Genomic DNA, 144,179 nt, shown 5'->3' with positions numbered 1-144,179 from the left:
TCACAAATTTTAAGCCCAAGTCAGACTCAGGGTGACGCATAAAGATCCGCTTTACAGTGTTAATCCCGAGTAACTGTTGGGACAGTATTCTATTTACATCTAGTGGATAAAATAACACAATGCTGAAAAAAGTATGAATATTTTTATGCTTTTTTCAAATCTAAGCTAACTCTCCAACTTTCATTCAAAACAAAACACAATGGTCATGTGAAAAGGCAATTAGCTCCCAGGGATTAATACGGTGCACCAAATACCAAAAATGATGTGTAAGGACAGTTTTAAAATAATGTGAAACTGAACAGTTAGTTGAATAACACGATAGGGATGGTAATGTGACATGGCCATCAGCATACAGCACCGTGATATCCTGGTGAATTTGGTTGCCTGGAAGTTTACCATGATAAAAGTAAGTGCATGACAAAAAGACAAAATTAATTAAGTAGAAAGATAAGAAAGTCTTTCACCACTAAGCAATGTTCACAATGGAGCAACTGTTTTGGTCGTGTCAGGGAACAAGTGGAAATCATTAAGTCTTGCACTGTGGTACCCTATAATAAAATATTGATCATGCAGATCATGCACTGACATTCTGCCCTCTCATGCCCAAGCAACAGAAAAATGATTATAAAAAAAAAGTGTGCAAAGAAACACACTTCTACTGTCCCAAGTGAACCATCAGGCTGAATGTTGGTGACTGTTTCAAAACATGTTACATGAAGGATGTGTACTAAATCTGCATCAGAACATCAGAGGACACTTGACATACCTCCATCCATCCATTATCCAACCTGCTGAATCCGAACACAGGGTCACGGGGGTCTGCTGGAGCCAATCCCAGCCAACACAGGGCACAAGGCAGGAACCAATCCCGGGCAGGGTGCCAACCCACCGCAGGACACACACAAACACACCCACACACCAAGCACACAATAGGGCCAATTTAGAATCGCCAATCCACCTAACCTGCATGTCTTTGGACTGTGGGAGGAAACCGGAGCGCCCGGAGGAAACCCACGCAGACACGGGGAGAACATGCAAACTCCACGCAGGGAGGAACTGGGATGTGAACCCAGGTCCCCAGGTCTCCCAACTGCGAGGCAGCAGCGCTACCCACTGCGCCACCATGCCGCCCCTTGACATACCTTTCCTACTGTATTTATGTTGATGGCAATTACAGGTTTCTGTTACATATAATAACATTTTCCTTGTTGAAACATAACGCTAAGGAGGTGGTAAGTGAAGAGTACACTTTCAAGTGGGTTCTTTAAAAGAAGCCGAAGATTGACACAATGCAGCCGTTTTTGTATAAATCTCTAGAAATGAGCAGACCAGTGAGGTCAGTGGTCTAGAACCGAGCTAGAAAAAGAACTGAAAATCTCTAGAATCAACATGAGGATGTGAGATAAGCCATGCATCACCAGCCCTTCCCATATTTTGCATGTCAGTTCCTGACTAAGATACTTTTTCAAATGTACCTTGAGAGGGGTTATTTCCAACTGTACATTTTCCTCTTTTGTACATTCAAAAGCTGCTCCTGAAGTCAAAATAAATCCTCAATACAAGCCAATGAAGAGTCAGCAGAGTCGTATACGTAACTAAAAACTCTCCATCATAGCAGCTGCTTCTGCATCTGATGTCAGCTACATGGCGGATACATCTTTCAAAAATGTTATATTTAAGACATGATTCTATGATTCTACCCCAAAAATGGAAAGGCCAGAACCACCCAAAACACCCTTGCACAACACAAAGCTATTGATTTAACTTATTAAAACAAACAAAATGCAAAGAACTCAAAAATCTATTCAAAATTATAAGTTTCAAAATTCCAAACACCAAAAAAATGTAACACTGCAACACAAGAAACTAAATACAACAACATTCAAAATAAAATAATGTAAAATTAAAAAAGAAAAAAGGCAATCCAATAGAAGACAAAACCAAATCATCTAAACTCAGAACCAAAAGCTAGAAAAACAGCACTAATTTCAAAGCCTAGAAAATTAAAAAAAAATGGTCAAAAAGCCAACAAACATACAAAATGAAAGGAGATTCACAAAAGGGAACCAAAACACCCTTGTTAAGAAATGCTAATGGCACAGCCCTCCAGTTATGGCAGCCTTACATGGGCTTGCAGGTCATAACTAGTTTTAAAGTTCAGTCTATAGGGGACTCCCTGTGGCTGAAGGTTTTTGTTTCAACAAACCTTTGCTTTTAATCGGACTCTACCCTTAATTAAACAAGCTGTTATTTCCCAGTGTTTTGGCATCAGTCTAGAAATATTATGGAAAAGAAGGAAATTAGGAAAAGAGTCAACACATAGCAAGAACAGGAGTTTTACTGAACAGTTTGCGTAGGTTCAGAAAACGAGGTCATGTTTTACAAACATGCTGGAATTCTCTGAGGAAGCAACAAAACATTATGATCAAAGTGGCACATATATTATTTGTCTTGACATTCAGAAAGCATTTAATAAGGTGCCACACAGGAGGTTGTGCATCAAACTAAAAGAAATGGAAGTTCAGGATGTTGTTTGTAGATGGGTGCAAATTGAATCAGACACAGGGTTATGTTGCGAGGAACCCTATCAGAATTGACTGATGTTAAGAGTGGTGTTCCACAGGGGTCAGTGCTAGGACCACTGCTATTTTTAATATATATATACTAGTCATTTAGCCCGTTACAATAACAGGCGCTAGAACAGTAGTGCATAAACATTAGTAGGAACAGTCTATATTTAATGGCAAGGGACTTTGACCTCATTCTTTTTGTTGGTCGTATTTTTCTTTCTTTCAACCTTTCTTTTGTTGATGTTTACTTGCTGAGCTGACCGTTCTTCGTGGGCTGCCGCCGTGTATTGAACGTCCGTAATATACCTTTAATTTTCTCTGGCGGTAATACAGGCGTGCGCGTCGGTAATTGCCTTTAATCTCCTCTGACAGTAATAGATAATACTGGCTTGTATGTGGCTGTAATATGAGTCACTGTATTGTATACCTTTAATTTCCTCTCGCAGTAATACTGGTCTGTATTTCTGTAAAACGCCTGTAACTTTCTCTGACAGTAATATCGCGCATCGCACCATGCCCTGTGCATGCGCACTTCACCAGAAGACACACACACACGGACACCTGGATGCACACAGGGATTTTATTAAAGATGATATATAAATGATTTGGATAGAAATATAAGTAAAAACCTGGTTAAGTTTGCAGGTGATACCAAGATAGGTGGATTGGCAGATAACCTGGAATCCGTTGAATCATTACAGAGGGACTTAGACAGCTTGGGCAGCTGTATGGCAAATGAAGTTTAATTGTTTTTTGTTTTTGTTCTTTATTTCGCCTTATACAATTTCTTGTATTAGGGATTTGTAAGTTTTCGCATACTCCTTGGGGTCAGAGCGCAGCCATTGTACAGCGCTCCCGGAGCAATTACAGGTTAAGGGTCTTGCTCAAGGGCCCAACAGAGTAGGATCTCTTTTGGCAGTGACGGAGATTCGAACCGGCAACCTTCTGGATACCAGCACAGATCCTTAGCCTCAGTGCCACCACTAATGTTAATAAATGTAAAGTATTACACGTAGGAAGTAAAAATGTTAGATTTGAATACACAATGGGAGGTCTGAAAATTGAAAGTACACCTTATGAGAAGGATTTAGGAGTCATTGTAGACTCTACGTTATCAACTGCCAGACAATGTTCAGAAGCCATTAAGAAGGCTAACAGAATGTGAGGTTATATAGCACCTTGATATGTGGAGCACAAGTCCAAGGAGGTTCTGCTCAAGCTTTATAACACGTGTGAGACCTCATCTGGAGTACTGTGTGTAGTTTTGGTCTCCAGGCTACAAAAAGGACATAACAGTGCTAGAAAAGGTCCAGAGAAGAGCAATTAGGCTTAGTCCAGGGCTACAAGAGATGGGTTATGAGTAAAGATTAAAAGAGCTGTACCTTTCTTAGTTTAAGCGAAAGGAAATGAAAAGGAGACATGGCTGAAGTGTTTAAAATTATAAATTAAATTAATACAATGGATCAACACTGATTTTAAAAATGAGAACATGGGGACACATTTAGAATCTTGTTCTGCGTAAATTTCACACAAACTTTAAGTGGTTTTTCTTCACACAGAGGACCACAGACACATGGAATAAGTTACCAAGTTCTGTAGTAGTCAGTAGAACTTTAGGGACCTTCAAAGACAGACCTGATGTTATTTTGGAAGAATTAAGTGGATAGGACTGGAAAGCTTTGATGGGCTGAATAGCATGTTCTCATCTAGATTGTTTCATAATGTTCAAAATAAGGTTTGCATATATATATATATACAACATATAAATGCACTACTCTGTCATTTATTTCATGTGTATGTGGTTCTTTTTGTGAAGAAAAACAGAACATTTCTAATATTTGTGTGAAATCTGCTCTTATTAAATTTCCAGCTTCTATGGAGTGGCATATTTATGCAAACAATGTACCATCAGTTGATGTTTTGAGGAATCAAATGAACAGAGAAACAGAGAGAGAGAGAGAGAGAGAAGAAACAAAGGAGAACAAAGTGAAATTCCATTCCAAATGATGACACTGGAGGAGCCCTTGACATTAATATAATAATAATGTGAATATATTTAGGCATTACTATTTATATTTGGCTGATGTCATTACTTAAGGTGACTTGCAAGAGCAGATTCTGATGCACATGTGTGTATACTTTTTTACAGTTAAAGCACGGGTGAGTTAAGTACTTGCTCAGGGTCTCACAGTGAGTTACAGTAGATGCAGGAATTGAACTGGCGACTTTTGTTTTAAGGACGTTTCATCTTTACAATCTTACATTGGCATAACATTCTCAAATCCAATTACAGTAATTGAATTCAGTCCACAAGCCTCATTTAAAAAGCATGTGTATGCAAAAAAAAGAAGCTTGAAATGTGCAAACGCAACTTCCCACACAAACGTCAAGATTTATAAAAGAAAACTTGACAGGGGAAACATGCGTATATTTATGACAACTCTGACCCATGCATTTACAACATTTTGGAGAAACATGGAAAAGATGACACCCTTGATCAACGAGGAAAATGCAGCAAAACCAGCTAAATGAACACTCACATGAATAATAATTCATATCACTGAGCCATTATTAGAATGTGCATTTATTTGACATATTACACCTCAAAGATGATGGATATGATGTACAGACTATATTTTAATTCTTTTTTAAGGGGGCCAACTCTATGCATATTTTGGTTTTTCACCAGTTTAAATTGACTACTTGTTGACACTTCTCGGGGAACTGGCCAACAGATCAGGAATATCTCAGCCTGCTCCATCATGCATACTGTGCTGGAGGCCCTACATCCAGTTGTCATATGGTGTAGGCGTACATACATAAAACATAACATGTTTTTGACAACATAAAAAGACAATTTGAAGCAGTGTCTGGTTCCCCTAACATTAGTCAAAGCAATTCACTGCATTCATATTACAATAAGGTCATCTAGGCATTAATACACAAGTCATCCGAGATGTGACTGGCAAACATTTGTGTTTTAGTGGTGTGGGCCAGCCCATGACTCATTTATTTTGAGGCAAAGTAGCTTGTACGTGGTGAAAGGGTTGTTGGTAAGGTAACTGGCTGAATCCTCAGTTTTTCATATGGCCTGTACTATTCATTGTAACAGCAATCACATCATTAACTGTGTCAGGTAATAGTGGCTACCTGCTCAGCTTCTGGCACCTTATGCCTTTCCCGGAAGCCCAAAGCACAGAGGAGAAGTGCTATAATGTCATGCATAATCTTGCACTCTCAGTTGTGGAGCACAGCTAGATACACTTGAACGCAGGTGGCAGCATCTCGATGAATCAGGAGGGAGGCTGCTCTATTGGCCAATGAAGTTCTGCAGTATTGTGATTGCATATGTATGAGGTTGATTAGCATAGTCCATATATGGCTGTTACATGGCGGTGTTCAAGGTGCCTTCATGTATGCATATTTACAAGTGCTTCGCCTGGTGTTATAAATCTGTTTTATTCTGGTGTACGCATTTTCCTGCTTTTTTCATTTGTGCATACTTTCATGTTCAAATCCATGCAAAGTTGTATAAATGATCCTTGAGTGCAAGACTGAAACCGGACCTCAGAACTATGAGCACAGGGACCCATCAGGATTGTGTGTTGAGTCCCTTGTTGTATACTCTCTTTATTTATGACTGTGTGGCCTCCCAGACTAATACCAGCATCATAAAGTTTGCAGATGACACCACAGTTATTGGACTAATCACTGGGGAACAGGAGACTGCATATAGAAGAGAGGTGGCAGGACTGACGGCCTGGTGTCATGAAAATAATCTCTCCTTAAATACAGATAAGACCAAAGAGATGATTATTGATCCTAGGAGGAGGAGCAAGGAGCAGCATACTCCAATATACATCGGTGAGACAGAGGTGAAGATGGTGAAAATCTTTAAATCATTTTCCTTGGAACTTACATCAGTGAGGATCTCACCTGGTCCTACAACACTTGCCAGCTTCTAAAGAAATCATAGCAGAGACTGTATTTCTTAAAAATGCTGAGGAAATTTGGTATGTCAACCAAAATCCTCAGCAACTTTTACAGATGTTCAGTGGAGAGTGTTATCACAGTTTGATATGGAAACTGCTCTGCACAGGACAGGAAGGATCTCCAGCATGTTATAAAAACTGCACAGTTCATCTCTAGAACAGTCTTCCCATCACTCCGGGACATTTATGCTACCAGGGTTATCAGGAGGGCCCACAATATTATTAAGGACAGTACACACCCACAACATAGTATTTTCACACTTCTGCCATCAGGGAGATGCTACAGTCGTGTGAAATCAAGGACAAGACTCACAAATAGCTACTACCGACGGGCCATCAGACTCATGAATAACTGCTTCCTCCACTTTCCATCAGTTCCATTTATTGTTACTCTGTCTGTAGCACGATGCACAGAGTACTTCATTTCTTGTTTTTTTTTTTCTGTTTACTTTCTGATTTCGGCCTAATTATTACTTTTAGGTTAACTTCTTTTTAGCTTATTGTTTGGTGTAAGGTAAACTGGTAAAGTAAGAATTTCATTGCATGGGTTGAACCACTGTGTTTTTTTTACCGTGCATAAAACAAACTTTTTGCATCTTGAATCTTGAATCTTATAACCAGCCCTGGATAAGGTGCCACTAATACACTTGTCCAAATTAACACTTACTTGAGTCACAAACTAACTTACTTTTCACATCTCTGGGTACTGTATATACTCGCGTATAAGCTGGGTCTTGAAACCCGAAAAATCGATCATAAAAACAGACCCCAACTTATACACCTGTCAAAAATACGACACTTCATTTTTTTTTTTTTTACATCTTCTTGCTTCCTCCGATCTCACATCAGTTCCTCAGACACATTGAATTTTGTTGCAGCAGTTACCAATTTCTTTTGCAACTTCAACGACTTTTAATTTAAAACCAGATTCATATTTTCTTCTGATCGAACAGTCCATCATAGATAAGGAATGCTCTTATGATAAAGGTGTTGAGGATGTGAGATACAAAAAACACAAATCAGCACAAACGTTGCTTCGGAATAGTTCGGGTATTACCGTGTGGTCATGTAGGCACAATACATAGAAAAAAAAGGCAGTGTGCTCCGTTGTTACTCCCTCAGGTGGGCGTTAGCATATCACAATCTCTTGGACCAAGAGCGTGAGTTTTCCGCATTTGACTTATACAGCCAACATTTTAAAATACCAGAAATTATACTGTTAAATCAAGCCCCGACTTATCCGTGGGAGAACTTAAACGTGAGTATATATGGTATATGGGATGAAAACCTATACAGATACAGGGAAAACATTTAACCCCCATATGGAGATCAACAAGGCATGGGATTCGATCTCGGGACATGACTCTATAACAGTAAGCACTATGATATTGTGCCACCCTAACCTTATTTTTAAAGGTTAAAAGTATAATAGCATCATATCCTGTAGATTATCCTACATTTATTATTACAGGTAGTAAAATATCTTTCACTGTGAGCACTACCCAAAAGTGTGGCTGAGTGGTCTTAAAAAGTCACTATTGCAGGAAGGATCCTACAGCTGAACAACCTTCTTTAATGCTTTTGTTTTTTTACTTTCTTATTTCAAGAGTAGGTGTTTGAACTTTTGGAGGAGGAAGTGGCTGAATTACAATTTACTGGGCTTCCTCTTTGACCCCAAAATGACATTATAAGGACCACCTTAGTAGCCATTTAAGGGGTTGGCAAGAAACAGTAAAGAGACCAGCATGACATCAACCTCTAACTAAGGAGAAAAAATATTAATCCATAGGGCAAAGGCACTGTTGAGTCCTGCCTGTGTCTTCTCTTCTGGAAGATTTGTGTTACCCTGACAACAGATACAGTTCCAACCAATTGACAAAGATACCCATTCATACATTCAGAGCTCTGGCATGTTAAACAAATTGCTGTGCTTCGCACAGTTATTAAGAGGTGGGATTTGAATCCACATCTTTGAAGTATTTAAGTCCCAGAAGATTACCTGCTAATCTGGACACTGTCCAATCAGCCTGTTTTAAATTGCAATGTAAATAGTCATACAGTGACCTATTTAATATAAGAAAATATAAAAGTGAGAGAAAATAACTCTTGGTGAAAACATGTAGAAGAAAAAGTAGGTTAACACGATTCAATCATTTTAAGAGCATATTAAGCATGCCATTTGCGCTGTACTGCCCTGCAAATGTGAGGGTGCACAAAGTTTTGCAATCAGTTTGGCTAGTGTATTCATTATGGCTGAGCAAGTCTAATCTGGATTTTAAATGCTGGATATTTCTCTTTTGAATTACAAACTGGGATTTGTGGCCTATACAAATGTACTTTTAAAACATTGTATCTTCCTTTGGTTACCACAGAAATGTATGAAAAAGTAGCTAGGTTTCAAATAAATACAGTATATGGCCACAACTTTCTGGACACCTGGCGATCACACTTAAATTAACTTTTTGGAAATACCAGTTTAAAACCATGGCTGTTAAAATGGAGTTGGCACCCTTTGCGGTTACAACAGGCCCCACTTGTTTGGGAATGGTTTCCACAAGATCTTGGAGTGTATTTATTGTAATGTGTGCCTGTTTAGACTAGGCTGCATTTGTGAGGTCAGGTACAGTTTTTGGATGTGAAGACCTGTGCCTGTAATTCTCAAGCACCTCAGAGTGGGGAAACAGTCCTAACTGGCTAAAAAACAAAATTGATCTTAACACCTAGGAGTAGGAGTAAAAGTATTTTATCAATTTTCCTAACTTTTAACTCCAGGATTTAGGGGAGCTCATGAGTTGCCCTAACTCACTAAGGGCTGTCAGAAGATAGCATTTAGGCCGAGTTCGGCATCCACTTCCCAAGAAAGCCTGAATGTTTTGGAAATACTAGACAACAATAAACTTATAAAAAGATATCAGTCTGATAGAGATGAAGTAATATTGGACATTACGGGATTGATCCATCTACACTGAGAAGCCACGTGCAGTCAGATGAAATGAAAGTGTTGGTACTGTTACGCATTTTAGTCACAGATAAAAGCTTTGTAATATCAATGATGTGGGTATGTCACAACCAATCCTTTGTCAAATTTTGCACCGAACTTTGAATGCCTTTTCAACGCATGAGGTAATACCAAGATTTATACATTTTCTCATGACTCAGTGTGAGGTAATGTTAAAGTAATGCTGCATGCAAATTGGCACACACAGAAACATCATTGCCTCAAGTGTGGATGATGCGTATGTGAATTGCAAGTAATTTCACAGTATCAACACACAGGAGCAATAGCCTTCCTTATTATGTTTTCCTTCTTCTTCTTGCTTTTATCTGAATATTATTATTATTGTTATTATTGTTATTAAATATATTGTGATGGATGGCCGGGGCCTATGCCTGGCCGGGACGCCCCTTCACCACATCTGCCAGGGGGACAAGGGTGGGAAGCCCAGTATCTCCCCCTGGACGCTAGATGGCAGCCTCCCTGGGTTGCAGTGGTGCCTTGGACTCCCCCAGGGCTTCCTGGGGATTGGAGTTCTGTGCGGCTCTGTGGGATTCCTCAGGTGCCGCCAGGGGGTGCTGCAACAGGAGCAGCAGGGCACTTTTGGGCACTGGTTTCGCCTTACCTGGAAGTGCAGCCGGATGTTGATAATCAACCACCTGGGGCACTTCTGGGTACCCAATAAAAGGGAGCCAGCGACCACAACTCAGGGGCCAGAGTTGGGTGGAAGGAGGACAAAGCTGTGGAGGAGTGGTGGTGAAAGAGAGAGGAGTGTGGTGACTCAGTGCTTAGTGCTTGGGACTGTGTTGTGGCTGGAGGGATTACAGGGAAGACATGCCCTCCAGCTGAAGAAAAATAAAAGTCTTTGTATTTTATACGTGCCTCTTGTGTTAAGTCTGTGCTGGGTCGGGAGCAATATAGCACCTTTCTTACAATATATTATTATCATTGTGGTGAAGCCTTAGTGTTAGTATCAGAAAACTCCAAAATGTCATCATGAGTGCCAATTTGTGGCCAGGGTGCCATAAAATCATGATGTCTCATTCTCAAATGTGGCCTTCTACTCCTAGCAGGCAGTAAATGTAGGACGCTTCATAAACAGTTCTCATAACCTTCCCTGAGGAAGGACAAATTATTTTCCTAGTCAGAGTTTTAGTGCAATCTTAGGAGTAATTATGAGATGCTTGATAAGGGATAGTCTGCCATTGGTTTTCCAATTCATCCCTAAGGTGTTCAAAAGGGTTGAGGTCAGGGGTTTGTACAGTCCACTTGAATTCTTCCACACTAATCTCATCACACCACATCTGGCTTTGTGCACAGGGGCACAGTCATGCTGGAGCAGAAAAGGGCCTTTTACAAATTATTGCCACAAACATGTAACCATAAATTGTTTAAAATGTCTTTGTATGCTGCAGAATTAACAGTAGTCTTCACTGGAACCAATGGACCTAGTCTTTATTTCTCTTGTACCAGTTTTACAGTAGGTGCAGCCCAGAAGATGGTATTCTCCTGGCATCCCCTAAACAGTCCTATCCATCAGACAGCCAGTTGTTGAAGCGTGATTCATCACCCCAGAGAACACGTTTCCAGTACTTCAGAGTCCCAATGACAGTGTGCAGTTAACAGTTAACTAGGGCAGATCTAGCAGAGCAGAAATTTGACATACTGAGTTATAGCAAAGGTGGCATCCTATGACAGTTCTACGTTTAGAGTCTCTGTGCTCTTCAGTATAATCCATTCTGCTGCCAATTCTTGTGAATTGAGATTGCATGGCTATTTGCTTGATATTATGAACCTTTTGACAATGAAACAAATTAACTCAATAATTTGGAGTCATGTCCACATACTTTTGGCCACATAGTGTAGGTACAAAATGTTGAGTTATAATCCAATGCAAGTAAATAAAAATTAACTTTATGCTGTTCTGCCTTTGTCTGTGTATGCATTCAATGCATGTTATAACTAATTCATTGTCTGTCATCTTCATATTTCAGTATATCTTCATAGTGTGGCTCCATGTTCCAAATTCCATAGTAATTGATTAATCATAAATCAAGTAAAAAATTACTCATCTCCAAACTCTTCTATTTACAGCAGATTTCTACAAAAATTGTTTGTCATGTTTGAGTAGCCTTATATGTGGAGCATGTCTTGAAGTTATTGTCTGATAGTGGTTCTTCTTCAACTTTAACTTAAAAATCACACTCTGGAAAATACTGGCAATAATTATCTTATGATTATCTCTTATGAATATCTTCTGATGTTGCATTGAGCAAATTGGGGATTACTAAAATGTACTACAATCCAGACATTGGCTTTTTTAAATATTGCTAAGTGCCCATACCTGCTCTTCCAAAGGAAATGGAGATAATTGGTAATATGATTAAAAAAGGAAAGAAGGATACACTTTATATAGCTAATTCTTATAGTATGGCTGACAGCAATTCTTGACATCAGCATTTAATCTCCTTCAAACAATAAAACCACATTTACAATGTGTTCTCTGGTTTTTTCCTTTTTTTTTATTCTCTGTGCGGTCGAGTTCTTAACTAATGCCAATTGGCTAACATCGATACATTTGTCAAAACCACAAGTCAGAGTGGTATTAGTAGGTTTTTTAAGTTCCTTATTGTCTGCAAGCTATAAAGCAGGCCTTCAGAAATTGTTAAATGAAGGAAAGTTTGTTTCAGTTTGAACAAGTTTAATTTCTACAAAACGCATAGGAAAGACAGATAACACAGAATGAGCTGAATCATTACAGAGAGATATGGGCACCATACAAGCATGGGCCGATTTTTGGCTGATGAAATCCAATGTAAGTAAATCTACGGTATTTCGTGTAGGAAGTAGAATTGTTACCATTGAATACACAATGAGAGGTCTGAAACTTGAAAATTCACCTTATGAGAAGGACCTAGATGTCTTAGTGGGCTCATCACTGTCAACGTCCAGGCAGTGTTCAGAAATGATGAAGAAAACTAATAATATTACATATCATGAGGAGTTAAGGGAGGTTATGCTTAAGTTATATAGTACATTGTTCAGTTTTGGCCTTCATATTACAAAAAGATATAGCATTACTAGAGAAAGTCCAGAGGAGAGCAACTAGGCTGATTCTGTTACTGAGAATCATTAGCTATAAGGAGAGATTGTAGGAGCTGAACCTTTTCAGTTTAAGCAAACAGAGATTTATAAGTGATGTAACTGAAGTTTTTAAAGTAATGAAGTGAATTAGTACAGTGAATCCAAACTATCACTTTAAAGTAATTCTTCAACAAGAGCAAGAACTTGTTGGGGTGGATTTTGCACAAATGTTGCAATGTTTTCCTTCACACCAAAAAACATAGACACATGGAATGAATTACGAAATTTGTGTGTCAGAGAGTGGGAATTTAGGGACTTTCAAATTTCATACTGTTGTTATGAAGAATGTTGGTAAATAGGATGGACTAGCTCAGGGGTCCACAGTTCTGGTCCTGGACAGCCCCAGTGGCTACAGGTTTTCATTCTAACACTTTTCTTAATTAGTGACCTGTTTTTGCTGCTAATTAACTTCTTCTCAATTAATCTTATTTGATTTGCTCTTGAAGACTCAGACCCCTTAATTGTTTCTTTTTCCTTAATTAGCAGCCAAATGATAATGAGATACAAAATGAACCAAAACATGACCAGCAAACTGTGACCATCATACAATATCTGAAAATAAATAAAGATGAAGGTCTCAGGAATGCTGATCTGCTCAAGCCCACAAAACATTTTATCAGCACTCTTAGAAAAAAGAGAAAATCAACAAATTCAGAAATGTCTGCTGTTGCACAATGAGAGCAGCAACAAATTAAAGAACGGCAAGACTTGGAGCCTAATTAAGCAACTGGTTGGACTGAAATTGGGTGGAGTTTGAGGCCCTGACTTAGTTGGTCTTCTGTTGGCTCACTCACTTCACATTTCATTTCTGTTTGGGTGCCATTTAAGGAAAGCAATGAAGCAATTCAGAGGAATGAGGAAGAAATTCAGGGGAACAAATCTTAAAAAACAAGTTAATTAAAATGAAAGGAAAAGGAGTTAATTAGCAGGGAAAACAGGTCACTGATTAAGGGTTAGAATGAAAATCTGTAGCCGCTGGGGCCCTCCAGGACTGGACTTGGGGACCCCTGGACTAGCTTGTAGGGCTGGAGGGCTTGTTCTCATGATAGTTTTTCTAATGTTCTAATATTGATGCCCACTGCATGCCCAGCCTACCCAGAAAGGTGTCTCTCTCTCTGAATTGCCTTACCAAGGTTTCTTCTATTTTTTTCCCTACAAGGGATTTTTTTCAGAGTTTTTTCTGGTCTTCTTAAAAAGTCAAGGTTGGGTGTCTGTCAAAAAGCCCATTGTGGCACTCCTTGTGTGATTTTGGGCCTATACAACAATAAATTGCATTGTATTAAATTGTATTGTATATTGGTGAGGCATTTTCGATTACAAGACACCCAATGAGCTACATGTTTCTCCATTTCTGCCTCTACATCTGTCACTTTTAATTGAGGTACCCATTTAAAATTCCCTTAGACAAGCCTTAGTCCTTGTGGGAGCATATACAGTATACATTCCCCTGACTCTGCATTTGCAATTTATGCATGACATAAATATATGTAAAAAATGAAAAATCATATGCAACTCTTGTAGGAAACTTAAGTCTGTAAACTCTAAGTTTGGTATTTTTCAAGTCGAAGTTATTTCTTCTCAGTTATGGTATATACAGGTCAAATTCTGTTATAGCAAATACCGAAGTATCAAAATTTTCACAATAACGAATACTTTTTCTTGGCCCGGTCAAACGGTCACACAACATCATGTTTAATGGATTTAACTTTAATGAAATGTAAATTTCAGTGTAACAAAAGTGTTTTTAAACCAAAATTGGCCACTGAAGATAATAATGTGATTCAAAAAATACTTAATATTGTGCCTATACTTTCACCGAGTCTTGAAAACCCTGCAACAGACTGTTTCTTTATTGTTAGACCAAAAGAAAATGACAGTCTGTTGCAAAATTTCCAGACGGGCAGTCTTGGTAAAGCTCAGAGAGAGTGTAGGCACAACATCATACACATAGCCGAATTCTGAGTCAGTGGTTCACCAAGCGTCCACATTGTTTCAAAGTTTCAAGTTACATCTAACATCTCCTTTTCTTTCTGTATTCATACCTGTATTTTTATAAAAAGAAAGTTATGTCTAATTTCTCATTTTCAAATAAAATATTTTTTGCAGTTTAAGAAGCGCTATTTTTTATACAGGTGTTTTCAAGCTTGTGTCACTTAGTTGCACAAAAGACAGGAAGGTAAGGACAGGTTTCCAAGGAAAATACAGTTACTTTATTACTGTATAGAGAAAGCAGGTACAGTCTCAAGACTTCATTCAAAATTGGAGCTATTGCTCCAGCAAACAAGATAGGAGCTGTGACATGGGAACAATCATCCTTCTTTAGCGCTCATCTTCAGATTAGAAGTACACCATTGACTCAGAATCACCGCTGTGACAAACCAGGAGAGTGTGAGGAAGAGCACGTCAAAGCCAGGTGTTAAATGTTCTAAACATTGTGTGACAAGCATGTTACTCATTAATCCTGATTCTGCAGATCACAACCAATTGCTTCGCCTTTGGTTTACTGTTTACCAGATGCAGCAGAGCAGCTATGGAGCTCACCTTGCATACATATTTTCCCAATATTCGGTATAATGAAATTTCTATTATAATGAAAATATTTTTATGGTCCCATGAAATTCATTATAATGAGATTCCACCTGTATTAATTTTCCACATGATATTGTGTTCTAAACTGAAGCATTTTTAAAACATTTTTTAAAATGTCTTATGTTTTCATGCATTTTAAAATTGAAGCGATGGAATGAGGTCCAAACATGAAAACAAAAAAATGTAATCCTTTCTCTACAAGTCAATAGTTAGTTTTAAATATAAACATTATTAAAGTGTGAAGAGGATTAGAAGGGATGCCCAAACACCAGCTGTAGCACAAAATTAAGAGAAAAGTCTGAAGATATTACCCTATAAATCTTAAAAAGCAGCTTTAAACTGACACATTTTTGAGCGGTTTGTCAGTTTGAGTCTTTTAGTCTTTTTATTTAAGCAATGTCTGTGCACGCAGGTGGAATCATCAATATGAAATTTATACTCAATGATCGAACCATAAAAATACTGTACCTATAAATATTCAGATCAAATCAATTCTTTCATTCTTTACTGAGAACAGGCTCAGAGTGCTTGTAAAGGTTAACAATTATAGTACAGTAATATAAATTTGCATAATCATGCAGCATTTTCATACAAAAGCACACATATCCATTTAGATGATCAATAATGAAGAGATCATAAACTTAGGATAAAATGTGAAAGTCCACCTAACATTGTTTGTGTAGAAAATACATTTTGGTTAGTTTATTTGTCCTCTAGAATAACAAATTTGTAGTGGTCAAAGACACACAGATTCATAACGCAGTTAAATGATGGTTTATTACATTTTGGGGATCCTTTGAAAGCCCCCAGCCTTGACCCAGCTTGCACACTCACAGAGACTCATAAAATGACCATTCATAAAATCAATGGTGAGGAATATATTTAATAAGTAATGAAGATAAAAAAAATAATAAACAACATGCAGACAAATCCCACCCAATTTCAATTATGATAAAAATTATATAACTAGTACTGAATAAATGAAACCTGACTAAAACACTAAGCACAAAACGTAAGGAAAGCAGAGTCAGCCATTGTAGAGCTCCCCTAGATGCATTTTTGTGCAGACTTCTTTTCCCTAAAATATCATACATATTCAAACTCATGCATAATCAAACATATTTTTCTTGGGTGGAAGGAATGCAGCAGGTCACAAGTTTGCATCATTTCTGTGTTTCTGGCTTCCCTTCAATCATGATCACCACTGTCCTCTCTCCTCTCCAATATCTCCTCTAAGACCTCATTCTTGCCTCATCTATATCATTCCCTATGTTTTAGGATCAAGGAAAGTTGCTTTCCTCAAATGTTTTTGTAGTTAAACTGTCCTTAAGGACACTGCAGCTTCTTATTTTTAGGTGTACTGTTAGTTTTGTATCCTTAGGTTCTGGAGATAAAATTTCTTCTGTTATAAGATCCAAAACTTGCTTATCAGATGACAGGGTAACAATGGCTGGAACAAGTCATCAGATCCAATCTTTGTAGAGGAAGCTTATCAAATCTCTCTTTTTAAATCAACTCTGGTTAAACGTACCCACCAGGCTCCTGCACAGTCCAATGATACATGCTGTGTGATCCCATACCATGCAAGTAATAGCCAAAGCAAATCAACCATGTCCAGCCTTACTCTTGAACTGCTGCTATAATTTTTGCCCCATTGTCATTGGTCTTCTTTTTCTTCTTTTGGCAGCTCCCTGTTAGGGGTTGCCACAGCGGATCATCTTCTTCAATATCTTTCTGTCCTCTGCATCTTGTTCTGTTACATCCATCACCTGCATGTCCTTTCTCACTACATCCATAAACCTTCTCTTAGACCTTCCTCTTTTTCTCTTGCCTGGCAGCTCTATCCTTAGCATCCTTCACCCAATATACTCACCATCTCTCCTCTTCACATATCCAAACCAGCGCAATCTCACCTCTCTGACTTTGTCTCCCAACTGTCCAACTTGAGCTGACCCTCTAATGCAGGGGTCCCCAACCCTGCCGGCAACGGAGACTCACTTAGTGAATGGCTACAGCAAAATGGCTGCCACCTTCACTAAGGACACTTTTCAGAACGCTATGCCTGACTGCTGTGTCTGTTTATAGGAGAGTAGCAGATCCTGCTACAATAAATAACCGTGCTGTTCCTGTTTCAATCTGAATAAAGCTGGTTTTGCTAAAGTACTGAGACTCAGTCTTGTGTTTTGGGGTGTAAAGTCAGGGACTTATAGTGCTGTGAGCCTGCTGTTGCCTTGCCCCGACAATGGACAAACAATCTTACACAGACGCAGCAATCATGCTTCGGGATACACTTCAGTGTGACGTTCCTGTTTATCCCAAAAGAGCTCAGAAACCTCACAATATGAACAGACATACAGGCACTATTGGGCACCTCACCTTTACCCACTGTGCAGACTCAGTATCCAGCCAGGCTAGAGGAGTGCTGGAGGACCCTGAAGAAGTAAATCTGAGGCCGTGGTGGAGCAGCAGCACATGGGGCAGAGGCAGAAGATACCCGTTGTTCAAGTTGGCAGATAAAGTGGCTGCATTCAAAGCCAAACTTGGTTTATGGGGCCGACGAGTGAACATTAGGATTTTTGAAATGTTTCAAACGTTAGCAGAGGTCGTTAAAGATACCAAGCCTGGGCCATTTTCTCCCAGCTGGTGTATGATCATCTATCTCAGTTTTCAATAGAGTTTGAGCATTATTCCCAACCACAAAAGACCCCTGAAATGGAAAGGAATGGATCCGTGACCCATTTGTGAATAAGCCAGGTGAATCAACTTTGTCTGTGATTGAAGAAGAACAACTGCTTGAGGTTGCAAATTATGGTGGCCTTAAAAGTATGTTTGAGACAACTTCAAATCTCCATACGTTTTGGATTAAAGTCAAGGCGGAATATCTTGAGGTTGCCACAAAAGCACTGAAAAGTCTGTTTCCATTTCCAACATCCTATCTTTGTGAGGCAGCATTATCTGCAGTGACAGCAACCAAAACGAGATTACGGAGTAGACTGAACATAAGCAACATACTTTGTGTGTCACTGTCTTCCATCGTCCCCAGATGGGATCGTCTGATTGCAGGAAAACAAGCTCAGGGCTCCCACTGATTCTGCATTATGGTAAGTTGTATAATTTCTATTACAATATTATAACTTAATAATAATAGAAATATAATGTAAATTGTGTATAAAACTGCCCTACGAACCCGCCCCGCATCCTCCACCCCTCCCCCTCCCCTCCACTGGTCCCTGGAAAAATTTGCTTCTAGTAAAGCGGTCCTTGGTGTCAAAAAGGTTGGGGACCACTGCTCTGATGTACTCATTTCTAATCCTATCCATCCTTTTCACACCCAATACAAATCTTAACATCTTTAACTCTGCTACGTCCAGCTCTGTCTCCTGCTTTCTGGTCAGGGCCACCGTCTCCAATCCATATAACATAGCTGGTCTCACTACCGTCCTGTAGACCTTCCCTTTCACTCTTGTTGATATCCATCTGTTACAAATCACTCCTGACACTCTTCTCCACCCATTCCACCCTGCCTGCACTCTCTTTTTCACCTCTCTTTCACAATCTCCATCACTCTGTACTGTTAATCCCAAGTATTTAACTCATCCACCTTCGCCAACTCTACTCCTTGCATCCTCACCATTCCACTGACCTCCCTCTCATTTACACACATGTATTCTGTCTTGTTCCTACTGGCCTTCATTCCTCTCCTCTCTAGAGCATATCTCCACCTCTCCACGGTCTTCTCAACCAGCTCCCTACTATCGCTACAGATCACAATGTCATCAGCAAACATCATAGTCCATGGGGACTCCTGTCTAATATCGTCTGTCAACCTGTCCATCACCATTGCAAATAAGAAAGGGCTCAGAGCCGATATGCTTTCTCCAGGTCCACATAGACGCAATGCAACTCCTTCTGGCCTTCTTTATACTTCTCCATCAACACCCTCAGAGCAAACATCGCATCTATGGTGCTCTTTCTTGGCATGAAACCATACTGCTGCTCACTAATCGTCACCTCCCTTCTTAACCTAGCTTCCACTACTCTTTCCCATAACTTCATACTGTGGCTTATCAATTTTATTCCTCTGTAGTTACTACAGTCCTGCACATCCCCCTTATTCTTAAATATTGGCACCAGTACACTTCTTTTCCACTCCTCAGGCATCCTCTCACTTTCCAAGATTCCATTAAACAATCTGGTTAAAAACTCCACTGACATCTCTCCTAAACACCTCCATGCTTCCATAGGTATGTCATCTGGACCAATGGCTTTTCCTTTCTTCATCCTCTTCATAGCTGTCCTTACTTCCTCCTTGCTAATCCGTTGCACTTCCTGATTCACTATCTCCACATCATCCCACCTCTTCTCTCTCTCATTCTCTTCATTCATCAGCCTCTCAAAATACTCTTTCCATCTGCTCAACACACTCCTCTCGCTTGTGACGCAGGACAATTTCTGAGTGTCTAATCTTTGTGTGACTGAAGGAATTCTGCTGGATTGTTGCGTAAATAGGGTGTTTCAAAACATTCTGACTTTAAGAGTAGTCACTAGTGATGTAAAGTACTGCTAGACTCATGTACTCCATTACCCTGATACCAGACCAGATGTCTCGTTACTGAAAAATAATCAACTTCTTTTATGTTATAGAGAATATCTTGTCTCGATGTGTTATAAACATTTGGAATGGCTGTTTTGGAGAAATACTTTTTTCCACTTAGCTTGCATTGTTTGTCACAACATAGTGAAGCAAACTTTTGAATATATTTTTCATCCAATATCTCTAATGGTACCAAGCCAAACTCTCAGTAAGCATTTTGATATTATTCGTTTTCAGGATTATAGTTTGATATTTAAGCAAACGCTTCTCATATTTCCAGCTGTTGCGTTGAGTTTGACCTAGATGATGGTGTCACTGAAGTCAAGATTTTAAGCTGAATAAAATGAATTGCATAATTAATTCTTTGATGATTCCTCAAGTTTGTTCTATTAACTACTTTTTTTAAAGTTTATGTTGTGGACCACCCAGGCTGGCACTGCCAGCTTAACCCGGCACAGACAAGCGTGGGACACAAGTTCAAGGCACACACTGATTATTTTCTTTTTTACCTTGTGGGCAATGCTTTCCCCATTCCCACAAACTCAACACAGTCCAGCACAAGCACAGCACACAAACGGTTTGCTTCCTTCTCTTTATCTCCTTTCTTCTCCACTCCTCGGGTCAAGCTTCGTTGCTCCTCCTCCCGACTCTGGCTCCTCGAGTAGAGGCTGCTGGCTTCTTTTATAAGGCACCCAGAAGTGCTCCAGGTGCTTGATGACTCATTTCTGGCAGCACTTCCGGGTGTGGCAGAAGAGCTGTCCATAAGGGCTCAGCAGCTCCTGTTGCAGCACCCCCTGGCAGCGCCTGCGGATCCCAACAGCGCTGCACCAAACTCCAACTCTCATGAAGCCCTGCGGGAGTCTGAGGCACCACTGCAACCCGGGGGGTTGCCATCTAGCGTCCCAGGGAAGGTAACACTCTGGCTACGCTTGTTTCCCCGATCCTCCCAGCTTGGAGGTTACCCAGCCGGGCAAGGGCCCCAGCCACACGCTACAATGTGAACTGTCTTGACAAGGCAGAAATTATTTTTTATTGAAAGGACCAGGAGAAGAGATATAAACAAAGCATGATAAAGTTCATTAACCATCAAGTCAAAAAGCCAGACTAACTTGTAACCAGAAACACAAAAGACAAAGACTCACGAATAAACATTGTTTTTTACCAAATCTCGGACAATGTGGAAATGTTTTTGTTGAACTACATCAAAACATAAATACCATTATTGTATTCCTTGGGTCCATAAATGATGCATTGATTGTCACAAATGCTTCAGGAAGTACATCAAAGTTTAAAGGAATATAACAATCATTCCAATATGCAGTACATAGGTTTGTCCAAATTATTTGGCCCTCCTTTTTCATTTAGTTGAAACCCAAAATGTGCCCATATATGTATGGTTGTGTTGAGCTTAGCAAAAAGATCCATAGTTTTGCCAATTCCTCAGAAGTCAGAGAATGGTTTTGATATTCAAATATACAGGTATAAGCATTACATGAGAAGTAATCTATGTCTGTGCCTAATGACTAATGTGCCTAATGTGATAAAACACACCTCAAAAGATAAATAAAAACAAAACACAATGATTGAAGTTATTAAAATGAATTGTGGTGTGCTTCTATAATTAGTAATTATGCGATTATGTGATTATTGGCACAGTCCTAGCTGACAGTTCATTCCTTTCTGTCCTGCCTCTGCTGTGACAGACACAGAGCGAGAAGGAGCCCAGATGAGTTGAAAGGTAAAGGAGGAAGCAGGGAGCCATATTCTTAACCTTTAAGTCTAGTAGTAGTAGCTCTTTTTTCAGCTCTTCCTTCACAAATTATCTTTGATTATTCAGTCATTTCTGTTTTTTTAACATGGAGAGTTGTTTTTTTTTTATTTTTTATTTATGTGTTTTGTTTTGATCCAGGTAAATTTTTATGTGTTATTTTGTATATTATAGGACTCCATTTTGTTTCCCTTGAATGGAGTCCATCTTTGTTACAATGCTAGAACAATTGGAATTGCCAGACTCATGACATCACCATTACAACAGTATAAAGGTCAGCATTGTACACTTTCAGGTTGTCCAATATTGTGGATAATTTCAAAAGCATTTCGCAGATCTTTGGTTTTACTTCTCAGTTTAAAATAATTCATTTGACTATGCATTTTTCAGCATAATGCTTTGTTTTGTGATTCAGGTTTTGCTGCTTTTTTTTTTTTATTTGTTAAAGTAAACACTACTTGGCAAAATCTATGACCTTGATTTCTGCCTTGTAATTTTATTTCGACATTTGGTTTAGTCCCTTATGTTTGTCTTTTGCTGTGTTTCATCTCCTAGTTCTTGAACCTTATAGTTCTATTACTTTTGTGTCATTAGCCTGAATGAAAAGTCTTTAAGATGCTCAAAAGCTTGCTGGGCCTCTAAGGTCCAAGTAAATTTCTTATTATGTAGAATTCACTTTTTCTTAATTTAATAAATATATTGTTGCAAAGTCCAAGGAGCACTTCTCAAATGTTACTTTGATCCTGAAAACTGTTAGTGAAACTGAGTATTTCACTTAGGTACACCAAAACTAAGACCTTCAGAATGTCATATGAGAATGTAATGTGCTCAGTTTGGAGAAACAGCTGGAGCATAAGACAGCCCACAGGCCGTAATCCTGCATTCATAATGTCCAGAAGTGGTATTGAAAGCAATCTTTTATTCGTTTCCTTCATGTATTTGGATCAGAATTTAGGATCTGGTGACTTAATTTAATAATGAGGAAATCAGAGTTAACTTCTTAATGGCTATTTTATTGATATTCCTATAATCAATACAGGGTCTTAGCACCCCAATTTTTTCTGGTCAAAAAAGAAACCTGAGCTTCTGGACTATTCAATAGTTATATGAATCCATTTTTTTTTACATGTTCATGGATATATCCTTCTATACTTTGATTTTCTGGGTGTGAAAGTGCATAATTTTTTCCCTTAGGCAAAGGAGCACCTGGTAACAGCTCAATCACATAGTCATAATCTCTGTGAGAAAGGAGTTCTAAGTACTTCTGTTTATTGAATCTGCAAATTGTGGACTTCTGACAGTAAGTCTATTGTATGACAAGAAATAATGAAAGGATGAATTTTATTCAGACTATACTTAAAATGTGTTCCAAAGTTTACTTCTTCCTTTACCCATTTGATTCTGGAATTAATTTTTGACAACCATGGGTAGCGCAAATGTAGCCATTGAATACTGTTGTTAACTACAAAATTTGTGATCTGTTTTGTTTGTAACAAACCAGCTTACATGCCCAATAGCACAATCATTGCTTCCAATAAACTAGAACCAGAGGGTTTTCCATCAACCGATCATTCCTGGTTTAAATTTAAAGATAAATTGTTTGAACTTGTTTATTTACTAAGGCTGAACAGATAAAAGTTTTCCACCAGTCCGGAACCAATTAGCATTAAAATTTCCTCAGATTAAATAGTTGCAAGTACTTTAATTGAATTATTCTGACTACAAACATCCACTATACCAATACTCAAGTAAGGTGAGCACTTTAATTTCTTTGAGTAGTGGGACAGTTAGATACAGTACTACATGTCCTGAACCCCCACAACAGAAACAAGGATGTTTCTGGTTTTGTCTGCATCACTCATTGGAAACTAAGCCAGTCTTTCCAAGTTCAAAGCATTTTGGGGTCTCTTTGGATACAGACACAGTGGCAGAGCCCTTAGTTCAAGACGCGATCTCAAATGTTCTTTTACTCAGTCAACTTCCAACTTTAAAGACAACATTACTGTAATGACTTAATCTAAGATTTCCCCAGATCATGGTTAATGAGCTAATATTTTATTTCTGGTGAGAACCCCTTTTTTAATAGTGAGATTAGAGTGACTTCTTTCCAACCTGTGTCTTCTGCAATATTTTTGAACGTAAGAACAATGTAACTAATAGAATAGTTGCCCTGCCTGTTTATGGCTACCTCTGTTCTTAAAGTAAAATACCTTTAAAGCAGGGGTCCCCAACCACCGGTCCGTGACCCACTACCGGGCCGCAGCCGTCTGACAGCCGGGACGCGAGAGAACTGCCGGCAACGGAGACTCACTCTGACTTTTCAGAACGCTTGGCGGGCGGGGCTTTGCAGCGGTGCAGAGAGAGGAGAGAGACCGAGGTGAGAGAGTATTACAACAAAGTATTGTTATGGTCCCGACAGTTTCCCCATATGACACGAATCTATAGAAATCGCGTTACTACATAGTACATTCAGCAGATACTTTCATTACAACGAAGTGACCTTGAAATGCCTGAATGAATCATCCACAGAGCAGTTAGATCTGTGGTCGCAGCTCAGATGTGCACATTTGCACAACGATCCCCAAACAGAAACGTTGTAAAAAAAATTCTTTCTTCGAACTTTCCTCGTACTGTTTTTTTTTTGCTGTTTTTGTTTTCTGTGGTTTTCAGTGATACCTTTTGCTTATTGCTTGTCAACATTTGAAAAACATCCATTGGAATTTAACTCATTGTCACCCTCCTATAGAAACGGCAGACACGAAAAAAACGATAACAGTGTTAATGTTTGTGGTGTGCAATCTGTTGGAATGGCAAATGCAAAGCATATGTCTTTGTTATATGCAAAAAAAGAAGAAAAATCTCAGGTTGCAAACGTATGCGAACTGCTTAATAACTTAATAATAATAGAAATGTTATGTAAATTGTGTATAAAACTGCCCCCCCCCCCCACTCCCACCCCCCCCGACCGGTCCGTGGAAAAATTTGCATCTAACAAAGTGGTCCTTGCTGTCAAAAAGGTTGGGGACCACTGCTTTAAAGAACAGCAGGATGGTTAGAACCATAAAGAATGGGGACCTAGTCTAGAAGTTTACCATCTAGAAGTCAGATTACAGAATAAATTATCTGTAAATTTAGCGACATAACACTCAGATCATACAACATAGCATGAATTAGGAAAATGATGAATGTTGCATAGCTAAAATATTGTGTCTCTTGCTTTCTTTTATTTTCATCATGGGAACATCCTTTACTTTTATTCTTGCAAATGCGTGGTGATACAGCTCTTCACTACTGCAATAGTATGAATTAGGCATTGACTTATAATGCAAATAAAAATATCAAACAAATGAGTTTCTGGTTAAAGATCATCTATGTTGCCATGTGATGCATAACATTGTGATATATTGGTGGGTATATACCATACACTTAAAGTAACATCCAGAGATGAATGCATCCCCTTTAGGGTTATCAGTAAGCATTAAATACAGTATCACAAAGCAATGAAAATAAAACACTTGTTCTGCAAAAAAACACTCTTCTCTCCCATCAAAAATGTATAGATTTGAGGGAGATGAATCCAAATCTGGTAACAGAATTGCTCTATCACACACAGTTTTTAAGAGATGAAGGTTTAAAATGAAAAAACAACACTAGAGAAAACATGATATATTTTTAAAATTAACACTTTAGACTTCAAAAATTATAAATTGAACATATACTTGTTTAAAATATAATAATAATTTACAAAAAGTAGTCACTTGGTAGTTTTATTTTCCCTTATAATACGCTGAAGGTGTTTCACATTGGAATGGCCAAAAGACATCTGCTAACATAGACTCATTCCACTTTCCACTATAATGTCTCTCCATTAAAGTGATGTCATGGGTTTTCATTTTTAAAATTTTGAGTGGGTCTGAGTATGAAAATATGTTTATAACAACAACAGGATTGTGCAAACGGCCAAAAAAATCAATTTTATAAAACCTGGTGTATGCACATTTCTAACAGAATGTAACCCTATAAATCACAATCATCTGGTAAATGTGCCTATGTGAGCATGCCAATAACTCCACCTGGGTGCTAGCCTGAAATAACCATACATGGACTGTGCTAATTAACCTTGTACATATGCAATCACAATGCTGCAGGCCTTCATTGGCTGTCAGAGCAGGTGCCCTTCGGACACATTGTGTTATGCTCCACAACTCAGCGTACATGACAATGTGCAGCATTGTGATGCTTCTCCTCTGCGTTCTGGGGGGTGGAAAGGTGTGAGGTGTCAGTATTTGACCAAGTACCCCCTACCACCTGGCACATGTTATGACGCAATTTCTATTACAGTGAATAGTATAGACTATATGAAAAACCGAGGGTTCATCCAGTTACCTTACCTTCAAAGCTGAGGGAGGGGATGTGAAGACGCTGAACACAGCTACTTTGCCTCAAAACAAAGAAATCATAGGTTGACCCAGGCCACCAAGCCATGGTGTTTGTCAGTCTCATATTGGCATTACAGAAGATTTGTGTGTTAATTGAATGTAATTTCTTAAGTTAACAAAAACAGCTTTATTCTCACTAGGTGCACTCATTGAAATATGAGTACTGTAAAGTGATCCAAGTATGTTTGGAGAACTGGACAGACACTGCAGTAAATTGCCTTTTTAGTTCAGCAGAAATCTGTTATATTTTATATATGTGTGCCCACACCACACAAAAACTGAATGCAGTGCCTTGTCAGTTAATGACTTCCAGCACACCAGGCATGACAGGGAGAAGCTCAGCTGAGATATTCCTGACCTATCAGCCAGTTCCCTGAGAAGTGACAACAGGTAGCCAATACAAACTGACAAAAAAACAAAACGTTATTCTGTGCAAATACAAAGTATAGACCCCATTTAAATGGGAACTAAAACATAGTATGTACATCATATTCATCACATTTGAGGTGTAATATGTTTGTCATGTCAACATACATTCTAATAATGGGTCAGTGATACGATTTATTATGCACATGAATCATCATTTAGCTGATTTCCCTGCATTTCCCTCCTTATTAAAGGATGTCATCATTTCCCAATTTCTCCAAAATGCTGCATACAGATGAGTCAGACTTAACATAAATATCAGCATGTTTTCTGACGTTTGCATAGAAAGCTCCATACGCATATTTTGAACCTCTTTTTGTGTATATGCAAGTTTATGAATCTCACACCTGTTGGAACTTCTCCCCATGTTCATCAGATACTACTGCCGTGTTCTCATGGGAAAAAATCCAAATGAGAGTAAGACATGTTTTGCATGCAGTGAAAGGGAAAAAGAGAGAAGCTCCTCAACTGGTTTATAACACTTCTCCATCTTTGTATTTCCAAGAAAATTGTGACAATAAAGGAAGGTAGATGATAATGATATATTATTTACCCTATACAACTCCTGGTACCTCACATCCAGATAAACAGACTTGAGGTGAGAGAACTTGATGTATGACTAAACCTGCATTGGTGGGGGATGGGATAGCAGGCTACCTGCTGCCAGTGCTAATCAACACACTTGCAAAAAAAAATAAATCCTCTGTTGTACAGCAATAAAATGTGAAAAGTTCCAAGGGTGGAGAATACATAAAAAGCTGAGCAATGTTGGCAGAAACAACCTTTGTACTTAGGTTTTCTTTAAACCCTCAAACATTTAGAGAAAAACTAGACACTCCAAAGAGAAGATCATTCAAGTATCCCCACTGGTCCATGTAACCTTTAATTTTCTAATAAATAATGAAATTACCTAACGATCCCCATGGTAAAAGTTTGATAAAAGACATCACAGCTGAAATTAGGTTAGGCAATTTTTACACTAATGTGAAGCTTACACATCCAAAGCTGTTAAGAAATTGTATTTTCAGTAAACAAGCCACAAGCCCCTGTTGTTCAGATGCCACTAATACAGGGCCATTTGTAAAAAAAAAAAAAAAGACTAAAAGAGCTTTTTGATATACTGCACTGTCACATCAGCTTAAAATAATCATCATGCTATTGGACTGGACAGCATCAAATTGATTGTAGTAGTACTCTGAATATTTGGAGTTTTCTCTAATGCATTAATTTTTGTCCTTCATAATCAATACTATTTTCTTGTTTGATGTTTTTTTATAGCACATATACATTTATCAAATTTAAAGTTGCATTTTTAGCTATTGTAATATTACAATCAAGCTGCTAGTGAGAGAATGGCAATTATTATTTTACTTTCCCTGTACAGTAATGCCAAGTAACAATATAACATGCTAGTTTGTGCAGTGAACTGGTGCTGTGTTCAGAGCTGGTCCTTGCCTTCATTTTTTTATGCCGAATTCGATAAAGCAGTTTTGAAAGTTATATTATACAAGGGTAAGCCAATAGTCTATATCTGCACTTTTGTGATAATTTTGTTTTGATTGGCTATACAGCTTTCCTTGTGCACATACTGTAGACAAATAGATAGATAGATAGATAGATAGATAGATAGATAGATAGATAGATAGATAGATAGATAGATAGATAGATAGATAGATAGATAGATAGATAGATAGATACTTTATTAATCCCAAGGGGAAATTCACATACTCCAGCAGCAGCATACTGATACAAAAAAAACAATATTAAATTAAAGAGTGATAACAATGCAGGTATACAGACAGACAATAACTTTGGATAATGTTAATGTTTACCCCCCCAGGTGGAATTGAAGAGTTTGAGGGAGGAACGATCTCCTCAGTCTGTCAGTGGAGCAGGACAGTGACAGCAGTCTGTCGCTGAAGCTGCTCTTCTGTCTGGAGATGACACTGTTTAGTGGATGCAGTGGATTCTCCATAATTGATAGGAGCCTGCTGAGCACCCGTCGCTCTGCCATAGATGTCAAACTGTCTAGCTCCATGCCAACAATAGAGCCTGCCTTCCTCACCAGTTTGTCCAGGCGTTAGGCGTCCTTCTTCTTAATGATGCCTCCCCAGCACACCACCGCGTAGAAGAGGGCGCTCGCCACAACCGTCTGATAGAACATCTGCAGCATCTTATTGTAGATGTTGAAGGACGCCAGCCTTCTAAGGAAGTACAGCCAGCTCTGTCCTCTCTTGCACAGAGAATCAGTATTGTCAGTCCAGTCCAATTTATCATCCAGCAACAACTTGTTAAAAAACAACTTTCTTTCTTCTGGACAGAAGAATGCCATCTTTCTATCCTTCTAAATATAAATTACTAGCTATTTTGAAGGAATAAGAAGAGAGGAAAAAATATTAAGTGAGAGTAAACATTGTGTAGCAAATACTTGACTTTGGGTTGTTTCCAGATGTCATGCATGTGTGCATCAGGGATGCCTGGACAGCTCTGGTAGGACTACAAATACCACCATGTGGCGAGAGGGGGGCTGTTTACTCTGCGGCTCAAAGCAGTTATCATGAGATGAGGTGTAGCTCTATCCCAAAGGGAAGCGTTGATCCTGCCCTCTCAGGGCTGGAGCCCATAAAGACATGAGGAATAATGTGAGGAGGCCATCTTTTGAGCACAGAGCAGGTAGATAAACAGAATTCTCAGCAGTTAGGAATTGTTTAAGTTTGAGAAATGTGTTGTGGACCACATTGTGTGCTGACCTGTGTTTCATTTTGGACTTTTTCTTTACAAAATGACCAATTAAATGGGGTATTGCTGGCTTGGCACCCCAGCCATTACATCTGTATCCAGCAAATCTATCAAACAACTCACATAATGTTATGAATAAGGAGGACTTCCATTTTCAGCTCAAAATATATGTTAAGTAATATCCTGGGCAGGAAAAATACCATAAAGCAAATGTAACTCATTTTTAAAAAATTACATTTTTAAATAGTGTTTTTCCCTGAATTAGTTATTTCTTGGAAAAGGTTTTGTGGTAGTGAAATTCTAGTTTCAGAAATGGATTTAGCACATCTAAATCTATATAGTACACCGATTTTTTTTTGCACGAGAAGGTATTGGTACAGACAAATGTTAGTAAGAAACATTGTAATAATAGAAAACATTATTATTAGTGTTATTATTATTAATAAAAATAATTATATGTATATATATATATATATGATTATTAATAATAAATATTATAATAAACATTGTAATAAGTGTGTCGGAGGACTCCTTCACAGGATCAGTACAAGTACAATACAATACAATACAATACAGTTTATGTTTATATAGCCCAAAATCACACAGGAAGTGCCGCAATGGGCTTTAACAGGCCCTGCCTCTTGACAGCCCCCCAGCCTTGACTCTCTAAGAAGACAAGGAAAAACTCCCAAAAAACCTTGTAGGGAAAAATGGAAGAAACCTTGGGAAAGGCAGTTCAAAGAGAGACCCCTTTCCAGGTAGATTGGGCGTGCAGTGGGTGTCAAAAGAAGGGGGTCAATACAATACAATACAGTACAGTACACAGAACAGAACAATTTCTCAATATAGTAAGAAATAAAAAATATAAATTTTAGAAATACAGAGCAGAATTTAACAGTAGATGATATATCCCATAATAAGATTTGGATTTGTATAGAGTCCTGGAGACCTCATCCTTCAAGCTGCCTCCCCCATTTGGCCATTCCACGGCTGAAACAGTGCTGGGCCAGCCAATCCGATGAAAGGACCCCTCTTTCCCACGATTCCTGCGATCCTCCATCTGGGATGACTTTTCCTTAGGCAGGCAAAACAACTTGGCAGGTGGGCCATGGCACCAAGTGCCACATTTGAGTACCGAGAAGAAAAACAGAATAAGTGAGGGTTAGTATACAATTATAACTGTCATGTTACTTATGTTTAAGTGCTAATGACTAACAACAGAGATGCAGTCTGTACAGTTAATCAGCAGCTCTAGTCAGGATATGCTAAACTGAAGTAGTGAGTCTTCAGCCGGGATTTAAAAGCTGAGACCGAAGGGGCATCTCTTATAGTAGCAGGCAGACCATTCCACAGTTTAGGGGCCCTGTAACTAAAAGCTCGACCTCCCACTATTATTTTATTAATCCTTGGAATCATAAGCAGACCGGCATCTTGAGATCTTAATGTGCGCTCTGGTTTGTAAGTCATGATAAGTTCAGACAAGTAAGCCGGACCTCGACCATTTAATGCTTTATATGTTAAAAGAAGGATTTTGAAATCTGCCCTAAACTTAACCGGGAGCCAGTGTAAGGATTTAAGAACTGGAGTTATGTGTTCGTATTTTCTTGTTCTTGTAATAATTCTCGCAGCTGCATTTTGGATTAACTGGAGGCTGTATAAAGAACAGTTTGAACATCCAGTGAACACCGCATTGCAGTAGTCAATCCTACTAGAGATAAATGCATGAATTAGTTTCTCAGAATCCTGTTTTTTTAAAAAGCGCCTTAATTTCCTAACATTTTTAAGCTGGAAGAAACATGTTTTGGACAACTTTGTAATATGCGCTTTAAATGACATGCTAGAGTCAAAGATAACTCCTAGAGTGCGGGCTGATTCAGTAAAATTGACTGGGATTCCCACTGAGTTAAATGATGACAAAATATTGTTGTGATCAGCATCATTCCCTCCAACAATTAACATCTCTGTTTTATCTGTATTTAAAGACAAGTAGTTCTTATTCATCCACTCCTTTAATTCACTAACACAACTAATTAAAGACAACATTGGAGAAACTTCATTTGATTTAAATGAAAGGTATAACTGGGTGTCATCTGCATACGAGTGAAAATTAACATTATGTTTCCTAATGATAGATCCCAGTGGAAGCATGTACAGTGAAAACAGTAAAGGTCCCAGTACTGAGCCCTGCGGGACACCATATTGAACTTCTGTGAATAATGATGGAGTACTGTCAGCACATTTCTGTACATATTGGAATCGATTTGATAAGTAAGAACTAAACCAAGCGAGCACGGTGCCTGTAAGCCCAACATCATTTTCTAGCCTGTGCAGTAAAATAGAATGGTCGATGGTGTCAAATGCTGCACTTAAGTCCAACAACATAATTACAGTGGAGTTTCCTTCATCAGAGGATATCAGAATGTCATTTACAACCCGTGTTAGTGCCGTTTCTGTACTATGACCAGTGTGAAAACCAGACTGGAATTTCTCAAATAAATTGTAATGCATAAGGTGTGTCTGAATTTGTATTTTAGAGAGAAACGGTAAATTTGAAATAGTCCTATAATTATTTAGTATATGTGGGTCAAGGTCTGACTTTTTAAGTAATGGGTTAATGACTGACACTTTTAGTGCATCAGGTACTGTGCCATGCAATAATGAACTATTGATAATGTTTAGGATAGGCGCTGCAAGAACATCCATTGCACTTTTTACTAGTTTTGTTGGCACTGGATCTAGGGAACAAGTAGTGGGCTTCATTTTAGAAATTAAACTTAAGACTTCCTGCTCAGTTACAGGATTAAAATTACTAAAGTGCTGAGTGCAATGTCGGCAAGTATGCAATAACCCGCTGAGATGAGAGGGGGATCTGCCACTAACTTTATTTTCTCTTTCTTTTTCCCTCACAGAATGGGAGAAACCACCTACTGAGGGCACCTAACCCTGCCCCATCCAGTGTGACAGCCATAAAAGCTGGGCATCCCTGGAAGCGGCATCTTACCAGGCCAGAGCAAGCCACAAGACGGAGCACCAATTAGTGAAGTTTATTTCTAGTTTATGAGAAACTCCAGAGCAGAGATTAGTGCGAAAACACACATTTTCTTTCCTTTTTTAAAAGCTTTTTCTTCATCTAACAATGAAAAAATGGGCCAACCCAGTTGGTGCCCCAAAAATTCTTTTGAGTTCGAGTTTCACCACCTGACCACAAGGTTTACTGACATACTGTCTCAACGGGTTTTCCATGCCATTCTTTCTCATTGAAGTGAATAAAAAAATATTAAGGGTGCTGTATGTGTATGAAAATCCTTTGAATAATGCTTAAAATTAGTAATACTACAAAATGTTTCATGACTTTTTAGAATTCAATATTTGATTCAGATTAATTTTTTTCATTCACAAATTTTCTTAGGTGTCTCCTGAAGGTTTAACTTAGCTTGGAATAGTCTGTGTGTTTTGGGCAGAATGATTAAAAATAATCCACTAAACCAGAGTTTTTTATGGTTTAGGATGCACATTGCTGTTGGCGGATTGTGAGGCACTGTTGAATTTAATGTAAATGAGTCATGTATGGTTTGTGAAGTGGGTCGAGGTGGGTCGTCGTAAGCTGATTTAAGCAATTGACATTTCTCTGATGTTCTCCCTTGATCCTCGCACCCCATTCTCTGATTGTTAGAGTTTCTCCAAAGGGGATATGGACGATCACAGTATTTGGACATTCTGACAATCATTAAGACAATAAGAAGAGCAAAACTGGGCCGTGACCAAAAAAAGAAACCCTGCTCTAAAGGTTGTTATTCACTCTACCTCATTTATGATTTTAATCACTCACACCCTAACCCTTGAACTGGATCAGTTTCTTCTGAGAATGTATGCATGTTTGTTTGTTGTAAGTCTGTAATGTGTGCCACCCATCTCCAGGGACAAGGAGTACACTTGTATTGCTGCTGTTTATATATAAACGTCTACACGTGGAAGTGTGTGTGTCTGTCCGGCCTGGACGTGAGAAGGGATCCACCTCCGAGGAAACAGAAAACTCGCTTAGCCACTAATAACACAAGCGAGGCAAGCATGTCGGCAAAACGAAACCTCAGAAGAAAGACAAAGTTGCTTAGCTGCTAACATCGGCAAAACGGTATCCCTTTTACTTTTCCTTCCGCCACTAATGCACAAGTGATGTGAGCATGTCGGCAAAATGAATCCTCCTAGGGGAGAGATGCCCAGAGTATTTCCTTTCAATTACCTGACATCTCTACATTTAAATTTTTTTTTCTGATTTCAATAGTTTCTAGGACCCCGGGCTTACACAGCTTGTATAATATAATCATGATATGGCATGTTCAAAAAGCTGTCTTAGCTGTGTGTTGCAAGCCAGCTACAAATACCTCTGGATGTTTCTAGTGAATATTGAATTGTTTGGAGAAGTTTTCCCTTAAAACGAGTTAATACCTCTAAAAATACAGGGCCAAAATATATACGGTCACTTCTAGTTACAAATTCTAGTCTGGGAGATCACTGAAAAAGTGAGAATTGTGTCTTTTAAATGGCCCTGGTGTTGAATATAGCAAAAAGGGACATATCAAAAGCAATTCCAGCACATGACTGACCGTGTGCTTATGTCTGTGTGTTTCATCACACTAAAATGGACTGGCATGCCATTTGGGTTTTAATTGTTCTTTGAGTCTGTTGTTGCTACTAGTAAATGAGCCACAGACAGGACAATCAGAGTTTAACATGCTAAGAAAAAATGTTTTATTATTACAATTACAATATTATTATTATTATTATTATTATTAAGAGCTTATAGCCTGTCGGATGGTGAGTGGAGATTGTGGTAGCAAGTATATAAATAAGTCAACTGATTGTCTTGCTTCCAGTTGTTTCTCAGTCATGATTTCATAGCAGCAAATGCATTTTCCCAGCAGATCTAAACAACAGTTTTTGCAATGCTGATCCATGGAGAAGGCATATACTTCATCAAAATAGTTTAAAGGAATGGGATTGATTTGAAATACGATTAAGTAGCTTTTACTTATTCTGCACTTGGCATTGAATTTTATAGGGAGTGAATGTGGTGCTCTGTGGCTGAGCCTGTTACAGTCTGAAATTCATAAAATTGTGTTATACATCGCATTGTGCTGTTCGAACATCAGCATTTAAGAACTTAAGAAGTTGAACAAATGACCAAGCAGTCCATCATGTTTATTTGGTTAGCTGATAGCTAACTTTCCCCAATATCTCCTGCACATAATTTTTAAAAATTGTAAAAAGTTTTCTACTTCAGCTACAAAACTTTGGTGTTTGTTCCAGACTGGCAGCACTCTTTGTTTGAAGTCTTTGATATACATTCCCTTAATTTCTATTAGTACCCTTGACTATGTAATTCACCAATTGATTGAAAGGATTCTACTGGATCAACTTTACCTGTGCTTCTGACGGTTGCTGAAGATCTGGGTGAGACCCTCATATGACCTCTGCTAAGGCTGAAAAGGTTTAATTCCCCTAGTCTGTATGCGATGGTCTTTAATCCCAGGACCCACTTGGATACTCATCTCTGCACAGCTTCTGGATCTGCTATGTCATTTTTGTAGCCTTCTGGCCAGACCTGCACACATTACTGCAGATGAGGTCTCACTAACACTAATTACTTCTTTTTTAGTCATATTCATCTGGTTTAACAATATAACAAATTTTATTTGCCTTTTTAGTATCTTCTGCAAAAATAACGCTTTAAATCCTTTTCAGAGCAAGGACCTGCAGACACATCTGTCATTTTATTTGCTTAATATTTTGTTATTAGCAGTATGGATGCATAGTGGTGCAGTGCATTTCATTCTTGCAGCATCAGGAGATTTCGCAGCTCATCCTCTGTCTGTGCTGAGTTAGTTTGGCAGCGTTGGCCCACCGTCCAGGCTTGCCTTCTGTCTTGCATTGTATGCTGTTGGGACAGGTTTCAGCCTTTAGAGATGGATAAAGCAGGCTCAGGAAGTGTAAGAACTGTTAGTATTAATCATTTATTGAGTCCAGTTTATTGTGTTGTCTTCAGAGATTTCCTACAAACACCATAAGACACGCTATAAGACCAACTGGAGACTTCAAACTGTGCTGGCGTACAGTAAAGGTTTTGTGCATTGTGATAAATTAGCAGTCATTTCTAATTCTGATTCCAATCCTTTTGATGTTTGTTCAGGTATACTTTGCATCCCAGCAAAGCAAAACTGAATATGTGAAACAAAAATGTACTTTTCTAACCACTTCATTCAGCTCAATAAAATCTGTCGACTGACTAGAATTTTGTTCATTGTTTATAGTACAGGAGATTTACTAAAAAATAAACAGCACCATCATCATCAATATTTTTTAATCAAAATAAAATACAGATCTGTTAGACTTCTCGAAAAAGAACATACCATTAATTCTCAAAATGTATTAATTGCTATCGAGAATGGAAGCCGACAGGTGCCTTACAGTAAATTCTTTTTATTTCTGATTATACTCAATCCGTTCTCCCTCACAAGCAAACAACGATATCTCCAGCATTCTTTCCAGAATTTATGCAGTACCTGTATATTTATAATCGGACAAACATTTCCAGGGATTTAACAAAATTGAAAATAGCAGAGAGAGAGAGTTGGGGGCGTGTTGCTCGGCAGTTTACTTGGACGCGAGCCTTGAACTCACAGTTGTCGTTCGCAGACGCGAGCGATATCAACGCCCAGTCATGTCAGGCTTTTGTCTAGCAGACACTTACACTTTGATGAATCGAGCCCATTGTTATTCTGGGAAGCAGACGGCAGTGTCGAGTCGGTAGCATGCAGCACACCTCGCCGTGGACTGGATTCTGCCAGAAAGGAGCTGGGATGGCACCGCTCGAGATGAATCATTCTCACTCGTGCCAAAAGCGCGGCCAGGGGGCCGGTTCTCCTGTAGGAGGCGCGCCTTCGATAACATTGCATTGCATTTACGATTTAGCCTTGAGGATCGCAAGGATTATGCCCGTATTCTTTTTAAATCCAGTTGCCGCTCAGTTGTGGAGTATCTATTACTATTATAATCAACAACCTTATTATCAGTACTGCTAAGTTTGCTTGTCGCTTTTTATCCCACGACAACGGTATGAAGTCATTTTTTATTTCTCTGTGGCTTTCCTGGTGGTTCACTTCAGAAGCAGCGAGACTCAGAAAAAGTAAGTCTTTGGATTACATTAAAAAAATAAATGAACAAAAAACGGTAATTTGTTGTTTGCTTCAAGTATACGAAGTAGAGATGTTGTACATAGGAATGCCGAGGTGTTGCGTATTTGTTATTAGTGCAATACAAGGATTGTATGGTTTTACTAATACTAATTCACAACGTTTCTAAATGAATTACATCAAAATGTACAGTTTGTCTGTCACATATGGGTCAGTCACTGCAGGAAATCGAAATTACGAATGAACGGTATAATTTGGTGTGCTTGTTCGCTTTCAGTGCTATTTTCTTTTCAACTTTGAAAACTTTCAAACTTTGAAATTTGCTGTTTCAAATATAGGAATATAGGCTAGACCAAGAAACTGTATAAATGGTGAAATATTTGGAACTTCGTGGACTATCTATATTATTTGACCAGAAATAATTAAGCAGTTCATTATTATTATTATGATTATTATTATGATGATGATTATGATTAATTATTATTATTCCTAAAAATTTTTAAACATTTCAAAAATATCGTTTTGCTTTTCTTGTTAAACATTTTAAAAATATAGTTTTTTTTTTCTTGTGCCTGACCACTTTAATAATAATAATAATAATTCCAAAATAACTGCTGCACTTATCTAATGGGATAAATGAAAAATCTTCTTTCTGTCAAGATTGACAATACTTGATCTGCTGTCATGGTATCATGGAGTGTCATGGGTTAACATCCCAGCCCCAGTCTGTTTTTCTATCGGCCACATCGGTTTTACTTCATCATCCCAATGCTGGCAATGTTAAGTTGCTTTGTGAACTCCAAATTATCCCAGTGTTAAACTGCTCCTGACAGTGTTTCAATACCCTTAAAAGTGTTTCTTTACCACTGCTGATTTTGCCTTGTGCTCTGGTAAGCCCTTTTAGGGGCTGGCGTCCCAACAGAGTTGACTCCCAGTCTTGATGAACATGTTCAGAAAATGAAAGTGTTTTTTAGGTATCACCATGCTGGTGATATGGTTCTGTGTGCACTTTACTGTTGTGTTTGAAATCAAAACACTTTGCTCTTATGCAAATATATGCAAAACATCGATGGTCCAAAGTTTCAGTCACACACAATATCTTGAACTTTTTTTTCTCATTCCACACAGCAAATAGCAATTATATTGCCTATGACATTTGCTTAGTAACTAAAGTGCAGAAAATTGGGCTGTACAGGTTGACCATCAGGATGATTCAATGCTTAATTCTGGTGATCAATGGCTCTGGAGACCTAAGTTCAAATCCTGGTCCCCCTGGTCTTAGTTTCCCCTCCAAAAGTCCACTAGCAGTTCTGAATTGCTTATGGCAAAAAAGAAAAGATTATTCCTACAATGATAAAAAGAAAAGTCTACGCAGCCGAAACATTGTGTGCCATAACCAGTGTGGTATCCATAACCAGCGTGGGAATAACCTTTACTTTTTTCCTATTGCAGATACAAGCTGACACAGCCCTTTGCTAACCAAATTACTTATTTTGTATTTGTGGCCTGAGATGGACTGAGATTTGGGCACACCTTAACTGCATGAATGAATGAAGCTGGCCATTGTATCCACCACAGAGCCTGTCTGATGTGATATACCCCGTTCATTCAGACTCAGTTCAGTCTGTGTGATTTTCATTGTGTTAACACAAATCCAGTGAAATATAAATTATCAATAGTTGGAAAAAGCAGACATATTGTAAAATAGGACATTTCAGATTGTAAACTCTCATGTTTAGGGCTAATGGGGGCTGTTTAGTTAATCAGACATATTTACCTGTTCTTGTTACAGACTGCCATTGCATGATGAGCACTACTTCTACAGAAGTTATTTTAAAGAATTGTGTTCCCAGTCACATAGTGATCGACTACTAATCAGAATCAATACAATTTTGGTTGTCTACTCCTAAAGACATAAGGTGTAACTTAGCAGTGCAGCACTACATTCCGTGGACACTCAGTGTTTGCCAATGCCTATCCATTAAGTTCTTATTGTTTCTGACACTGATATTCAGGCTGACGATTCTCCATGGCATTCAAAGAGTGACTTGCTATCTACTGTCTTTGTTACTCTTTTTCTTTTTAGTGCACTGTCTCCCTGACAGATTTCATGTTTCTCTGTATCTAATAAAACGTGTTTAATGATGGTTTTGTAAATTGGTAAGTTATAGTGCTTGCTATGAAAGGTGCCATATTAAAAAAGTTATTGATTGTTACTATTGAACTAAACTCAAACCTCTAGTACATTAAGAAACCAGCTTTGAAATGAATTATTCCATAAACAGTGGTGCATGCATTTTTCGGTTTGGTTTTCCTAAAAAATATTTTTTTTTCTTTTACTGTTACATTAAACGTGTTTACTGTGTAATTACCAGGATATCTATTCTAGAATAAACTGACAGCATTCTAAAAAGATGATTGATCATATATGTATGCATTCAGAATATTTGTTACAAAAACATTACTGAAGCTATGAATTCAATTTACTGTGGATTTATATTTTCTATTGATGTTTATTCAGGTTTTATGCATCTATGTATCTATTTTATGATCCCGCTTTCTTTTATACAAGATCATATGGCTTATTTCAGTAGTTTCCGGTGAGATAAGGAATCTGTCCATCGTAGGGCACATTCACACATACAGTACAGCAACATTTAAAAAAAACCTAAGGTAGAGTAACCAATGAACCTGAAGGATGTGACAGGAGGCTGGAAAATAATAATAATAATAATAATAATAATAATAATAAATGTACAAGCTGATTTTATTTAAGGTCAATCAGCTTCATTTTATTTGTAATCAGGTGAGGACAAATTGCCTCATCTGGCATGTGATTCGTTAAAACGGTTACAAACCCCATTATAAAGAAGGTGCTTACTTGTGTAGTCAAGGTATTGAATGTTTCTTACCTTTCTTTAGCTTTAGTGACAAAATGGTATTAAAGATAAACAAGTTTCACATGATTTCAACCATTTCCTCCACATAAAGTGAAATTTCTATAAGGGTGTGTAAACCTTTTCAGTATGGTGTATAGTATATGTGTAGTATCACAGGAAAGAAAGAAAGGTTGAGAGCATACGCTGATTACAGCGCATTGCCGCTCCCACCACACAATAAAACACCCAGATTTGGATCTGAATGCAGCTGTGCAATGGGTGTCACCTCAGTACTACACTGAACAGTTTGAGGTTTTTTACAGTGGCTGGAGTGCCAATCCTGCAACCTACCTCCAAGTGTTCCCTGCCAGTTGGAGGACCTGCTTGCAGAGCTGGATGCCGAATAACATCATACTCAGGACAGAGCACTTGCAGGTTAAGGGCCTTGCTCAAGGCCCCGACAGAGTAGAGTCACTCCAGCCGTTTACAGGATTCAAACCAGCAATGTTCCAATTACCAGAGCATATCCTTAGCCTCTGAGCCACCACTCTGCCCGGGTATCAAAGTAAAGTGCCCACTTAGTGTCACTCCATAGCTAGAATAATGCCAAGATTTTAGCTGTGACATGTGTATTTGTTCCTATCCATACACACACTTGCCCTTCTACTTTTTATGCCAATGAACTCTCTCTTATTTCCCTCATCCCTCTTTTCCTCTCATTGATGCTGGTTTTTCTTCAACCCAAGCACTGAATTCAATGCCAGCATTAGGGGCAGGAATGCAGGCAAACCAGGTAAGAATCTCAGTTTCTCTGCACCTTCAGTAGCTGTTTTTAAAGATCTTGCGATCTCCCAAGCTGCCTGCACTATTTCCCTTCAGCCAAACCAATCTGCAATCTGCAATCCTATGAAGAGCAATCCAATACTGTCACCTGCAGGCCGTGTGTCAAACCTAGACGTCTACTTTCCGGGTAATGGTTCAGGCACCTTAGCATAAGAAGGGTTGTCATTTTATCTACAAATCCTGGGAAGCATTTTTAGCTTTCTCTACCATACCTTTTCAACTGGAACACCTAGAAATTTCACGTCACCTTATAGGACAGGAGCTAACACCCCATAGTAACTACAATATTGCCACAATGGCAGACAATGAGGTGCTCTATTGCTTGTGTGAAGGTCTTATTTGTGACTAACGACTGTCCCTTGCTATCTTGGCATGACTCTTGCCGTACCCCATTATTAAAAAGACATTTAAACATGGATCATACCAAAAGTAATGAGCTCATTGAAATTAGCAATAAGTAGTGTCATCTGTTGTCTCAGATATGAGTGAAAAGTATACAAGAAAAGTGACGCCATCTGACTCAGTTATGTGCTCATAGTTTATTCTAAGAAAATAGCTGAACTTGAACTTGTCGTTTCAAGTAGGTGTGATGTCTGCATTGTTTGAGAAAGATAAAATCTCATGGACAGGTATCAATGCATGACTTCAATGTGGATATGAAAATTCATACACAAGTACTAGCAGTGTCAGACGATGAGTAGAGCACTTTGAAGAAATGAGCTTTGATCAGAAATTGCTGATCAGCCCCATAGTAGTTCTTTGCTAACTGTATGTACTGATTGCAACAAAGAGGACAGAAAATTTGTGGGCTTTCAGAGAGCATTGAGGTGTGGTAATCAAAGAAATCAGTCTGTTCATTTTGAATGGTTTATGGGTACCTGGAATAAAGTTCTCCAAAAAGGGTACTTTCAAACTTGTAGAACTGTCAGCAAAAATGAGATTTAATTAAGATTATTTAACTTAGAGTGATTTGATATATATACTGTATATATTGTAGGAAAACAAATAGAGACAAGGTAAAGGGTTGGGGACCTTCGAGGTATTCATGTTAATTGCTAAAAAAATAATAAGTAAAAAAAAAAAAACAGAAGTTTTGAAAACCATCTTGTCTCAGACTTTAGTTCTGTTAAAGAGACTGAACGTGCTAGCACTGCCTTCTTCAGTTGTAGGTTCAAGAATGAACACCAACATCCTATTTTTTTATGTATTGGTCGAAACATAAAAGGTTTGAGTTTGTTTTCCATTCTACAGACAGAATGGGAGAAGTAGTCAACAACTATGGCACCCAACTCTGTGACCCAGCTGTTCTTGTCTCAGTAGAACCCTGAAGATGCTCCATAGGTGCATCAAATGTAATACAAACAAAAGTGGAATTTCAAATAGACAGTTCCAAATGATGGCTACTGTGGGCTAAAGTGGCTCTGGCAGTTGCTGGTGTGAAAATGAATTGTGATTTCTGGGCAGTTCAGTTCTTTTATGTGATTAGGGATCAGCAATGGCAGGACTTTTGGACAAGCTGGGTGTGTGGTTGGTCGTCTTCTGTGGGGTTCTCCTGTGCTTTGGGATAGGACAAGGAAGAGAAGTTGGTGAATGCATCACTTCCAAACCCATCCCAATTTTTACCTCTTCTGCAGAACCTCTAACACACTTCCATAATGCATATATGTACTACTACTATGATGATAATAATAATAATTATTATTATTATTTACACTTATATAGTGCTTTTCTCACTACTCAAAGCATTTTTCATAGTGAGAGGGGAGTCACTTCAGCCTCCACCAATGTGTAACACTCACCACAAATTAGGTATTAGGTGGTGAAGTGGTGAGAGAGAGATGGGGGATGATTAGGGGGCCCGAATGACTAGATCAAGGAGGGCAATTTAGCCTGGACATTGGGATACACCCTACTCTTTTCAAAGGATGCCCCGGGATCTTTTGTGACCACAGAGAGTCAGGACATCAGTGTTACGTCTCATCCAAAGGGCAGCGCCATTTTTACAGCACAGTGTCCCCATCACTGGTGCATTGGACTCCACATTCAGACCATAGGGTAAGCGCCCCCTGCTGGTCTCAAAAGCACCTCTTCCAGCAGCAACCCAAGCTTTTTCCTAGACGGTCTTCTATCCAAGTACTGGCCGGGCTCATACATGCTTACTTTCAGGTGTATAACCTGTTCTGAAGTGCATGTGGTATGGCTACTGCAGTATATAATAAAACACTAAGGTCTGTGTGTGTCCAGTCCCTCAAAGCAAACTGATTGGTCAGTTTGTCTTTAGTGTGAATGGTGAGTTTGGCTTTGGTGGCATGATCTAAAGTGATAGTGCCAGCATGAGACACACGAGGAGGAGAAAAGACATAGAAGACACACTGAGAATCACCTTCAAAGACAGAAAGTGTAAAACTGAACAAAAGGAGAGAAAGGCACCTCGAAAATAATGACAGATGCTGTGAAGTAACACGCTTGAAAGTGGGTGCGCCGATCAAGAGAGGTTCAGACACACACAGAAATGGAGGGAATGCACTGAAGCCACATGTAGGGCAAGAGACAGAAAATATTTCTAAATTATTCTATTAATTCTATTAACTGTCTTAGAAAGGTACCATGGCTAGTATATACCTTGAATAGGTATACAGTATATTATATACTGTACTAGCTGTGCTACCTGTCTAAAATGTATTGAAATGTAAGTAACCAACTTAGAGCTCATTGTATTCAGCATTAATGTTTACAGTGCACCATCTATTTGAATGTATTTTGTAATGAAAGTAATAAAATGTATTACAATTTTCATTCAAACAGATGGTGCAACACAAACAGTAGCACCGCTTTTATGAATTTCATACCAAATGGCATGTAACAGAGACATAGCAACATAGTGACTATATATACAATATGTAGGTTCCTTGGGTGTTGCAAGGTGGTGCTGCAGTGGACTGTGGAGTCCTACGTCATGGGGTTTCCATATCACCTGAAAGTGCTTTCATATCATGTATGTGGAAGATCGAAGTACTCCCACGTGAAGAGAAAAGGAGCTGCATGCCGCATAAGGATAAGCCAAAGTTGGGAGGAAGATGGACAGCACTTGCGAGGAGGAGTGGAGGAGGCAGAGAGATCCAGACAGGAAGACAAAATGATTTATTGTGCTATGCTGGTGCTTTATTGTGTGTACTTGTGGCTGTGGTGGGAAACAATTGTTGAAGGAGAGTTTCCGACAATTAAAAGTCTCTTTGACTTTTAATTTGTGCCCTGAGCCAGCTTGTGTTGGGTGTTTGGGGAATATGTATGTATATATAAATTCTGTATATATATATATATATATATATATATATATATATATATATATATATATATATATATATATATATATATATTTATATTGTGGCGGATAGCCGGGTCCCATGCCCGGCAGGGGCGCCCCTTCTGCATCTGTTCTGGGGGAGCAACCATGGGCAGCTCAATACCTCCCCCGGGACGCTTGGTGGCAGCCTCCCTGGCGGACAGTGATTCCCCAACCTCTCGCATGGCTCCATGGGAGATGGAGTCCTCCACAGCCAGTTTGGGGGCTCGGATGGCCGCTAGGGGAAGCTGCATGGAGTCAGCAGCCCAGCTGGACGTATCTTCAGCCCCACCCGGAAGGGCAATTAGGACCAAGTGATCAAGCACCTGGAACACTTCCGGGTGGGATATAAAAAGGGCTGGCCATCACCACTTGAGGATCCAGAGTTGGGAGGAAGGAGACAAAGCTTGAGGAGGGGTGGTGGTAAAAGGGAGAAACTGTTGGTGTGTGTGACAAGTGCTTTTGGACTGTGTATTGCCTGTGGGTCACGGGGAAGACGTGCGCCCACGGGTGAAGAAAATAAAAGTCTGTATTAGTTTATATGTGCTTCTGTGTCCATCTGTGTCGGGTCGGGTGCCTATATAGCACCTTTGTTACTATATATATATATATATATATATATATATATATATATATATATATATATATATATATATTCACGGCATTCAAAGTCTGTGACACAATCTGATTGTATGGGTGGTTACCTACCAGGTAACGCTTGTGGTTGGTCAGCGATCTGCTAACGTCCGCCACGGTGCCCTCAGTTTGTGAAGATCAGATCATAGAATGGTTGAAATAGTTTACTGTCAAATAAATGCAAAGAGTACACGACACGTGTTTCGCCCTCATTCTGGGCTCATCAGGTGTACACACTCCACTGCACTCCCTCTCGGGAATCGAACCTCGGACGTCAGCGGCGATGCCCCTAACGTTGCGCCACGGCGTGTGGTTCGTTTATTTGACAGCATGTAGATCGGGGTAATTACATTCACGGCATTCGAAGTCTGTGTCACAATCTGATTGTATGGGTGGTTACCTACCAGGTAACGCTTGTGGTTGGTCAGCGATCTGCTAACGTCCGCCATGGTGCCCTCAGGGCGAAACACGTGTCGTGTACTCTTTGCATTTATTTGACAGTAAACTATTTCAACCATTCTATGATCTGCTCTTCACAAACTGAGGGCACCGTGGCGGACGTTAGCAGATCGCTGACCAACCACAAGCGTTACCTGGTAGGTAACCACCCATACAATCAGATTGTGACACAGACTTCGAATGCCGTGAATGTAATTACCCCGATCTACATGCTGTCACATAAACGAACCACACGTCATGGCGCAACGTTAGGGGCATCGCCTCTGGCACTGACGTCCGAGGTTCGATTCCCGAGAGGGAGTGCAGTGGAGTGTGTACACCTGATGAGCCCAGAATGAGGGCGAAACACGTGTCGTGTACTCTTTGCATTTATTTGACAGTAAACTATTTCAACCATATATATATATATATATATAGTATGTATGTGTGTGTATATATAAATTCTGTATATTTTAAAACAGTATGTAAAATACAAATTCTTTATTTATTTTACAGTCAAATTGCATGTAAGCTAAGTGGCTGCTGGTAGAGACAGAACTGGTAAAATTGTGGCTCACAGTCCATGGTCTTAACTACCACCTGTCTCATTTAAACTTATTCAAGTTTTGTGGGATGACTGACAGCTATATATTGAATTCTTGTTATAGTTTTTAAAAGTTTATATACCTAATAATTGTCACTTGTTTGTATACAGTAATACTATAAAACTGGATATGATTGTAATTTAATTAGATAATAATTTTTTAAAATATATTATATTTGCAAAGCTTCAGAGACACTCTGTACTTTCCAAGAAAAGAAATACCACCCAGGTGACAGCTGGCATCCCTACTTGGAACCCCATGGCCTCATGTTCTGCATACGCTGCACATGCTCTCAGGTATGTTATAATCGTGGTGTGAGCCATAGCTTGTGAAAGGTATACTGAAACTAGACGTGAAAGCACTGGAATAAATGCAGTAAACCTATTTTCATGGAATATAACTGAGAAGCAAACTCCAAATGCTTTTCCAAAAAAAGAGAATGATCTTATTAGTTGAGGAAAAAGAGGATCAAATGTTTTATGATTAGTAGAACATAGTGTGCACCAATCATCATATGGCAGTAACTGTTCTAACAAGATATGGACATAAACAAACAGTAAATAAGAAACACACTGCAAGGACAGAAGCTTTCACTTTCAAAAATGTACTATGTGCTTGTAAACAATTCTTATGAAATATAAAAGCTGAAAAAGGCAGTATTCAAATTTCCACTTTTACAAAACAGAATCAGGAACCATGTTTGTAATTATCTTTTTTGGATCTGGAAGACACATTTTCCCAAAGTAACATATAAAATCAGGAAGCATTACAGTACATTCGTTTGTTTGTACACACAGTATTTTTACATTTGGGGTTGCTCATTGTTACACAGTGAATCAGAACTGGGGGTGTCCATCAGAAGTTCTGTGGCTTTAGTCTAGGACTTTAGCTATATTTTTAAACATAAAAGATCCAGAGTGGCTCCTCACAGCAATATCACAGGGGAAACATTTGTATTTCCCAAAAGATGCATCCACATGAAGGTTCCAGAAAGAATGTTTAGATCTGTGACAGGCTCCATACGGTAAACAACCATGAACATGTTAACAGATTTGTGAAATACCAATGGGTCCTGATTTTAACAGGACTCTGGCTGCATACAATAACACAGGCTAAGTTCAGGTTTTCTTAGTCTGTTAGTGTCCAGCTAGGTAGCCTACCATATATTAATGATTTCTGTTATATTTCTACATATTAGAAAGTTTTTCAAAGCACAAAGAACTAACTTCATATTCAAAGAACTGTTACCAGAATGAAATGATGCTTTTTCAAGTGGCGGTTCTATGAGGAACCAAACAACCTGGTAAAGAACCATAAAGTGCCATTAAAGAACCATCATTTTAAGAGTGTTCAACGTCACAGATATTACCTAAGACACTCACATCTGGTGTATATTTTACAACTATTGCTCATGATTTTTCTGTTTCACTAGTTTTCCTTACTCTAGTGAAAATTATGTATACAGTTTTACAATGTTTAGGATGAACTCATGACTTTCAGCACTTCTTGAGATTTGTCATAAAAGTTTCATCTAACACAATAGAGGAATGCACTAGTATCACACTGCTCTTCTGAGCTTTTAATATGGCATGTGGTTTTACATTAGCCCTTCAAACTGTATATTTACTGTGCTAATATATTTTATGCTTCATCAATCACAAAGATTGATTCTTGCAGTATCCGTAAAACTGGTGAACTAGTGGACTGTATTTTTCATCTTCAGGTAGACCTGCAGATTTTTCTCCTGTCATGTCTTTTGTCTGAGCACAGACCTTGATGGATTTTAAGTACACCAAGGCTTGATTTGAACTTATTAATACGCCATTCCAAATACTTGAGATTCAATAACTGTGTTTAATGCCACTGCATTGTTTAAAGGCCTTAACATTGTTTTACTTTGAACTTTTAGACTGGCAGCATAAACTGTGTCAGCATTAAATGTCCCACACCTCCTTGTGAGAATCCTGTTACAGAAACTCAACAGTGTTGCCCAAAATGTCTAGGTAAGAAGACCACTTTACTACTTCAGATAATACTTCAAAGTTTACAAAGAACAGAAATGTAGGCTTTATACACCATCAAATTCCATATTTATGGCAAACATTAATGTTTGTTTAGCTTATCTAACAAGAATAATTTTATTGAGGGGAAATATTACAGAGTTAAAGTTTTTTTTTACTTTACAATGCTTTCTTAGCTACTTGTTTTCAAAGTATAATTTGTCCAAAAGTTGATACATTGTTTTTTTTTGTGAACACAAGGGCCACCAGTGTATATTTCAGCATTTCCCAGTTACGGTCCTGGTGACCCACTATTTATCCATATATATATATATATATATATATATATATATATATATATATATATATATATATATATATATATATATATATATATATATGTATATATATATATATATATATACTGTATATATATATATATATATATTTATCTTCTTATATAATACGCTACCGTGGCTGTCTGTTTGTTTGTCCAGGATTTTAAATCACCTGTACCTCGCAAACCATTCGACCTATTGCTCTGCAATTTGGTACACATATACTACATGACGTCTACTATACGTTTTGGGGTGATGAGTGACCTCCAAGGTTATTCCTCTTTTTATTTTTATTTTATTTTATTGTAGAATCAGCTCTCGGCAGTGGCCAGCAGGGCAGCCGTCCGGCACATGCATACGGGTACCATTCTCATCCCTACCACCTTCTCCATCACTTCCCCTACCTACCTCTTCATATCTTAAATCATTCTTGAGGCAGATTGAAGACTTAAGAGCCAGCTTAAGTGAAAAATTAAAGAAAACGTACTAAGTAATTGCAACACAAACACTGACTTAATCAGTTTTAACGCAAAAAGATGCCAGCGAAAGAAGAGAAGAAGCGGGCCGTTAGGGTGGAGAAACGAAGAGCTGCTCAGGAAGAAGTAAGCGCGTCAACCTCTGAGCAAATGAATGCTAAACGTACAGAGAAAGAGTATAAAAACTATGAATGCTCAAGTCAAGTGTATTCACTGCACGTTATCGTGCAGTGCACCGTTACTGGTGTATATATATATATATATATATATATATACAGTATATAGATGAAGAGAGAGAGAGAGAGATTTCATTGCTAGTACATTATTAAAACATATAAGAAGAAATTCTGGTACACCTAAGGCTGTTGACGAGCTAAGGACATAAAGGCAGTACAGGAAGTGTGAGATATGAAACATATTATGAAGGGGGTAAAATGTTCAATGAATCTGAAAAGAACTGTAAGAAAAAAAAAACTAACGATCTAGCATATTATTTAGTTCCATCTTTACTCAATCTGCATTTTCATTTAGTCTGCATGGCTCAGATTCACAGGTGTATCTCTCTACTGTTTCATTGTAGGTTGAATCACTTTAACATCACTTTCTGCTCCATTTATTTGCTGGTTAGATCATAAGTGGCAATAGCTGTAATACAGAAGGGTAATGAAAGATAATTAGGGTATGCATTCCAAACCTGTTCCACATTCTGTGTTATACCCCCGTATTACAGGCAACACCAACTGACCACACCAGCACCCTTGATCAAAGGAGTTCATTTCAAATTCTTCAGATATTTCTCTTGGCTTTGGTGTGGCACTTTTGTTGCTTTCCTCATTATAGATAGAGTAGGGTTTGGTCGCTTTGGAGATAAGAGTTCATATCCTTTTATAGTCAGGTATAATTGCTTACCTATAAGGAAAATAAAGAAAAGTTTAATAATGAGAATTTTTTTTGGAAATATAGAGTAGAATGATAAATGTTACTACTTTATCAGCCTTAAGATAAACATTTATTAAAGCCAAACCACAATTTAAACAAAACTAACACTAACAGTCAGGCTTTCAACTTTTATCTGTGGCAAGAAAAAAAAAACGCCTCTTAAACTTTATTTGTAGCATATTTCGAATTAGCAGAGCCTGGAATCCTTTCATAGAAAGAATGTGCTATCTTTGTATTAAATGTGACCTGTCTCTCTTAAGGTGTTCCTTTCTCCTTTGTAACTTTTTTAAAGTTAAATTTGAATCATAGCCCTGGCACACCTCTGCACTTGTGTTCTAGTATTCCAGTCACATTTGAATGATGTGTGTTTGAAGTTAATTGAAAGATATAAACTTTCCCATTGTAGGTCGGTGTGCACTGTACTGGACTAGCAACCCATCTTTGTTTGATTCCCACCTTCTGTGCAGTACTGAAGGGGTAGGCACAGGCTTCTGATAGCCCTGAACAGGATACGTGGGTTAGAAAATAAATGGATTGCTTATAAAGAGGATGTCAAGGACTAATGAGAGAACAAACCCCAAAGATTTTATTGAGGAAAGAAAAATATCAGGAGATGAAGGCACAAAAGTGACAATACAAGGCCTAATCAAGAAATCACAGGTCAAAAACAGAAAAAAACAGAAGTTTCTAATTCACATTTTTAGGGTGAAAACCAACTTTGGAATGACAAGTGAAAGAAAAAGTCAAAATTGAGTGAACCTGGAAGTGAATTTTAGAGAGTCTTCAATCCATGTGGAATGTTCAATTGTTTATGGTGGAAGCCCTGATGACTTAAGATATTATACCACATCTGGTCACATGATGACAATTCAACTGAAAAATAAAATAAAATGGTGACTTCTGTAACAGCCAACATAGTTGACAAAATGCCAAAAAAAAATAATGCATTAAAAATTGTCCAAAATGACACCAAAAATGATTAAAATGCAGAATTATAACTGTGGATGTCCTTGGTGCTGCCTAACAGCTCCCAGCTAGATTTAATTTCCTTGCCCCATCCCAGTTTTTTTTCCAGGATTTCCAATGATTCCCTGCAGTGGACATGGACGAGTGTTGTTTTTAGATTTAGTGACAGTACTGCAAACATAAATCATGGTGTCAACTTAAAATGACATCTGCTTGGCAAGTTAGATTTGATATTCACTTCCCTCCATTATTTCGAGTGGATAGGCATAATTTCCACTGTGTTTGTGAAGGTTTTTCTCCAGGCATTACAGTGTGTCATATACATGCCCTTCATTTGACTTGTATCCCATCGCAGATTCTGAGACTTTGATACGTGCTAATCTGAGACAGAGGCTGTGGGCCAAGGAGACATCAGGAGTAGGGAGCCAGGCGGGACCCTCCTCACTCTCCTGTTTCACTACTATGTGGGTGGAGCCGTGGGAGACGCCTAGTAATATAATAAAAGAAACCTTTTCAGCGCAAACAAAAATTATTTCATTAATGAAAACACTTTATCTAGGGTTTTAGTGAGCCTTTCTGTACTTGATTATCTTTAATGATTGTATTTTATATTATTTAAATGATTGTTGTATATTTTTTTACTATGAAAAACAGAACCAAAAACTCCTGCAGGACTCAGAGCAAAGCAAAAGTCCTGCCATCACAATGGGGTCATCTATCAAGCAGGTGAAATGTTCACGTCCAATGATCTATTCCCTTTGAGGAGGCCTAATCAATGTGTTCTATGCAGCTGCTCGGTAAGTAATTTACAAAAAATCTTGTCAGAAATGGCTTTTTTTTGTTTTTGTTTGTAGCGATACAGTGCTATACATATCATTAGGTATGCAGTATACTGTATATATTGCTTAAAGCAGCATCTTCCCCCACTCACCCCCCCACACCTCTTTATATTTAGTCTGTTAGAAATTCTGTTTACATATTTTATAAAGTCAGTAGTTTTTGTACACAATAATAACATACCCTTATTCATGGGAGAAGTGACACACATGTGACTTGTGATGGACTGGTTCCTGTCTTCTGACCTTTGCTGCCTGAATAGGCTCCACCAGTTCAATGCCACTCTTTGCTGGTTCAAAAAAGGAATGAATGGATAGATTTTAACCATTGCAAGTCAATATTTGGGGGAAAAGTTTTTTTTTTGGAAATTTGCTGTACCTTTGTCTGATTAGGGTTCATTAATGGACAAAAATAAAATCATTCAACAGGTTTCAGCTGGATAAAGGTGAAGAACATGTAGGACTTTTATTCCAATAAGCATTGGCACTGGCTTTTAATCATCCTGGTGAAATCTTAATGGTCAGGTTTTGAGATTTGTGGCAGATAGACACAAATTTCCTTTCCTATATACTTTCATGCAACTACTTCTTATAAATCCAGAAAAATGTTGCCTCTCTACAAACAAGAATTTCCATCCATCCATCCATCCATTTTCCAACCCGCTGAATCCGAACACAGGGTCACGGGGGACTGCTAGAGCCAATCCCATCCAACACAGGACACAAGGCAGGAACCAATGCCGGGCAGGGTGCCAACCCACCGCAACAAACAAGAATTTGTCCCATAAAATCATTTTGCCTGCACAATCTACATTACTAAACCACAGTTTTAATTTATGCACGGAGGCACCGACACGCATGCGCACTGCGCCGCGGCGCCCCAGAGTCAAACGCAGCGACTTCCCAGAGTCAGTAGGTGGCGCCCAAACACCGCCCAAACACCACAACCCACAGTCAAACGCAGCGGCCTCCCAGAGTCAGTAGTATGTATGTGCCAGCTGTCTGTGTGGCATGTTTGAAGCACATAACGGACTTTACCATGCCCACGACCTGTGAACTAAACCTGAGGTACAGCATGCATGCCAGGTTCTACAGCCGCCCGGATGCGACCACCCACACCACCGCATGCGCACTGCGGCCTTGGCACCCGCCCCAGAGTCCAGAGTCAAACGCTCGCATGCGCACTGCGGCCTTGGCGCCCGCCCCAGAGTCCAGAGTCAAACGCAGCGGCTTCCCAAAACGCGGCGGCACCCGCCCCAGAGTCAAACGCAGTGGCTTCCCAGAGTCAGTAGGTGGCGCCCAAATAACACAACGTGCTGCGCCGTGTCGCCTGCCACAGAGTCAAACGCAGCGGCTTCCCATAGTCAGTAAGTGTGCGCCCAGACAACACAACCTGTGAGCGCCCAAACAACACAACCTGTACAGTCATGGATACAAACAATGAACGAAGGCGCCCACACAAAGAAACCGCTGTAGTTCAAATAGGGTTAGTGAATTAAATGGAAACTTTACCATGCGTACGACCTGTGAACTACACCTGAGGTAAAGCGTGCATGCCAGGTTGTACAGCCGCCTGGACGCGACCGCCCACGCCACCGCATATACCCTCCATGACATTTCTTCACGCAGCGGCTTCCCACCGAGGCGCATATTGTGACGTGGCGCTCGCCCCAGAGTCAAACGCAGCGGCTTCCCAGAGTCAGTAGGTGGCACCCAAATATCACAACCTGTTCAAGCAGTCGGTGTCAGCGAAGGCAACAGAGTCACGTCTCCACAAAACGTAACCGCTTTAGTACAGATATGCTTATTGAATTAAATGACATTTCCCCAGACGCACCCACCCTCCATGATATGTCATCCATCCAGATGGCGGAAACTGTACCATGCCTACGACCTGTCAGCTAAACCTGAGGTAAAGCGTGCACGCCAGGTTGTACAGCGCGCCCACAACGTGCGTTTGACACAGCACAGGCAAAGGAGGCACGTATCCAAATGGAGGAAGCTCAACGATTAATAATACAAACACGAGCCCGTATGGCTACTACGACCTGTGAACTACACCTGAGGTAAAGCGTGCACGCCACGTTGTACAGCCGCCCGGACGCAACCACCCATACCACCGCATATACCCTCCATGATGTTTCAACACGCAGAAACTGATTGCCATTCTTGGATTTCCGATTCGCTGGCGAATCGCGGGCTTACTTGTGCTTGTTAAGTGGGAGATGAATTGTGTCAGCTGTAATGCTTTGCAAGGCTCCACTTCCTTTTGACTCACATGAAGGCATTTTTTCTCAACATGCTTACCAATCACTTAAATATTCATTCAAAGGTATTCTCTTCAGTAAATGATTTAACACTGTCACTATACTGTACAGGACATGTATTCCAATTGTAAGAAAAACACAGAGAAATTAATATGAGTTGAGGCATCTTGAAAGTATACCCGTTATACTGTAACTGCTGACAAAAAAAGGCATAAAATGAGAAACAACAAGCAATGTCTTTTCAAGATTGAGTTGCAAAGCAGACTGACCCAAGATGGAGGTGGAACCCTTTAACAGGATGCCAGAGTGGAAGGGGTGGGGTCAAAAGAAGTGGCATGACTGGTGCTGCCAGTTGTTGGAACTGTTGTGGAGAGAGGAGGAGGAAGCATTAGGCACCAGCGCCAAACTTCGACTTGGGGTGGAATTACTACTTGACAAGCCGACCCAAAAATCACATGTGTGACACCATCTAAATTTAAATGTTTTAGTTTTTGTTTTTCTTTTAAAATAATCATTATTTCCAAAGTGGTCTCCCATACCAAGCTGAAATTTGGCGGAATGGTACATCTAGGCTAGTATGTATCTGCTATGAAAGGACATTTTGATATATAGGTTTTAGGGTTAAACCCCCTCCTACAACAAAGAAATGAGATACCCCAAAATCTAAAAAATGATTTGATGAATTTCGTTAAAATTTGGTGGCTTTGTAGAAATAAGAAAAATTACCCAACATGTGTTTTTTTTTTATTTGTCAAGAATTTGTTGATATTAATATTATGCTAACTTGCATGCTCTGTACTGCACTTGAAGTGTGCTTCAGACAAATGAAGGACACAGCAGAAGTGATTGATAGGTCACACGTATAGTACCTGTAACCGATAAGGAGGAAGGATGACTAAAGACAGCGTGGTGTCCTGGACAAGAATAAAGAGACATGATCACATTCTACAATGAAAAGAGAAAGCCCAGCATTTCTAGATGCATATTGTCTCTCATGTTGGTTAACCATCAACCTCCTGGACTGAAGTATCAAGCTGCATGAAACACTCTTACATGAATGATGAGTTAGGAGGGGGGGGATGTGGACCCCTGTGAAGTGCAGACAACAACCTAGAGAAGGGTATCCCCTGTCCCATCAAGTATCAAGCGCTATGAAGCACTAACACATAAATGATGAGCAGGAACATTAACCCATTGAGTTTTGGGAGCTGTGGGTGGATTACCAAAGGGTGAAAGTCAGAATAACAGCTGCATGGCTGTGTGCCCCCCAGAAATAAGGTGAGCGGCCACATGGCTACACACTCACGCAGCTTAGAAGAAACATAGCAGGTTACCCATTTCAAAAGAATACACTTTCATGTAAAATTGTGTTTTGCAATGACAATAAACAAAAGCCACGCCAGTAGGAAAAGCAGGAATGTTTTACAACATGGACAACTGTGTATAAAATTTTCAAGAGTAAGCAGCTCCAGTTACATTTTACTTATTTATTATTACTTATTATATGACTGATGCCTTCATCCAAGGTGGCTTACAACATTTAAGATACCATTGGTTACATTTGTTTTGTTTTTTCATTTGGAGCACGGGCAGATAAAGTGACTTACTAATGGTCACACCATGTCCTTAACAATTACACCACACTGCCTGCCAATAATATTAACCCTTGTTAAGAAAAAGAAAAAAATACACATATTGTGTACAGAAAGGATTTAATTAGTTACCTAGTACTTCTGATACACCTGATTAACTGACGGCACTACAACACAGGCCTATTGTCTTACAAAGTCTCCCGGTTAACACAGCTAGTGTTTTCTATATCTCAGTCACCTCACGCAAGTAATTTATATTATAAGAAAACTAAAAGTTTATCGTTGAGGAAACTGAAACCAGAAATCCAATTGGTTTGTTTGACAAACGGAAAAGCATCTTTTTCTTTTGTTGGTCACTTTAACATAAACAATTCTCATAAAGTTTTTACGGCTCATGGTAAAGTAAAATTACACAATAAAGTTTTAGTTGTATTTGTACACATGGAGTGAATGGTTTTATTTTAATTCCACAATAATGTACACATGAGCATTGTTTAGCATCTTTTAAAACACATTTGTCCATTTGTAGTCAGTAAGCCCAAAGAGATGGCAAGTGGCTGTATGATAAATTAAGGCATTATGTTTACATATCATCTCAAGTTATCCTCACATCCACCCTCCTTTCTTTCAAAAACGATTCTAAGAAAGTTTTTTGATCCAGAGTGTATTTCACAGACATTAATTCCCTTCTGTACAAACTGCATAATTACTTTTCAGGATTATCAACATTTTATCAGAGTTGCTCAGTTGCAAATTATTTATTGAGAAAATTACTCAGAAATAAAACCTTATTAAATTGTTTTTCATTAGACTGTATTATTACTATAATTATTTTAAATTATTTTACATATTAATTAGAAATTGTCTAGATTTATTAAAACTGATACTGATTTGTTTGTTTTTCATACTATCCGCCAATATAATTAATTTCACTTTAAAAAGAAGTTTGATAGCACAGAAATATTTTTTAAGCAAAAAAGTAATTTATTTTTGAATTAATGAAGCACAAAATCAAATCGCAATAGTGACAAGGAAGATTATATTTACCCCATTAATAAGTAGTCATAATATAAAAATTGCCCAATTTTAAGGAACAACAAGGTTTCAAGACAGATAGTGAGCCAAACTATTGATTTCAATGATGTAAATTGTATGTGAATTTCCCCTTGGGATTAATAAAGTATCTATCTATCTAAAAGCAGACTGTAATAAAAGTATGTGCTTTGTTGAGAGTAAACTACGCACTAAAGCCATCATGCAATTTGTATGTGTATATAACTAAGTGCTCAGTCAAGTTCCACAATATAAGCAGATGGCTCTTTTTAATAAACATCAGCATTTACTGTTACTGCCTGTAAGTCAGCTGCTCCTCTTTTCCATAACATGAAGGGCTGCACTAAATTCATTTTTGCTGCTCCTGTAAGGTGTAGAGAGCAATGCCAACTCATTGCAGACAAATGCCAAGCAAAATTTTTGTAACTTAGCAAAATGGATAAGAAGATGCAGCTATTGCTGCTCTGAAGAAGACAGAAACACATCAATTCCAATTAACCAGCAGAATTTAGAGGGACAGGAAATGCTCTCACGTCACTATCAAAGTGACTATTGCAGTAGCATGACAAAGTGCAAACATATTTGTTACATAAAGCAATAGTTTTGGTAGGAATATGTTTCTGTTGTGCCATTTCTGTGTACAGCACTATAAGGCCTGAAACCTTCAGTGCCATTTGCAGGATTGTTTTGGGGGAGGCTTTCATGAATTGCACTACCTTTTGTTTGGACAAAGTTTCACAAAAACACAAGTAGAAGCATTTGTTCTGTTATAAATTTGAACACACCTTTCAACCTCTGAATTTGCTCAGTGGAGTTTTCTTACGCATGTTCAAAGTGAACGTCTACAAACCATGAATCTTTTGCATGTTTGGTGTTTAGTTTTATCCAGGTTTAGACACCCTTTAAAATGTGCTCAAGTTTTCTTATTAAAGCATAGGAACATTTTACTGCTCAAAGGTTGATCTTTGATATTGCATAAGACTTAAAAGAGATTCTCATTTATGTTTCATTTAAGAATCAGCTTTGTCACAGATGTTTCTCCTAAATTTCTTGGGAGAAACAGATTTAAACAAAAAGGAGACATGAGATACAACTGTGGTAAAGGAGTCAAACTTGAGATTTTGTTTTGAAAAGCTTGGTTTATTTTGTACAATCTCTTTCTAGTGTTGTTTTAATCTCTTTCAAGACTTCATATTTTTAAATTATTATTGGATTGATGCCTTTATCCAATGTGGCTTCCAACGTTTGAGATACGATTTGTTACATTTCTTTTGTTTTTCCAATTGAAGCACAGGCAGATGAAGTGATTGGCTCATGACTGTACAGTGTCAGTAGTGGGATTACAGAATGAGTATGATCTAATTGGAGAACAGCAATATAAATTAGGGCAACTAGCAGTATTATTCAGAAGCAATGACAATAGTTTTGTAATCATATTAAACTGTTTTATTACCACAAATAACTGTCCATACATTTCAACATACAATACTTAGTACAAGATGTAAATACTTTCAAATTACAAAAAAAAATGTCAAGACACTACTTGGAGAATCTGAGCCCATTGTGTGACTTTGTCGAGACATCTGCTGAAACATAAGAGGAGACACGTAGGCGAATACCAGGGTATTTTGTCTCAGGAGGAAAATCTGAGAAACATTAGAGACAAAAGCATTTTATTTCTTTCTGATCTCATTGTTGTCTAGGAGAAAACAAAAGATATTAAGGAGATCTCTTTTTTGATTTTTCATTCCTATGGGAAAATATCATGGCTGCACTTCATTCAAATAATGATCGGGTATACCAAAATTTGCTAACGTTGAATGTTTCTTTTTAAAAACCTTAAGACCTGACACTGTTGATAAGGTTGATTTATCATGTACGCCAAATGTTAACTGTTTTTATGTACAAATATGTGAATACAGCACAATGTAATATACTGTAATGCTTGCCATTATTAACGAAAGTACATAAGGTCAAGATTGGGAGGAGGGCTTTGTTTGATTAATAGCCAAGATATATTGCAGGATTTATTAATCATTTGTTGACGCCAGAAAGAACATTGCAACTATTTTGACAAGAACTGGCTTATCAGCCCAACGCAGATCATCAATCCTATCCATGTTATTTCATCAAGATAACATATAGTCAAGCTTTGAAGGTTCCTCAAGTCCTACTGTCTACCATACCACTGTGTTTATAATTCCATGTGGGAAGAAAAACGTTTGAATGTTTGAGTGAAGTTTACCCTAAATCAATTAGTGACTCTGAGGCTAGGGATATGCCCTGGCAATCGGAAGGTTGCCGGTTCGAATCCCGTAAATGCCAAAAGGGGCTCTGCTCTGTTGGGCCCTTCAGCAAGGTCCTTAACCTGCAATTGCTGAACGCTTTGAGTAGTGAGAAAAGCGCTATATAAATGCAAAGAATTATAATTATTATTATTATTATTAATTATACATGTTTGTCCCTGTGAAGAACTCGTCTTGGATCCACAGGATTAATTCCCTTCTTAACTTTGTACACTTTAATCATATGAACTCTTACTCTTTGTTTTCTTAAACTAAGAAGGTTCAACTCCTTCAGTCTCTCCTCATTGCTCATGTATTGCAGTCTAGTTGCTCTTGTCTGGACCTTTTCTAGAGCTGCTATGTCTTTTTTGTATTATGGAGACCAAAACTGCACTCAGTATGTCAGATTAGGCCTGTGAACTGTATATAGCTAAAGCATAACTGCTATTGAGTTGTACTCCATATATCATGTTATTTGACCTAATATCCAATTAGCCTTCCTAGTTGCTTCTGTGCAGTGACTAGAACACTTGAACATTAGAGACAAGAACAGGCCTTTAAGCCCAACACGCTTGTCCATCCTGTTTCTTCTAAATTGCCCAGTTTAACATCACATTGAGATTTAGTTACCATTTGGTAATTTATTTCATGTGTCTGTGGTTCTCTGCATGAAGAAAATTTTTCTAACATTTCTGGGGAATCTGCCCTTTCCAAGATTCCAAGCCCTTGTTTTTGTTGTCCAGTTTATTTTAAAAAGTAATATTTGTTATTTTTAAAGTATCTGTCTGCATCCACACCACTAATTCCTTTCATAATTTTAAATACTCAAATCATATCACTTCTTCAATTCTGTTTGTTTACTCTTTCAATCTTCCCTCATAGCTCACACCACTCAGTCCTGTAATCAGCCTATTAACCGTTCTCTGGACTTTCTCTAGTGCCGCTATGTATTTTAAAGAGCAACTAGGCTGAAGAGTTACCACACAGTACGGGTCCTTGGTTTTTCTCATAAGCTGTACATTTATGGTTCAAACTACCCATTGTATATTAAAATCTATAATGTTTACTTAATATGTGTAATAGTTTATATTCACTTAAATGTCACTTGCTTCAAATTTGCCTGTCCTACTGTAAAAATGCAGCAATCCTAAATGATATGCAATTCCAGCTAGTTTAGTATCATCTACAAACTTTACCAGCTTGTTATTTAAATATTTTCTTATCAAATTGAATGGAAGATTTCAGAATTTTTATACTTTTCTCGTGTGGATGTTGCTTTCCTATAAAAATACCAGTTTTATTCCACTGACTTACAACAGATCAATCAATTTAGACTTTCTACAGTTTCATAATGTTAAAATTTGGGCAGTTTTGGTTTTGTGCACTTTGCAATAAGCTGTTCTCCTGACTTTGGCATTTCCCTGCTTTATCTGCACCAGCTCCTAGTGACTCTTAATTTAAAAACTGAGTAAGGAAAAGAATGGATAGATATGTTAAACTTTAATCTTAATCTTGAGCTGCAAATGATTTTACATTTTATGTAATTATTTTCAGAATGGAAATATTTTCTGTGGTCTGAAGACTTGCTTGACGCTGACTTGTGCCACACCAGTTTCTTTACCAGATACTTGCTGCCAAGTTTGTAAAGGTTTTTATCCATTTAAATAACTTAGCTATTTTAAAAAGTTCACTCCTTGGTTCAACTTTATCTCTTTTATAATTATTATTTTATATTTAGTATCTTCAGAATGTATTTGCCTCCTTGTTGAATCCAAGACATTAGTCCCCTTGACAACTTAAAGATTGTAGATAACCAATGATCTTTCTCCATTGCATTAAAGATTACGCAAATGAATGAACAAACATCCCTAAATTCATACATGTAAATGAGAATGGAGAAGACTCAAAAGGATTCATTCTTGACATAGGCAGTTCCACAGAGTATACATTCTGCTGTTGAAAAGAGTCAAAGGACTAGGTAGAAAGAGATGTAGTTCTGACTTGTTGGAAGTGTTACTTTGTGTAAATTAATGTGTTTTACATTTTTTAAACATTATTTATTTAGTAAGATGGGAGCAGGAAAAATGATTTGCAATTTTTTAAGAGGTCACCCAATATTTACGAGTATACAGTATATGTATACAGTATATTGTATATATGTAATATATATTCACATATAGTAGTGTTAGTGAAGTCTTTACATTTAATATTCATTTTTCATTTCTTCATTGAACACATCAATTCATCTTTTACTGTGTCTACAGAGAAAATCATGTAAACAAATTTTGTAATAACAGCAGCTATTGTTTTCTTTTCTTTCTGCTGATTACTTTGTACACTGGCTTTGAGGTGTCCCTCCATTTTCTGGTTCTGTTTCAACTCAAATATATGTTTGTTGCTGTTGTGCATGATCTCCTTGCTTCAGGTCACATCACAAAATTTAAACAGGGCAGAGTTTAGGACTTTGACTCACTCATTCCAAAATCATAATACACTGATGAGGCAAAATATTATGACCATTCACATGTGAAGTGAATGATGTTGAGTATTCCATAACAATGGCATATGACAAGGTCAGGGATAAAAGATGGTAAGCTGACATTAGGTAATTGTGGTCAGCTTGGTAAATACAACAGATATCTGCAGGTGTAAAGACCTGAATGACTTTGATAAGGGCCTAATCATTATGGCCAAGCGTGTCAAAAGTTTTCTAAAATGGCTAGGCTTATAGGATTCTCACAGTCAATCGTGGTGAGTATCTACCCACAGTGATCTGAGGAGAGAAAAACGAAGGGTGTTTGGCTGGCTAAGACACTTCAGTATGAGAGCTCAATGAAGGCCACCCCATCTAGTATGATCCAACAGAAGGACTGCTGTTATACAAATCGCAGCTAATTTTAATGATAGTTATGGGAGTAATGTGTCATGACATAAGGAACAACATAAGAACATAATAAATTTGACAAATTAGAGGAGACCATTGAGTCCATTTGTCGCTTATTTATTCAGCTAGTAGATATGTTGTCCCAATATCTCATCCAGATATCTCTTAAAGGTTGTTAAAGTTTCTCCTTTAACTACATACGTTGGTAGTTTCTTCCAGGTTCCCAGAAATCTGTGTATAAAAGAGTGTTTCCTTTGAGTTCAGTCTTAAATGCTTTTCCCTTATACACATAAAGTGTATCAAACCCTGCTGCATATGCGACTGCATAGCTGCAGGCCAAACAGAGTGCCAGTGCTAGCTCCTGTCAACCATCTACCTACTTACAATGAGCACAGGAATATCAGAAGACATTGTATGAAGAAGACAATCTGGTGGACTGAATGTAATGCTTTGGTCAAAGTTCTACTGAGAAACCCTGGGTCCAGGCATTCATGTGGTTGTTAATTCGACACATACCTCCTTCCTAAACAATGTCCATTGGGAAATGGCATCTTTCAGCAGGCTAATGCACCCTGCAGCACTTCGTGTATTGTTTGGGAATTATTTAAGGAGCATGATGGATTGTTTAAGGAGTTGCCCTGATCTCAATTTCCCCAGATCTCAACCCAATGAAGCATCTGAGGGATATGTTGGAGTAACACCTCACAACATACAGGAGTCAGAGGATACGTTTGCTGCTAACATTCTGGTGCCAGATACCACAGGAAAATGTCAAAGGTCTTGTAGAGCCCATGCCTCAGTTAGTCAGAGCAGTTTTGGTGGAGAAACAGTATAACAGTCAGGTGGTCATTATATTTTAACTCATCAGTGTATATTGTCTGTTTAAAGATTCTGCTGAAGGTTTACGTTTGTCATTAAAATTATTTTAGCACTTCATAATTCATATTCTGCTATTTGTCATCTGTTAGATAAAAATATAAACATCCTGTATTTGAATTTGTTCCCCAAATGCCCTAAGTAACTGCAGGCTGTCCAGATATTAAGATTGTATAGCAGCTGAAAACCCCTGCCATGCTTCTGGGTTGAAATTAGATTCTTTTGTTGGAATGCAGTATTTTGTTTTTAACAAATTATAATATTTCTTGTTAGGAAAAAGCTTCTTAATTGTCTCATCTGTCTCACAGCACTTTCTTAAAAAAGACTTAAGGATTAGCCATGTTGATCTGTGGCAAATCTCAGGATGCTGGCAATGTTCTTCTGAGAACAGTTGCCTTCTCTTTTGTAACTATCCATGCACACCACTTATTAAATTATTTTCATACAGTGGATTCTTCAACAGCAACATTAACCAGTTTTAGAAAAGCCTGCACATCATTTATCATTGTACTATGGATTTGGGCTGAGTGTTGTAAGGTGATTACTCTTAGGAACAGTAAAAATGATGTTGAATTTGCTCCATTTATACACTATGTATCTGATTGTGCAGTGACAGAAAGAAGAATCTTTGGAAAGTATTTCCATCCTCATAGTTGTTAGTCAACCTATTTACTAAGACCTCCTTTTGATAGAGGTACTTGTATAGTTTTTTTATTTACTAACACTAAGCAAATACTATTATTGACAGGCCAAATTAATTTTTTTTCCCTTTTTTTATGGGAATGTCTCCTCTAACTCGCTCTTGATCATTATTTATTTGATGGAGGCATGTAACTCCTATTACCTACTAAACAGAGGTGAATAACTTCAGTTGTTTTTCATTAAGTTTAGATCAGTATGTTCAAGAAAGATGTGAAAATGCAATTTTCTGTGGGATATTCATTCAATCAGATAATCTTTACATATTATTAAAACTATGATATAAACCATAATATACTGTATATATATAAATATATATATATATATATATATATATATATATATATATATATATATATATATATATATATATATCAGTTATACTATTTTAAAAATACACTGTATATAAATATACTTGCCTGCTTTGGCCAAACTAAACAGGTGATGGGATCCATATTTATTACAGTGGACATCTATTCCTGGTGACCCTTTTAGAAATGTACTCTTTATCCCAAGTTTCTGGGCTGCTTGCCCTTCGGTGTTCTGAGTAGGACCCCAGCATTCTCTTTCTTAGTGTTCTTACCATTCCTTTATAAATAATGCAAAATAGAGCTGCTCACTTTATAGAAAAAGAAATATGACTAGCACTTCTTCCCCATATTCACCATCCATTGGATACAGTGTAATATCTTCTTCACCCCCAGGAGTGCCCTGCCACCGTTTTATACATTTACCACCACAGGATTTGATAAAGTGTTCCAGTAACCATATAGTAAGAGTTCTATTCTAAGGCAAGATGACAGGACTGAAACACACCCCACAATAATGTAATGTGGTGTTCCTTTGTGGTACTCTGTGTGCCATTCTCGTTATTGAGGATCCCTCTTATCTAGCCGTAGAACTTAAGAACTTTTCATATCCAGGCTTTGGTGATGTGCTTGGGGTATGTTGTTCTTGACAATGAGGGATTCTGATACGTGTAGTACAGTATGTAGTGAAAAGACAAGAGCATCTTCATTTATCCATTCATTTTTCTGAACATACTTTTTTCCAGTGTATGGTTGTGAGGAGCTGATACTGCATCAGGTGCAAGGCAGGAACCAACTCTGCATTGAATGTCAGTTCATCGCAGAGTACACCCACACCTACATACATTTATACAGGACACTTTTTGGGTTGGGGAATGAAACAAAACAACTGAAAAAACTCATGCTGATTCAAACAGCATCCCATTTTGGGATCATACCCCCCATCATTGGAGCTAACAACAACATTTTTAGTAGAATCTATTTTGCCTTTAAGACACATAGGCTGTAATAATAAAGGATCCCAACATCTGTGTTCTCATAAAACCATGACAGCATAAAGGTGCTTTATATTGAGCTATACAACAACGTACTGAGTAACATGGTGAATGTACTGTATATTTTTCTCATTAAAAGTTAAATATTAGATGTACATAAGAAGTTTGTTCTAAAAGAACACTGATATGCTGGTCTGAGACCCTGTTTCTTCTGTTTTCTTTTCATCAACAGATTCTGCAGATTTGGCTGGGAATCCTAGTTATGCTTCATCAGAACTGATCCAGCCACAGCTGAACAGAGGAGTTGTATGTATTTATGCCTGATGTAGAAATTCATAAGCATCTTAAGCATGTTGGGGAGGAAGAGGATAATTTCAGAAGTCATTCTGGTGCTAACTCAAGTCTTGAAATCATTCAATGCCTAACAGTGATAAACCTGACCATATTTCATTACCATCTATATTCAACTCTCAAATTTGGAAAACATGTTTTCATGGGGTACATAAAAGCTATTTCAGACCATAGGGAAAAAGAAGTATGAAAAACAAGTATGAAAACAAAAAATGTACCCTTAAATACATTGCCTGCTGGTGTCTTTGAATATTGTGATTTGGGGAAACACTAAGTGACCTGTAACAGAAACATTATCTAGTTATGTTGCTTGTAAAAAAAAAAGTCATGTTTCTTCAAAGCAATTTTTGGAAATTTTTAAATTTCAGTCAAACAGGTCTAATTTAGAGGCATAGGCAGATATTTAAATTCAGCACTTAGGAAGTGGACAGCGCTTAAGCTACAGTATGCCACTATTAGGCACTAGACCACACAAGTACTACTGTACGTGAGATATACTGTGGATCTGTATTAGTGCCAGATCATCTTTTAAGTCAGTACCTTTTTTGTTTTGTTTCTTGATGTTTTCTTTTTTAATAATGTGTAACTAATTTCATATTTTACAATAATATGTTAAAAGTATCACCATAAATATAACTAAAAATATAAAGTATATAATACATTTTGCATTTATTCATTTTTTCTCCTTTACTTGCTTATTTATTCATTCAATTAATTAATTTCTTCATTTCTGCAATATTTATAGTAATACAAGATCAATCATTAAGTTACTAATGGATGATATATAGGTCAGTGATCATTTTGGATAACTAAAACTGTAACTGCATCTGACTAAGGACATTTAATGGCAGAACTAAAGAAAGAAGACAGATATTGCAGAGATCATTTTCTTTGAAGACATTAACATAATAATAAATGAAAATGTTTTAGTCTATAGCAATTTTCAAACATCCAATAAAAATGTGCAAAAGGAGTAAATGTTTTTAGAACAGGGAAATGCATGACCAACCTAATGGAGAAAAGAAAAATAAATAGAAATCTTTATGGAGATTCAGGTTATAATAATTTACAAAGTTTTAAAACATTATAAAATGCTATATTTACTTACAGAATGTGCAGCGTCTATAAAATATTTACTCCACTTGGAAATTATAACACGTTATTTAATTCTAAAAATATTGTATCTACATGGATTTAGATAAGGATTTTTTTCTCATTGATCAATAGATAAACTGTAATCAGTGTGTGATACAACAATGTCTTCCAGAAATTAGGGTTCTAAAGATAAGATCTTAGTTGTAATCTGTGGTCTACTTGTCTTTGACAGATTATTTAAGTTCTCTTAGGGAAAATGGAAAATATTCACAAACTGTGATTTACAATTCTTACCACATAATGTTGATTGAAGTCCCAGGTTTTGACATTTTGTAGTTATAAGCCCCAAGAGTGTCGCTTTGGGTTATAACCCTACAGACAACTATGTTCCTCTAAGTCCAAGTCTACTTGCAGGCTGTAGCCGGTTTTCTTCCATGCTTTCCTATAACTTTTTTGTATTCATAGTTCTTTCTCTTCTTACACGTCTTAAAGATCCTGGTTAGGACAAGTGCTCTCCTAGCACAATTCTGATTCTCATCCTTAAAATGCACATATTTAACTGACATTTATCTGAAACTCCACTGAGCTGCTTACATGACTTTAAAAATACTATTTAGTTGTAAATTGAATATTGATTGAATTCACCCCTTTAATATTTTTTTATCTTTAACATTATAGACTTTGATTTATATTGCCCAGTAGCAAAACAATCCATGGCATATTGTAAATTAATAATATCTGAAACATTTCAAAAGGATGATTCCTGTTGATTTACATAGAGGTGCATTTTAAACCATTGTGACTGTGCCCCGAGATTGGGCAGTGTCCTGTCAAGGTTTGGTCTGGACTAAGAATATTGAAACAATTCATTTTAAATATTTCTCCAAAACTCTGTTCATGATATTTATTTTGAAAAATTGTTTTTTTAAAGCATATGTAAACTTTCAGAATGTTAGCTATATGAGATTCATTACTAAACTTTTTTTTTCATCCCATTAATTGCAAGAGACATTCACAAAACCAGTGTTTTGGAGCACAGGCCAAGGGAAAATTGGTTAAAACATCTCATTCTACAGTGAGCAATACTCCCAGAGGTATAAATTTGAAAAGTTTCATGCATAAGGGAGCAGCTGGAACAACTATGAAGATTGTTTTACAGGAGAAACACAAAAGAGGTATTTATTGTATATGGCTGTCAGCATAACTGCAAACATGTGATAGATGTAAATAAAGGAGTACTGTATTTAATGATGCAAACAAACAGTGCATAAACACCAGCAGACGTTTTGTTAAGTGCGACTTTTATAAATGTCTAACTTGTAATCAACATATATAAACCTTTCTTAACCTTCAATGATATGCCAAAAAAATGAAAAAAGAAAACCTGGAGATAAACATTTGATACAGTATAGCTTTGCTATTTCAATTGCATGGAACTTCCACCTAAAACAGTGAAAATCTATTTATCACAAAATATTGAAACCTTGTTTTTAGCTTATTGTATTTTTGTTATATGTTTTTGGCTGCACACTTACTTGATTATTAAAATTCAGTCAAGTACTTGATTCTTTTTACATGAAATTCATTGGCAGTCCATCCATATGCCGCGTAAATACTTCTCCCTGCTAACATTCTGAAGTCTTCATGAAATAATTGACATTAGAGCATATAGTAAGGCCTTCATTATGTGTATTTTAATAAATGGCTCGCAGCCCACAATGATTTAATTATGGAACAGGATTATGATGACCCTGATGGACATGTTGCTCTAAATTGCCTCAGCTTTCATTTTAGGTGCCAAAAATGCACCTACTGTTATTGTTATGTCTGTCTTTCCACAAAAAACAACTTAGCTTCCATCTGTCTGGTTGAAGTTTAACACACTTATTCTTCAAGGACATTTGTCAAAAAATTAAATTGTATTGATATATTGGAAATAGTACATGGTGTACAAAGTTCCAAAATTTCAAAAACTCCAGTTTAAAACCATTGGTCTCCCAATTTTAGTACACAAACAGGAAGAACATGCAAACTCCAAGCAGGCAATGTTTCAAATTCATATACTTGGAGTTGTGGGGCAGTAGAGATGACCACCGTGCCACACTTCTGTGTTGAGCAGTTTTATACTTTAATGGTATATGTTTGCACTTCTGAAAATCAGTAGATTCAAGGTAAATAGGAATTGATGTGCTTTGAGGGATTGAATGGCCTTTTCTCATTAAAACTGTTTTATATTCTCTCAAACATAATGTCTTGACTAATCCTATAATTATGAGCATATTTTCATAACTCCCATTTAATATTTTTGGAAGAATCCTAACTCTCCTCTAATAAGTCAGTGGGAAACCGATGTTTTATATTATTTAAAATTGAAAAAAATCAACTTCTCAGTTAGGGGATCTGTACAGAAATTTTTCAAAACCTGGCAGGATTTAATCAATAATATTTTAGAATAAGAAGAAATAATTATTTCTGTATTTCTTTTCCTTCTCCATTTATCTTTTTTTGCCCTATTAAACTCAATAATTTAGGCATGTTTACAAACCTTAAGTATTACTCCTTTGGCCATGCTCTCCTTCTCAGGGGTGGGGTTTGATTTGCTTTCAATTCTATTTTTTGTAAAAATTGATGTATATGTACGGAATGATTACAATAAAATTAATAAAAATATATATATATTTATTTTCTTACAAAAACCTTCACTATGTGTGGTGTTATTACTGACTCAGCGGGTAACAGTGTTAATGTTTTTTTGTAGTTTACAAGCTGACCTTTTTCAAACACTCAATTTTCTGACTTTATCAGTATTTCAAAAATGTAATGTCTTCTTCTGTTTAGCATGCACATACAGTGGAAAAACATACTCCCATGGAGAGGTGTGGCATCCAGTACTGCGGCCTCACAGAATCTTGGAATGTATTTTGTGCACTTGTAAAGATGGCATACAGGAGTGCAAAAAGATGGCATGTCCAAGTGAATATCCATGCGAGTACCCAGTGAAAATTGAAGGAAAGTGCTGTAAGACCTGCCCAGGTAATGGAAATTTGGTATTCAAATTCAAAATTTAAAATAAAGTCTATTTTACTGGATTGTTTCAGCTGTATAAATAAGATAGATAGATAGATAGATAGATAGATAGATAGATAGATAGATAGATAGATAGATAGATAGATAGATAGATAGATAGATAGATAGATAGATAGATAGATAGATAGAACAAACTTTATTTGTCACCAGTGGGATATTTGGCTTTTTACAGACTTAAACCAAGCTGCTCAATGTTTACTTGTGATGAGGTCAAAGGCAGTTCTTCCGAGAACGAAATAAAAATGAATGTATAGTATACTATGTGACCGCTAGGGGGTGTTGAGGCACCCCAAATCCTAGACACAACTGCACAGACACAACTCCTGGGTGCAAATAAAGATTATTGATACAAAGATCTTACAAAAGGCTTTTTATAATTATAAACACAAGCACAATTCTCTTCTCTTTCTCTTTCTCTTTCAACTCCTTCAGGCACAAGCTTTGTCCACTTCCTCCCGACTTCAACTCACCTGGATGAGGTTGAGTGGCTTCTTTTATCTTGGACCCAGGAGTACTTCCAGTGCTAGGGTATTGCCTTTTGGAAGTACTTCCAGGTCACACAGAAGCCCGACAAAGTAGGGATCATGGATCCTTCCAGTATCCTCTGGCAGAATCCATGGAACACGATAAGGCTGCCTCATGGGACTACGGTTCCCAGCATGCCTTGTGGAAGTCCGTACAGGTAGTGTTGTCCAGGGATGCTGCCACCTAGCATATTGGGGGATTTGTGGTCCTGATAGCCTGTCTGCCCCTGTCCAAGCTTCACACCATTTGTGCCATCCATCACAACTATTACTGAAACATTGAGCAACAACTCCTATATAAATGAGTTAGGACAGCAGGACACAGAGGTTAACTGTAGAATTTATTTTTTTAAACAACTCAACCTTGTACTGTATATTGAACATTATCATAATAATATATAAGGGCCACAATCATAGTGTTAATTCTGGTTTAGTACTTTTTTTTAAGAAAGTTCAAATTCTAGTGTAAATCTGAAGGGTGACATGGAAACTAAATTTAAGCTATTGGTGATGTAAACCAGAGAATACAGTAAGTTACAAATTGTGTCATGCATGTAGCACTAAAATTTAAGTTGAAAAAAATGTAGCATATAAGAAATGCAAGTTTGTATAATAACAATCCATCCATTCATTTAATGAATCCGGTTAAGCAGATAAAATGAGTTATTCCCATCCCAACATCAACTAGAAACAAACCCTGGATGGTACTGCAGTTCATTGCACCTTCAAACATGTCCAATTTAAAGCAGTCGATAGATTTAAAAGACATGAGTAATCAAAAAGTGAACTGTACAAGTATGGATGCAACAGGCAAACATCTGGCTTAGGATTCAAACCCGGTATTATGGTGCTATAAGGCAGAAAAAAACCTTAGTTAACTTATAAATTAATAATTGTTTAATGTATTTCTCTCCTATTGAATTGAAAGAGGAGGATAACAAAACACAGTGCCCACTTGATGACATCAACAGCTTGCTGGTATATAAAGATGAATCAACGTACCTAAATGGCATGAAAAAGATTGCCGTTGAGAAAGAAGGCACCGAAGAGATTGAGGTTTTCATCTGGAAGACAGGAGAAGGTAAAATCTGTTATATTCCCAGACATTTCAGAGACCATTGCAGCTGTTGTTCAAATCAGTCTTGTTTTGTCAAATTTCTATGTGTATTTAATACATCTTTGTATTAATGAAATCAGGAAACATAAGAAATATGATCTTAAAAACCATGTGAAAGAAGACTGTAGATAGCATTATATAAATGTGAGGCATAAAGATGAGAATGAGGTCAGAACAAAGAGCTAGAAAAAGCTATGTAGGACATTTTTTATTAGCAAAAATATAATAAAAACAAAGACATTATGATTTTGTCCTGGACCCCATTCCCAATGTCTATGCTTCCTTTTGGTTTTTGATTACAGACTGACTCAATTGTTTTTGAATATATGTTAGCTTTGTGCCACATTTATGACCTTTTGAAATGTATTTTGTATTTCTGCCTTTTTGAATTTTTGTCTTTTTTCAAATTTGGTATTAGTACTTTTTTTATCTAATCTGCTCATTACATTGGCGATTCTAAATTGGCCCTAGTGTGTGCTTGGTGTGTGGGTGTGTGTGTGTGTGTATCCTGCGGTGGGTTGGCACCCTGCCTGGGATTGGTTCCTGCCTTGTGCCCTGTGTTGGCTGGGATTGGCTCCAGCAGACCCCCGTGACCCTGTGTTCGGATTCAGCGGGTTGGAAAATGGATGGATGGATGTTTATTACATTTTTTGATTTTGGCTTTATTTTTAAATTCTTGTTCTTTTTTCATTTGTTTTAAATGGGATCTTTTGTTACTCCTCATTGTTGTGTGCTTTTTGAACTTAAACTTAAATACATTTATTATATTCATTATAAATATTTATTATTTGAGCATGTTATTTCAATTGTGTGCATATTGGGTGGAATTAGTGGCCCTATTTTGTTTGTTTTTTCCCTAAAGCCACACATGAAAAAGTGCAATCTATAACTAGTTTTCATATCATTTTAAGCTATGGTTTAAGAGAGCATGTTATAGAAGCAAATGGGACATTTTCCAAAATGACTGCATCATGTGACTTATATAATGTCTTCTTTGATTTTTGCACTAATGAATGATCATATTCAGAACATTACTGAATTTGTTAACAATTGTAAAAAATTTGTGAGTAATAATACAGCAAAAATATATATGAACTGTAACCACAAATACTGCAAAACATATGCAGTCCATATGTGACTACCAATCACACTGCTTTTAATTAACCACTCTAGTTTTTTAGGTTTAACACCAAAAACTCTCAGAAAAGGAAAAAGAAAAAATCATAGTATCTCTACCTGTAAGCAGTAATGGTTTTTGATACTAAGTTGGTTTTAAGAAAATGATTTAATGATTCAGAAACTATAAAGAGAGAAGCGATGCTTAGATTAAAAAGGCTATAATCAGATATATCAACAGGACTGCAAAACAGGAAGTCAGTGATTATACATTTCATTCAGGGCAGGGTCATTGGAAAGCTGGAGCCTATGTGTCATACAAATTCACATTCTAAGGAGTTATATTCAACCAAAACTCTATTCCTTTCCTGGGCAGAAGTATGATAAATGAGTACCATTAAAAATTTTCCAATACTGTTATTAACTCTTTTTGTGCATACCCATATATGTAATTATGAGCAGTGCATTTCATTAGAATGCCAGTTTCTGCATTCTTTGAAATAAATAATGTTGTTTTCAGTTATATGTTAAGCAACTGAACCCCTCCAGCCAACAAAACACATATGAAATATATTTAAATTGTAAATTGTTACGAGACAATTAGTATCTAGTGATAACTGAGTTAAATGAAAGACCAGGGGCCTCAAGCACAACGCCGTGCGTAGAATTCACACTAAAACATGGCATATGGACAAAAGTGGAAATGTGCATACACCCAAAAAAATTCAGATGCACAAAACTGTCCATACACCAATTACCACGCTCTTCCGCTACATAAATCCTGGTCAGCGTGAAAAGTAACGCTCGTACACTCGTCTACCACCCAACCCCGACTCTTCCCAGAATTTTACATATTTTAATATGCAAATCAATATAAATAGCCCCTTAAGTTTAGCGTTCTGTGAAAAGACAATGGCAAAAGCACAGGGAAAATAGAAGAATTTCAGCGAATACCAAGTAGAGGCAAGGAGAAACATTCTATTTGTTGGTTTAAGCAGTGGTATAAACAACAAAAGGAAATTGATCGAGTGACAGAGCTTTGGAGAAACTCGAAACTTCAAGTTCAGAAAGTCGCACAGCTGCCCGAAAGAAGGGGTCAGATATCAAAGTTGCTGTAAAAACTCGAGTTGTTGCCCTCCATCTGAGGAAGCATATTAGGGTACAGAGAAAAGAAAAAAAAATAGGGACAGAGTTAAAAAAAGGTCAAAATGTCCACTTCAATCTCATAGTTCATTTTGTCATTAAAGTAGAACGTCATAAACTTCATCTTAAAATCGTTTAATTTAATATTTTCTTAAATCTCATAGTAACTAAAATAGCACGTTATTCTATGTGTTCTTCTACCTGTATGTGTGTGAATCACTACTTGCTTGTTATTAAATGGGCTTTCTCTTACGCCAACAGGACACAGAATACATTACATTCATGATATTACAGATCTCTGAACAATTTAAATACTAAGATGTATACTGATATAATTTCCAGGATGATAGGAATTAAAGCATGTATTAAACACAAGTACATGGTGGCGCAGTGGTAGTGACATGCTGGTGCCCAGTCCAGAGATTGTGAGGCAGGAATAATTCCTGAACAGGGCACCAGCTCATTGCTACCGCAATGGAGTTGAAAATATATCTGTATAATGTAATATACATACTTTACTGCATTTCATCTTAAAAATGATATCAAGAGCTCCACAAAGATAGCGCCTGGAAATCTAAATCGACTTAAAAGCCAGTCGTCATCATCTGTAAATACGCGTTCTCTTCTCTTCTATTGAGTTGAATTGAATTCCTTTATTGTTATTGTATGATACAATGAGATTCAATATGCAAATCCTCTATAAACTTATTTTCCTATAAAATGATAAAATAACAACAGTGATAATAATAATAATAATAATAATAATATGATAAAAAAAAAACAATGAAAAATATACAATATATAAGCATAAGTGGCTCCTGTTGTGCAATATTACAACTGTAGTGCAAGTTTAAAGTGAGGTAGTTGTACTTATAAGTACAAACAGTTCTACCGGGAGCACTTGATGGACTGATTGAGTGCATTTAGATCTTGATGAAACTACTTCTGAACTGCCCGGTCTCAAAAGGAAAGGCTCTGAACAGTTTGCCATATGGAAGCAGCTCAAATAGACTGTATGCTTGGCCGAGCCAGCATCTGCTAGATGCTGTATCCCGATAATCCTCTTTCTGATCAGCTGTTGTAGAACTGTGATTCCACACTCAGATACAGTGGATTAAAATACTAGTAGTGCATCGAGATTGACAATGCTAAAGCAGGTATAGTAATTGGAAAAGTTTGTCAATTCCTTGCACCATTATACTGTTACAAGTTGATTACAATCAGATGTCTTAAAATAACAAACGATATGCAGTTAATTTCAGTGTATTTCATAAAGCCGTGTCGGGGATGTGAATCAAAATAATAAAGGGAAACCACACAGGAACAGTTACCACTGCTTTGACGCTGGGTGCTGCCAGTTTGCAAAACCAAGCCGAAAACTTGCGTATGCACAGGTTAAGACTGGCATGAGAAGGTGTGTGGCTTTACGCCAAGTTTAGTTTTTATACATTGTGATGTGAGCATGGAAATGGGCGAATGCAACATTTTTGTGCGTACGCACCGTTTATACTGTACATGAGGCCCCAGGAGATGAGAAACATAATCAAAGATGGAAGTCAGACATCAAAAAGTAACCTGACAGTAGGGCCTACCTAAATTGAAACTTATTTGTACGAGAACTAGCAAGTGTTGTGACCACTGCCATGTTTACTATGTCACTTTCCAAAACATTGGAAATGTCATGTGACACTAGTTTAGAGCGTTGCATAAAAACAAAACAGTATGTTAACCAAAGTAAACTTTGTCAAAATAAGTTGAAATAAAAAAAACTATATATATATAATGAACTTAAGAAAAATATACATATAAAAGAGCATATCTTTCATATTATACAAATCAGAAATTTTGTTTACTATTGTAACCAGAAGTGGTAAAGTGGTCATATCAAGTGGCTTCATTGTTATGCTAGCCATAACGAGCATTGCAGCATACAGTGGCGTGAAATAACATTCTCCAGGACTACAGTGCAAAATATACATAAACACAGGATGAGTGAAAGACAGGTAAAGAACTATACTATAACAGATAAATAAAAATTTAAAAATTAACAATAGGTAAGTGAATAGATAGTAATAATTTGGAATAACTAGTAAAAAATAATAAATAGTAACAGTTAAACAATAGTAAAAAACAGTAGTGACAAGTGTAACAAATGTACTGCATATAAATTCACTACTAGGGGCAGAGCTGAGGGAAGAGGGTCAGCACAGAGTCTGGACAGCAAAGGGGTGGAAGCTGTTGTAGTACGTGGCAGAATTGTTTTGGATGCTACAGTACCTTCTGCCAGATGGAAGTGGGACAAATAAACCGTTGGATGGTTGGAAGCGTTCCTTCACAATGCTGTAAGCTTTGCCTTCTTTATTCTTCATCTGCTACAGAGTCATTGCTTCTAAATAAACCTACAGATAAAGGTGTATTTTCCAAATAATAAGAAAAGCTGCAAAATAGCTGCTCTGCAAAGAATATACGCTTCATCATTTTATGTTAGACAAGAACCAATACAGTTTAAATTCTACACCTCAAAGACAGAGAGAGAGAGAGGTTAGCAGCATGCGTTGATACAGCACGTTGCTGCACCCACCACATGACAAACCACCTCAGGATCCCAGATTAGGACCCAAGTGCAGGTATGCAACGGGTGACACCTCAGCACCACACTAGTTCAGATGGAGTGGTGGCTGGAGTGTCAATTCAGCCACCAACCCCTATGTTTTCCCTGCAGGTTAAAAGGACTACTTGCAGGGCTGGATGCAGGTTAACGTCATACCCAGGACGGAGAAATTGCAGGTTAAGGCCCTTGCTTATCTAAGGATGTAACGCATATCCTAAAGTTGATGACTTTTCCTACACTGGTATACTGCCAAGATATTACCTCTGCATGCCATTGTGCCCTTAGGTGACATCAAACCCTGTAAGATATAGGGAATCTAGCAGTGCCTTTCCACTACACTGAAGGTCAGGGAATGCAGTAGACTCGACCTTGAGGTCAATAGATGACAGCACATGGTCCCATAGTGGAACAGAGAATATAAAGCACGACAGATGTCTTTCAGATGAGGCTGTTTTAATGGAGTTATGTAGTGCTCAGTAATTCATGGCTCCTGTGAGGTGCTAGAGAGAGTTCCAGGTTTGTACTGTTGTAGCCAAATAGGTCTCTTTCAGGGCTTGCCTCAGAAGTTATTTAAGGTGAGTTTAAAAGTGCTTCAGGCCAGAACAAGTATGAGTCTATAGTTTAATGGAAAGTTTAGGCCAAAACTAACTGGCAGGGGGAAGGTGTCAGAAGTAAAAGGGAGAGATAGGAGCGTTTTCATGTGCTGCATGAGAGTTATTGATGTGAGCAAGCCAGCCAACAGTACAGACAATTCAGACGAGATCAGAGGGCAGCAGGCTTTGGTGTTTATTTGTTACTTTGAGTTGTCTTTCTCTCTCTCTTGTTTGACCATCCCCTGAGGGTTTGAAGGCAAGATAAACATGCTATTCTAAAATATTTCAAACTTCTTGGCATTCTTCCGGGTATGGACAGATGCCAGGAGTGTGTTCTTCTGTTACACACCCCATGGTTTCTTTGGAATGGCATTAATAATTGTAATCAAAGTGAATATCACAGCAAAGGAAAGTAACATGTCTTGGCAACTAAACGATGCTGTACTTTAAATTATGGAGGTGGAAGCACCATAATTACAATATCTGCAAAATACATGTTAAACCAGCTAATATATACAGTACATTCCTATAGTTTGCAAATTGTTTGTTGTGTATCATCCTGAAATATCCTTGTGGTTGCTTTTATGTGGAATCAAGTTCACTGCATGTAAGTATGCTACCTTCTCCTTCACTGTTAATCATCCTGTAGCCATACATTGCACAATGTCGCATGGAAAGGATCCTGTTGATCTGAAAATCACTAAAGCCAGATTGACTTGAGAAACATTAACAGAGGAAATCATTTTGACTCGTATTTAAATAACTACACTAGCATCCTTATTATAAATATTACTTTTAAATGTACAGTAAGGTTTTGGAAAACGGATGGATTAATTTGTTTCTTGGTTTGTTGTTTGTTGTACACATTTCATTGTATCATTTAAAAAGCATCTGCCTTTTTTGTTAGTTGGCCTACTTTATCTAGATTGCTTTACTTTGCTACATTCTTATTGTTCTTCTTCCTATTATTGTTAATATTTATTTTCAATGAAAACAATATCCTTTGTGTAATGGGAAAGGTGCTATATAAATAAAATGTATTGTTATTATTATTAAAATAGGAAACCTGACATGCTAACTATTCTGTACAATTTGTATTAATTTATTGGCATTTCATACAGAGTTGGCTTCTTTCTTGTGCCCAGTTTTTGAGTTCAGACTATGGCTTACTGCAGCAAGTTCATTAAATAAATGAACAAAAGGAATTCATTCAATACATTGATTTTTTTGCTTTGTCAAAATTTAAAAATATTAAACTGTGTTAATAGTTTTAGTGTTCCAGCCTTGCAAATATTAGACTTTTTCAATCAACTTGCAAAGCTTTGAAATTAAATACAGGAAGTAAGTCAATGAATTAAAAAAGTGTACTTTTGAAAATTATGATTGCAATTGTAAACAGTATATTTATGAAATAACTGCAAACAAACATTTGAACTATTAAAATCTTATTAAAGATGTAATTTCCCCTTTAGTTTACTTTGAACTAACTATTTTAACTGAACAGATCTTATTTAAAATCAGATTCTACCCATTCGTTTTCACATCCGTCTACACAGGGAGTGACTTTGTTTCCAGCAGCTTTATAACAGCAGTCCTAAGCACTGTCACTCAGTAACAAAATCACAAAATCAAAAAATAAAAACTAATAATACAAAGTTGAAATGTGTGCAGACACTGACACATTAAAATAATCAAGCTGACTATCACTAATGATGTGCTGAAGAGGCTGTATGGATTGTATCCATGAAGTTCATTAACTGAATATTCAGTAAAGTCAAGTAGCTTAATGTCAGTATGTGTGAACACAAAAACAGAAAAAGGTTTGTGAAACCAAAGAATCCTTCTTTTGCTGAGTATGGAAATAAGATGTCTGTCCAATATAAAATAGTATAGTCAGTGAGTCATTTTCAAATATGCTTAATCCGGAACAGGGTCACATGGGGTGTGCTAGCACAGAGTATAAAGCAGGAACAAACTCTTAACAGGGCACCAGACCACCAAATATATACACACCTCAACCACACACTAGGGCCAATTAAGTATCCCCTGTCCACCTAACCCACATGTTTTTGGACTGTAGGAGGAAACCAGAGCACCCAAAGGAAACCCACGCAGACACAGTGAAAACATGCAAACTCCACGCAGGAATGACCAGGGATGTGAACCCAGGTCTCTTTACTTTAAGGCAAAAGCGTTACTGTTACACCACCTACCTGCCCCTAAAATAGTATAGTCACTTTTTTTTTTAATACCTTTTATTGATTTTAATCTAAAATGTTATAGATTATATACTGTCATATTTTAAAAATGTTTTGAACAGATCCTGTAAGTGAGAATTTGATTTTTTCCAATTTTAAATAGTATAAAACATCAGTAACGTACTGACTTAAAAGAGGTGGGGTGGGATTCTTCTAGTTCACCAAGATAAGTCAAAGTGTTTGTAATGAGTTAAAGGTGATTACAGTTTGTCCTTCTCCACTTTAAGGCCATCCAGGAGTCCAACAAACACAGCTATTAATGAGTTAGAAGTATTTGGGACAAGGCTGTCTGATAGGCATTCAAAGATTTTTGTCCAAAATGATATTAATTTGGTGCACACCCAAAACATTTGGCCCAGTGAGGCTGGAGCTAGACAGCAATGTTCACGGGTTGAATCTTGGCCTAGATACAGTTTGGACAATTTTAAATGAGATAAATGTGCTTGATAAAATATTTTAAGTTTGATTGAGTGTTTTGTGGAGCTAGAGTGTATTCTATTCATGGCAGACTTCCACTCATTTTCTGAAATATTAAGTGAAAGGTCTTTTCTCCACCATATCTTGGGATCTTTGAATGGTAGAGATGCTATTTCAGTCATCAAGACTGATCAATATTTCTTCTGGAATAGAAATTGGAAGGAGGTAAGAAAAATCGGGCAGGTTCCATTTAGCAGAGTTTCTAATTTGAATGTAGTGGAAAAATTGTATCGATAAGAATTTAAATTTGAAGCTTATTTGTTCGTAGGATGCAAATACATGTACATATACTATACTATGTACAAACTTCAAAGTGTTTAAATCGCAGACATTTTCCAAACATTCAATACTGTGTATGTTTGAAAGAGTAGAAAAAGGTGGTTGTCATGTAGAAGTGTAACAGATAAAAGCTTCTGTCTTAAAATGCTTCTTACATTGGTTCGATATTCTGAGTGAATGAAAGGCTTAGTGTATTGACAATAATATGTATTTACTGTGGCACAAAGCAGGGAATATAAGGTACTGCAAGATTTAAATTCTGCTGCAGAACAGGCTTGCGTTTATTCATCGATTTGTGTCGATATCCTGGTCTTCATGGCCAGTATCTTTGCCGCCAGTAATTAAATTGAAAGTTAGGTAGTGCCATGCTCCATTCTGGTTCAGATCGTTGTAGAGTCATCCTTTGGATGTGTGGATGTTTTGAATTCCAAATAAATGTGGATATGATTGAATCTGCTATCTTTAAAAAATGTTTTGTTAATGTATAATGGGATGCTTTGAAATAGAAAAAGAAGTTTGGGAAGGATGTTTGTCTTGACAGTGTTCATTCTCTCTGCTAATGTGAGATGGGGGTAGACCATCTATGGATGTCTTGTCTTGTTTAATTTTTTCCATGCAGACAGCGAAATTTTGCTGAAAAAGAGCTTTATATTAAATTGTGATATTTACCCCTAGGTATTTAAACTGATCTGATAAGATAAATGGGAATGTATCTGGTCTAATATTGTGTGATAGAGAATTCACTGGAAAAAGCACACTTTTATTCAAATTGATTTTGAGTCCAGGTATCTTTTGAAAATCTGCTAGGAATTGGAGGGGGGGTGGTTGGAGAGAGAAAGAGAGGAAACTATATCTAATCTATCCTTTTAATCCTTATAATTATAACTACCAATGTAACAATAGGCTGCATGGCAATAACTTGTGGGAAAATTGGAAATTAAGGTTAAAGATGTCTCACTTCCAGTTAAGACTACAAAATGACATAAAAAATTCAGAATCAATGTCTCCGTGATGGGACAGTTAACTTTGTGAGCTGGAATGTTAAAGGCCTGAATCACGAATTAAAGAGAAAGAAAGCATTCTCTCACCTAACAGGTCTAAACGCTAAAATAGTATTTTTACAGGAGACCCACTTAATAAGCAAGGATCATTTCCGGCTGCAAAAAGACTGGACTGGCCAAATGTTCCATTCCAGCTTTACAAAGAAAACTAGAAGTGTGGGAATTCTCATACATAGAACAGTCTCATTTGTGGTATCAGATGTAGTATCTGATCCTGAAGGGAGGTATGTGATTGTCATGGGCAATTTATTTAACTGTAATGTGATTTTGATAAATGTTTATGCACCCAATGTCAATGATAGGGAATTCATGCAAAATGTTTTTGCATCCATTCCCAATGTGAACACTCATAAAATTATAATGGCTGGGGACTTTAATTGTGTTTTAGATTCACTCTTAGATGTCATCTCCCCTGTGACAGGAGACCTATTTAACACTGCAAAGGCAATTACACAGTTTTTAACTGACCACAACTTATCAGACCCCTGGAGGTTTCTAAACCCAAACTCAAGAACATATTCCTTCTACTCACCAGTGCATCATTGCTACTCAAGAATTGATTATTTCTTTATAGATAATAATTTCTTGCCTACTATTAAATCTTGCAAGTATGACACTATTGTTATTTCCGGCCATGCCCCTCTGATCTTGGAGCTAAAATCATTATGCCCCACATACTCATCTCGCAGATGGCCCCTTAACCCGCTCCTATTAGCAGACCAGAACTGTACAGAATTTATATCAAAACAAATCAGTTTCTTCCTAGAGGCAAAAACATCTTTAGAGATCTCTGCAGGAATACTCTGGAAACTCTAAAGGCCTTCTTAAGAGGACAGATTATTTCATATCTTTCCCATAGAAATAAATTAGAAACCAAGTAGGCATCAGAGCTAACCAGTGAAATTACTAGACTAGATCAAGAACATGCCAGGTGTCCAAGTGAAGACTTATTTTGCTAAACTGGTAGAATCCTAACTCTCCTCTTTTAAGTCAGTGGGTAACTGATGTTGTATACTATATGAAATTGGAAAAAATGAAATTCTCAGTTAGAGAATCTGTGCAGAACTTTTTCAAAACCTGGCAGGATCTAATCAATAATATTTTAGAATAAGCTCTTAAAGCACTGAGGAAGTAGATTCTCTTCCCATTTCTTTTTCTTCTCCATTTATCTTTATCCGCCTATTAAACTCATCAATTTATTTATTTTTACTAGCTTTAAGTTTTACTCCGTTGGCCATGCTCTCTTTCTCAGGGGTGGGGGTTGATTTATTTTCAATCCTATTTTTTGTAAAAATTTACTATTTGTATGGAATGATGACAATAATATCAATAAAATTAAAAAAAAGAAAATCTGCTAGTGCTTTTAGGACTGCTGGCATGGAATACTGCAGGTCAGATATGTACCATACCATATCATCTGTGATCAGTGATATTTTCTTTCAAGTCCTTCTCTAATAATACTCTTTATCTGTGATGCATTTTGAAAACAAAGAGCCGATGGCTCAATGGCGATTACAAAGAGCACTGGTGATAGGGGGCATCCTTGTCATGTGCCACATTCTAGTTTGAAGTAGTCTGAAATAATGTTGTTAATACAAACTGAGGCTTCTGGACTAGTATAGAGTACTTTGATCCATGCACATATGTTTGGGGGCTCAGATTTGTGCAATGTAGTGAATAGGTAGTCCATTCAACCATATAAAATTCTTTTTCTATATCCAAAGATAATAAGATCTCTGAGCTGTTAATGGGTGAGTATATTACATTAAACAAAATTCAAAGTTTACAAGCTAAGTGTCCGCCTTTAACAAATCTCATTTGGTCTTGTAATATTACAGAAGGAAGTACTTTCTCAATCCTTCTGGCAACAACTTTGGAGAATATCTTAACATCATTATTCAAGAGTGAGATTTGTCTGTATGGTACACATTGTAGTAAGTCTTTTTTTTTCTTAGGAAATTAATGCTTGGCAAAAAGTTTATCTGTAGCTTCTATAAATGTTGCTAATAATAGTGGAGCTAACTTATTTGAATTTTTAAATAAGATTCTACTGTGTAGTCTTCAGGGTCTGCTGCATTCCCACTTTGAAATGAGTTTATAGTGTCTAGTAATTCTGAGAGTGTCAGAAGTTTATCCAGTTTCACCTCATTAAAAGTATCTAGCTGTGGTATCTGTAATGAATTAAAAAAAAACTCACTAGGTTGTGTCTTATCTTCTTTAAACTGAGTAGAATATAAAGACTTATTGTACTCTCTAAATGTGTGGGTTATATTTTTATGGTCAATGGTTTTATCTCTGTCTGTGTTAGTAAATACTGTTATTGCATTGCTTGTGGATTTGTTGAGCTAAGATCTTATTAGCCTTCTCTCTGTGTTCATAATAATGATGTCACAATTTAAAGATGCGCTGTTCTGTTTCTTTAGTTGTCAAGAGGTTAAATTCTGATTGCAAAATCTGTATCATCCACATTGGGTGCATAGATACTTATCAAAATCACTTTTGTATTAAATAAATTTCCTATCACCATATCACTCTTCAGAATCAGATATTACATCTGATACTACACGTGGAATAGTTTTGTGTATTAAGATTCCCATACCCCTAACCCCTAGTTTGCTTTATATAGCTGGAGTGAAAAAATTAGCCAAACCACTATCTTTGCAACTGGTCATTATTTATCAAGTGATTCTCCTGTAAAAATGCTATCTTGGTATTTAGACGTGTTAGGTAAGAGAATGCTTTTTTCACTTTAATTCCAGCTCACAAAGTTCACTGTTTGGTCATAGAGACATTGCTTCTGAACTTTTATTGACATTTTTTTAGTTTTAAGTTAAGGTAGTACATTGTTACATACTGTATGATAGCTTTGATCTAAATTTCATATTATTGCCAGGTGTTATAGCCATGGAGCCTATTGTTATGTTGGCACTTACAGTTATTGGGGTAGAAACGATAAATAAGAAATAGCACTGCTCTCTTTCTCTCTACCGAAACCCACCTCCCCATTTTGCCTTCCCGAGTGAGGCTAGACCACACTTCACGTAGTCCCAGTTCTCTGACATGCCAAAAGACAAAGCACATCCAGAAAAAAGTAAACCCTCCAGCAGAGGTGTAGAAAATGTTAAAATTGAAATGTCTTATGAAAGTAAAATCCAAATACAATAAACCTATGATATGATCTTAAACAGTATAGTAAATTCTGTTACTGTACACAGTACCTTTTAATAGTCTGTCTTGAGAATCCTCCATTTCTATGGAAAGAAGACACAGACCAAAGTAAAACTTCTGATCAGACAATCTGTCTCATATGGTATTTTAATGTGTACCCTTTTCGTGTATAGCTCCTATTTGGTAATTTTATTGTGATATCAGTTCTTAATTGATGATTTTTGATACTTGAATTTTTTTATATAGCTTTTTACATGTGCTGATCAACTTTTGTAACCTGCCCTGCTATGGATTGTCAAAAACAGCCCCTAGACTGTAAGCCCTTATAAGTCATTTTGGATTAAACTGATCAAATAAGTTTAAATAGTGTTTCTTTTCCTTCTTTCTCTATAGGTTTTAACTGGAATCTATGCCTTTAAATTATTAAAATATTGACCATCTCCAGCTTACTTTTCAAAGTATTTTGCTAAACACTAGATACAGTACATTAGAATTATTCTGTTAATTTATACTGGCTGTGTTAAAGGGGTCTTGTATTAGTATCTCATTCTATTTCTAAAGGACTTTGTAATGTTTAACTCCATAATTGATTTAGGTGAGAATTATATTTTTGTCCATATTATAAAATTAAGTTTATCATTTCCATTTCCATTTCTTTACTTAGCAGACACATTTATTCAAAGTGACTTACAAAAAAGGTCAACATAATTGAGTAAACATCAGTCTGTGGACTGTTTAAGAAACAAGTGTTATAAGACAAGGTTATCAAATTAATTAACGCATGTAAAGAGCTCAGTACAAAATAAATTCTCATTACACGTCTTAGGTTATAAAAAGCTAACTGCTCAGTTAGACAGAAGTTCATCAGTTTAGAATTTCGATTGGAGGTGGGTAGCTCATTCCACCAGCTGAAAGCCACACTTGAAAACAGTCTGGTCTAGAGGTGGCATCACCAGGGGCCTCATGTATAAACACTGCATACGCACAAAAATGTTGCATAAGAATGTTTCCACGTTCAAATCGCGATGTATAAAACCTAAACTTGGCATAAATTCACACACATTTCCACTGGCATATGAAGGTTCTCCGCTCGGTGTTGCAGACTGGCAGCACCCATCGTCAAAGCAGTGCTACTGTTCCTGTCTGGTTACCCTTTCTTTTTCATATCCACATCCCTGACGCGGCTTTATAAATACAGTACACTGAAATTAACTGCATATTGTTTATTAGTTTAAGGCATCTGATTGTAAATAACCAGTAACAATATAATGGTCCACGGAATGGCCAAACTATTCTAAATACCATAGCTGCTTTAGCGTTGTTACTCTCACTGCACCTTCTTCTTCTTCTTCTTCTTTCAGCTGCTCCCGTTAGGGGTTGCCACAGCGGATCATCTTTTTCCATATTACTCTCACTGCACCGCTCAGAGTATTTATATCACTGTATCTGAGTGGGGAATCAAAGATCTACAGAAGCTGAGAAAGAGAAATATTGGTATACAGCATCAAACACACGCTGCCTCAGCCATGCTGTCTATTGAACTGCTCTCACACGGCAAACATTTCAAAACCTTTCCTGTACGGACCTCGCGGTTCAGAAACAGTTTCATCCCAAGAACTATAAACGCACTCAATCAGTCCATCAAGTGCTCCTTGTAGAACTGTTTGTACTTATAAATATACAATTATCCCACTGTTAACTTAGGGTACAGTCATAATATTGCACAACATGAGCCACTTTATAAAGCACATATGTTTTTATATTATACAGATAAACTTCTTTTATCTTAACTTAATTTAAATAATCTATATTGTTAATAATTAAACATGCCAGGACACAGTGCCGCAGCACTAGCGAGGAGCTTGTGCTCCGTTCACGGATTGTTCCTGCCTCGCGCTGTATTCTTGCTTGTGCTGGTGCGACACTGGAAGGATAGATAGATAGAATAATTAAACACATACTACGAAGATATTTCAGTGTTCCTTAAAAGTTTTGAAGAATCGGCGTTCTAAGCTTACATTTGGCTTAACGTCTATTACAGAGCTGATTGTGTGGCGATTGGGTATTTGGAGAAAGAATAGCAAGGACAGGAATTGGGGGTTAGTACGCTTGAAAGAGACAGTACTGCTACAATAAAGTGGAAGGTCGCGCATGGCACAGCAAGCATCTAGCATTAGACATGAACAATCACTGCACCACCGTGTTCCCATGTTTAATAACATGATTTAATGCCTATCATAATGAAAATGATATCACATATACTGTACATCTCAGTATTCTAATTATTCAGAGAGATGTAATATCATGAATGTAATGGATTCTGTGTCCTGGCGGAGGAAGAGAAAGCCCGGAAGCACGGAGTGATTCATGCACATAGACCACATAGAAAATCAAATACAAAACAAAGCATTTAACGTGCTACTTTATTTACAATGGGATTTGAGAAACTAGTAAATTAAACGATTTTAAGATTAAGTTTATGATGTTCTACTTTAATGACAAAATAAACTATGTGATTAAAGTAGAAATTTCGAGGTTAAAGTTGACATTTCGTGCTTTTTTCCCACTCTGTGCCTTTTTTTTTCTCTGTACTTTAATAAGCTTTCATATGACACTCAGACGGTGGGCTACAACTCGCCTTTTCATGGCGACTTTGATATCTGACAACTTCTTTTTTATTTCAGGCACTGTGCGACTTTGGGAACTTGAGCTTTTGAGTTTCTCCAACACGCTGTGTCACTCGATCAACTTCCTTTTGTTGATTATATCACTGTTTAAACCAACAAATAGTATGCTTTTCCTTGCCTCCACTTGGTATTCGCTGAAATTCTTCTATTTTCCCCCGTGCTTTTCCCATTGTCTTTTCACAGAAGGCTGAGCTTAAGGGCTATTTATATTGTTTTGCATATTCAAAGAGGCATAATTCTGGGAGGAGTTGGAGCGGGACAGCAGGCGCATGTATGTTACTTTTCACTCTGCCTGGGATTTATGTAGAGGAAGAAGGTGGAAGTTTGCGTATGCACAGATTTATGCATCTGGAATTTTTTGTGCGTAAGCACATTTCCGCTTTTGTCCGTACGCCATGTTATAGTGTGAATTCTACGCACGGCATTATACATGAGGCCCCAGATGCTGTTCATTAACAGACCCGAGTGGGCCAAAAGAAGCACTGGACCTCACAAGTTTCTCTGTATGCATAGGTGCTAACCCATTGGCTACATTGTAGGCAAGAACTAAAGATATGAACGTGATATGTGTTGCTACAGGTAGACAATGTAGTGACCTGAAAAGAGAAGTGACATGTGACTTCCTCAATCTTGAATCGTTTTGATTCATATGCTGTGGCTTAGTGACACATGCGGGTACTCCTGTCTGCAGTGATCTTCGGTAGTTCAGACGTGACAAGACCAAAGCCTGGACCAGCAATTGCGCTGCCTATTCCATCAGATATGCTTTGATCTTGCAGCTGCTGCACTTCTGAATGTAATACATTTTCATTAAAAGATTTATCTTACATGGTGTCACACTACCAGCACTGAAGTCCATGGTCATGGTTTTGAATACGTTTTCATCCATGATGTCTGTAATTGCGTTTGTCGTGGGTTACCAGATGGTTCAAAATGGTTCAAATACAACTACCAGAAAGGTATTCTAGCAGTATTATGACTCCTTGTACAAAAAAAAAGCTCTACAGTCCAAGTGTCTTCATTTTAAAAGATTTTAAAGCAAACAGTTCACACAAAAAATAAGGAAAAAGGTTAATAATACATGCATAAAAAGGAAAACTTCTTGTCTGTGGTAAGTATCTAGGTTACATTTCGTAAGGTTTCTATCTGTTATCACATAAACTAGGAGCTTAATGCCAATCTGATTAACAGTTAATATTTCTATCTAGTTGTCTAACTTAAATCTAAGAGCTATTTCATTGTTAAACAGAGCTAACATTAAGAACATTCCATTTTTTTAAATTACAGGGGGTGGAAAAGAATCTTCCATTATCTATGTTAAAGTTATATTATACTTAAATTTAAACTGAGCAGAAACTAAGGTGAATTTACAATTAACATTAACCTAAAGGATCTGGCTCTTACAACATCCAAGGATAATATAATACACAGAAAACAATGCAAAAATTTTGAGAACACCATATTAATTTTTATTTATATCTGATTGAGGTCATAGCAAATTACAAACTGTTTTATAAAATTGAAAGAATAGAGTAAAATAGTAACAGAAATATTATATGGTACAATGACCTTTCTTCTTTTAAGAAGAAAAAGACACAAAATAACATGTCTCCACTAAATATAGATTACTGTTTCCTTATACAGAATTTGCAGTATATTCTGAAAAATGGATTAACAAATAATCACAGTAACATGATAAAAAACCAATTCACTGATGTGCATGAGTAATAAAGCTCCAAAACAGAGTAAACCTATAGCTATTATAACATAGAAAATGATCTCCTTAAAATATAATGAGAAAGTTGGTGTTAGGGGTGCAAGTAATGTCTCATCTAATGGTTACATGGTAACTGTCTCATAAATAATATGAATATAGAATTTTTAAAGACTGAAATATTGAAAATGTGATATGATTTCCAAAATCATAAAACTAATTTCTGAATTTATTCAGTGAATTATTTTATTTAAAGGATAAGTTCAGTATTTTTTTTTTGTCTTCTAAAATTAAGCATGTTTTATACATTTTTAAAAAATTTCTAGCTCACTCTTCTGTTTAATGATAGAGCTAATGTATACTAGGGTCCCTATCTAAACGAAAGTCTAAAAACATGTCACATTTGACCATTTTTCAAGTCAAAAAAGTTATTAAATAATGAAATGTTTCTTGAGATTACACATATTGTCACATCTTTAACTGCTGAGACGCATAAAAGACAGCCAGGAGAGGACTGAGCAAGCAGAATGTTTATTTTGGAGGTTGCAGGAACAGCACCAATCCTTTATTCAGCATTGGTGCCTTACTTCAAATTCACAGCAAAGTGGACAACTTTCAAGTTTTCTCCATTTACAGCAACTCCAATGCTTGAGTTTAAAAGAACTCATAGATGCCTTCCTTGAGAGAACTGAACTGGAAAGAAAGAGGTACAGCAGAGTCAGTCTGTACAGGACAACATTTGAGGGAACTGGCTTTTAAAGACCGGTAATAAAATGTGATGAGTGCTTTACGTTGTAAAGCAACTGCTGGTCTGACAACTGCCATGCTGCTAGTGTGTTTCTTTGGCTTTGGAACACTGCTGCGCCACTGTCACAATATACTGCAACACAGCATGTCCATGTTACTTTAAAAAAGAATAAAGCAAAAAGCAAAACATTGCTGTTTCATTCACCCAATTTAATCTGTACGCTTCAATTTCTTGCTTGTCAAATCTGTGAACATCACCTTCATAAAACACAAGAGTAATCAAATTATTTTTTAAAATGTATAAAATTTATATATATATATTTAATTTATAAAATGTACTTCACTTTGAAATGCAATTGTCTGTCGCAAATTAATACATATTATGATTGTAAACAAATAACTTCAACTTAAAAAGGACTACCGTATATACTCGTGTTTAAGTTCTCCCGCAGATAAGTCGGGGCTTGATTTTACCATATAATTTCCGGTATTTTATAATGGTCGTATAAGTCTAATGTGGAATACTCACGCTATTGGTCCAAGAGATAATGACATGCTAACACCTATCTGAAGGGAGTAACCACTGAGCAGACTGCCTTTTTTTTCTATGCATTGTGCCTACGTGACCACACAGTAATACCCAAACTATTCTGAAGCGAAATTTGCACTGTTTTGTGTTTTTTGTATCTCACACCCTCATACACCTTTATTGTAAGAGCATCCCTTATCTACAATGGAGTGTTCAATCAGAAGAAAATATGAAGCTGGTTTTAAATTAAAAATGGTACAAGAAATTTGTAACTACACTGCTGCAACAAAATTCAATGTGTCTGAGAAACTGATGTGAGATTGGAGGAAGCAAGAAGGTGTAAAAAAAAACTAAGTGTCGTATTTTTGAATGGGCGTATAAGTCGGGTTCTGATTTTATGATTGATTTTTCGTGTTTCAAGACCCGACTCACATGACGGAGCTCTCCCAACAGCGTGGACATGCCCCGAGTTCCAGAAGGGCCTCATGGACTATGTAGTTTTTATACGCAGCCCTGCTGGATACCTTGGGGGCCACCAGGAGTCGCTGTAGGGGGACTCGGAGGTTCGTATGTGCCCTATAACCCGGGAGTACGTCATGGTCACATGACGGGAAGAAACGACGTGCTCCCGGGGTGAAGAAAAGGACTGATTACCCTGACCCAGAAGGAATAAGGACTTGTGGGATTTGAACAGGAACCACTTCCGGGTCAGGGGGTATAAAGGACTCCGGGGAAAGCCCAGACATTGAGCTGAGCTGGGAGGTAGGGTGGCGAAGTGTCTGGGCGAGGAGGAGTGTTATTGAGAGAGAAGTATTGTGTTAATTATATGAGTAGTGTGGTGAGTAGGGTGCTTTGTGCACGTGACAACAAAATAAAGAAGTCTTGTGCTTTTACCTCGTGTTTGGAGTGGTACCTGAGGGTTCAAGAGGTGGACAAAATACTTATCTGCTACAACAAGTATATATGGTAAACTTTTAATAGCTTTTAGGAGAGACTTTTAGTTTCAATGGAAGTTGAGTTCAGTTTTCAGAGGGTTTCTGTTTTAGAAACATATACACAAGCAAGAGCATATGACTCTGCAAAGCTCTGTTACATGATTTTAATTCCTTTGTAGTCAACTGACTATAGTTCATCACTTAATTAACAGACTGATATTGTTGAATTCCATTAAGGGTTTAATCAGTCCCTAAATCATTATCTGTGTGTTTTAATACATCTGTATTTTATGTGTACTAGTTCTGTATTTGGGCGGCACGGTGGCGCAGTGGGTAGCACTGCTGCCTCGCAGTTGGGAGATCTGGAGACCTGGGTTCACTTCCTGGGTCCTCCCTGCGTGGAGTTTGCATGTTGTCTGCGTGGGTTTCCTCCGGGCACTCCAGTTTCCTCCCACAGTCCAAAGACATGCAGGTTAGGTGGATTGCCGATTCTAAATTGGCCCTAGTGTGTGCTTGGTGTGTGGGTGTGTTTGTGTGTGTCCTGCAGTGGGTTGGCACCCTGCCCGGGATTGGTTCCTGCCTTGTGCCCTGTGTTGGCTGGGATTGGCTCCAGCAGACCCCCGTGACCCTGTGTTCGGATTCAGCGGGTTGGAAAATGGATGGATGGATAGTTCTGTATTTAGTAAGTAGTATAATCTATACTTGTTGAGATTGTTCACAGCGCTGTGTGCCTGTACTCAGTGAAGAGCGCTATATAAAAAAACGGTTGTTTTTGTATTTTTCCATGAACTGTTCTTTGTATGGTGAAACTGCATACATGTCAAACTCTATTATCTAAACAAGTTAACAAATGGATGGATGTCTTATTTTGTAACTTCACTTTCTTATATATCCATACTCTTTGAAGAAACTATGAAAAACCTAGTGCTTAATACTATATATGCAAGTGATTCTTTGGACAAATGGGCAAAATGGTTCTGTGAGAAAAAAGCTGTTGAAGTGCATTTGACATTTGCCAAAGTTTCTGGTGAAGTGTGGTCTACTCGGTTCTTTTTTATGTACACTATTATTGAACTTATTCAAAGCTTACCACACAAGGCTACAAGGCCAAAACTCTTATGTAACCTTTGACTTTGTACTTCACAAAAAAAGCATGTGCATCAATGAAAACAACACATTCTTTATGACTTTGCCAACCAATCTGAGTTTTATGGATTAGAAACAATAGGTTGGCTCAAGAAAAAAACAAAAAAACTTGAGCCAATTCGTCATATAAGAACAGGATTTGTCATTTTAATGGTACTAAAACACTCCTAAAGTAAGAGTGTCCCAATGTCCCTCTTAGTCTAAACAGAACTTAACTGTACACTCAATTTGTTGCTTGTCAAATCCGTGCAAATGGAGACTTCTGCTAAGCTGCTCACACTATCCAAACCTTAATCATTTTCAAAACACAGAAAAAGTAAATCCCTTCTTTAAATAAATTATGTTTTTTCTGTTTCCCAGCACCTTTCAAAATGTAGTTGTACCTATATGCATATGTTCACCTTTTTATTTTATTTGGACTTTTCGTTTTTGTCATTATTATACAAAATCCTAAAAAGCTTTTTTTACGACTTTTCTTCAAATGAAACATTGCATTACATATTTGGGGATTTCTCAACACATACTCTTGTAACAATATTAATGCAATAAATTAAGTTATTTTATAATAATATTAATAAAAACTAATTACATTTATGTGTCCTGCGGTGGGTTGGCATCCTGCCCAGGATTGGTTCCCTGCCTTGTGCCCTGTGTTGGCTGGGATTGCCTCCAGCAGACCCCCGTGACCCTGTGTTCAGATTCAGCGGGTTGGAAAATGGATGGACGGAATTACATTTATACAGCGCTTTTCTCACTACTCAAATCGCTTTACATAGACAGACGGGAACGGGATGATGCAAAGGCAGCCATTCTTGTGCCAGCACGCTCACCACACATTATCTATTAGGTGGTGAAGGAGTGAGAAACAGTCAATTAGAGACAGGGGGTGATTAGGGGGCTAGAATGGACAAGGCTGTGATGGGCAATTTAGCCAGGACACTTTTCAATTAATACCAGGGGATCTTTAATGACTACAGAGAGTGAGGACCTCGGATTTACATCTTATCTGAAGGATTGCACCATTTTTGCAGCACAGTGTCCCCATCACTGCACTGTGGCATTGGAATCCACACACAAACCACAGAGAAGGCACCCCCTGCTGGCCTCAGCAGCAGCAACCCAAGTTTTTCCTAGATGTTCTCCCATGCAAGTACTGGGCAGGCCTGAACATACTTTCCTTCAGGTAAATGACTACTTCTGAAGTGCAGGTAGCATGGCTGCTGCTGACTTTGATATGTTACACATCTGAGTGTTTCCCACTCAAATGTGGCAAATTCCTTATTTTTTTTCTGCAACTTCAAAGTGGAGTTCTGGGTTTGCAGTTCACTGTATAATGAAGAAATGAATCAAAGATTGAAGGATTTTACTTTTTCTACGCAATTTGGACTAACAACTTGAAACCCTTGGAGACAACAGTAGAGGCCTGTTCCATAAAACGGCATCTCTTTCAATGCTGTGCTCATTGTGTTTGTGCCCCACAGATTGCCTAGACTTACTGCCGAATCACTACATGGCTTCTTGCCAACTTCAAGCGTTGCCTCAGCGTATTCAGTGAAGGCTGAAACACAGCTGTGGTTTGCAGCTTTCCCTTTGTTCTCCCTGGAGAACACCCCATAAATGAAATTGAGGGCCAAGGGATTCTTCACCCTTTCATTTGTGAAATGCAGAATGATGCCATGCCTAGCTTTGTCGTGCAGCTCAAAAATCACTATTTTTTAATTTACAGGTGGCTTAAGAAAAAAAAAAACTTGCAATGTTTTACACATGCTGCAGCTAACACCTACTTAATTAAAAATAAACATCAACATGTCCTTCTAGCTTTACCTGGTTTTAAATTAGAACAAAGAGTCATCTCATGAGAAGGTAGTTAACACTCCAGATGTATCCAATAAATGCCAGCAGGCCTGTTAATAGCCCATGCCTCTTTACTGTACTGGAGACAGGCATTAGATATACTGTGGGCCTCACTGAAAGCGTCAGTACATTGATAAGTATCGGGCGAAAAGCCAAAATAAGTAGCTCCAATAATGTCTGCATATTTTTATACTTCCTTCAGGATCCCCACAGGTAACTGAAGTTCACAAAATGCAGAAGAAGGAGTTTGCAGAGCTGCCAGAAAACTTCACCCTGATGACCAGAATAAATGAGGGTAAGTAAACTGGGGTAGAATTAACTGGAGGCCAGGTGTAAAATTTTTTTGTTAGTCTCTTTTATTGCAGTAAAATCCATTTTGGTAGGGGGGTGGCTCTGTCCTGAATTACTCAGTATATGAGCCCAGGTACCTTGATAAGAGATGACCTAATTAGGCAGCACCACATTAAAACAGTAGGCTGTGTTGTGGCTGCCAAGTCTGTTGCTTTCCGGGAGGGAGCTCGGACCAAATTTAAATAACTCTCTCACGCAGTATGCTGCCTTTTACGTCTCCTTAAGAAATCCTACCATTTACACAATTTTTCTGAAATACAATAATGAAGAGAGAGGCAAAAAAATATTTAATGCCAGATTTGAAATTGCTAGTGTTTTTCAGCTTCTTTAAAATGAATGAATGCTGAGTTCTTTTATGTTTAAATCCTTAATCCATAAGTAGCACTGAAAATATTCACTTTTAAGACAGGTTACATACTTTAAATCAACTTTATGATTCTAGTAGCTATCTTATGAAATTTGGTACTGATGAATACTAAACTAGAAGCAGTTTTGAATGCTTGTCGGTAATATTAGGCCATTGGCTAGTAACCTGGGTGCACACGATATCAAACAAAATGTAGTTTTTTTAATAGGCTTAATTTATTAAATCACTTTTTGTTTATTTAGGAATATAGCGAAAATGTACTGTAAGCTGCTTAATCCAGTTCAGGGTCATGGGGATGCTGGAGCCTATCCTGACAAAACTGAGCACAAAGCAGGAAACACCATCAGACAAGATGCCTGCCTATTGCATGGCCCACTCACATCCACACCAATGAAAGTGTAAAGTTCCTCTTAAGTTTATCTGACCACATCATCCCAGCAGAAGGAAGGTGTAGTACCAATCACACATCCACATGTTAAATCTTTTCTACATTCCTTTCATTTGTAACAGACATATTGTTTCTTTGTGTCAGCCCATTATCTTTAGGTTATGGAGGAATCTCTCGAAACAGAACATTATGAACCATATTCACCTTGACTTTCCAGTTTTTCCTTAATCTGACATAACAAATAAATTATTTTTCTTGTTCCTGTATTATTATTTCCCTTTCATTAGTTCTTTGTGTAGCTTTTTTAGTTTAACTAATTCCTCATTTGATACCAGCTACGCATGATTCCTTGTTTTAAACCAAACATCCTCCTTCCCTCTGGTCCAGCTCCTAAAGTGCCTATAAAAAGTACTCACCCCTTGAAAGATTTTACATTGTATTGTTATATAACATTGAATCACAGTAGAATTTATTTGGCTTTTTTCACATTGATCTTCTTAAACAGATTCTTTACTATTAAAGTATAAATAGATCTCAGCAAAATGGAGGACTGAATTAATCACAAACATAAAACACAAAGTAACCGATCATATAAGTGTTCACCCCCTTTAATACGACCCACTGGAATCATCACTGGTACGGCTAACTGGCTTTAGATGACACAAAATTAGTTCAATGGAGATCACCACTCTGTAGTGCAGGGGTTTCCATTGATTTAAATGCACCTGCAACTGGAAGGTCAAACTTGTGGTGAGTCAGTATGGTGGTCTAATCTACACAATGAAGACACCAGAACATTCCAAGCAACTCCATAAAAGGGTGATTGAAAAGCACACTTCAGGGGATGGACACAAGAAAATATCCAAGTCACCGAATATCCTTTGGAGTCCAGTTAAACCAATCATTAAGAAATGGATAGCACAGCTGTAAATCTGCATGGAGCTGGCCGTCCACAAAGTGATCATGTGAGAAGAAGACTAGCGAGGCAGACCACCAAGAGACCTATGATACCTCTGAACTAGTTACAAGCTATAAATGGAAATGATTGGAGAGATTGTGTAGACAACTGTCACCGAGGTGCTTCAGCAGTCACAGCTTTATGGGAGAGTAACAGAGAAAGCCACTGTTAAAAAAAAGAACATGACAACTTGGCTGGAGATGGGAAACTCTGAATTCAGCTGGAAGAAAGTTTCTTGAACTGATTAGATCAAAATTGAGTTTATCAGAATAAAAACCATCTTTGGCATAAGCCAAATAATTACAGATTATCAAAATCAGACCATAAGTACTGTGGAGCACGGTGGTGGCAGCATTATGGTATGGGGTTGCTTCTTTGCAGTAGACCCTGGAAGGCTTGTCAAGGTATCAAAATACAGGGACAATCTGGAGGAAAACCTGATGCAACCAGCAAGAAACCTGTGTCTTAGAAGAAACTTTGTTTTCCATCAAGACAACAACCCCAGGCTTGAAGCCTAAACTACACAGGAATGGCCTAAAAACAACAATGTTAATGCCCTGGAAAGGCCGAGTCAGAGTCCTGATCTTAAGCCAGCCTCAACTTGTGGCTGGATTTGGAAGTAGGGTGTTCACTCGCTATCCCCGTGCAACCTGACAGAGCTTCAGCAGTTTTATAGAGAAGAATAGGGAAACATGGCAGTGTCCAGATATTCAAAGCTGATAGACAACAACAACAACAACAACATTTATTTATATAGCACATTTTCATACAAATAATGTAGCTCAAAGTGCTTTACATGATGAAGAAAAGAAAAATAAAAGACAAAGTAAGAATTAAAATAAAGCAACATTAATTAACATAGAATAAGAGTAAGGTCCGATGGCCAGGGAGGACAGAAAAAACAAAAAATAACTCCAGACGGCTGGAGAGAAAAAAAAATAAAATCTGCAGGGGTTCCAGACCATGAGACCACCCAGCCCCCTCTGGGCATTCTACCTAACATAAATGATCAGTCCTCTTTATATTTAGGGTTCTCATGGATGGACTTGATGATGATGGTCATGCAGACTTCTGGCTTTTAATCCATTAATGTAGGAACATCATGATGCTTTGATTAGGTGGTGGTGGCGCAGAAACGGGAAAAGAAACAGAAGAGAGAGTAGGGGTTAGTACGGATTTTAGAGCCACCATGAATAATTATTATAATGAATTGAATATACAGAGTATCAGTATTAAATTAAAGTGAAGTTATGAGAAGGCCATGTTAAAGTAATGTGTTTTCAGCAGTTTTTAAAGTGCTCTACTATATTAGCCTGGCAAATTGCTATTCGCAGGCTATTCCAGATTTTAGGTGCATAACAGCAGAAGGCCGCCTCACCACTTCTTTTAAGTTTTGCTCTTGGAATTCTAAGCAGACACTCAATTGAGGATCTAAGGTTACGATTTGGAATATAGGGTGTCAGACATCTCGATAAATAAGATGGGGTGAGATTATTTAAGGCTTTATAAACCATAAGCAGTATTTAAAGTCAATTCTGAATGACATCAAAACTGGAGAAATGTGCTTGGATTTTCTTTTCCTAGTTAGGATTCTAGCAGCTGCATTCTGCACTAGTTGCAAACGATTTACGTCTTTTTTGGGTAGTCCTGAGAGGAGTGCGTTACAGTAATCTAGTCGACTGAAAACAAAAGTGTGAACTAATTTCTCAGCATCTTTCAATAATGTAAAAGATATAACTTTTGCTATGTTTCTTCAGTGAAAAAATGCTGTCCTAGTGATCAGATTAATATGTGATTTAAAATTCAAGTTACAGTCAATAGTTACCCCTAAGTTTTTTACCTCCGTCTTGACTTTTAATCCTAATGCATCGAGTTTATTTCTAATAACCTAATTGTATCCATTATTGCCAATCACTAAAATTTCAGTTTTCTCTTTATTTAGCTTGAGAAAATTACTATTCATCCATTCAGAAATACAAGTAAGACATTGTGTTAGTGAATCAAGAGAATCAGGGTCATCAGGTGCTATTGATAACTACAGCTGCGTGTCATCAGCATAGCTGTGGTAGCTCACGTTGTGCCCCGAGATAATCTGACCTAATGGAAGCATGTAGATCGAGAAGAGCAGTGGACCCAGGATAGAGCCTTGTGGAACACCATATAGAATATCATGTGGCTTTGAGTTGTATTTACCACAACTAACGAAAATTTTTCTCCCTGCCAGGTAGGATTCAAACAAATTTAAGACACTGCCAGAGAGGTCCACCCATTGACTAAGGCGATTTCTAAGAATGTTGTGATCAATGGTGTCTAATGCGGCACTCAGATCTAGGAAGATGAGAACAGATAAATGGCCTCTGTCTGCATTTACCCGCAAGTCATTAACTACTTTAACGAGTGCAGTTTCTGTACTGTGATTTGTTCTGAAACCCAACTGAAACTTATCAAGAATAGCATATTTATTGAGGTGGTCATTTAACTGCATAATGACTGCCTTCTCTAGAATTTTACTTAAGAAAGGCAGGTTAGAAATGGGTCTAAAATTTTCAAAAGCAGAGGGATCAAGATTATTTTTCTTGAGTAGGGGTTTAACTACAGCAGTCTTAAAACATGTCTGGGAAGACCCCAGTATCTAATGACGAATTTACTATGTCAAGAATATTATCAATTAGCATGCCCGATACTTCTTTGAAAAATGTTGTTGGTATTGGGTCAAGGACGCAGGTGGAGGGTCTCGGTTGAGAAATTATTCTTTATAAATCAGGTAAAAGACAGAGACCTGTGTAGACAAACTCAAAGTTGTCAAGGCTGTCAAGGTACATCTATTAAATACTGACTTCAGTCCTTTTGCGATCAATTATGTTGTGTATTATTTCTGTTATTAAGTTGCACCACTTTGCAGAAATCTGTTTTCACTTTAAAAGACTTTTTCTGTTGATCAGTGTCACAAAAGACAAATTAAATCCACTTTTATTCAATGTTGTGCAGTAATAAAATGTGAACACTTCCAAGGGGTAAATATGTACATTTCATTTGCATAATATTTCCCTATCAACCTAGGTGACCTTTCCAATAACTCATACTAACCTCAGAATTTTTAGCACCAACCAGGTGATGAGGGGAAGTCTTCATTCAAAATGTAAATGTTCAAATGGGCTGATATATACTGTTATTTATGCTTTTATTATTTGGCATAGTCTGTGCCGGTACTTTGACAATCACATATCACATGTACTGTGGGCTGTTTCTTTGCAGTCTTCAAACCTCACAATAACTTCTTTGCCCATATTTCTCATCCAATGCTGCTATAATATATTTTTCAGAATTACATAAGGGTCAATCAGAAACACTAAGAACACTTTAAAAAATAAACTGTTAGCATTTATGTAGCTAATCCTATGGGACATTTGTGTAGAATGTTTTTACTTGTACAAGTACATACCAAATTCATTCTAATAACTATGTGATTTTTTTTGATAGTCATGACTGGATAATTAATAGAGTTGATATTTTAAAGATTTTTTACAGTAACATTGCATTAGCTTTTACCTTCTTATTGACAAAGAATATTTCTAAGATACAGTATACCACAACACAAGCTCCTTCAAGCCTCAGTGATATTTAGGAAGAACGATAAACACACAAAAACACACACAACCATACAACAGGAACACATAACAACTGCATAATACACCCTCCCCAAATGTCAGTGCTTAAACTCATACTGCTCTCATGCATGTAACCTTCCACACACACAAAACACACTTGCAATGTTGTTAGTAAAAAGTGCCTCACCTTGTTTTTAACAAACAATGGTTTATTGGAATCTGCTCAGCTTAAGTTTAGGATCTCCATACCCCACATATAATGGACTGACTTCCCATACAAGGTTTGTTTCTGCTTTGTGTTCACTAATATCACATGTGCTTTGGTTCCATGAAATCATTTGTGGGATAAAGTAGGTCAAGAAGATGGAGGGATTCATAGTACAATGTTTCATACTACTGACTTGATTGTATGACATAGTGCAAGCATGCCAAGTTTTCCAGTCTCTTCATACTCCGTTATGCATGCCAAGTTTTCTTGTCTCGCCATACTCTTATCAGAGCATATTCAAGCACAAATGAACATTCTTTGAAAGTCAAGTAGCCTCTGTTGAGTATGTCTAAATTGCATAATAATGAACTAAGAAACAAAGGAATCATTTTATAACACTAGCCGTCAAAATAATGCCATGACATGTTCTTGTTTTTAGAACTGGTTTGGAATAAAGCCACATTTATATCCAACTGACAAGTGTCTCAGTTCTTGCTATCAAATGTTTTACTTTGAATATTTCTAAACATTTTGTAACCAACTAGTTTACTATTTTATATTATGCCTTTGCAGTAAAGACCTTCACAACAGGCTTTATACTGTATATTAAAATTAATTCTAGATTTCCACCGTGCAAAGAAAAAGAAGTTAATTTTCAGAGATGTCTAAGCTAACAAGTAGTGGAAAAAATAATGCTGGTACTATATTAGCTTTAAGGTAGCAACAGAGAAACAAGGGAATGTGACGGCACATTCTGAAAAAAGCATTGAGAATCCCTGTCGACAGTTAAAGAAAAGAGCTGGTTACAGAAGACCCATAAGGGGTTGCTTTACTCCTCTCTCCATGTGTGTATAGGCATGACCTGCAATTATCATTCTTCTACAGAAAAAATAAAACAACACATAACTGCAAAAGACAAACATAACAGAACAACAAAGTGTTTTAACAAGTCACAATGCAGTACTGTATGGCCAAAAGGCACAGTCAGAAAGAAAGGGTTTGCTGTAAAAGTGTACAACATCACACCTCCAATATCCTCAGAAAGGCTGACGCTTATCTCTGACTCTGCATCCCTTTTATAGTGAGCTTGAGCTGTACTGTATGTGCTTGCAACAGAAAAGTGCTTTAGTATAGTTTTACATTTGCTTAATAAATTCTTTAAATGTAAAGAAATTTTATTTTGTTATTATGAGCCAGAGGTTTGGTCTTTTATTTGAAATTAAAGCCTTCTACCTGCTTCTTGAGTTTGTGATAAGACTAATATTTTCATTTCCAAAGGAGCCTGAGGATAGATTTGTGGAGGTGAGGCCTCACTTTCAGTTGAGAATAATGATCAGCAAAATTCACTAAAGAGTTTTTTTGTGGCTAATATGCTGCATTCACCGTTGTCCTTGTTCGCCTAATAGTTACCTGGACATTCACCTTGCATCCTGCTTAGATGACCATTTATTCCCCCATGATGCTTTGTGAGGCCAGCAAGACATCACCGAGCTATTGCAGCCATGTGCAGAAATTTTACACATGCTTACTGTAAGATTGTTGCCGATCTGCTTCATGCATGCATGATTTCATGACCAGACCAATACTCCAGCCTTCCACCCTGCGTACAGTGGAACCTCAGTTCACGAACGTTTCGGTACACGTATAATTTGGTTTACGACCAAAAAGTTTGCCAAACTTTTGCCTCGGTTCACGACCACACACTCGGTATACGAACAAGCCAATTTCCTTTTCGGTTTGTACATGTTCAGTCTCTACCTGTGCATTTCCTGTGCAGCGAGCAAGAGAGAAAAAAGAGTGAGAGAACACACACACATAGGCAGCGCGAGAGAGAGAGCTGGACACATAATAATTCATTACATTTATATAGCGCTTTTCTCAGTACTCAAAGCGCTATCCACACAGGGAGGAACCGGGAAGCGAACCCACAATCTTCCACAGTCTCCTTATTGCAAAGCAGCAGCACTACCACTGCGCCACCTGTGAGGACACATAAGGTAGGAAGGCAGTTAAAGAATGCACTGGGCTTGATTTTGTTTTCACCTCTGTTTACAGAGATCGGTTCATAGCGTGCATTGTTGCAATGTTACTTTTCTTGGTGGTTTATTAAATTACGGATTTTTTCAAATGTTCATTTTTTTCCCTGTGCTTAAAACTCATTTAAAAAAAGTGTTTTTAGCCAGCAGTTGGTAGCGCTATAGCGCGAACTATTGCAGTGTTAGTTTTCTCTGTTGTTCAAGGTTTTCTCAGTGTTAATCAATGTTTTTACATTTAGTTTACCATTACGCTGTGCATTCTATGGTTTAATTAACTATATTTGTGCTTAAAAACTTAAAAAATATATATATATACATACAGTTCGTATGGTCTGGAACGGATTAATTGTATTTACATACAATCCTATGGGGGAAATTACTTTGGTTCACGACCAAATCGGTTTACGACCAGAGTTTTGGAACGAATTATGGTCGTGAACCGAGGTTACACAGTACGTTTAAAAAGAAAAAAAAAAAACTTGCAGTATTTTCATTTGAGGGGTACATTAACTGACCATAATCAGAACATTATATGTACTGGCACCAGAGATATAACACTGATTCATGTGAGTTGGGAGCATAGCACCTGATGGCTGATTTGTATGCACAATAAGCCAAGTGCTGAAGCTACAATCGAAATAAGCCTTAAAGAAGAACAATAATGAAAGATTTATTACTGTTTACTGCATACAGATTTCAAACAATGGTATTGCTGCATGACTAACTTGTGCCCAAAGATTAGGACTCTGTGACTGCAATGATATATATACACACACTAGGGGTTTGCCCCCTGCTCGCTTTGCTCGCCAACCCCCCCAGCCTGTGCTATGCGCCAGCCACTTCACATCTCTGCCGCTCACATTGTAAAGAGGGGGGCTGAACGCACTCCAAGGAAATGCGGTTGCTCTTCTGAAACCCCCTCTTAAACGGTGATACAATGGGAAACAAATATTTTTTTTTTATCTCCTCTTTGCTCAATCAGCTGCTGGCTTGCTGCTGCCGTGCCGCGTGATCTGCATCTCGTGCAGCGCTTTGAAAATTTAAAAGCCTGTACAGCAGCTGTCCTACTCTTTGTCTTTTATTTTACGGTAGTTAAATCTCTTGGCATAAAGTCTAGTCTCACAATACGTGAGTTCTTGATATTTTTTAGATGATAATTTAAAAACAGAATAAGAACCTGAAAATCTAACAACATCACATTAAAATTCGATAAATTCTGAAAAGAATGATGCCAAACATAGAGTATATATGTACAGTAGGTTTTAAAATAAGCCAGATTTAAAGCGTGACAAAAAAGTGACATAAAAACATCACATAAAATCATTGCACAAAATCGTTGCACTGTTAGGCTTAGGATTTTATACCTATTGAGGGATTGTGGCCCAATGGTCAACACTGGTGCTTCACAGCTCAGATCACATTTTAGATGCTTTAGTAACCAACAGGGGCAATTAAAATGCCATTGCACCATTTTAATCCACTCAAAACTAGTTTAACTCCTTCTTCTCCTTTTGACTTGGCATTTTCTGGAATTTATCGAAGTTCCAAACATTTCCAAACTCTGCAGGGTATTGCTACAGTGTTCTTTTAGCTGACAAAGATTTCTGGTATTCATTTTGGCCTTGGCTTTACTAAAAAAAAAGGTTAGACACCATGGACTTCAAATATCCTTCATTTCTAGTGGAGGTGCACAGTAACTCCAGAGCAATTTAGAATTACCAGCCATCCTAACCGTAAATCTGAGTTTCAGCTGGTAGCTTCAGCCTCACCTGTGAGTTGCAAAGTGGATTGAAGTTCCCAAAAAACTGTAACATAGAGAAAGAATAAAGAAAACAGTTCACTAATGAAGCTACAACTGGACATAACCCTCAGGCTAAGTTTTGAAAGTGCATTAAAAATGGTGTTAATTGAACATGCATACACTATAGGTATACAATATAAACTGCTGTTAATATGCTACAGGTTTTAAAACATAAGCATTTTCACACAATATAAAACAATGAAAAATGACAGTAATTGCAAAAGTCACATTCTTGTTAATGATTAATTTATTACTCTTAATAGCATAGTGTTCTGCCAAGAAGAAAAACCACAAGAACAAGAGGAGGATGGACCAAAAAAACAACAGAAGGGCCAAACTCAAAAATACTAAAAAAGTAAAAAGCCTTAAGCTCCAAAGTGAACTGTCCACTATATAAACTTAAATCTTTAGTCTCCACAAAATCAAAAGGAATTCTAACTACTGCCACAAAGGTTTTTGCAATACCCCAAATCCTACAGTACAGTGAAATCATTGTCATGTTTAAGAAACCAGTTTGAGATGATTTGAGCTTTGTGACATGACGTGCTATCCCTCTGGAAGTAGCCATCAGAAGATGGGTACACTGCTGTCATAAAAAGGATGAACAAGTTCAGCAACAATACTCAGGTAGGCTGTGACATTTAATAGATGACCCTAAGTGTGCCAAGAAAATATCTCCCACACCATTATACTACCACCACCAGCCTGAACTGTTGATACAAGACAGGTTGGATCCATGCTTTCATGTTGTTAATGCCAAATTCTGACCCTACAATTTGAATATTGTAGCAGAATTTGAGACTCATCAGACCAGGCAACATTTTTCCAATCTTCCATCATCCAATTTTAGAGAGCCTTTGTGAAATGTAGCCTCAGTTGCCTGTTCTTAGCTGATAGACATGGCATCTGGTTTGGTCTCCTGCTGCTGTAGTCCATCTGCTTCAAGGTTTGACATGTTGTGCATTCAGAGATGCTCTTCTGTATACCTCCATTGTAATGAGTGATTATCTGACTTACTGTTGCTGTTCTATCGGCTCGAACCAGTGTGGCCATTTTCCCTTGACTTCTGGTGTCAACAGGGAATTTTCACCCAGATAACTGGTGCTCACTGGATATTTTCCCTTTCTTTGAACCCTAGTGATGGTTGAGCATGAAAATCCCAGTAAATCAGCTTTTCCTGAAATCTTCAGAGCAGCCCATCTGGCACCAAAAACCATGCCACATTCAAAGTTCCATCAGTCCCCTTTCTTACACATTCTTACCCATTCTGATGCTGGGTTCGAACTGCAGCAGGTCGCCTTGATAATGTCTACATGCCTAATTGCATTGAGTTGCTGCCATGTGATTGGCTGATCAGACATTTGCGTTAACAAGCAGTTGAACAGGTGTACCTAGTAAAGTGGCCGTAATGTTTGTACTTCTTGTGGACATCTCCATATTTTGGCAACAACATTGATGGCTGCTATGGTGATGAGTCCTAGAATTCTTCGGGACAGCACTATATAGGACGTCAGTCACATGACCAAACAAATATTGGCGCATCCTTTACATTGTATGTGAGATTGGATAAACCTTGTTAAAACACTTGTGATCATATCTTAAGTGCTTTTCTGGTTAAACTATTTTTTTCATTCAATTCTTGTTTCACCCTTGTTCTGATAAAACACCCGATTCCTGGTTTAAAATTCTTGTGGGTCTCTGGCTTATGGCTTTCTCTCTGTCTTTTAGAAAAAACAAAATGGTGTGTCTGAAAAGATATTAAAAAAAATAATAATGAGTCTATTCTAACTAATGTGCAAATGAAAATGAAAATAAAAATTAATCCATTCTCCAAGGCCACAAAAAAGCATAAAGTATAGACAATAAAACATTAAACATTAACAATAAAACCATTTGTTTATTGACTTGTAGTTTTGCTACACAGCTGTCGTGAAAGATAGCCTGGACACAGACAGACACTGAGACTCACGATGTCCAAAACATGCACTATTTATTTTAATTTCTCAGCTACACACAATACCGTGCACAAGCCACAAAGCTCAGTCCTTTGCAATTCTCTTCAGCTGCCTCCAGTCCTCCCTCGCAAGCTCCGTCTTCTCCCTCCCGACTCTGGCTCCCTAAGTAGTGGCTGCAGGCTCCTCTTATAGCCCACCCGGAAGTGCTGCAGGTGCTCGTTGACCTATTTCTGGCTGCACTTCTGGGTGTGGCTGCGCTCCCGCCCAGATGGGCTTGTTAAGCCATGCAGCTCTTTGCAGCTCCCCGTGGCGGAGGCCACAGAGCCCAACCAGGATGAGCTCCGGTGTTCCTCAAAAGTGGCCCCGATGCAACCCAGGGGGGCTGCCAACAAAGGTTCCGAGGTACGTAGCGTGGCTCCAATGGCTGTTCCCCCGGATCCAGTGACAAAGGGGCGTCCCGACCGTCTGCCACACTGTTTAACTTTTATTTTTTAACATCCCTCTTTATGTAACCTTCTAGTAAATCTCCTCCTTTTTAAAGTCACATTATAGTTGAGGATTTGTACTCTACTGTATAGAGTTACCCTCACAATCCCAGAAGTAACATGGAGTAGCAAGAAAGTAAAGTATGTCACGATATTCCAAAACCCGTTAATCTTCCCTGAAATGCAATAGTGAAATAAAGTTGTGTTTTTGGAGGTGAAACTGGGTGATTAACATGAAGTATTTATGAGCCGGTCACGGCCACCTCTAGGACCAGTAGTGACTGAGGCAGAGCCTGTATGGCCCACTTTTGCATATGGTAACTTAAAATTTGTTTCACTGTTTCTAACTTAATGTAACTTTGTTTTAATTTAGATGTCTGGAAGATGTTTGTGGAGAAAGAAGCCAAGAATAAGGAATTCAATAGCAGGATGTGTATTGAGGGGAATAAGGAAATCTTAGCATTTTTACTTGGACAGAAATTAGATCGACTCTGTGGCTCTTAACTCTCCCAAGACAACATCCCAAAAGAAAAGTTGTCTCCTGCTACTGTATTACTGTGTCTTCCTTGCATCAACTGACCATTTTTCTCAAGCCTTTAGCCATTTTGAATTTAGAACAGACATATTTCATGAGCTGATTTGAAATTCTTGCTCTGAAGGCATTCAGTATTTGTAGATTATTTGGTGTTAACCAAAGGCAGAACTAATCATTTGCTCTGTAATCTGATCACTAAAGAATGGCTGGTGCATGGATTATTATTTCCAATAATGGAGCTTTTATGCTAGATCCCTGAACTTCAGTCTCCTTTGTAATCATTAGACAAGAAAGTCTTTTCCTTTTTTAAATTACAAAAACAAAAATCCATCTGCATGTGTAATTCAATGTTAGACTTTACTTTAAGAAAATGAATTTCCCAATTTCAAGGTTAAATAACATTTTTAAAAAATATAATGAAAAAAAATGAACAATGTGTCTTCTTTTTTACTTTGTAAAATAGATAGAGAAAAACAAATACAAATGTTGGAAGTGAATTTTTTTTCCTATGGGAGATATATTTATTGCAGCTAAGGAATGCATTAAACATAAACTGCAAGAACAGTTTGAATTTGTCTAGTGAGTTCAGAAGATGTAGATACAAATATAATAAAATAAGATCTGTATTTTGTTTAATTAATTCTTGTAATTTTATGTATTGCATTGCATTGCCTCTCTTTTGAAATACAATGCTAATATATTGCTATATAACATTAACCAGTGCTCATTGTGTTTTTTAAACATCTTATTCACTGAGTCATTATAACATTGTGTTCAAAGTGTGCAGATGACTACTTCTATTTAAAATGATGTCAGTGTTAAAATGAATCCGTATAATTTACTTTGACACTTGAACAAGGACAGTTTAAACGGAGACAGAAGTCAATGTGTCGATGATTAAAGGGAGTCGTTCCTAGCATTAAAGGTTAAGAAAGGATCCCACTCTGAAATGATGGCAGTTCATCCCAGGTCACTGTGATGCCCTGGGTGCCCGCAGCTTTGGCATCACTTGTTTCCCAGGACATTAATAGTCAGGTACTGAGATAGACTAGGACAATGAGGACACAAACAAAAATTCATGGTGCAAAAATGCTCAGTGTATTGATTCACAAACGATCAAATGTCCAACAGTGTTCCAAAAGTGCAGTGTACTGCAGTGTGCAGTACAGAAAGAGCTCAGTGAATTCAAGTGTGGTACTGTGACAGGATGCCACCTGTGTAATGAGTCCATTCGTGAAATTTCCTCACTATTAAATATTCCTTGGTCAACTGTTAGTGGTATAACAACAAAGAAGCAAAAGGGAACAACAGCAATTCAGCCACGGAGTGGTAGGCCATGTAAAATCGCATGCTGAGGTGCACAATGTGCAGAAGTCGCCAGTTTTCTGCAGAGTCAATAGCTACAGGCCTCCAAAAGCTCAAGAACAGTGCGTAGAGAGCTTCATGGAATGGGTTTCCATGGCCAAGCAGCTGCATCCAAGCTTTACATCACCAAGTGCAATGCAAAGCATCGGGTTCAGTGGTGTAAAGCATACCACCACTGGACTCTAGAGGAGTGGAGATATGTCCTCTGGAGTGATGAATCATGCTGAGTCTGGGTTTGGTGGTTGCCAGGAGAACTGTACTTGCCTGACTGCATTGTGCTAAGTGTAACGTTTGGTGGAGGGGGGATTATGGTGTGGGGTTGTTTTTCAGGGGTTGGGCTTGGCCCTTTAGTTCTAGTGAAAGGAACTCTTAATGCTTCAACATACAAACCATTTTGGACAATTTCATGCTCCCAACTTTGTGGGAACAGTTTGGGGATGGCCTCCTCCTGTTCCAACATGACTGTGCACCAGTGCACAAACCAAGGTCTATAAAGAAATGGCTGGGCGAGTTTGATCTGGAGGAACTTGACTGGCCTGCACAGAGCCCTGACCTCAACTCGACAGAACACCATTGGGTTGAATTAGAGCGGCGAGTGCGCGTGAGCCAGGCCTTCTCGTCCAACATCAGTGCCTGACCTCACAAATGCTCTCCTGGAAGAATGGTCAAAAATTCCCATAAACAAACTCCTAAACCTTGTAGAAAGCCTTCCCAGAAGAGTTGAAGCTGTTATAGCTGCAAAGGGTGGGCCAACTCCATATTAAAGCCTAAGTATTAAGAATGGGATGTCATTAAAGTTCATGTGTGTGTAAAGGCAGGCATCCCAATACTATTGGCAATACAGTGTGGTTAGTGTAGGTCTGCCAAACAGTCTACAAAGCCTCAGAAAGGGACAGCTACAGTAACTGCATTTGTGCCAGTTCCCTCATCAAATCCTCTCTGGTCGAACAGCTGTCCCCTGTACAACTACACTCATGGGGTCTGTGCTTTGTGGCACATCCGGGACGCCCAGGAGGACCGGAGGAGGGCTTGTGCCTCCTCCAGACCACGAGGTGGCGACCGCCATGGTTGCTTTGGGGGCCACAGGTACAGAGCTTTGAAGCTCAACCCTGTAGGGGCCCGTGGTCACCGCCAGGGGGCACCCGGATGCCTTGGCAGCCCTGGACCTCAGCACTTCCGCCACACCCGGAAGTGCTGGGGGGAAGAGAAGCAGGGACACCTGGAGTGCTTCCGGGGATGTAGCCACACTAGGAGTGCCGGTGGAAGATTGCCGGGAAACACCTGGAGCACATCCAGGTGCTTATAAAAGGGGCCGCCTCCCTTCATTCAGAGAGAATCGGGTGGAAGAGGACGAGGTCACTGGAGGAGGCAGTGTGAAAGGGCCTGGACTTTGTGGTGATTAGTGCTGTGGCACTGGGTTGTGCTTACTGTAAATACTTGTAAATAAACGTGTGTTGGGTGACAAAATGATGTCCACCTGTCTGTGTCCGGGGCTCATTCCACAGCCTCTTCAATGTTTTTTAAAGAACCATTCTGCCATGGGTCCCTGACAGCTTTCACCACAATCTAGGTGTAACAACATGGCAGTAAAAGGCTCAGAATTAATTTAAACGTGACAAATGACTTTTAAACAAATTAGCTTATTGTTATATGTATATATGCATTGTTTTTTAATGACCAGCTGTTCCACTGCAGGTTTGCAAGGTATTGCATGAGGTAGGAAAAGAAAACAACCAAGTCAGTTCCTGTACACACACACACACACACACACACACACACACACACACACACACACACACACACACACACACACACACACACACACACACAAACTAGCTAAAACTGGGCCAATTTAGAGTTGATCATCAACATACAAAAAGGATTTTGGGATGTGAGAAGAAGCTGGACTATCTAAGAAGCGTTACACTTGAATAAGAAGAACATGCTCCACACAAACACAGTTATAAGGTTCCTGAAACTTTGTTTAAAGGCTTTTTCACATAATAAGACTTTGCCATTGATTTTGATTTATAGTCTTCATTTATCATTAGAAAGCAGGGCATTCAGTTTCATTGCTAGGCCGATGATCAACAGCTTTACTTAGCTTTGGATCATAATAATTCAAGTAGTTTTGTCATGCTTCGTGACTGTATTACTGACATAAGGAACTGGATCTCTTAATTTCCTTCAACTAAATTCAGATAAAACAGAAATGCTAATTATGTATGATTAACAAAATGCTAATCTGGTTAAAGCTTCCCTGGGAAACCTAGTTCTTAACCTTAAAACTGTGGCCAGAAACGTCTATTCAATTCTAGGTTAAACTTTGAGTTTCATGTCAAAAAACTGCTTCAGTCTTCTTTTTATCATTTAAGGATTATTGCTAAAGTCAGACCCATGCTGGGCTTCGGGGGCACTGAGAAATGAAGTCATGCTTTTATTACTTCATGGCTGGATTATTATTCCATGCTCTCAAATATTAGCAAAAGCAATCTGTCTAGGCTGCAACTGGTGCGAAATGCTGCTGCAAGACTCCTCACCAGGTCTAAGTCTTGCTCATATCACCCCTAGTTTCGCTTCATTGCATTGGCAGCCAGTTAGTTGTAGGATCCAACTGAAGATCCTACTTTTATCTATAACGCTGTCAATGGTCTGACTCCGGTATATGTTAAAGACATGCTGAACTTTTATCATACAGGTAGACCTCTTAGATCATCTCACCAGTGCTTACTTGTTATTCCACGCACTAGATTAAAAACAAAAGAATAGAGCCTTGTCTGTTGTGGCTCCCAAACTCTGCAACTGTCTCCACCTTGATATTAAAGCATCTAATTCTGTAACTACTCTTAAAACTCAATTAAAAACATATTATTTGATATAGGTATTTCTTTCTTGTTAGGTTGAATTATATTTCTTTCTATTTGTTTGTTTTTAGCTATGCTGGCTTGCTAATTTTTTCTTATTTTTTGTTATACATTTTATATGAACTATTGTTATGTTCTTTATTTCACTTTTATAAGTCTTTTTATGCCTTTTTATTCTCTCATTGTAAAGCAAGTGCTCTATGAATAAAATAAATGAATGAATCAGAAAAAAATGAGTTTACATAGTCTTAGTGAATAACGCACAGCCACAGCACACTTGCATGGCTGTAAGCCTTGTGGTCTAATTTACCCAGCAACTCGGACTAACCAGTCTGTGAATGGCACCAAAAAAATCAGGTAGGTTTGATTTTGTCTTGAGTCGTAGGGACAGGCTCATTTGTATGCGAGAGGTGGCAGCGAATGAGTACTCACCTGAAAGTACAATGCATAAAATGTAGGTTCATGTAATTAGGAACGTGGGTGTTTTGTAATTCACAAACAGAATTGAAATGGAAAAAAAGGCAGAGATTAAAGCTGAATTCATTGTACTTGGAAAAACATTTGTACAGCACCACTCTGTCTGGCAGCATGTTAGTAGCTGTCAGAATAAGGGGCAAGCTCTCAACATTTTGGAAATGTGATACTCTTTTGGATATTGCTTACGGACATACTCAGGCGATGAGTTCAGTAAATGAAGTCATCATGTTTGACACTCCCTATGATTAGGGTTAGGGTTAGTCAGTTAGTAAGTCAGGTAATGTGCAAATAACTGGGTTTTAGCAGCACTAATCACTGTGCCACTGTGCATTTTCCACTTTAGTGACATTCAGGCAACAGGTTTTTGTGTTTGTATGGATTATGTACAAATAGAAGAACTGAATGAGTGATGTGAGAATTAATCTTTGCTCTTTCTTGGTATTTGCCTTTGCAGTCAGCAGGTCTAAACCAACTGAAAGACTTGGTAGTTCTCCTTGAAAAAGGAGCAAGAAATGTGGGTGCTGAAAAATTTAACCCAACTGAATCAGAAATTTGGGAATATCTTCAAAAAGATAAAAATCACTAACCATCAACAATTATCCAATTTACATAACAAAAATAACTGCATTTAGTCATAAACTAAACAACATTTGCTGAAATTATCAGCAACTTTCACAGTGCTTGGTTGTTGTTCTACAAGTACTCAAGGAGGCAGCAGCTTTTAAGTTGAGTTGTAATCAGGAGATATCAAAAAAATAAAATAGCAAGCGGGGATCAAAACCACAAAGATGAATGATCAGGCAAACTACCTGAGGATGTGAAACAAGAATCATAGTTAGGAAACAGTGCAGGAGATTGAAAATCAAAAAATGAAAAAGAAACACATAACTACAACAATAATAACAGCAATGGGCTTTAACAAGTCCTGTTTTTTCACAGCCCCCCAGCCTTAACTTCTAAGAAGACAACAAAAAAAATCCCAAAAAAGACCTTTGTAGGGGAATAAAATGTTAGAAATCTTAGGAAAGGGAATTCAGAGAGAGAGAGATCCCTTTCCAGGTAGACTGGGTGTGCAATGGGTGTCAAAAATGCAAATCACAAAATAGAACATGAAGTAATCCTCTTCACACAATACAATAGTACAATAGTAATAGTACAAACTACAAAGCATATGCAAGGATAGATTATCACTCACTAAATTTAGAACTATCACATATGAGGATACAGATTTGTTCCGAGTCCTGGAGACCACAGCCACCCAGCCCCTCTACTGGCCATTGCACAGCTGAGTCAGTGCCAGGCTGGCCAATCTGATGAAAGGACCCTTCTACCCAATGATTTAAGTGCTCCTTTATCAGAGATGACTATTCCATAGTTTTAAAGAGAAACAGAATAGGTGAGCGTTAGTAACAGATTATAAATATATTACTTATATTTTAGTACTAATGACTAACAACAGAGATGCAGTATGCACAGTTAATCAGCAGCTCTACTCAGGGTATGCTAAACTGAAGTAGTGTGTCTTCAGTCGGGTTTTAAAGCTGAGACTGAAAGGCACCACTTATAGTATCAGGCAGACCAATCCACAAATTCTGGGCCCTGTAACTAAAAGCTCGACCTCCCACTGTTATTTTATTAATCCTTGGAATCATAAGCAGACCAGCATCTTGAGATCTGGTTTGTAAGGAATGATAAGTTCAAATAAGTAAGCAGGATCTTGGCCATTTAAGGCTTAATATTTTGGGTACTGTGCCATGCAATAGTGAGCTATTGATAATGACAAGAATGGGTGCTGCAAGACATCCATTCAGCTTTTCACTAGTTTTGTTGGCACTGGATCTAGGGAACAAGTAGTAGATTTAATTTTAAAAATTAAAGTTAAGACTGTCTGTTCTGTTACAGGATTACATTTTTTAAGTGTTGAATGCAAGGTGAGGCAGGGTCTGGTAAGCTACTGTGAGCTTTGCACTGTGATGCTGAGATCTTATATTTTTGATTTTCTCATTAAAGAAGTTAATAAGTCTCTATTGCTAAAGTCTGTTTGTATTTTGCATTGTAGTTCTGAATTCCCATTTGTTAAATTAGCCACTGTTCTAAACAATACACAAGGATTATTATTGTTGTTATCTATTAATTTATATTAGTAATCTGAGTGGGCTTTAAAGGGACCTTTGACAATCTGACAAAATCCTTATACTGAATTTAACAAATAAGTAAAACATTTGCTAAAAGTGTCAGTTTCTACATCAATCCGTACATTAAAATCCCCCATCAACACTACATGATCATAATTTATAGCCAAATCAGATAAAAGGTAGCCAAATTCATTAATAAACAATGAACATGGCCCTGGTAGTCTGTAGACTAGCATTGTAATTGTGTTGGAATCTGTTTGAATATTTAAAATGAATGCCTCAAAGGATATGGAGTCGCCTAAATTTTTAAAAGCAATTTTCTTTTTGTAACAATAAATTATTCCAAGGCCTTTTCATCAACCAGTATGTCTACATTTATAAAGGAATGTGTATCCATCTGGTGACGCCTCAGCTAAGTGAGTAGTGTCAGATTTACTAAGCCAGGTTTCAGTGAGAACACACCAATCATATTTTGTATTTAATATAATATCATTTACCAAAGCAGCTTTTCTTCCAAGAGAGCAAATATTTAAGAAGCACAATTTAAAACTGCATAAATGTTTCTGAACTGGTGATATATTTTTTGTTTTAATTTGAACTAAGTTACTATTACAGTGCCCCGGTAGAGGATCTAGTTTTATCTCTTGGTCTAAGTTATACACCTTCTTTTTTGGTTATTAAGTAATTTAAGGATTGCATCATGATTAAATTTATAAGATGCTGTACAACAGGGATTATGGGTAACAGTTACAAGCTAGTAACAGGTGGAATAAACAACAGCCTGTGATTTAAGATCTGGATGTTGCTCTGATCAGTCATCCAGGTGGTTTTGCTGCCATATTTTGGCATACTACATAAAATCCCCTCCAGTTGGGATGAAGGCCATCTCTCTTGAAAAATCCAGGCCTTTCCCAAAAATCATCCCAATTGTTTACAAAGATTATGCTTTTATTTGCACACCAGGTTTCTAGCCAGCAGTGAAGAGAACACAATCTGCTGTAAATCACATTCCCGTTAAATAATCTTGATAAGGGGCCAGACACAATTAAATTCCAACATTTTCTTTTTGTTTTGGTGCATACAGAGATAAAGTTCCCCTTTAATACCTCAGAGAGAAAGAGAGAGAGAGGGGTTAGGAGCACACGCTGATACAGCGCATTGCCGCACCCACCACATGACAAACCAACTCACGATCCCAGAATAGGACCCGAGTGCAGCCATGCAATGGGTGACACATCAGCACCACACTAGTTCAGATGGAAAGGAACAATGTGAGTTTTTTTTATGGTGGCTGGAGTGTCAATTCTGCCATGAACCCCAAGGTTTTCCCTGCAGGTTAGAGGGCCTACATACAGGGTTGGATGCAGATTAACATCATACCCAGGACGGAGCTATTACAGGTTAAGGGCCTTGCTCAAGGGCCCAACAAAGTAGAGTCACTTTTGGCATTTACGGGATTCGAACCAGCAACCTTCTAATTTCCAGTGCAAATCCCTAGCGTTAGAGCCACCACTCTGCCCTTTAATAACCTCAGATTGCAGCAAATAAATATCATTAGTGCCGACATGCAGCAATAAGGTAGATACTTCATGATAGGCCAGAAGATCAAATTTAGCCTCTATGTCAGATATCTTCGCCCCTGGGAGGCATTTAACATTAACTGCTGGTTTAACATAGTTTGGAATTCTAACATTCCGCACTATGGAGAAGCCAGTTATGTTATTCTCAGTTATTCTCAGGATCCACAGGCTTAATGCAGAGTATTGAGAATTTGTTCTGGGTCTGAATTGTTGACCTGGGTGCCAAGAGACTAAGTTTTGGCTTCTTAGATCCCTGTCTCACTGTTACCTACTCGCACTGCAGCTGAATTGGTGCTACACATTTTGGCCATGCCCTGACTACAGTGGGACCTAGGGAGACTGAAACCGAATCAGAAGTACCCGAATTGTCTAAACAAACCGAGTTTTGGTTTGCCTAATCGCTATCAAGTTCCTAACGTGGTTCTCCAATCTTAATATTTTCCCAACCAACTCTAAATTAACTAAGATTTGACAGGTAAAGATCTTTGTACTGTCAGCCAAAAAACCTGAACTGTACATGCTGTAGGACACACAACATCTAAGCCCACCCTCGTCAGGCAGAGAACACATGCAACTTACGTTCAGTATCCTGTTTTGCAGTAGGTTCAGTGCTTTCTGTGTTCAGCTGAATTACTAGGAGACCGTCGGCTTTAAGTTTTCAAATCCTGCTGGACGATCAACTTCACACTGTTAGTTACTTCTCTTTGTCGGATGTTGGCTTTACTCCAGTTGAACTTTACTGACAGATTTGATTAGTATTCAGCTATGCTTTTCTGGTGCTTGTAAAACTCTGTGTGCATGTGTGAGATGCTTCTCTCATGTGCTCGCATTTTTCCACTCGCTGCTGCTACAGAAATTTATTTCAGCCAAATCCTTTTAGCAAAGTCTTCAGCACAGCCAAATAACTACAGCCAAATTGTTAATTGTGGACAAAAACAAAGCAGGAAACAAAAATTAATTCCATCAAAGCTCTTTGCGAAAATCCAGTCATGGAGGAGGAAGTGTATGACACTGACCTTTATAGCTATGACCCAATGATGTCAGAAATTGCACACTTCCATTTGACACTGCGTAGGAATGGCATAGCAACCAATCAACAAAAAGCTCATATGCCACCACCCAAATGAAAAACAAAATGGCAACACAGGAGAGACGTTAAAAATCTTTTAAGGCTATCCACAACCTTGCCCCTCTATATCTGTCTGACCTCCTCCATGTTGCCGTTCCCTTCTGTACCCTTAGATCCTCTTTTTCCATCCACTTGACTGCCCCCTTCGTCATGTCTTACCACTATGGGGAGCAGAACATTCAGTTGCTCTGCTCCCCAGCTCGGCAACCCACTGCCATCTGAGCTTAGAAATATTAAATCATTTTCACTTTTCAAATATAAACTTAAAACTCATTTTTTAAGATTGCTTTTTCTCTCTGATTACAATTGCTCTGTCTGATTTTATTTTTTGTATTTTAGTTTTGTTTATAATCTGTGTTTTATCTATTGTTTGGTGTCCTTGAGTGTTTAGAAAGGCGCCTACAAATAAATACAATGTATTATTATTATTATTATTAATTTTGAACATCATGAGAAATACATCAGGCACAAAATAAAAGTGACCACAATGTTCCTTGACATTCAAAACTCCCATTAAGAGGTCTTGATGATTTTAACAGTCAAGGAAAAATTATAAAAAATAAGAAACAATAACGTAATCATGATAAGAGCCAGCAGGCATTGGTTGCAAGACAGGAGGAAACCCTTGATGGAACATCAGTACAGAGTGCTGTCACCAGAGAGGACTGCTCAGGCTCCCATTCCTCTCAGTTTCTCTCCTTCACAGCGAGGCCACATACCATGGGCCTTCAAGTCAAAAGTAAATGCTCATCTAGCTTTGCTAAAGGGAATTTCCCTTTCTCAGGTGAGCTCAAAGACTTTTGACTTCTTCACTGCATCTGGGAGGGAATCATGTTACACAGTGGGGACAGGCTCCCTATCTAAAGCCTTGCTCAGCTCTTACACATCCCCTGAGAGGTCCTAGAAAAGCCCTCAGATATCATCAGCTTTATGTCTTCTATTGCTGAAATTGTTTGTAAATATTGACAGATATTTACAGAAGACTCTTTTGTTTTATCTGCTAGAGGGCAACAAATTTGGCAAAATAAACTGAGACTTGTGCACATCTTACAGTACATCTTCAACTTACAGTATACCATCAAATACTGGGCATTGCTCTCATTTGCCAACATTTGCAGACTAACTTAACATCATTTTCCAGCCACTTTTGAAAACAAGACGGTAGAAAATGTAGTTTATAGCAACATTCGGAAAATTCCTGGTTCTGGCCCCTTTGACGTCACTTCCAGGTGTGAGCTTATGGATGAAGACCCTTCTGGTTCCTGCCTCTTTGATGTCACTTCCTATACTGGCCTTTAAAGCCGCCACCTCTCCCCCATCTCGTCAGTTTTGTACTGGACTCTAAACTGTACACATCAGTACAAACCTTTAAACCATTTTGTAGCCAAGGAATTGTATATGCAAGATGGGAGAGTGCATCTGGAATATTGTATGTTATTCTGGACACCATGCTACAAGAAAGACATAGCAACACTTGAAGCTGTGCAGAGGAGAGGTAAACTAGTGTATCCCAGGAGACAACCACATCATACCCTCAAACACTCAAAGACTTAAACCTGTTTAGCCTTGAGCAGACGGGACTGCATGGGCATTAAGACAACAGTCAATGAAGAAGATGAATGTATTATGAATAGTGAAAGAGAAATTAAATATGCAGACAAAATATACCAAATGCCCTCAGTTTAGTTTTTTTCGGATGTCTTTACCTGTGATGAAACTGGAAATTTCTAAGTATCTACAGGGTATTTTAATGAAATGTTAATCATTATAAATTAAACAGAGACTGTGGCACTGCAAACATTAAAAACATTAAAATAAAAGTAATCATTTCGTACAAATACCATTTACAGAACAGAACACATATGGTGAATACACCATATACACTGTAAAACAAGAGACAAGACAATATAAAGAGTTGAGGCACAGTTGGTAATGATAAAGAGATCTTTCTCAGACAGTAGTCAAATCACAACTGGCACAAAATGCCAGCGGCGCCACTCAAAAAGAAGCCAGACCATAAGGAGCGGGACCAGGGGACCATGACTCAGAAGTGACATCATTGGGACTGCTGGCCATCTGACCTGTCGGGGAGAAAGGAGGAGAAGCTTTAGGTAACAGAACCAACCCTCGACTCGAGGTAAGGAGTTATAGTCAGGTAAGCCTTTATATTGACTCCCAAGTGCATATATATATATATATTGTGTGCATATTTTTGTTCTTTTTTTTTTTTTTTTTTTTGTTCTTTGTATCGCCTTATACAGTTTCTTGTATTAGGAATTTGGTAGTTTTCACATACCCCTTGGGGTCAGAGCGCAGGGTCAGCCATTGTACAGCGCCCCTGGAGCAATTACAGGTTAAGGGCCTTGCTCAAGGGCCCAGCAGAGCAGGATCTCTTTTGGCAGTGACGGGGATTTGAACCGGCAACCTTCGGGATACCAGCGCAGATCCTTAGCCTCAGAGCCACCACTCCGCCCCGTTGTGGAGATGAGCCTCGACACAGACAGGCAGACACCAATGGTTCAAACACCACACACATTTATTTACAATTACTTACAAATACATATTGTCCCGCACACAACCTAGTATCCTTTCACCAATCACCCTCAGTCCAGGCCTCTCAAAAATCCTGTCCTCCTTCACCACCTCCACTCCTCTCCTCCGAGCTTCGTCCTCTTCCACCCGACTCCAGCTTATGACTGGAGGGAGGCAGCCCCTTTTATCCCCACCCGGATGTGCTCCAAGTGCCTCCCGATGAGCTTCCTGCAGCACTTCCTAGTGTGGCGGAAGTGCCACATGAGCACCCGGAAGCACTCTGGGTGTCCCTGGTAATACTTCCACCAGCACCTCCGTGCTGACGTCCAGGGGTTGACAGTCTTCTGGGCACCCCCTAGCGGTGGCCACGGGCCCCTATAGGGTTGAGCTTCCATGCTCAATTTCTGTGGCCTCCACACAAACAAGGGCAGATGCCCTCTTGTGGTCCGGGGGAGGCATAGTCCCTCTTCCGGTACTTCTCGGCGTCCCGGCTGGGCACAGCCCCTAGCCGCCCACCACAATATATATATATATAGTAGATGCCACAAGGGCTGGACAGGCATCCCGGCCAGAAGAGGGGATGGTTCCCTGACTTGATGGGAGACTCCTAACGGACTGATAAGCATTCTGGGCTGGGGAGAAGGAAGGGAGAAACCCGAAAGGAAGAATCGGAAGAGACGGACGGACAGCCCTTTGAAAGTAAAAAATATTGCTGGGGGTTTTTTACTCCCCCAGTATGCTAGATGGCAGCAGCCCCAGATATCAGTGCCCAATGGAAAGCCAGCAGGGCATGCAGGGAGATTTAGTCCAGCACAGCAGCCCTGCTGCGGTCACTCGGTGCCGCAAGAGAGCGCTGCAGGGAGACAACCTCCTTGCTGTAATGGACTTCTATATGATCTGGAAGTGTTTCCATTAGGCAATGGCCCTGGCACTGGAAGTACTCCCAGGTCCTTAATGAAAGGGACCTCACTCCCTTGGCTAAGTGAGTCAGGGCTGGAAGGAAGAAGGGCAACACTTGACTGAAGGAGGGCAGTGTGGTGATAAGAGTTGGAAGGAAAGAAATTTTGTGGATATTGGAGAGAGAAACGTGCTAAGTGCTTTTTGAAACTGTGGAAAGGAAATTGGTGAGTAAACCAACCTTCATTTGAACCTGGGACTGTGTGTATGTGTTCGTGTTGGGGTTTGGACTCGCTGATGCCCTGGTTTCCATATGTTGTTCATATGTCTAAATTAGAGAATAAGTTAAGTTTAGACTGAGGAGATCATGTTTTATTAGCAACAGTAGTGCTATGAATGTGTTAATATTTACCTTCTTTCATTTTCTTTAACTTGTTATCTATTTTTCTTGTTATTTGCATTACTTATAATTTGTACCATTATTTTTTTTTTGGTTTTTGGTGATCACCATTTTATTCTTAGTTTTTCATGGGCATATTATTTGCAGCAACAAAGCACATTGTTTTCATGTCACTTGCATGTTGGTTTATGATCTAAACATTGTTCTGAAATAAAAGAAAGACTTTTTGTTCAGTAGGGATGGAATGAGCAGTCCTGTTGTTCAAATCCATTATTTTAACCTCTAGGACATGTTTGTTAAATAAAGTCATCAGTAAATACAGAAATGCCATATACATGCAGGATCTAAGAGCTGTTCACCAGTTGGTACCTAAACCTGTGCAATAAAAACTGTAACTAAAAATCTTTCAAATAAAAAAGTTGACAGATGTGAGTTCTTAAATATTATATCAATGCAACTTAGGGAAAAAAAACATGATTACGTAATGAATTAGTCTAGAAAGCAATGATTGTTTTATGGAAATCTGTGTCAAGTGTGACTCATATTTCAATATTTTGTAAAAGTCTCCACAAAATAAATATTTTCGGAAACATAAATCATGTAGGGCAGTGAACTGGCCAAAAAAATAAAACAGACTTCTGTAAGTTTCCCCACACTAATAAAAATATTTCTTTTAAGATATGACCACTGCTCTGTGGTCTGCATGTGGCCTTTTGGTGCATTTGTGTGTTTCTCACCCTCTGTGCCAGTAAAAATGGAGCCCAGTGTCAATGTGCCACTTCATTCTTTCAAGGGTCATAATTATCTAACTAGAATCAGACCAACAATAGGGTACTGTTAATTTATTTAAATGTAGGTCACACATTTCAAACACACCGAGTATGCCAGCTTATTGATGAAAACAAATACGCTTTAGGAAATGAATCACAAACTAACATAAAGTATAGAATTAAAAAGGGTCTTGCACTGACTGTAGCAGACAACGAAAGGGAAAGAGTCTGAGTCTGATAATTAAGGGAGGCTGAGAGGGCACATTTACTTTTCAGTTTGAATAAAGCATAAATCAAAAATCTTGGTTGATAATCAGCAGGCATTAGAGTAGCTGCACACCCTTAGGGGAACATTAGGGGTCTTTGCCCCACCAGGACTATATAATTGACACTGCGTTGCGATGATTTAATTTATCTGATTTAAATCAAGGGTGGCACTGTGGCACAGTGGGTTCACTTCCCGGGTCCTCCCTGCGTGGAGTTTGCATGTTCTCCCGGTGTCTGCGTGGGTTTCCTCCAGGTGCTCCAGTTTCCTCCCACAGTCCAAAGACATGCAGGTTAGGTGGATTGGCGATACTAAATTGTCCCTAGTGTGTGCTTGGTGTGTGTGTGTGTGTGCGTGCCTTGTGGTGGGCTGGTGCCCTGCCTGGGGTTTGTATCCTGCCTTGCACCCTGTGTTGGCTGGGATAGGCTCCAGCAGACATTTACATAATTGAGTCGGAGGTGGATGCGGTGATGTGCTCCCCCCATTTGCCTAATGTGACATGTGCAATGACTCCCTCCAAGCAGTCAGCAACTCGCTCTGATGAAATCTGTCTTTAGTCATAGGGGTGGGGTCTGTGTATGTGAGAGCTGACAACCAATGAATGATCATCTGGAGTGCGTGTTTTTTGAACCTCACAAACAGAAGAGAAGCTCGGCTTTCTGATGTCTTGTGGTTTACACGCCACAGCAGAACAGAAACAGGAAAACAAGGGCTGAGATTCTGGATGAATTCTCTGTACCTGTTAACCTGTTAATCCTCCGTACACCAGTGGCTCCCTCAATTGGCTGTCGCAAAAAGAGGCGAGCACGGCCAAGCTGTAATGTCAGTACTCAGTCGGTAAAGTAGACAAGGGCAGCGATTTTCAGTTATAGAAACTGACGTGATCCAGCAATGAGATTAGCACATGCAGTTGACCATTCTGATATACCTAATGTGATATTTGATTTAGCCAATACCATGCACAGGGAGTGATGCCCTTATTTTTTTTTCTTTAAGCACACTTTTGAGGGATTTATTCAGCAGCGATAAAGAATGAGTATTTTCAGACAAGGCAAATAAGTCACTGTTCAGCAAGCAGTGCTCTGTTACACATAAATTACAAAGGCCTTTCACCCAAACTGAAATGTTCTTCCAATCTCCAAATCTAAAGATGTGGGCCAAGCTGTAATTAAATCCATTGATATTCTTTTTCCTAATACCATAGCCAAATATTAATTAAAATCCCTACTAAAAGTCAAAACGACTCTTCAACAAACAGAATATGTGAATTTTTTTCTTTTCATACCTTTGTTGACTCCAAGTGCAGACACAAGTTTGTGTGTGCTGTCACCATTTATAAGCCAGATCTTGTGGCTAAACAACAGGCGTCGTTGCCATCAACAGTGCCCATGAAAAGTAACAATAAAAATTTATAACAACCAAAATAACAACAGTAAAAATTCCAAAAATGAGCTAAAATGAATCAGGATGTTTTAAAAGGAGTTTCTGATAATTAACAACAGGAAAAGCAATCGTAAACACGAAGAAAGAAAAAGAATCCTTTACTGAGTTGCTGATATCTTAAATTTACTGGAAGCCTTAGCAAATCATAATAATATGCACAAATAGGGGAAAAGCCAGATACAAAGAAAGAAAACAAGTTAGGAAGCCAGCCAGACCTTAATTTATTATGAACTTTTCTGTGGAAAAATAAAACAAGAGTTATGTAATGTTATGCATTTATTCTTTTCTTCCTCAGAAATTAAGTCTTATCAGAATTATGAAAACATTATGGTAGAACCATCAAGGGTGTGCTGGAGTCTCCTGTTGTATGTAGACAGATGTGCATACCTGTATAAAATAAAATAACTCCTAAGGAGCAAACAGAAGAGTACAGAGCTGAAAATAGGAAAAGGGAAACCTCTCTTCAACAAGACAAGCAAACATGGAGCTCAAAATGCAGTATGTGAACAAAACAAGAAAATAAGGGGGAAACCGCAAGTACAGATAGATAACTGTTATTTGAAGCAGCTGTTCTAAAATTGTTTTCAAAAACATGGAGCCTGGCAATTCCAAAAAAGATCAAAAGAACTGACCATCCTAACTATACCCACTTTGCCATTTAGCTATGCCACCTTGGATTCGGAACAATACAAAATCACCAGCAGACAACACAATCTGGAAAAATAAGGAAAAAAGAAAAAAGAAATGAGAAAAAAAAACATAGTGCTGGAATATGAGGAGTCCCCCTGTGACCCCAAACTGGACTAAATGGGTTTGAGAATCTTACATTATGTGTCTACAGGCACATCTCTGACCTCTTCACTCTTGAAAAACTCACAAAATTTATATCTGCTGCTTTCTCAGAACGGAATGTCGCCTGCTTATGCTCTCCTCTAATACTTTGCACCTTCTGCTTGACTCTAGTGGTACTGCTAATATCCTAAAGAGAACCTTTTAAGGTGTGCTTCAAATTAAAATAAACTGCCGTATATACTCGCAGATAAGTTCTCCTGCAGATAAGTCGGGACTTGATTTTATCGTTAAATAGTCTCTTGTCATGTGAAATTTTGCATACAAATTGATAAATATTGTGTATGTCTTTATTTGTAACTTAGGCAAAGCAATGTAATATTAGTGTTACAGTAGTGAGAAGCATTTATGTTTACACACCCCCCCCCCCCCCCCCACTTTTAGGAATGGGTCTCTTAGAATTTTTATGACAGGGTTTGGGGGAAGTGCCTTAAACCAGTTTGGCAAGTGTTTCTCTGCTAAAGTCTCTCTCTCAACCCCCGCAGGAAAGCCAGGCTGCCTAACTGCCAAGCTTTACCTTAACATATGGTTTTGGTGAATGGCAGGTGTGAAGGTGTTCTATCCCCCCATTGGTCTGAAGTATGGCTGTTTGGAACTGGTTTGTATCAGAAGTACCATGACGTCCTATTGGCTCTAGGGGTTGGAACCTATAATTTGCTTGCTTACCTCACACTCTCTCTTTTACCAAACTGCTGAAAGACCATCTCACACCATGAACTGAAAAGGACAGCACAATGAAGAACACAGCTCGGCAGCCATATTGAGACAGGCATGTGGCCTGTTGTGAAGAAAGCTGACCACAAAATGATGCCTTAACTAGAGACATTTTAAGTAACTAACAAGTTTGTATGCCACCTGAAACTACACATCACCATTTATCAGGTTGTATGGTTGCCAATATTCAAATGTACTTTACATATTGTTATTATTTATGAATATTATCAATAATACATTATTTTATGTGTAACTTAACTCCTGCTTGTCTTTTACTACACCTAATTACCTAAGGTTATATATGTAGAAGGGAAGGTGGGGAGAAGTTATATAGTATAATACCTTAGAAACAGTGGTAAGTCTGTGAGATTTGAGTCATTCTGACAAAGGCTACATATTAATAGTGCAAAAGGGGAAAGTAGAGTAAAATATTACTCTACCAAGACAAACAACGGTCGTATAAGTCGAATGCGTAAAACTCACACTATTGTTCCAAGAGATTATGATATGCTAACGCCCACCTGAGAGAGTAACCACGGAGCACACTGCCTTTTTTTATGTGGGTGAGGCAATGCGCTGTATCGGTGCGTGCGCCTAACCTCTCTCTCTCTCTCTCTATATATATCTCTATATTGTGCCCACGTGACCACATGGTAATACCCGAACGATTCCGAAGCAACATTTGCACTGATTTGTGTATCTCACACCCTCATACAACTTTATCATAAGAGCATCCCTTATCTACGATGGAGCATTCGATCAGAAGAACATATGAAGCTGGTTTTAAATTAAACGTCGTTGAAGTTGCGAAAGAAATTGGTAACTGAGAATTTCCTTAATGAGCAGACCAACATGACTGAGACCTTCACCTTTCTTTATTTTCAGGTTAGCAGGTCATGTGGCGCCTCATTTTGTGTCTCATTATTGTTTGGCTGCTCATTAAGAAAAAAGAAACAACTAAGAGGTCTGAGTCACATCAATTAAAACTAAGGCAAAACAAGTTAATCAGCAGCAGAAATGGCTCACTAATTAAGAAGATGGTTAGAATGGAAACCTGCAGACACTGCGGCCGACCAAGACCGGAACTGGACACCTAAAGGCAGTTGGATTATTAGTATTCTTGTTACTTATTATATATTTTGTGTTATTCCTGGAAAAACAGACAAATGATTTGAAAGAATATAAATATAAAAAATTAAAATATTTTATATGATCATTGGTAGATTAAAACACCTTGAAGACCTCTGGAAATGAAGTGACTTTGATGCTGTCACACACGCATGTTTAGGAGACAACTAAATGGCTTGAGTACATATAATTCCACGCCAGATCAGGGGGTGGTGAGGTGCACTAATTCTCCCTCTCGATCTTTTGCAGACCATTCTAGGGAAATCCCGCCCGGCTCTGGGGCAGCCAATGACGTCACTTCCGGTTCCGGCCCTGATGACATCACTTCCTCTCCGGGCCTTTAAAGCTGCCATCTTGTGTAGAATGACTCTGGACTCTGTTGTATGAATATGTCTGTGCTTTGGCATCAGTTTTGCAGCCGGGAAAAATTATACGGGTGGCTGCCCCAACCCTTCACAATGTCTTATGGTCGTTTTTCTTACAACGCAAATCCTAAAACAGTTATTTTTTATTTCTATTTTATACTTTTCAAGAAAAGTTGCCTCTGTTTGTTGTTAAATCATTACTCTTTTGTCTTAGTCTCAGTTGTTGCTGTTTCTTGGAGAGAACCTTGTGATCAAGTTTTGTGCTATGGTGCTTATTTCTTCTTTCACTGCAAGAATCTAAGGACTAATGCTTGAGGATGCATTGAGCCAAAGTCCACCATCTTTGTGTGTGTGTGTGAGAGAGAGAGAGTGCCCATCAGTACTCAGGCCTTGTCCCTGCTATGTGTCATTGCCTGACATGTAAAAACACTGATACTGTCAATCCTGAACAGGGAAGTGAACAACAGATGAGAATAAAATAACAAATGGTGTTGTCAGCCTTTAATCTGTTGTATATGATCTTCAAGTTGTTACATATGCCGGTCGACATTTCTACTAATCTGTTCTTTTTTTAATGTCAGTGGATTTTTTATTTCATTAGAAGTGTTATAATACTCATTTCTTTGAACTCATTCTTATTTTGAAATACACCACATAAACTGACTGATAATTTGGTGGTGGATTTATTTGAAAATGTCTGCATTTAATTTAAGTTCATTTGTATTTTATTGGCTTCTCACAGTCCAGATGTTTTAAAAGTGTATTCATCTGTTTAATGTAACTTCTTCAAGAAAATACACACTGCTGTTTCACATAGATGTGAAATAGATAGATAGTTTTAGCTGTCTTTAATAGATTATTTCATATTATAGTGGAAAAAAGCGTTTGGCGGTTTCCATTTCGAATACATTTTTCTTTAATTGTGGATGAATATCCTAACATGTGATTCACTGTTTAACTCAGACCTTTAAAATGGATGGTTTTTATTGATTCCTGGATCAGGCTGCCACGGTGCTGTCTCAGTTCAAAACTGAAGAAATTAAATTCCCTCTGCCTGAGTCTAGGACCAGAGTCGAGGATCCCCTTGTTATCTAACTGCTTTCTTAATATAGGAGATGAAAGCACTAACTGATACAGCCACTGCAGTTCATGCTGCCTGGTAATTCCTGTTCACACTGGAGTTCAGCATTTGGTTATACACAAGGACATCAGTGAAGTAGTCCAAGTCATCTCTAACATGAAATCATTTTAATCAGCCTGTGATTTAGGCTGATAATATATATAATGCTTAACAACTCACACCATTTCACATCTCATAAGTACTCATACGGTGTACTTTATACACCAATGTCAAAATGGACTATTCATATGCACTCTGTGAGGTTGTAATATAAAATATTACAGTAATTTTAAATTGTACATGTTTTAAATGTAATTTAATACCATATTACTGAATAGTATGACACAGTCTAGGACTATCTGAAAATAAACCTGAACAAATTCTCCAGTGCTCATTCGTCATCGGTCTCACTTTCATCCACTGCAGGATTTGCACATGAATCACATTTCACTTCAGTTGTTGAATGTTCTTTGCAGACAAAGTCATTGCAAGAAGAACATCTCATCGTTGTCATACATACATAAGAACCTATGCTGTGTACTAAATGCACCATATGTAACTTGCGACTGTGCATCCACTCATAAAACCAGCTGGGTGCACACTGGAGGGAAACCATTGCAACACTATACTTGTAGTGAATCAAGCTGAGGACAGATGGCAGATGTTGCCAGTAGGTTCAAGTAAAAGGACGTTGGACAAAAATAACTGAGATTGGCATAGAAAATACACAAGCGCAAGTAGTTAAGGGTTAAATATCCTTAATTGCTGCATTGATTCAATTAATCATTAGATCCAATATAGTAATACAATCAAACAAGTTAAGCCATCCTGATTCTTAACTATAACATGCACCGATAAGCCACAATATTAAAACCACTGACTGCTGAAGTAAATAACATTAATTATCTCATTACAATGGCAAGTGATGGGGTGGAATATGATAACCAGCAAGTCAATTCTTAAAAATGATGTGTTAGAAGCAGAAAGAATAGGCAAGCATACAGATCTGAGTGACTTTGACAAGGTCCAAATTGTGATGGCTAAATGATTGGGTCAGAGAAGGTCTTGTGGGAAGTTCCCAGTGTGCAGTGGTTAGTGCCAACCAAAAGTAGTCCAAGGAAGGACAACTGGTGGCTGGTTCATGGGCACCCAAGGATAACCCATCTGGTCCAATCCTACAGAAGAGCTACTGTAGGACAAATTGCTGGAAAATGTTATACTGGTCATGAGAAAGAGGTGTCAGAACACACTGTGCTTCATTGTTTGCTAAACCAGTAAGAATGCCCATGCTTAACCCTGTCCATCTGCGAAAGCTCCTACAATGAGCATGTGAGTGTCAGAACTGGACTGTGGAACAATTGGAGAAGGTGGCCTGGTTTGATGAATCATGTTTTCTTTTAGATCATGTTTACAGCCATGTGTTTGTGCATCATTAACATGAGAATGAGATGGCTGCAGAATGCATTATGGGAAGAAGGCAATGTGATGCTTTGGTCAATGTTCTACTGGGGAACCTCACATTCACGTGGATGTACTTTGGCACATATCACTATCTATCTATCTATCTATCTATCTATCTATCTATCTATCTATCTATCTATCTATCTATCTATCTATCTATCTATCTATCTATCTATCTATCTCTTCATTCAGGTAGCTCTCCTGTCACATTGGACTCTCATGATGTGTGTACAGGTGTGCACCCTGCATGGATTCCAGAAAGCAATTTTCTTAAACAACTCTGTCAGTTTAAGCAAGTAAGTGGGGTCCTGACTGTAATGTGACCGTTTCTTTTTAAGCCCTGCTACGTAAGCTATAAAATAACAATGTCATATAACCACATCACAAAACATTTCTAACATTCCTCTCAGATCTTGTTTGGAGTCCCTGTTTTACAGCTACTCAGATTCTGTGGTCTTTTCTCATTTGCCCCTCTTGTGCACTTGGTATCGCATTACCTTAATCTTCTACATTTACTGCTTTTGGGCATTGCATGTGCGTTCAAGCTTAGAACATGCAGCTTTATAAGGTCTCTACTCCCACTTTCTTTGAAAACCCTCATTGTCTAGGGATTGGCACTGTTAGATAGATAGATAGATAGATAGATAGATAGATAGATAGATAGATAGATAGATAGATAGATAGATAGATAGATAGATAGATAGATAGATAGATAGATAGATAGATAGATAGATAGATAGATAGATAGATAGATAGATAGATAGATAGATAGCCTTCATTTAGGCATGTTTGTATACAAACAGACAAAATCTGTGAGATTAGTTAGACTAAGCTGATTTCATGTTTTATTAAGGGATAGTTTAAAAGAGGTGATCTTAATTGCAGTTTTGTACTCTTATTGTAGTAAAATATTACTTTAATTTGAATTTGATGCTTAAGTTCCTTTTTGAGGTTACTTTCTTTCTATATGCATTGTGTGCAGGGTAATATCTAGTTATAGGATCCATTCTAAGTTCGTCCATACACCTTTTAGTTGTTTTTTTCTATGCCTTTAAGTTGTATCTTCATGGCTCAGTAAAGCGTCAGATATTGCTCTACCTGAGGTCCAGTGATCAACAGTGAAGATAGGAGTCCAGATCTGTTGATGTTCTTGATTGTGCTTCTCTACACAGCTCTGGGGCTGTTTTGTCTTTTTTAGCAGTGTGGTGATCAGAATTGTTCACAGTAGTGGGAAATCACCATTGTATTACAGATATTTTGTTTAATCTCCTTCCATTGTTATTCAACAGCTCATAAAATAGAACTTTTTACTTGTCATTTGTTTCGTTTCTGTACTTGGGCTGCACAATGACAATATTACATCAAAACGCATCAAAATATGGACCAGTAAAATCTTTTCAGACCTTGTCTCCTTCACTGTTGGCCAGTTTTATCCATCATGGCTTTATAATTAATGTCCCTGTTGTCTGCATGTATCATTTTTTACAGGTCGACATTATACTGAAAATATTTTCCCAGCTGTTTCAAATGGTCCGGGGGTTGCTGATTGCTTTTTCTGTCTCCTTAAGGTTTACAATTCTTTGAATTCCTGTGTCAACTGTAACTTCACTCACTATATTTGAATCCATGTTCACTTATTTCTTTCATTTATAGTATTTTTCCATTCCACTTTTTCTAATAAAGGCTTTTTTGGAGCTGTTTTAGGACCTTCTGTGAATTAAAATTGTTTTGCTAGTATTCTATTTGATGTTCTCTATATATTTTTTCACCTGATCTTTGCTTTTAAATAATTGCTTTCATTTTTTATGTCACCTTTTCAATGACATCTGTCTGTGTTTCACGTCACCTTTTTCCTTCCTATTGCAACATGGTCACTACACATGCAACAATTGTTGAGGTGTCAAGCGTCCTCTTATTTGGGGGCTGTAACTCTTTGTTTGGATTTTATTGAGAAATATTTTAAAAAGACTGATACAAAAATGCATTGTGTAACTCTTGAACATTTCAGGTTTTTAATTAAGTGCTCTTAATTAAAGAGTAGTCTAGACAATTACTGTTTTGTGCTAACATGAATTTTTGCTTGATTGATTGCCCTACACATGTCTTACTGTTATAGTTTTTAGTTTAATATACCAGTCTCTGTTGCCAAGAATTTATTACCAGAAATGCACTCTAAATTTGGAAATGTATTCTGGTAACACTTTAGTTTAAGTACTAGAATAATGTATCTATTACTCATTTACTCTTATGTAACAAGACCTTAACAGAGGGTTCTTTGGGTCTTCATAACACTTGTAAAACATCAGTGATCAGTTATTCATCTCTGTGCAGTATGGCATGTTGACATGATGGCAAAATTACTTGTTAATATGAAGGATTCATAGGTCTTGTACTAAATATGTAATATCAAGAGAACTGCATCTCAGCCAAACACTTTACTGATGTTTTGCAAGTGTTATGAAGACCCAAAGAAGTGAATGTTAAGGTCACGTCACATAGCAGTAAATGAGTAATAGATGTACAGTATTTTTGAAGTACCTAAAGTGTTATCAACATTCTTCTTGGAGTTTGTCTTAGAAGTGTTAGATTCAAGGCAGAACCCAACCTGATATTGTGTGACAGCCTCTTACGTTGAATCTGTGTTATAACCAGGTCCAAACTGGATATTGAGAGGTTCAGGAGAAATTCTATGGCATGTATTTCAACTGATTTGGCCAACACTCCACATGCTGTTTTTTTATTTTTTTTTCAAACCTGAAGACGCTTAAGCGAAAACCTTTGGTGGTCCCTTATGTGTCAGGAGTATCGAAACAGCTGAGACACATTTTTTCAAAACACCAGATCTCGGTGGCTTTCAAACCCCAAAACACGCTACAGCAAAAATTGGTCCACCCCAAGGATCGGGTGCCCCAGCACAGACAGAGTAATATAGTTTACGCAGTTAAGTGCCAAGAGGATTGCCGTGAATTATACATCGGGGAAACCAAACAACCACTGACAAAGTGGATTGCACAACACAGAAGAGCTACCCCGTCAGGCCAGGACTCCACAGTCTATTTACATCTGCAGGACAGTGGTCACTCTTTCAGTGATGAAGATGTGCACATCCTGGACACAGAGGAACGCTGGTTTGAGCGAGGAGTCAAGGAGGCCATTTACGTTGAATAAGGGACGACCATCTCTTAACCGAGGAGGGGGCCTAAGGGTACATCTTTCACCATCTTACAATGCTGTGATTGCACCCATTCCCCAACTCTCTGTGAATGGTACTCATGACCATTGATCAATGGACAATTTGCATATCATTGATCACACGGCCCATTGTTAGTCAATGGTGCTAGTTTTGGTCATTATGCAAAGGTACTATTTATAAGGTTGGAGAAACCTTCAGTCAACTGAGACTGAGGAAGTCGCTTGGATGAGTGATGTAGCATATCTCCCTGGAAAAGAACTATGTCCAGATGAACTGAATCAATTTTCTAGAAGTGTATTTTAATGTTTTTACTCATGTCATATAAGTCGGTATCTTGTATGGATGTCTGATTTTATTATCTTGTGTATCCAGCATGGGGCGCTAGCTCCCTTGTTGGAATAAGTTCTTTTGTAATTGTGGCATGTTACATAACCCGAAACTATATAGTTATAATATAAAAAGGCGATATCCCTCCCTTAGTGATACGACGGTAAGAAATCACATTGGAGAAATAACTTTCTTTAATGACTGTTTACACGGCATAACAGATGAAGGAAGCCATGACAAGACCTTCGAGAGTGGGGGCCCGATGTGTAGAGTCTGCCATTTTAGTCGCTGCGTTGGAAGGACTTTCCGGATAGGATGACTGTATCTCCCATCCGTACGTTGGCTTCAAAGGTGTGCCAGGCAATGTCCCAAGGCTTTATACTCATTCTTCATGTGCAGGCCCCCACTTAGGTGAATCATGCCATTCCAAACAAGGTAAAGAGAGGATACAATTTCATGCTGAGTTTGATACACAGAAATAGTATATAATGCACATTTTGCAGTTGTCCCTGTCTTGTCTTCTAATGCTTGCCTAGAAGTTCTTATATGGTGAACTCCTGTGTGCTAAATCTGGCTTTGTCTTAGCTATACACGTGAGTAGAGCAAAGTGACATATTAAAAATATATACTTATTATATCTTGTAATCATTTGCAGTCTGGAAATTGTGTTTGAGGTGTACCATCCAAATGCAGATCTATGTTCATATTCTGCCTTCAACGATCCTAAATATTTTGCTGAAATACGATAAAATGATCTTCCAAAATCAGCTCTACTGGAACTCAGCAAATTCTTTCTAAACTGTGATGATCGTGTCACAGCAGGGAAAGGACTGACAAGCATGATAACACCCTGGGAGAACTGAAAAAGTCACCTTTGGATGGCTATTGTGTGAGGACCATGAAGAAGTTCTCAGGATCAGATGATTATCCTTGGGATTCTGATGAGACCCAGGAGCTGATGAGTAGAAATTGTTCTGTGTTCAAAAACTGCCATATGCTGCCATGTCCTCCTGTCTCGCTACAGAATGTTGACTGATGCGTACCATGTCATTGGGTTTGACTGCAAGTTGCTGCTGACGTTGTCTATGGTACATACAGTATGGTCTGTGAACAAAGATTCTCTACAATGAAATTTGTGAAGTACAGGTTGAGGACCTCTGTTACCCAGGAGTACCCTGAGGCCTTTATCCTCGTGTCTTTTATACGGCATGGCTTGTTTTTGTTCATCAATGGTATGGTCTGGGTGGGTGTGAGATTCCCACCCTGAATTTTAATCCCATGCAGTCTAGCCCTACATATAATCATTCATTTACTGCATGCACTAAACAATTAGCTTTTTATTTTCTGGAAGTCAAAACCTATTCAATGTAGTTTATTTTTGTGTAGTGCTCCAAGTGCACCAGTATTCATGGTGTACAGGCACAGAGCACTGTTTCAAGTTTACAAGTAGATACAAATGCAAACGTTACAAATTACTCATTACCTAATGAGTACATATAAAGACACAAATTTGTTTAAATGTAAAGGAAACAAAGTAGTATGAAGCTTATTAATATAAATGAAACTGAGTAATATCTGTCCATTAGTTAATTGTTGAACTATGGACTGCTCTGGAACTCGTGAAACATATGATATCAGAAACCGGAGACGTTCCTGACCATCTCACCTAGCATTGAGAGCATTGTGTTTTTACTATGTCTCTACTCATTGTCTCCCATCCATTAACCAGGTTGCAGTCCTATTTTATAACTCAGTACTAAAGCTAATGGCTACTAACTTTAGGTTTAGTCTTAAGTGGAGACGTTTTTTGATAGGTTTAACTAGTCCATGCACATTGCTTTTTTGTGATAATCTAATTGCCTTTTCAGAACATCTGAATAATTTCTTAGAAAGAATCTTCATGTTCTACAGTGAGTTCAGACTAGCTTATATTTTAAAGGTTTTTTATTATTAATTTCCTATTTAAGCTTCTCTGCAGTGTCCAATATTTTACTAGATTGTGTCATCCATAATCACTGTCATCCAGTTTACACACCCTCTGTTACATTTTGATCATATTTTTCCATCTGAATGTATAAATAACTTTTCAACTTTTTAAATTCAGCCAGGTCTAGGGCTTTCTTTGTAAGTAATGATCCCATAGCTTGAATCACATCTGTTTTGAAATTTTTTTATTATTATTAATAAATATGGAGCTTGTTTTTGCTTCCACTCGAGGAGTTCCGTTTACTTTTTCTTCATTTTCTCATGTCTTTCTGGCATGTCTTTTAAATTGTCTGTTTCTGTTTTTTTTAGAAGGAATATTGCTAGAAGATTTTTTGCAATTTGTTTTAGCTTTATTTATTTTCTCTTTTTCCATGTCTTTTTTAACATTTCCAGTGCCTTGTTTGACCCCTAGCTGGAGTATCCAGTATTCCTCTGCCTCTCCTTTTTGTTCCTTTTTTAATTTCCTGTGTTTCTTATAATGTGTTTGTTCAACCATTTAGACAATTAATTTTTTATTTAGCATTTTTTGAGCAGAGTTGTTTTTCATAGGATATTCCTGATATAATTCCATTTATTATTTATAGTCCCCATGACGGTAAATTGGATTAAGAAGGTTTATGAATGTTATGTTATTATTTATAGTATAAATATTTTAGTTTTTCTTCCATTCTGTATTTTTAAGGTGTTTTTTACTGCCTGAGAGATTTTCATTTCCTTTATTTTGATGTGTGCATGACAACACAAAGTCAACTCACTGTACATTTTTTCCCTCTTATTTGAATTGACTAGCATGCTAACATCACCCATTGATTTTTTGGACGTTCTTCCTTTATTCCTGAATGTTGTTGACCCAGAGGCTATCTCAATAGGACTGGACATAAAGCAGGAGCTCATTTGTTTAGGGTCACACACAAGAACTAGAAGTAGTAAAAACGAAAAACACCCAAACTTCTGGAGACACTTAAACTGTTCTAGTTAACAACAAAAGTATTCATTACAGCTTGTTACTCTTAACTAATACAGAGATGATAGATACCAATAAGCAATTATTAAATCGGAAAATTGAATTGAAAGCTCTTAATAAACCAACCTATGGGAAAATCTATAAAGAAACAGACCAACAAAACTCTAAATACTTAAATTCAGGAATCCAAGGACCAAAACAACACACACACTCTTAACTACAATAACTTCAATTCACCTAAAAATCAGAATCTATGTTTGTGCACATCACAGTGAAATTCTGACCTTCATGTCTGATCAACACACAAAACATCACTGCTCTCTGATGCCACGACAAACAAGAATGTATTAAAATACACAATTTCATTTTAATTAATAGAAAACGCAAATCAGCATTACTGATGAACTCCACTGTTTCCAAACCATTAACAAGTTCTCGAAAAAACCTGATGAAAAAAGCCTGATGAGCACTCTACATCTGAATGCACGTTATGGCGCACTTCAGTGGCAGCAGGTAAAGGTTGTAGTGTGATTTAAACCTTTTGTTGTTGCCTCATTGTGGTGTGCTTTACCCTAATTAATGAAAGCAGGAAACTAACAAGTAAGAGTAAGAAAAACTAGGGCTAGCAGATACTAAGGAGGCAACAAAAATAATTCATAAAGACTTGGACAATCTTCGGAACTGGGCAAACGCCTGAGTAACAAAAATTGTTAAACATGTACAAAAGGCATTTATATTATAAATACAAGATAGGTGACACTCTCCTACAAGAAGTAGCTTCTGAAAAGAATTCTACTATTTACCCTTTTTGGTTTTCTTCCCTTTAAATTTTTATTTTCCGCTATTTGTATTTCTAGGAATTGAGCCGAAGGGGGTGGGATCTCCACTTGCCGTTAACACCTGAGGCGTTATTTGTGCAAACATCCATGCTGACTCATATCAGGCCATATGAGAGCTATGGCTCATCATACCATGTATCTCCTTGGAATGTGGAAGGAAGCCACAATGGCCAAAAAAAAAAGCCTCCCAGATGTGAGGAACATGCAATCACCATGAAAATGATGTTCAGACCAAGAATAAATCCTTTGTCACAGAACTATGAGGCAGCACTAACCACTGTAGTGCTATACCATCCTGCATGCTAAGATGGTGCTGTTTAAATTTTATTTTAGCAATGTTCAGAAGACAGAAGCAATGTGTCCTGATAACAAATGACAAATTCAGATTTACTGTATGTAATCATCATCAAATGGCTACTTAAAAAAAAAGGAACAAAACACCCGCTGCCTTATGAAAGAGAAATCTTTCATGAATTTCACCTCTTAGGAAAGTGAACTTCCAATCAAAGCTGATGTGATAAATACAAAACAGGAAAGCAGCATGTTTAATTAAGCAAGAATTTTAATGCAATCCCAATTTAGAAAACTTGGAACCAAAAAACAGCAGCCACAGAAGGAAACCATGATTGAGTATATGCAAATTAAATGCTGAACTTCCTGAACATAATAAATGGCTGTGCAAAACTGAGGAAAGGAAGTCAGAGTTATTAAACACAGTTTTGCTAGGAGTGATCATCAAAAGGTTTGTTCTGTATCCAAAAATGTAAAAAAAAAAAAAAAAACAAGACAAAAAAGCCTGAGTTCCGGTCTTGGTATAATCAGTCCACAGACAAGCTTATTGTACATGATGGCCTTTGGACCTGCAGGTTTGGAACTGGCAAAGCAAGAGCTGGGACAGCTGAGAATTCTCCCACAAACAAAGCTTTTTAGTGTCAGTTTGTATCTTGTGCGTCAACAGCATTTGCTGGCCGAACAGGTGCAGGATAACATTATCTTCTTTGGTTCAACTGCCTCTCCTCAGATCAGAGAAGCCTAATCCTCAGGAAAGACCCTGCAGTGTGGGGGACAGAGTGGCTGTAATGCAGTCAGGGATTGTGATCCTCAGTTACCAGGAAAAGTAAGCCACAGAGTACTAGCGCTCACTCGAACTTCCCAGTGTTCTCCCACAAATAGCTAGGCGCTCCATTTCTCACTGCCTTTGAACAATGAAGGATTGTATTGGCCTCACACACTTCATTCAGGCAGGCCTCTGCTTCTCTCACTGAAAAACTGACAAAATATTTTGAAACAGAAGCCTTTCAGATACGGGCCCTAATTGTAACACAATGAAGCTGTGAATTATTTCCGCTGGCTGTTGAGTTGACATCTCAATTTGTTATGTCTGAGTGGCACTAATCGATTGAAGATGAAGGGAGTCCTGATTTTGGCCCAGCTGCAGAAGCAACAGATAAAACTAAGCTGGGAAGGGGAGTGTGTGGGGGTGTGAGTATCTCAGGCGAGGTCAGATTCCAGCACAGACCACGAAAACCTTTTTTCATACACAATCTAAAGTCTGTCTTGTCTGTTGAGCCACAAGTCCCCCTTTGACGTGTGTTGGCGTGAGATGAAAGGACTTGGTTGAAAATCCTGCTAAGATGTCCATTCATCCACAGATCCCTTACTGACTAGGTAGCTCTGTTATTTTAGATTATCGGCTCACATTTTCTAACTTTTGAAATCCTTTGGCAGTAATCAGGAAAGGCTGATCAGTTTAAACGCTAAACATACTATGTGTGTTTAGGATGTATATTAAAATTTTTAGAACACTTTATGGTTTCAGAGTGCATTTGTAATTTATACATTCCTGGAACACAGCGAAGTGTTTGCTATGCAGTGTTTTGGACAGTATCAGACAAAAGACTAAAGCAAAATAAAATTCAACATTTCTTTATTTACATTTACTCATGGGCGGCACGGTGGCGCAGTGGGTAGCGCTGCTGCCTCGCAGTTGGGAGATCTGGGGACCTGGGTTCGATTCCCGGGTCCTCCCTGTGTGAAGTTTGCATGTTCTCCCCGTGTCTGCGTGGGTTTCCTCCGGGCGCTCCGGTTTCCTCCCATGTTCCAAAGACATGCAGGTTAGGTGGATTGGCGATTCTAAATTGGCCCTAGTGTGTGCTTGGTGTGTGGGTGTGTTTGTGTGTGTCCTGCGGTGGGTTGGCACCCTGCCCAGGATTGGTTCCTGCCTTGTGCCCTGTGTTGGCTGGGATTGGCTCCAGCAGACCCCCGTGACCCTGTGTTCGGATTCAGCGGGTTGGAAAATGGATGGATGGACATTTACTCATTTGGCTGGCACTTTTATCCAAGGCGACTTACAACATTAATGATACCATTGGTTACATTTCTTTTTGGCTTTCCAACTTGAGCACAGGTAGGTCAAGTGATTTGTTCATGGTCACACAGAGTCAGTAATGGGATTTGAACCCACCACCTCAGAGCTTGAGGTCCATAGACTTAACCACTGTGACACTAAACTGCCTGCTGTTTACTTCTCACATACACAGTTATTTGCGTACAATGCACAGTGAAAGATCTGCTTCCCAGATAGATAGATAGATAGATAGATAGATAGATAGATAGATAGATAGATAGATAGATAGATAGATAGATAGATAGATAGATAGATAGATAGATAGATAGATAGATAGATAGATAGATAGATAGATAGATAGTGTCACAAAAATGAGACATAAACAAGTAAAGGTTTGGGGCAGCCACCCGTATAATATGGTATCCTGGCTGCAAAGTCGTTTTTTTATCAATAAGCAGCACTGATGTGCATACAACTGTGTCCAGAACAAGACTGAGGGAATAGGGAAAAGGTGTAGACTTTTAAAGGGGAAAACAGAAAGTGAGGTCATAGGGATCTGGCTCATGTTCTTCAGCCATTGGTTCGAGCCCGGACGTGACATCACAGGGGCCAGAGCCGGTAAGGTCTTCTTCCATTGGCTCGGTCCCGGAAGTGACGTCAAGAGAGCCAGGTGGAATCTCCCGGGAATGGTCTACAGGTAAGGGGAAAAAAGAGTCAGTGCACTCTGCCACATCCCAGCATGCCTCAGAACTACCTTCACTCAAGCGCTTTGGCTGCCTCCCATGTGCATGTGTGTGACAATAGATAGATAGATAGTGCTTTTTACAAAAGCTGTTTAAATAAATAAATAAATATACACTATATATACACACACACTATGGTCTGAGCACATGCCAGAATGACTAAAAAGGAAGAAAAATGTAAAAAGAAACAAAAGAAAACTTCTGACTTAGTATTCCCAGTCACAGTGAAGCATTATGCAGGCGTTTTGCTGTTGGTTTGGTATAAAGGAGCCCCTTTAGCGTTTCTTGACACACGTCTGCTGAATAATTCATTTGCTAAAAGTCCTTAATGTTAGTGTGTCAAAGAGAGGATGTGCAGCATTGTTCATAATGACACTCGTTAATTTCCGGCCAAAAAAAATCGGAGCTTGATACTCTCAAGAATCTTTTCGGGGCCCAGATGGGTTCCCAGGAGGTGGGTATGTGAAAGTTCACAGACTTGTTACTGGTAAGTCCATGGGACTATCAGCAGGGACTGCACCTCCCCCTCATGTTCAGCTACCCAATAGAGAAGGTCATTATTTAACACAAAGTGAGGGTGCTGAGTGCAATGGCCATCTATCAGAACAACTGCATTTTTTGCAAATTTAAGGGGGTCATCATTCCATTGCTCCCTTTTAAAAGAAGCCGAAGTCTGCCTAAATTGAAATTATAGCTGTGTGAGAGGATCGGAGGAAACCTCAATGGGTGTGATTTCCTCCCAGGCTGCTGCTGCGGTTGGAGATGATGCATCTCTCTGCGACATCCCCGGAGTTTCCATGTCACAGTTAGAAGTCGAGCTCCAACTCTCCTCTGGCTGTGAGCACGGGACGCAGTTTCAGCATCCATTACAAGGCCCAATGTTTGATTAGGAGTGGTGAGTTTTAAACCGCTTTTGCTGTTTAACCAGTCTCAGCCCAGTATCAAAGGGAAACTGAGGTTTTTTAATAACCACTACCGTCAGTCTCTTAACAGTTCCCTCGTAGCTAACACAGCATTAGGCGGACTTATACTGAGGGAAGTTTAAGCCATTATCGCGGTAACACTAAGTGGCGAGCAACAACGTAAATGTTACTGCCAGAATCAAATAAAGCTGGTACTTTGAAACCATTCACTATTGCCAACACTGCAAGGGTTTTCCCTTTGTAAGGTTCAGTTGAACGGTCCCTTTTCTTGGGAGCCCATAGTAAGTCCCCAATGTGTCCCCCTCCGAGCCCGACTCTAGTCTGTAGGTTCCTTGTCCACATGTCCAGTGGTCTAAACTAAACCCCTGGGTCAGAGCTTGCACTGGGTTCCCCCTACCCACAGTGACTGCCTCTAACTCAGCAACTCAGGAACGGTACTCTCCCACCTGGTCGCTTAAGGGATGAAGGTTTTGGTTCTGTGTCAAGGCATTCTTCTAGTTCTGCTCCTGGTTCCATAAGGAGGCCAACATCCTGCCGACTACGTCAATGTGAAAGGAAATACCTTGACACAGAAAAAAGGTTGGGGTAACCACCAGTATACTATATATAAGGCTGCAAAGAAGTGAAAATTGGTAGTACAGTGTCTACAGGTTGAGTCCAACACAGAACTGAGTTTACAAGAGGAAGTCATCTGGCGTTTAAGGCAAGTTGGCGGAAGTGACATTATCAGGGCCAGAACCGGAAATGACTACTTAGGGGCTGGAACAGGAAGTGTCATCACCTGGGCTGAAACAGGAAGTCATGTCACTTGGGCCACAACAGGAAGTGACGTTATCTGGTCCAGGCAGAATTTCCCATGTTTGGCCTGCAGGAATAAAAGAGAGAGGTTTACTGCATCCTGCCACCCCCTCTCTTGGCGTGGAATTACCTTCTTTTCTTTTCTTAATTTCTTTTCTCCCATTCGCACCTGTGTGACAACGTGTAGTCAGAAGGTGGAAGTTGTGCATCCTTATCTCTGCTTTTACTGGTTTTATTAAGCAGATCTGTTGGTTTAGGTGTTTTAAGTACTGAAATCTACATCTCTTGTGGCTCTTCGTTATCTGCTCTCTTAACAGCAGTCCTTTTGATGGAGTGGGATGCATCAATTACTTCAAACATATATTTTGCAGTTCATATTTTCACAAATTGCTGCCAATTCCTTCAATCTTACATTAACTCCTACACTACCATCGTAATGCTGAAAAACTGAGAACACACACAGCGACTGTGACAACATACCGTTCACTTTTACCATTCATCCATTTATTGATGCCTTCAAATGACAATGTATAATCTGATGCTACTGAAAGTTTTTTCCCTTGCATCAGGTTACATTATTTTTAAACTCTCTGTACTCTCAGCGCATGCGACATACATGAATATCTCTAATAGGGTTTTTTTAGGAGAATTTGACTGTAGATAGTTCATCATAAACAGAAGCCTCCTCCCTATCAGACCAAATTAACAAGACCACCACTAATCCTTGCAGTTCAAAAATCACCGCCTCTGCTTTCATGAGGTGTTGGATTGATTTAGAAATGCAATGCTCAGTGAGCCGTCTAATAGTTCCAATCCAGTTTTAAACACAATTAACTCACAGTTGTCTCCAGACTTATTATGGACGTCTGGCTTCTGTGGAAGAAAAATAGCAGTCAGCCATATAATGTAGCAGATGATCAATACTGCCCTTTGAAATCGGTAGATGTCCAGGTCCATCTGAGCTCCATGTGGTGCACTTGTCTACTAAAAGTCTTTAATCGGGATGGTATCTCCTGTCAATCATGGAGAATCCACTGCATCCACTGAACAGTATCATCTCCAGACAGAGGAGCAGCTTCAGCGACAGACTGCTGTCACTGTCCTGCTCCACTGACAGACTGAGGAGATCGTTCCTATCCCACACTATGCGACTCTTCAATTCCACCCGGTGGGGTAAACGTTAACATTATTCAAAGTTATTGTCTGTCTGTATTCTCTTTAATTTAATATGGTTCTTTATCAGTATGCTGCTGCTGGAGTATGTGAATTTCCCCTTGGGGATTAATAAAGTATCTATCTATCTATCTATCTATCTATCTATCTATCTATCTATCTATCTATCTATCTATCTATCTATCTATCACAGATCACCTTCCAAACCCAGCAGCCGACAATGTTGGAAAAATCAATGTAGGTAAATAAATCATTTTTAATCAAAAATTATTGATTAGTGATATATGGTGCTTACGTTCAGTGATAAAATATATCACAAGCCCTGGATGCTTTAGAAAACTCAGTTGGATAAGTGTGTTTACAAAAGGGACTGATGCACAAACCAGGCCATCCTAGATACATTTTGCCAATTCTTTATATTCAACAATACTTAAATATTCTTTTTGCTAAGGATATGACCTTACAGTGGTAATTATTTGCTTTTTTTGTGCAGATGTAATTTTACTTTAAAATGCATGCTGTTACAAAAAGCAATGATTCAAAAATTGTTCCGCTCTGACTGAGTGTGTATGCTTTGCATTGAACTGCATTTTGTCAAGGTCTGGTGCCCATTTTGAAACCACTGCTGCCAGGGCAGAGCCTGGATTACTGTGTCCATGACTAGGAGAAGTTGGACAAAGAAACTTGATGGATGGGTAATCACATTATGCCAAAAAAATAAGCCTGTTATAGAGTGGGCACCATTTCTTGGAATGCTCTTTCACAAATGCTAGGTGACATTTTACTCAATTCATGAGACATTATACAAGGAAGCACTTATCCACTAAAGGAGAAGAGAAAGGCAGTAATTGTAGAACACAGATCCAAGATCTGTGAGGCAATCCTGTTGGATGGCAGCCCATTCCGCACCAAAGACGCCAGCCTAGGACAAGAGATGTTTTTCTCTTCTGACAGATGCCAGGCCCTGGGTGTAGGCCAGAAGAATTAGATGGCAGTCTACATACTTTTCTTGGGAATAGTTTTTGTTATACAGTACAATTAATTCCTGCCTTTACCGACATATTGTCAGCCACTGCAAGCAACTTGTTAAAATACCTTATTGAGGTATGTACTGTATAGTTAATGTCCTATATTTCAAGCCTGAAATGGAGTAAGTGCATTCTGATTAGTTTTTGCATATGTAGGGTGGCACTGTAGTTAGCTGCTGAGCCCTCAGTTCAAATTGCTAGTGAGGCACATTCTTCTGATGTCTTTGTGAGTTTTCTGTTATTGCGCACATCAAAAGACCTTCAGTTGAATGGTGTGAATGAGTGACTGGGGACTTCCAGCCCATCCAGGTTTACTTTCAGCTTTGCACCCAATGCTGTTGCTGTAGACTTCTGCTTTCAACTACTCTTTCATAGCCACAACTGAGTTTTGAAAATGCATTGATGGATGTTTTAAATGTCGCTGTTTGAACACAACCTTGACCCACAAACAATGCAAACAGATGTCATCAGAAGTATTAGATGTGAATTTTCTGGATTAGGACAAAGGTAGCAGCAGCAGCAGCTGTTCTCTTCTGAAATTGTTTAGAGTATTTTATGAACATAAATTCAACAGAGAGAGCATCTGCAACTCTGGTTGGACAAGTGAGGCAGGAGCCTGCTGCTTTTGAGGTCTCACCAGTCTTTTCACATTTTGAGAAGCGCCATGAACATCTAGGAGGGAGCTGCGCTGGCACTGATGACTTCATCCTTGGCAAAAATTAGGCACATTATTAAGATTTATGGTGCTGTCAGAACAATTTAGGATCACACTTGAAACAACAGCATCTTTATTTGCTTTTCACTGCTTTTATTTGGATTTATTTGCTTTTTAAATATAGCAGCTGAACGGTGTGATAGTTGCCCGGACACCACTAGTCAGAGACCACATCTTTATAAAACACGCACGTTTATTTTCCATTAATAAACACAATTCCACCATAACACACAATGCACTCAGCTATAATCACCCTTGATCAAGTCTTCTTAATGTCCTTTGCCGCCTCTACTCCTCCAGGGAGCTTCGTCCTTCTCCCACTCCCGACTCTGGCTCAATGACTGTAAGGAGTCGGCCCCTTTTATCCCTGCCCGGATGTGCTCCAGGTGGCTGATGACGTCCATCTTGCAGCACTTCCTGGTGTAGCGGAAGTGCTGCCCTTTGACCCGGAAACACTCCGGGCGTCCCTGGCCGATCCCTCCGCCATCTTGCAGAGTGTGGCGGAAGTAACAACAGCCGGGTCCCGCGAGGTGTAAAGCGCCCCCAGGCGGAGGTCACGGGTCCCAACAAGTCCGACAGTTCGTTCTCCTTTCCCGTGGTCCTCTCCTGCTCCATGGCAGTTGTGCCCTCGTGGCACGGAAGTTATTCTTGCCACCTTCCGGTCCTTTCTGGCGTCCCGGCCAGGTAATAATCCTGGCCACCTGCGACAACGGTCTTCCATTGGAATCCCAGTTTCAGTCCCAACAAAAAGCCTGAGGTTCCTGGTTTTCATTTCAGGTTATTTATTTATTTTTTTAATTATTTATTAATCAAACACAAATACTGGACATTGATTAATTTCATTCCAAGCTAAATAAATCTTGGCCTTTCTGTGTTTATTCTGCTAATGGAAAAATATCCAGAGTTTCCCCTACTTTGCAATCACTGTTTTCAATAATTAACTCTGCTCTTACTTCTTGTGAAACAAATATTTTAGAAGCGATGTTGACAACATATCTTTCCGGTTTTAATATGAGATATGACAACCTGTGTTTGATCTTAATTAATTGCACTCTTATTGTTACACAACATTGAATCGTAGTAGATTCAGTTTGTCTTTATTGACACTGATCAACGAAAAAAGGCTCTTTGAAGCCAAAGTGAAAACAGATCTCTGCAAAGTTATCTGAATTAATTACAAATATAAAACACAAAGTAATTGATCACTTAAGTATTCAGGCCCATCGAGTCAGCATTCAGTAAATGCACCTTTGTCAGCCATGCCAGCCTTAAGTCTGTGTGCTCAGGTCTCTCTCTCTGTATCATCTTTGCAAATCTGGACACTGCACTCTCCCCCTTTTTTTTTTGCAAAATTCCTCAAGCTCTGTCAGGGGATGGTGAGTGATCAACCTTTTTCAAGTCCAGCCACAAATTCGTTATTAGATTGAGAACTGGGCCAGCATTTATGAAGTGTCTCAGAATTTGTCCTTAAGAATTACAGTAACAGTCTGACTAGGATAAGAATTTGTCCTACCTCAGAGTAGGACATGACATGTAGCTATGAAACATGAGGTCATGTCTACATTCATTTTTTAGACATACCTTAGCTGTATTTCTTTTCCTCACCAGGGAATCTACTTACCAGATCAGGTCACTAAAGCAGAAACCTTGAGTTTTAAAAAAGAATCTGGATTGCATTTTGGGGTAATTTAGCTACTTGCTAACCAGACAGACTTCATAAAATGACTGGAATTATGTCACTTGTCAAATTAATTATGTTGTGATGGTTCTTATGACTGCTGTTCCATCCAGATGTTACAGGATAACCTTTAGATACTCATTAGCCTAATACGTGGGTTATACGTGAGTTATGGAAATTAATGGAATTGATGTTTTGTTCATGAATTTCACAGGAACAGTCACAAGCATGATGCTTCTATTCACCTCATCGAACATAATATCCCCTTTTTGCTTGTCTTTTCTTTAAAAACTCTTAAATCTCTAATGAAATAACCTGGAGTTGCATGCCTCTTTTCCTTGTAGCTTAAAGCAGTGCACAGACATGGAAGTCAGCATAGTTGCATAATCATCCCCATATTCCCCTCTAGGTGATGTCTTTCCTTTTATTCTTCAACACATGTATCAATTAGTCGCTGTTTCTCATGAAATATTGGCAAGTTTAGCAGTCTTTGTCAGTGGAGCTCCAGCTAAATATATTCCAACAGTTAATCACCTCTCAGAATCTTAGAGATTTCTTAAAGCAAATGATGATGAAATAATGAACATTACATGTGTAATAATGCCAGTATAATACATATAAATAAAATATGTATGTATATATAAAATATGTATTGTCACAAATGTGCTATTGGGAGGCAGCTAAAGGGCCTGAATAATAGTAGTACCATGCCAGACCAGGGGGTGGCGAGCTGCGCTGACTTCCTCTCACAATTGTCTGTAGACCATCCACGGGAAATTCGCTCACTTCTATGATGACGTCACTTCCAGTACTGGTGCTATTGAAGACATCACTTCCGGTCCCGGTCCCGATGACATCACTTCCTGTCTTGACATTTAAAGCCGTGATATTTCTCATCCTAAGTCAGTTCTGTTTTGGTTTTAAACCTGTCAAGAACACAGTACTTTACCAATTTGCAGCCAAGGCACAATATATGGTTGGCTGCCCCAAACCTTTTTGATGTCTTTGGACCAGGGGTTGCCAAGTCTGATCCTGAAGGTCCAGGAAAAGGGTGTTCATTCTAACCCTTTTTTTAAATGAGTG

General features: G+C 38.2%; 1 protein-coding gene across 1 annotated transcript; it reads left to right on the top strand.

Moving 5' to 3' along the window:
* Window positions 1-35,959: 35,959 nt before the first annotated feature.
* Window positions 35,960-105,605, top strand: chrdl2 (chordin-like 2). The gene is made up of 11 exons (XM_051926573.1): window positions 35,960-36,439; window positions 45,374-45,486; window positions 47,100-47,193; window positions 50,564-50,706; window positions 59,497-59,590; window positions 63,937-64,010; window positions 66,157-66,325; window positions 67,989-68,181; window positions 69,679-69,842; window positions 92,399-92,491; window positions 104,727-105,605. Exons 1-11 carry the CDS (start codon window positions 36,370-36,372, stop codon window positions 104,855-104,857), a joined length of 1,338 nt encoding a protein of 445 aa, XP_051782533.1. The 5' UTR covers window positions 35,960-36,369; the 3' UTR covers window positions 104,858-105,605.
* The last annotated feature ends 38,574 nt before the right edge of the window (window positions 105,606-144,179 follow it).

The sequence above is a fragment of the Erpetoichthys calabaricus genome, chromosome 4 (assembly GCF_900747795.2).
Source record: "Erpetoichthys calabaricus chromosome 4, fErpCal1.3, whole genome shotgun sequence".
Lineage (NCBI taxonomy): Eukaryota > Metazoa > Chordata > Cladistia > Polypteriformes > Polypteridae > Erpetoichthys > Erpetoichthys calabaricus.
This window is presented reverse-complemented; position numbering and strand designations above follow the sequence as displayed.

Coding starts and splice junctions, on each gene's coding strand:
- chrdl2 (XM_051926573.1), top strand. CDS start 36,370: ATGAAGTCATTTTTTATTTCTCTGTGGCTTTCCTGGTGGTTCACTTCA. Junction 59,591..63,936: donor TTGCTGCCAAGTTTGTAAAG/GTTTTTATCCAT, acceptor TTTCATCAACAG/ATTCTGCAGATTTGGCTGGG. Junction 92,492..104,726: donor GATGACCAGAATAAATGAGG/GTAAGTAAACTG, acceptor GTTTTAATTTAG/ATGTCTGGAAGATGTTTGTG.